At 39.8% G+C, this 144,179-nt stretch overlaps 1 protein-coding gene across 1 annotated transcript; it reads right to left on the bottom strand.

The window, feature by feature from the left end:
* Nucleotides 1–52,249: 52,249 nt before the first annotated feature.
* klf12b (Kruppel like factor 12b) lies at nt 52,250–141,957 on the bottom strand. The gene is made up of 6 exons (XM_088353158.1): nt 141,747–141,957; nt 90,710–90,792; nt 76,228–76,780; nt 68,826–68,961; nt 57,958–58,115; nt 52,250–54,888 (listed from the first exon to the last, which is right to left on the bottom strand). Exons 2-6 carry the CDS (start codon nt 90,773–90,775, stop codon nt 54,707–54,709), a joined length of 1,095 nt encoding a protein of 364 aa, XP_088209284.1. The 5' UTR covers nt 90,776–90,792; nt 141,747–141,957; the 3' UTR covers nt 52,250–54,706.
* Nucleotides 141,958–144,179: the final 2,222 nt, after the last annotated feature.

Genomic DNA, 144,179 nt, shown 5'->3' with positions numbered 1-144,179 from the left:
CGTTGTGTTCATAATAATGTGCAGCCAATGTCCTCTTATATCCGTGAGTGTAGTAAATCCGCTTCAGCCTATGCCAGCCTGTAAATGATAAAAAGGATCCGCCCCTTGACCTCCGAATAACTTTAGCCAATAGTGATCGATTCAACTGATGATTGACACATCTTTTTTGGTCAATTGCAGGCTTTGTTTTGCCGTTTAAGCCTATGTCAGCCTGTAAATGATAAAAAGGATCCGCCTCTTGACCTCTGAATAACTTTAGCCAATAGTGATCGATTCAAATGATGATTGACACATTGGTTAGCCAATGAAACGCCGTTAAATAAATCCCAGCATACACCGCGGACTACTTGGCGTTCGGGGGAAAATCTAGTCGGCGGCTGCAAGTTAGTTGGAAGACTTTGCGACTTACTGTTGATCCATAAATAAGGCGCACTGTATTATAAGGCGCATGGTCAGCTTTTGAAAAATATAAAGGCTTTTAGGTGCGCCTTATAGTGCGGAAAATACGGTAATTAAAATCAAAACAAGAAAACAGAACCTTACCCCACAGAAAACAAAGAAATGGCATTGAAATGACATTTCAAATCTGCTAATTTGGGCAAGATGAATCCTGGCATCTTTCATCTGAAAAGAAATACAAACCCGATCCAACAAAACTAAACTAAACCTAAACTGTCTTTTCCCCTCCCTTTAAAAGATGAATTTCATCGTTCATCATAGCTTGGCTTTTTGATTCCGAGTGAAAGTGAAGTCTATCATGTCCACCAGCGCTTACCTCCTCACAAAATATTCTATTATCACACAGTAGCTCATTTCCTCGCCCCGCACGAGTGAACGGTAGCGCAAACGAACGTGATGTAAAATTAATTCCGATCCCTGCAATTTTGATCACGCCGGGGCTATTTTCGGGTGTCTGACGGCGATATGTAATAGGGCGTTGTTGCTACCTCACCGCCATCCCTGGGGGGTGCTCGGAGTCGATGTCAGTCAGCATAAATATCACTCCATCTGTAAAAGGAAATTGGAAGTAACAAAAGCCGTAAATGTAAGGAAGCGCTCTCGATAAAAGAAGGCATGAACGTGCTCAGGGCGGCGAACGAGTAAACAAGGCGGCTGTTAGGGGTGCGGATGATTTGAATCAACAAGGGTGAACAGATATGGATACTCGGCGCATTAGTGTTAATAGGAATAGATTATGGAGGGATTTGGCGGAGTGACCTTCAGTGCACTAATTGAAATAGTATTCCGAGTCAGCAGTGGAGTAATCAACTTAAACACAGAATCATAAATCACAGTGAGTAGCGCTGTCACACCGCGGCCATTAGCTCGGTGTTTTTTTCCCCCCGGCAACCTCGCGAAAATGTTTGCCACGCCGCTCCGTAGGTTAATAGGAACAGAAATGGCATTTAGACTCTATTTGGATCAAGCGCACTGCCGGGGTTGAAAGTTTGCTAATTTGCAGGTAATGTGAATTGATGTAGTGAGCGCGCCGGCCGGGAGACGGCGACGGCAGCGAGATAAAAGCGACATCATAACGCCGTTCGCTGACAGGACGTCTTGCGGGCTTGACTAAGAGGTCCACGAGTGGCCAGATCTGTTATCAAGAAGGGATTAATCTTACAGGCTTTGTATGACCTTTGTGTTTTGTTATTAATTATAGCTGACAAAAGCACAATAAATTGTGTTTCCCTCAGAGCTACTGCTCTCTCTTACACAGGGAATCTGCAGCCTTGAACAACTCAACTCCAGGACTTTAAAGAGCCCATTCAAGGCCATTTTGAATCGGTTTAAAAACTAATTCGGTCCCATTATGTATGAAAGCATTGTCACGAAATGCCATACCGCAAAAAAATATGTTTTTTGTTTTCTTTTGTTTTTTAATTAAAAAAGATATATAGAGAGAGTCTGGCACGGTTTATTAGTGAGTGTCAAGCTTCTGGGAATGATTTCAGTATGATAAATCAGCATTGGAAGGCAGGAGTGGCTTTGTTTAGATCTTTGTTCACACGTCAATGGAGTACCCACTCTTTACTCTTGCTTCCTACATCCAGCGATTGAAGTGTATAGGCAGTTTATATGGCAAGTAACTAGTGAAGAAGTGTCTGACAGAAGTAAATATGAGGATAAGTACAGACTGAGCTTTTTTCTCGTCATTGTGGGGGCAAAGAGGAATGACGTTTCGTGCACGTCTGCAGGAACGCGATCGCCATAGTGACCAAAGCCGTGTTATCACGTCACCGGAAACATCAGGCGCTAAAAAGTCCTTGCAAATGTCAGAACCAGAACAGACGATAGACCCAAATGCGTAACGTTTTACACCAAGCTTTATTGAGGAAGCGGAGAAGTCAGGCACGGGAAAACAATCCGGTGATCGCTGGGCAGGAAAAGCCGGAACCCCACGAGATCGGAGCGTGGTCGGAGGACGGAAACAAGTCGGGCAGCCGGGACGGGAGATCGGAGCGTGGTCAGAGGGCGGACACAAGCCGGGAAGCCGGGACGGGAGATTGGAGCCTGGTCAGAGAGCGGAAACAAGTCGGGCAGACAGGACGGGAGATCGGAGCGTGATCAGAGGGAGGAATCAAGTCGGGTGGACAGAGACGATCGGGAAGCCAGGGACAAACAAGCAGGATACAGGACAGGACAGACGGGAGCCAGGGTCAAAAAGTGCTTGACTTGCAAGTGCGGAGGTTTGCTGATGGACTGACAAGGAGTGCATGAGACTACTGAGTTTAAATAGGAGGGGAACCAATCAGGAAACAAGCTGCAGCTAGCCTAACAAGGTGAGGGCAATGGGCAAATCATGACAGCAAAGTTCATGCATTGTTCAGTGTTCTTGCAAAAAAGAGTGATTTTGTATGCAAAGTGCCCCTGTGTCTATGGAAAGCATTTAGATATTGGAAGTATCACAAGTGCAAACAAAATTGAAAGTTCTGCTTGAAGTGCATCCTTTCAGAAAAAACATTTATCTCTGAGGTTTGTTGGATTTTTTTTCCAAAAAATTGTCGTAATGTCTAATTGTTGTTTACTAAACAATGGTAGCAGCTAGAAACATTGTTTCTATGAAAAAATCAGTGTTGAAGCTTTCTTCTTATATTACCCTATGCCAGGCATCTCCAAAGTCCGGACCGGGGTCACCGTGATCAAATTTTCACTGGCCTGACGCCTTCGTCATAAAATGAATAATATGTGGCCCGTTAGTAATGTTTACTTTTTTTTACCCAATTAAATTACCATTTCACGGGATGATGGCAGTAGGGCTTTGACCACCTTGCTCTGTCTTACTGTGAGAACCTTAGCCCCATTATTTTTTAAAGTTGCGTCTGTAAATGAAAAAAGGAAGTTGACTGTGAGGGTAAATTTATTAAAGACTGTCTAAAGAATGAATAGTCGGCCCTCACATGTTTTCAGTTAACCAATTTCGGCCCGCTTTCTGAAAAGTTTGGACACCCCTGTACCAGACCATGTTTCAGGGTTATCAATATTGCTTTTGATAGTGGTATCGGTTCACTCTTCTTGTATTTGTTCTGTTTTTTTTTCCCAGAAATAGAGCAACAAACAGGTAAAACTGTCATTATCTCATCGAGATGCTATTTTAGTTTTTTTGTTGTAACAGAATGCGGCAGCTAGACTTTTGACTAAGACCAAAAGGTTTGAGCATATTACTCCTGTATTGGCCAACTTGCACTGGCTCCCAGTCCACTTAAGATGTGACTTTAAGGTTCTCTTATTAACATATAAATGTTAGCATGGGCTTGCACCCTCTTATCTCTCTGATTTGATTTCCCCCCATGTTCCTGCACGGAGTCTGCGCTCGGGAAAAGGCCGGTCTACTTGTGACTCCGAGAGCTAAGAAGTCTGCAGGCTCGAGAGCGTTCTCCATCCGGGCCCCGGTGTTATGGAATGCCCTGCCTCCGGAGATAAGATATTCAACCTCAACGGAAGTTTTTAAATCGAGGCTTAAGACACACTTCTATTCCAAAGCTTATGATTGATGCCCACCTCATATTCTGTATTGTCCTGTCTTTTTCCGATTGCCTGCCTGGCTGATACGAGGGAGAAGGACGATTTGAGATGAGTCAGCGGACCAGCGTCTGACCTGAAGCATGTCAACCCCTGCATTTACCTGCATTTATAGAGATAGGTAGCTGCGTCGTAGCCGTCAGAGACTTTCTGGAGTAGTTTACAGGCTGGGAGCGTCGTTGCTGTCCTGCACTTTCCGGACATCTTCAACATCCTAACTAGTGTTTACTATTCTGTATACAGTAATGATAATTGTAATTCACCCTGGTCATTCCTGGAAGGGGGATTACCACATGTGAGGTCCTTTCTCAAGGTTTCTCTCTTTTCCTCACACTGAGGTTTTGAGTTGTTCCTTGCCCGCATGCTGGCTTAAGATCAGGTAATTGTGCTATTGTGTAATTGTAATCCTGTGCAGTCCTTTGAGACATTTTTGTGATTAAGGGCTATATAGATAAATGTGACTTAACTTGACTTGTAACACAATACCATAATTTGGTTCCAATTCACTGTTGTGTTCCACGTGTTGTCGATACTTAGAAAATAGTTTCAGTTGTTAAACTTTGAAGCCTGAAAGGTGGCATTATGAAAAAACGTTTTTAGGAGGGGGCTATACTTCCGCTAGGCACTGTAAAGCTAACACTGCGGCCAAAGAGAAGGACGCTTATAAACAAGCTTTTCATCAGCTCGAGTGCATCTGATACATGTTTATTCACTCATTCTCATTTAAATGTCATTTCAAGTATCGGCGCCGAGCTCATTGCAGCAACATCTATATCGATATCAACAACCGAGCCGGCGGTAAATAGCTTTTTAATTGCGGCTAAAGACTCGGAATTGGATCCTAAACAGTCGGGTAGCGTCGGCAAAATGTCTTTTCACGCAACAATATGTAGTCAACTTGTCACAAAAGCTGATAAGAGGGCTGATACCGAACGCTTACACGGCATTAATCAAATAGCAGGTCTAATTAAAAACGCTTTAAACAAAGCTTTTCTTCTAAATGTTGCTCAGGTATGGCAATAATTTTTGATCAGCCAAGCCTGCGAGACAAATAATTAGAAATGCCACAGCGGCTTGATGAGTGATGTCAGCATCTCGGAGTGACCTTCCCCTGCTAATTAATTTTCATTCTAGGGGGAGGAAAAAAAAGGCTCCGTTGTTACACATTATTAATTGAGTTCATGAAAAGATGCACCTGATTAATTTTTGTTGATAATACTTGTCATTCTGGCGAGCGTTGGTAATCATTTTATGTTTTTTTATTTCTCTGTTTTTCAAAAAGTTGATCTAAGTCGTCTTTGTTGGGGATGAATTCTTCCAAAAACAACACGGCCTCTTTTGTTAAACTTTGTTTTGTTTTTAGATATCTTTTAACCACATACAGTCGAACCTCTGTTCTCGACCATAATCCGTTCCAGAACCCTGTTCAAAAACCGATTTGTTCGATCACTGAAATCATGTTTCCCATTAAAAATAATGTAAATCGTTTTAATCCGTTCAGCAACTTGAATGTTTACCTTGAATGTTTAACGTAAACTTAAAGCTAACCCAGGCTAATCGTACGTTCGCGTTATCGTAATCTTCCGTACGAAAGATACGCTAACATGAACGTGTAAAAATAAAAAAATCAGGTCGTTTACAAGTCATTTAGCACCCGGGTCTCCACAACAAGTGGTGAGCGGTTTATTGGAAAAGGGGCTCCGTTCCAACACCCTCAATGTTGGGCTCCGTTCCAACACCCTGAATGTTTACTGAATGTTTAACGTAAACTTAAAGATAACCCAGGTTAATCGAACGTTCGCGTTATCGTAATCTTCCGTACGAAAGATTACGTTAACATGAACATGTAAAAATAAAAAAATCAGGTCCTTTACAAGTTATTTAGCACCCGGGTCTCCACAACAAGTGGTGAGCGGTTTATTGGAAAGGGGGCTCCGTTCCAACACCCTCAATGTTGGGCTCCGTTCCAACACCCTGAATGTTTACTGAATGTTTAACGTAAACTTAAAGCTAACCCAGGCTAATCGTAAGTTCGCGTTATTGTAATCTTCCGTACGAAAGATTAGGCTAACATGAACGTGTAAAAATTTTAAAAAAGGATAAAGAAAATAATTATGAATAGGATTTCTTACCTTTGTGGTGGTCAGCAGAAGGCGCAGGAAAGATCAGCAATAGTTGTACGCACTACTTTTCTTTTTTCACCTGTAGCAACTTTGCTGCTTGCACTGACTTTCTTCAGAGACATAATAAGGGGCTAAAACACCCGTACGGCGCTCAGCATCGCAACCTAGCGTACGCACTCACGCATTACCGGCGTTCGAACTCCGATTTTTTGACCGAACAGCAAAGCAAGAATTTCTTGAAATTTTTGGTCGGACTCCGATTTGTTCGAACTGAGAGGCGTTCGAAAACCGAGGTTCCACTGTATTCTTATAACTATTTTTTTAATGTAAAATAGTGAACAGAATAAAACTGGTTTCCACAAGTGTACTTTCTTAAAGGGACAATGTACATTATTTAGCCCATCCGATGGGTTGATCGAACATTGTCTAGTTTTTAACGCGCCCTGGAGGTAAAAGCTTGAGCATATCATGGCCATCTACTGTTAAGAAGTACCGTATAATTGACCCTCTGTTGTTTATTTTCTTCTTAGCATTATTTTGCAAAAGCACAGGCCGGCAACCCATTTTTGAGTCACAACTAACCAGTTCAGAAACACTGCTTCAAACAAAAGTGAAGTATACATTTATTGAAGCAGATGATTAATTAGAGCACGCCATCTACTCTAGCCAAGGCTACTGATGTGCAACACACAATAATTAGCTAAGCAGTTTGTCCTGTGATTATTTTGCTATGGTGCAATTTTTTTGTGCCAAAAACCCTAAATGGTGTAGGCTATTTTTAACCATTGCATAGTCCTTAATTACTAAAAAACTAAAATCTGTTATTGTATGATAAGCTCCAAAAAAGGAAGAAGAGTATCACGAATGGCATTCCATTTAGAGTCAATAACACAAAAGCATTCTCGTTAATGAAAACGATTGCCTCCAGCTAATCCATGCAACACAAGACACCGGTGGGCTGCCATAACTGAATATTTAACAGCAATTCTCTCTCTGTCTTCTTGACAGCTAAAAAATGATGTGAATAACCGGTGTTCATCATTGTTGTGATACTATTAAAAACATCTGTAATTACGCTGGGCAAATTGTTGATTTTTTTTTCTCCCCGTCCTCCTAGCGGTATTTGATATGCTCAGCACAATGAGGGGACGAATTAGGACTAATAAACAGGTCTGGTGGATCCGTGTTTAATTGGAGGATCATTATATCTCTTCCATAGAGATGGCCCCACAGCTAAAGCCTTCGGTTTCAAACGGAACACAAAAAAGCCTTTAATGAATACTCCAGTGACTTAGCGCCGTCTCTCACAAAGGGGGAGGCATGTAATGTGTTTTTATCTTACACATAGTTTCCAGTAATTGTTGGGCTGAGCTACAAGATCAATGCAGCTTCCCTTGGAAATAATTAACGCAGGGGTTGAATTTAGGTTACACTGACTATAATGTAACGTTTACTGGAGTTTAGCTGATTATCTGGACAATTTTAGTTTACAATGGACTTACAACAACAATAGGTGACTAAATACATGTGATATAGACGTAAGACCGGGCTTAAAAAATCCAATTTGAACCGGGCCAGTGGGTCTTTAGGCCCAGCCCTAGCCTGACGAATGAACTTAATTTGAGGGACAGACACCAAAGCAAACCCAAATTTTCATATTTTATGTGTGAGGACTCGAGTGGAGGAGGCCTTTTCTCTTGCCAATTTTTTTTTTTAATTATCCACCTGGCATTGTTCTTCAAAATGTTTTAGGAATCAACAACATGTGTGGCACAATCATGAGAAGAAACAAAGTGTATTATTTTTTTTTAATATTAAGCAAACATACAAACAATTAAAAGGTGGCTATTGGTCCCCTAAAAGTTAAATAGTTTTGCTGCGATCACAGTCACAAGTCTTTTTTGGGTATGTTTCTATAGGTTTTGCACATTTTGAAACATAAATATTGCCCATTCTTCCTTAAAAGAACAGCTCAAGTTCCTTAAGGTTTGACGGTGATCAATGGAGGTCTGGGCTTTGGCTTGGCCATTCTAACACCTTCCTACCGTTAGTTTTAAACAGATCCCATTGCAGATTTGCCTTTATGTCATGATTCATTGTCATGTTGGAAGGTTAACATGTTCCCTAATCTTAGGTCTCTTGCACAGTCCAATAGATTTTCTGCCAGAATTACCCTTTATTTGGCTCCATTCATCTTCTCATCACCTCTAACAAACTTCCCAGTCCCTGCTGAAGAAAAGCAACCCCATAGCATGATGCTGCCACCGCCATGTTTCACAATGGAATTTTGTTTTTTTAGGCTGATGTGCAGATTTACTCTAAAGCCTAACCTAATGCTTTGCATTCAGCCCAAAATAACTATAATGTAATGTTTACTGGAGATTAGCAGGAGTATCTGTACAATTTTAGTTTACAATGAACTTACAACAACAATAGGTGACTATATACATACAATATAGAGGTAAGATCGGTCTTAAAAAATCGAGTCTGGCCCGTGGGTATCCAGGCTTAGCCCAAGCCTGACAAATGAACTTGACAGAGACTGAAGTGACCCCAATTTTTCTTATTTAATTTGTGAGGAGGCCTTCTCCCTTGCTGACTTTTTTATTTAAAATGTCCACCTGTTATTGTTCTTTTTTTATTTTTCTTTGTGGAGGATCAGTGTGCTGGGGTCCGTTCCCCTCTGGTGCTGCAAAATGCGGGGACGCACCGAGCAAGCAGACCCGTTAAATGCACGGACCCAACAAGCGTGCCAACACAGTGAGCGTGCTGACCCAACAAGCGTGGTTTGTTGGCGTGTGAAGACGGAATACGTTGTGTGAATCGTTCACATTAAAAATGATCAAAGAACAATGACAGGTGGATATATTTTTGGGAAAAGTCACCGGATGTAATGACATTTTGGGCCCGACCCGGTCGAAAATTTGGGGCTGTTTCAGATCGGGCTCGAGCTTAAAATCTGACTCTAATATTACAATACATAATTTTACAGGCTGCACAGCAATTGTTGGACCAATATTTATCAGACGGAAGCATGGTTGAAAAAAAAACTATAATTTGTCATTTAAAGCAACACTTTTCGTGATGGTTAACAAACACATAATATTAATCATAGTTAGATTTTGTATGTTTTTTTAAATGTTACCCATTTAGCTGATATGTGTTTTCATTTTACGTCTTTTGAAAAAAATCAAAGAAAAATAGAACAAACTATATTATTAATAATGATAAGATTGCATTAGATGCATCTCAAACTTTTTTTCAAATTTTCGATTGCAGTTGAATTATATCAGAAAAACAACATTTAAAAGATGAAACAAGGATCTAATATTTCCAATACCAAATAATTCTGCTCATTATTTAAATTATATTCAAGTATTATAAGGTAAAAACATACCCAAAAATTAGGACATTAAATTAATTTAATTTAAAACTTTAATAAAAGGTAATAGGAGTTGTGTGTACATGCTGTTAAAAAAGATTACCACAATTTTGCTTTTTTTAAAAAGCTTCTTTTTTGTTTTATAGGAAAAATCAGTGAAGAAAAACAACACTACTTTATTTTCATCTCATCTCATCTCATTAGCTGCACCGCTTATCCTCAGTAGGGTCGCGAGGGTGCTGGAGCCCATCCCAGCTATCTTTGGGCAGTGGGCAGGGGACACTCAGGACCAGTTGGGAGACAGTTGGGACACCCTGAACTGGTTGCCAGCCAGTCGCAGGGCACACAAGGATAGACAACCATTCACTCGCTTATTGACACTTACGGACTATCTAGACCAGCCAATTTACCTGACATGCATGTTTTTGGGAATGAAGGAGAAAACCGGAGCGCCCTGAGAAAATCCATGCAGGCACGGGGAGAACGTGCAAACTCCCCACAGGGAGGCTGCGGTAGCTGGACTTCAAACTTGAACTTCCGCACCATAAAATCGCAATCGATTTTCCAATTAAAAAGTAAAGTAAATAACATTAAGAAATCATTTATTTCTATGGTGTAAAATGAATTGCAGTGTTTTATTACCTTTTCCATTTTTGTTTTTTTATTATAGTCTTTTTGGCATTATTTATGATTTTAAGAAGCCACTATGAACACCAAGAATGTTTTAAACATTAGTTGCATTTATTAAATGCCAATTTTACAGTGTAAAAGCTAAATTAAGTAGAACTGCTCATGCCACTTTTCTGTTTTAATTTTCAAATGCCCTACATTAACCCAAACATATCCTAATCCATCTCCAAATGAATATAAATTATATATATTTTTTATTTTGCAATATGTCCAAACACAAAAATAGTTTTCTTTTTGAGTCAGGAGCCGCGTAGGGTTAAATAAATGAGCAGATGGGCCGGGCCAGGTCGAAAACATTTTTTGTAACTGTTGGTGGAGTCTCAAATCCGATACATGAAGATTAAAGGGACACAATAGGATAATGGGAACAAGAATATAATAATATAAGAATGGCACCAAAACAACAATTTTCTATAGAAGTGTATGAATTGTCATTGTATGTATTCAATATTTTCATTTGGCGGGCCATATAGAGAAACCTGACCTGCCACATGTTGGGTTCTAGTAAAAAATAAAAAAGTAAGTTTTTTTCTAAGCTTTAACGGTGATCTAAAAGGTGTGTTTCGTTTAAAGCAGGGAAATGGAATAGTGCCTTGCAAAGGTAATGGTCTCCCCAAAAACATAAGCGATATGGCCATATTTCAGGCCTCAAACGAAAGAATTTAAAAGTAGATATTGGCCCTCTAGGAGTTAATTAGTGGAACAACGTCCTTTTGCTGTGATCAGTGTCACAAGTATGTTTGAATATGTCACTATAAGTTTTGCACATCTTGAAACAGAAATATTTGCCCATTTTTGGTTACAAATCAGCACAATTTCTTTTAGGTTTGATGGTGATCGATCCTTTTTACCAGGGGTCGGGAACCAATGGCTCGCAAGCCATATATGGCTCTTTCTATGAGTACCTGTGACTCAGAAAGATTTGATTGCATGCAAATTTTCACCATCTCGTTCAAAACATGAGCTATTAATCCTGTTCAGAGACACGCAAAGCCAAAATAAAGCTGCATTTTCGAGCAGTACTTCGCAGAATATATAGGGCACGTGTTCACTACAATTTACAGTCAAGGTGTCACGAAAAAAAAAAAAAAAACTCATTTTGGCTGTACAACGCTAAAGAACCCTTTATATAAAAGCTCACCATATAATCTGTGTTCAGTGTTCAGATACCTTATAATGAATCCACAGAACAAACTGTAAATACGCCAAAACACCGGAAGAGAACTTAAAGTGGGAGGGATGGTTGGAGCTATGTAAAAGTGCAAGCACTCCCTCCCATCTCTCGCCCTACGCCGTCTGCGCCTAAGGTAAGCACATCAGGCTCCCTGTTTGCAGAATGCTGTGACGTTTTTACAAAATAACTGCTTGCATCTGATTTTGAAACCAATATGTATGAAAAAAAGGGTCAAAATGAGTTTAACCAATCTTGAGTAATTGCAAGAAAGAGACAAGTTTAAAGTGGAATGTTTGTTGATTTTGGGACACGGGCTCTGGCATTATTCTCTTTTCATAATTTTCATCAAATCATCAAAAATAAATGTGCTGAAGACTAAGCTTTTGTCTGGGGCGTGTGTTTAGCAAATTAGTAAATTTGTCTCATAATATATGGTGTGGCTCTTTCCCAAAATAAAATTAATATATTTTGCTTGTGTACTAATCTGTGAAGCCCTTAGAGACTTATTGTGATTAAGGGCTATACAAATAAAAATGACTTGACTTGACTTGACTTGACTTTTATGGCTCTTTGAGTCAAAAAGGTTCCGACCCTTGCTTTTTACTGTTAGTTTTAAACAGATCCCATTGCGGATTTTGCTTTTCGTTGTGGGTCGTTGTTGTGTTTGAAAGTGAACCTGTGCCCCAATCTTAGGTCTCTTGCAGACTCCAACAGATTATCTGCCAGAACCCCCCTTGTTTGGCTTATTTGGCTCCATTCATCAACTCTGACGGTCTTCCAATTCCCTGCTGAAGAAAAGCAACCCCAGTGCGTGATGCTGCCACCGCCATGTTTGACAACAGGATTTGCGTTTTCAGGTTGATGGGCAGTGTTACTCTTAGGCCAAATATCATGTTTTGAATCCAGCCCAGAATTTTAAATTTTGATCTTATTCGACTAGTGCACCTTTGTCCGTATCTTGTTTGTGTCTCCCTTGTGGCTTTTTGCAAACACCAAACGGTATTCTTTATGGTATTTATTTGGAAAGGGTTTTCTTCTTGCAACTTCCATAAAGAGTTATGCAGAGCATGACTACAAGTTGTCATGTGCATGTTGTCCCACATAAACTGTGTATGCCTGCAGGTCATCCAACGTGATCATAATCTAATCCAAGAAGAAACCAAGATAATTTCTTCTTTGATTAGGATTCTCCTTGGTTGTTCCGAAAGTTCAGAGGGAGGGCCAGGTCCTGCTCGCTTTGCCGTGGTTTTATAGTCCTTCAATGTTGATATTATTGCTCTGGGAGCTGTGTAAATGTTACAAAATTGTCTTGCATCCCACAATTTTCTCCCAGTTTTGCCTAGTGTGTTCTGCTTTTAAAGACCTCTGAGTTCATCGAAGAGCAGGTGTATTTAAATTGAGGCCTAATGCCGGTGCACTCTGTTTGTCAAAGTTAGTCATTTAGGTTGACATCCTTCAGAAGTCATCAGGGAAATTCTGGAGTCAGTGTGCTGAGCTTAGAGAACAGGGTTCCGGTATTTTTGCAACACCTGTTTTCCAGGTTTTTGTTGTTGTAAATATGACATAAAATATTGAAATGATTTGGTTCCACTTCATAATTGTGTCATCGATGCTGTTGATGGTGTCACCTGTACAATTCTTTGAGACATTTTGTTATTAAGGGCTATACAAATAAATGTGACTTGACTTGACTTGATTTCTAGAAAATATTTTTTGTTTTTTAGCTTTAAGTTTGAAGCCTGAAATGTGCCGATATGACAAAAACTGTTTGGGAGCGGGGCCAAAAATTTAGCCGCTGTAGGTAAATAGAATGCACAGAGGAAATGTTCCATTTGCCTCCTTCCACCATTAGAGAGGCGCTCAACTAGCAGTTTCGTCTCTTGCAAACAGCAGGAGGGAACCTTTACATCTTTTGAGCGTGTCGCTAAAGCGGGTTATGATGTTAAACGGGGAGGGGAGACGTGACAAAGAAGATAGGAAAAGGTGTGGAGTGTTGAAGTTGAACTACAGTATAAGATTGTTTTTTTTCCCGCAATGTCAGCTAGGTTTTCGCCTCGTTTTCTTTTTTTGGGGGGGGGTAATGTTTGACCTCCATGGTAATGGAAGGCCCCTTTCTTTATCTATTACTGACCAACTTGATCACCCTTGGACGGCTGGAAAACTAAAAAGTGCTGAAATGGTCGAAATGACGAGTGGAAGGATCTGCAGGCTTTTTGCATATCACACATCCTTCGTGGCTTTAAGAGGGGAGAAAAAGGTGAAAGAGGTCAGCTCAATATGCATATAATTTGGCATTACATTCCAAGTTTGGCTTCTAAGCTGCCTGATGAAAGCCGGCTATGAATAAATGTAATCTTTTTCTCTGGCGTTATGGTCATTTGCGAGTTGGAGTGGCGGGCAAAAAGTCTTTGTTCAGCAAGCCGGATGTGCTGTTAGGGTCCCTTAATGTCGATCCTTGTGAATTATTGTCCTACTGAAACTCTCTCAATGTGTTACCAATGTCAAGCAGCTCACGCTGAGCATCGGTAAGACATGAAATGGCCTTGAAGAGTCCTTTGTCAACTAGCTTATTCACTAAAGCAGGCCTGAAATATTTTAGCGTTTTGCTTGTTTGTCTCGACCTTTAGTACAATAACATCACAAACAGGATAGTCCTAAAATTGTGACTATGATCATGAAAAGTGAGCTCTTCACCAGTTTTCTGGATAAAGAGGAAATGGATCTACCGTTTGGTAACATTTGATATTATCTATGGACACCCGACCTGTAAGAATGTGTTAGTATTCATACTACAATAAGTGCCAAAAAGCTAGTATCAATCCTTTATATTCATTTTTCATTTATTTTTTTAAATAACTGAGCTTTGAAAAATGATTGGATTACTTTTCATACTTAGAAAGTCCTATTAATTGTCTGTTTGTCTGTCTGTCTGTCTGTCTGTCCGTCTATCTGTCTTTCTGTCTGTCTGTCTATCTGTCAAGCTACAGTGTTAGGAGTGACGCCGTTACGTACGTCGTTATTTTTTCAGTACGGGGTGATCGAAATATTTTTTTTTTGGGGTGTCACAATGCCCTGACCGTGACAGTCCAAAGTGGTGCGTTAGTTTGAATAAACTTCCAGCCGTGATTGTCTGTCTCTCTGTCTGCGTGTGTGTCTGTCTGCCTGTGTGTCTGTCTGTCTGACTGTCTGTCTGTCAATCTATCTGTCTATCCGTCTATCTGTCCATCTAAAGTGTTGGGAATAACACCATTATTTTTTCACCAAATTTTCCCGCCATTACAATGCAGTTACCGTTACTGACAGCCAAAAGTGGTGTGTTACTCAGTACAAACCAAAATTCATGCATGCGATTGATTGTTATTCTTGTTTCGTCCATGAGGTTGGGCACCTCAATAATACCGTAAATATGTGTAAAGGTAGGAACGCGTGTGTGGTCGGACAGGTATTTGACCCAGAAAGGCAAAAGGTTTTTGACTGTCACACTGAAGCAGGTTTGTTGTTGTCCTTCTTGGTTTAAGTGTTTTTTTTTTCCATCAGTGTTTAGTGGACGTAGAATGAACGTTTGTTTTAGTTAACTTGCAGACTGTTCCCAGCGTTGTCACTTCAAATATTGTTATTCAAGAATAAGTAGCCAAAGTCACTTGAGGTAACATCTAGCACGTCTGCCCAGCTCTACCTAGCATATTGATATCTCTATAATTATGTAAAATTAGTCTAAAACCTTGCCAGTGCCATTACACAAAACCTGCCGTTAGTATTAGTACAAACGTAGCAATTATTTTTAGCTAGTTGGCACATCAGACTCTTCTGTGCTTGTAGATCGTGGAACATGAGGAGCTGTTTTGTTGTGGATTTTATCGCTTGGAGTCAATATTTGGCTGCTGAGAGGAACTTCGTTTGCAAGTGGAATCAGAACCTGTGTGTATTTTACCCAGCAGCAGCTGATGACAGCAAGGTGCTAAACGCGGTACCACTACCAACATACACAACACATGCAAATGTTTGGCCTTGGAATTCGTGTGTCGTTTGACTGACTGACTGACTCGACTTGACTTACGTCACCCAACGCCTCATCATGGACTTTTTTTTGCACATCATTTATGTGACAATGGAATCACCTGTTAAACTGGCGGCGTGCTAGTCAATCTAATGGTGACATTTATCAGCCAAGCAGGCCTGCAAACCACTTCCTGACAAAACTGCTGGTCATACAAGCAGGCAAAATGGCTAAATTGGACAGCGCAAGTGCTATCAAATCAATGGACTGTTTACAAAATGGCATCAGGTATGAAATGCTTTGAAATGTTTAATCCAAGACGTAACCATAATTCCTTGTTGAGTTTACTACCGTTTTAAAACACGATATTTGGTTTAAACCAAAAATGATTCCAAATAATAATGCTATCTGTGACATTGAGGGTTTAATGACGAGGAGTTATTCTCAAAATGTTTACTCTGACATGCCCACCAACATGAATGTTGATGCAGGTGTCTTTGTTAAAAGAAATGGTAATGATGATGTTGCATATGGCCGATTTGGTTTTGGCATTGGTGTCAACCCAAGTGACAGTGTTTCTAATCTAAGTAGCAGAAGGTCACATAGCAAAGGGCCATATAGATTATATGTCATAGTGGCAGCTCAAACACGTACTTAGCCAGGTTTCTGGCCAACGCTGTCAGAGCTGTGTTGGTTACTAGATATTGTGATTTTTTTTCTATTGAATGAAACGCACTTGATATTGTTCTGCAATTGAGTTTTGTTGTGAACAAAGTACTTGAAGTACAGAGGGCTATGTCTACTTGACCTGTTGTCTCAGGTTATCAGAGTCAGATTTAAGTTATTAAACTCACTTTATATTGTTTATTACATTGTTTACTATTTTTTGTTGCACTTCAAGTGTAGAATACATTTGTTGTCGGTGAGGTGCATTAAACATTACAAAGTTCTATAACACAACTACATGTATGTTCTTCTCTATTCATATGACCCCAATACACATACGAAAACCTCTTTTTAAATGAACAGAAATAGTTACTTTTCCAGGTAACTAGTTACTTTCCTGATAAAATTATTCAGTCAATAACTCATTTACGTTTTACAACAACTATTACTAATTACTTTTTTAAAATAACGTGCCTAACTCTGTGTGTCTGTCCGTCCGTCCGTCCATCCGATAAATCAGGCAGCCCTTTTGTGTAGGAATGATGATAAGCCACCTCAGTCTTAGCATTTGTAAATTGCCACAACTTTGTCCATAGCTCATTTATTTTCCAGAATATTCTGTAAAGAAAACTTTTCATGGGACTGCTTTATCCATCAGATAGATAAAATAAAACAAATGTGATGTAGAACACAAAAACACCAGTTGAGTGATAAGGCAAAACACTTGGTGCTCTGTCACTGATAGTAAAAGTTTTTGGGCCGCCCTGCTCCCGAGAAACTTATTTGTTGAGCGCTTCAATAAAATTGTTTGGAAGGGAGGACAGCCAGTCAAAGGCGCAAACACGCCATTCATCTGCTCACCTGTTTTCGAGGTGCGGCTGGTTGATGTCGTCCTCCTTTGCCGGCAAGACATATGTCCGCAGCAGCTGTGCCACCGTCAATAGACGCTGATTGTACGCTCACTAACCGCATTCCCGGGAGCCAGGCCAACTTTCAGCCGAGTGAGCCGTCCCATTTTTTTCTCCCCCACCTCATGCGAGCTTCTGCCGCGGTTCCACCTGACAAATGAATCTCAGTGGAATTAGCGACCATTCATTTTGGCCAAAACCGCATACAAGCTGACTTTTTGTCACAACACAACAGCTGTGTTGCAGTTGTTGAAAGAACCAGGTTCAAAATGTCAGATGAGTTTATTCCAAAGGAGTTTAATGGGGATACAGGTTATCCTATTTTTTTCCTAGTTGGCATGGCAACAGTTTTCGAGAAGTCAGAAATATAAGGTAGTCAAGATTTTATACATTATCAGCTTCGATATTTGGTGGAGATACTAAAGAAACCTAAACTTGATTTTGATCCAAATCCCTTGAAAGTATTTCTCTGTACTGCTAGTATCAACACATGACCTTTAACAATATACAGGCGTGGCTTTATTATGTTTGCTCTCTATTGTATTGTATTTTAACCCAATTCTATTATAGATTGAGTGAATGACAGAAATTTGCTGTTGCTATTGCTGATGGTGCAGTAATTATACGGACTTCATTCTTTTAAGGTTCATGTTATGGAAATTTTTCTTTTTATCAAGGGCATTTGTCTTTTGTGCCTGTTTAAAATCCAAGATTATTGACAGAGCAGAGAAAAATATTTCTATCTTTATTCAAACATATTGGAATATACATACATCGTATACATAATAAGTGTCTGTTGGGCCTCAGGCTTGTAGCCAAATTTTTTATTTGGCCCTCCGTCTATTCGACTTTGTTTGTTTTTCTACTATTTATATGACTTTTTACAAATATATGATAAAAGTAAATGTGTACGTAAAAAATCAATCAAAACCATCCTATTTTTTTGTTACTCAACTCATAATTAGTTCATTTAAGACATTCATTTTCGCATAAACTGGCTTACACCATGGAGACGTTATTTGAAGTTTCTCAATTGCATTTGATGTACCTCCACAAACTCATTTGCCTTCAAGTGGCTAAATGAAAAGAATTGTGTTGCTCCTGCGACCTGACCCCGAATAAGCGGAAGAAAATTGATGGATGGATGGTAATGACAACAATGCCAACGCTGTGGAGGAATTTTGGCTCACTGCCATAGCTCACTGCGTGTGTGTGTGTGTGTGTGTGTGTGTGTGTGTGTGTGTGTGTATGTGTGTGTGTGTGTGTGTGTGTGAGTGTGTGTGTGAGTAAGTTTGGCTCTAGCTATCATGAACTAACTGTTTACACTACAGCATCTGAATTAGAAATCCGCACTTTGACTTGGCCACATCAGATCCTGGTGTGTTTTGGATCATTGTCCTGTTGCATGATCAAAGACTGCTTGAGTTTGACAGCAAAAACGTAGTAAATGCCAGAATTCATTATTTTGTCAACCAAACCAAGTTGTCCTGTTCAACAAAGCAGCCCCAGACCATCACAGTTCCACCACCATGATTTACTGTTGGCATAATTTTCGTTTTGTCAAATGCTGTACCATTTTTAACGGGCTGCACACATTTCAAAAGTTAAATTTTTGACTCGCCAGTCCAAAGTGCTTCTCCAAATGTCTTGAGGATAATCAAGATGCTTTTTAGTAATTGTGAGATGAGTCTTTGTGTTCTTTTGTATCAGCAGTGGTTTTCACCTGGGAACTCACCCATGGATGTCATTTCTTATACTGGATGAGGCGTCTTTGCACTCTGGAGCACTCTTATCTGGTCGACCACTCCTTGGGAGGTTTGCAACTGTTTCCAGTTTTCTCTATTTATGTATAGTAAAGTTATATTTATTTGTATAGCCCCTTATCACAAAGGTCTCAAAGGGCTGTACAGAGCACAACAACCAAATCCAAATGTCAATGATTATAATATTGTAATGTAAAGTTCATGCTCATGTAAAAGAAACAAAACTTGAGTGAAAACGTGCAAAAAGAGCAAAAAAGAGTCATACAAAGATAGAGAGATAGAGGAATTGAGAAGGAGAGAGCAACATCAAGGAAAAAAAAGAATGAAAAAAAGAAAAATTAAGCACCTCCATTGTCATCCTGAAAAAGGCAGTTTTTCAGATGTAAACTATGAACCTTTTAACGTCTTCAATATATTTTCAACCCGATTTTTGCAAGCTGAGTGTATTAGCTCTGACAGTGGTTCGCTGGAGCCCTAAAGCCTTGAAAATGGCTTTGTGAACTTTTCCGGACTAATAGATTTTTTTATTTGTATTTTTTCAAATTACTTATGGAATTTTTTTGTATCGTGCATTGTGTTCTTGAGATTTTGTAGTACACATTACTTTGTCCAGCATATTTAGTTTAAGTGATATATTAATTCAACACAAGCAGTGGCAATCAGTTGTGTTCTGTGGAATTAAACTGAGCTTTCTCAAAACTGTGATAAGTCACAGTTAAGGAAAAGCAATTTGTTTTCACGTAGGGCCAAATAGGTTTTTTTTTTTTTCTGCTTTGATAAATGAAAATCAACAATCTAAAACCCATTTTGGATTTCCGTGGGTTGTCTCTGAGTGAAATTAAAATTGGTTTGATTATCTAAAACAATTGTGAATAATAAAACTCCAAAAAACACGGTATTTAGTAATACTTTTTCTCAGCACTGTGCCCTGACATTCTTCTATCTCATTTTTCTGTTTACAGTCTTTATTACGTGTTTATCTTGTTTATTCTGGAGTGCCATGTTTAATTTCGTTGCAAATATTTTCACTATGTGTTTATCATTTATAATAAACACTATTCTCTTCTTTTCTCTTCTTTTCTCTTCTCTTCTCTTCTCTTCTCTTCTCTTGTCTTCTCTTCTCTTCTCTTCTCTTCTCTTCTCTTCTCTTCTCTTCTCCAGTGTATGTATTGGTTTCTTGTTCTCCAAATCAGATTAACATATAGGTTAATTTACTTGTAAATCTAACTGAGCCTTTCCAGACACAAACCTCACTGCAGATCAACGGTTTTAAGGATGCAAAATTTCAAGAGAAAAAAAAAGTCCAAAGAAAAACATGCAAGCACTCCAAGTGCACACGGATGTGCTAAACACGTCGCAACAACCGTTAAATATCTGAGCACATTGAAAAAGCATTTGCAAGTAATGGTTGTCATCCTCGCAGTGACCCCCAGCCGGCACCTGTGCATTGTTGTCGAATCGCACAGGAAAAGCTGCCGATCACCGCAACGCCGTCCGACAAGATCCTGAAGCGGTTGCAAAGTGGAATTCTCATCCGGGTTGTTGTCCGTAAACAAACAATGGACGCTTCGCGTCCCTTCCCTCGTCCTACCGCCGACCTCTAAGCGCAGATCAACAGAGCTCGAGCATCCCGAAATAAACCGATCCCGCCTCCTAAAAAAAAAAACAACACAATCGCACCATCGATGTCAGGGCCGCCTCATTGTTTAATTCCGAGCGTCTATCTTAGATATCTAGGCGACGGTTCTTATCTTTGACCTTCAGCTTGTTGCTTTGTCGTCAACCACCGCTGCACCTTAGTTACTCCCACCTTCCCCCGTGCGTAGAGGCGACCTTCAGAGGGGTGCCATTACTCCCTGACCCATTTGACGATCCCCTCATGTGGAATGTGCATATGCCCGATGGCCCGGCTAGGCTGGCGAGAGGCACAGTATGGGGTGAGCCGAAGTACTGGCAGAAATATGACTCGACACGCTTTATCAAATGGGAAAAGATGAAGACGAAACAGCTGCTGGTGCTGTCGTAAGCAATCTGGCCGTGATTGAATAAAAGTGTCAGGAAAAAGGGCCGCTTGATGGTCTTTTGTTCTCCCCCCCAAAGCACACTTCACCACCTCCACCAACCGGCTTGATGTTAGTTTGAGCTGTCAGGGGGGAATCACAGCTGGGTGATTTATCAATACTTGAAGTGACCTTGCAGCCACGCCGAGAGTGTGTTTGTGTGGATTAAAGAGACACAAAGTGGGATATTTTCAACACGCTTGGCACACGCAGAAAAAGGCTTGGATTGGCTTGGAACAAAAACTGCTCTCCTCTTAAGAGTGGATTGTTCTTGCCACTGCCAGTATGATAAGACTACGTCTTTTTATTTATTCTCCACTTCAGAGCTCTCAAAGCACCACCGGTAAATGTTTCAGTCTTTCAACTAACGTTGCTTTTGAAACCATGAAAAATCTCTCATAGCCGCTAAAGCCCGGTTCCAGGTTCAATGATAAGTGGGAGGGTCTTTCTCTTTCTGTTTTTTTTTAAGTTTTGTGCCAGTTGAACAGGAGACCTTCAGTTGAAAGTTTTGCTGGATCTTGAAAAAACAAATCTTATAAAGGCAGACCATTTTCATTATTTCAGATATTGTTTTTTTATTATACTGGACAATGATAACTATGTTTCATACTAAGCTATTTCTTCAAAGTAATAATATTATTATTACAACATCCATTGCAGCCCGTTCATCCAGGAACGGGAATTACCTCATGCGTGGGCCCTTCTCAAGATTTCTTCATTTTCCTCTTGTTGTGATTTTTAAGTTTTTTCTTGCCCTCTTGTAGGTTCTAGGTCAGGGGATTGTGTAATAATAGTCTGTGTTTTGCAATAATCTGTGGTCTGTGCAGCTCTTTGAGACTCCATGTGATTAAGGGCTATACAAATAAACATGACTTGAGTTTGTCTTTTTTGTATTGGACAATATTTACCATATTTTCAATTTTTTGTCTCTCAAAATTAAATAAACATAAACCAATATATATATATATATATATATATATATATATATATATATATATATATATATATATATATATATATATATATATATATATATATATATATATATATATATATATATATATATATATATATATATATATATATATATACATGCACAACCACAATAATTTCATTCAATACATTTGAAAAATGGAAATGTATTCTTTATTTCAGTCACGGCTAGTACTTGAGGTGGGTTGATTGCTCCTGAAGTCTGACCAGATGAGAACCACTGAATACCTAAGATGGTGAGCTCTTTTTTGAGGCCTCCGCAGGACAATCTTCTTTTGACTCCTTGCATGGAGATCAAGCAGATGTTTTATTGGCGCCTGGCGCAGACATGGCCGTCGTGAACCCATCTGTGGAATGGAGCTTTATGCAAATGTGAAGCCCATATGCATAAATAAAGTTCTAATTAACCTCTGCACTCGTGCTTTGCATCGCATTCTTAGTAATATACAAGCAGCTAAAACAAGTATCAGGAAATTATGGCTCACGAGCCATACGTGGGTATTTTCATGAGTACATCAGGCTCGGAGATAGCATAGGTCTTGTTCAATAATCAAGCATATATTGCTTAATGCTGAGCTGATTGTCAGACATGCAAAGCCAAATTGTGTCCGATATATATTGTGTTCAGTTCAGTATATATCGGACACAATTTTAACTACAGTTTGCAGTCTATTTCGCTCACCAGCATACCCCATTATTGCTGTAAATCGCTAATTAATCCTTTATATAGAAGCTAATTAAACAATTATGGTTCAATGTTAAGACACTTTGAAATAAAAACGCAAAGAAAAAACAACCCAAAACAAAAGTTTTACCTGGAAAATGTAGTGAATCACCTAGAGCAACTTGATTGGGTGAGCCAGAGGAATGGGCAGAGCTATACACAAAACAGGATGCACGCACTCTTTCTCCTTTGCCCAGCGCCGTCTGCACTGAAGGTAAATATGCTCATTTGCAGCATTTTGTTATATTTTTCAAAACAACTTTGCTTGCACCTTGTTTTGAAACCAGTATTTTGGACAGAAATGACGGACAAAATTGCCCTGTGGCTGGCTGGCAACCAGTTTGGGGTGTCCCCTGCTTACTGCCCAGAGACAGCTGAGATTGACTCCAGCATCCCCGCGAGCCTACTGAGGGTAAGCAGTGCAAAGAATGAACAGATGGATAATAGCAAAAATTAGCATCAACACTCTCAAGGACAAATTTTAAGTGGTATATGGGACACGGACTCAGGCATTACTATCATTTCATAGATTTGATGAAACCATCAGGAATCACCCAGTGAAATAAAATGCACCGAAAAATTAGCTTTTGTCTGTAGAGCGGGTTTGGTGGTTCTGTTGAATTTTTTCTTAAAATATATGGTGTGGCTCTCTTTTAAAAAAGAAATATTTTTGCTTTTATGGCTCTTTGGGTCAAAAAGGTGCCTGACCCCTGAGCTAAAACAACAAAATCAATGTCACTTTTATGAGCTTTTATATGCTTTGCTTAGATTTTTCAATGAGCAACAAATAGGTGGTTTAGTCACGTTTATGGATTCTAAGAGTATGTTGTATGATTTATTTTTTTAATACACCGCTGCTTTTTGACAAGCTAACTATTGACGTATCTTTAATTAAAAATGAGCTACAAACAATTTCAATCAGGGAAAACATTGGTGTTAAAGTCGCAGCGGGCAGCGTTTTTCAGTTACAGGGGAAATAAAACCAAATCTGCTGCTACCGGTTGATTGGGAACTACTGAAGAGTAAAGTTTCTCGCAAGAACATTAAGGCGGCTTTATAGATCCCTTTGTTGTGAAGGTGCCAATGGAAGCTCATTAATTTCCCCAGGCTTTTTAATGGGGGAGTGCTGAACATGTGGCAAGAGTTGTCTTGCTGGGACCCTTATGAGGCGCGCACCTCTGCAGTCAGGAGCCTTTTCACTCGTAAAAATTCGTGTCCCTTTTGCAAGCTAATCAAACGCTTACCAGCACCAATTGATTTATGTGTGATTCTAATTAGGCCTCTTTTAAAATTCCATTTATGCCCGCCACAGCTCTGCGCAGTCCGCTGTGGTTTCCCTGCATTAAGGTGTAAACTAAGCCGTATAAATAATTGTTTACTTGCAAGTCGGGACGATGTCTGAGTTAGTGGCACTTTGCTCAAAGTGTCGGGGTGTCCTTGGGTTTCTGTATTTAAGAACTTAAGCTCATTTTCAATTAGTACAAATCACCGTGGTGGTGAAGAAAGGCGTGTAAACCATCCATGATTAAAGGATGAACACATAGCCTGAGTCAAATTTAGGAAATAATGGAAATGGGAATAATCTGTGTCAGGGTTAAATGGTAGACACCCTTCAACATTTACGTGTGGTTATGGGCGATTTTACCATAGAACAGGGGTGCCCATATTGTTTCCGCATGTGAGATAGTTATAAAATGGCCATGTCAAAATGATCTACATCTACAAAAATGCAGAACATATTCATATATAAATTTGGCCTATTGTGTATTGTTTAATTGTATCATATATATATATATATATATATATATATATATATATATATATATATATATATATATATATATATATATATATATATATATATATATATATATATATATATATATATATATATATATATATATATATATATATATATATATATATATACGGTGTGTCTTGCATTACTACATGAGCCCGCATTTTCCAATATACCGAGTATATGTTTTTTGTCATTACCCTACTTTAATGACTTGCACTGAATGAAATCAGCCAGGGATGCATATCCGGACAGTGATACAAGGGAGAAGGAAGATTCGAGATGAGTCAGCGGACCAGCGTCTGTACCTGAAACATGTCAACGTCTGCATCGACCAGCCGGCAGATAGGAATCTGCGTCGTTGATGTCATGGACTCATTGGACAATTTCTACATATTACTGATGGTTTTTTTAATTGATGTTCACTATGATTTGTGTACTGTTACCCAATGCTAAATCGACTGCACCCTGGTCATCCTGTGAGGGGGGATTACCACTTGTGAGGCCTCTTCTCAAGGTTTCTCATTTTCCTCGTTCAGAGGTTTGAGTTTTTTCTTGCCCGCATGTTGGTTTAAGATCAGGGAATGGTGTAATTGTAACCTGTGCAGTTGTTTGATGCATTTTGTGATTAAGTGCTATAACAAATAAATGCGACTTGACTTGACAGTTGCTGCTGATAGCCAACCTCAAGCACACTTCCAAATGACCACCAGTCATGGTGGAACGGTATTGGGGCCTAATAATCTTAATTTGGTAAAAGGCTGACCTACATAAATAAGTGGAGCCGAAAAAAAGCCGTCAAGTATGCAGCACTTTTTCTCATGTTGGGTTACTTTTTCTCTGTTAGTAAGTCGCATAACTACCGATTGAAATAAGAACGCATTACCAATGATCCACAACACTAATGAGGGTTAGCGGTGAAGATAATGGATGGATGGATTATTAATGGCAAGATTTTCAGATAAAATGTCTTAGATGTCTGAACAAAAAATTATTTTCATGATAAAAATATTTCTTGTTTCAACGTATATGTCTACGAAATACTCAGTGCTTTTCAATACATATTTTTTAACACATGTGTTGCAACAACCATCACATCACAATATTCATAAGTAGCTAGAAAAGCGAAAAAAGGACAAAAGGTAATAGAAGACCCACCGCTAAATAACTTTGGCATATTTAAGGAACGGTTACAAAAAATAACCACAATCCTTTCAAATAAAGTATTCTTGTTAGCCAATAATTTTGTCCATTTTATATACTCTTTTCACAATATAAATTTTAATGTATTTATAAATTCCTTAAAGAAACAGTGTGTATTTTTTATGACCACTGGATGTCGCTGTGTTGTGCAACTAAGAATGAGTGCTAAAAAATGACCAGGAAGAATACAAACTACAGAGACTAAAAGTGACCAAAATGATCAAAACTGTAACTTGTCATTTTTTGCTCAGCCATTTTGAGGTTTTTGGGTGCCTGTGGCAGCAAGATGGTGGACAATTATGTCAGCTCCATTTAGGTATAGCTCTTGTTATGTAAAACACAGATTTACCTTTGAAACCTACAGTGGCTTGCGAACCTATTTGCCCCCCTTGAACTTTGTGACCGTTTGCCACATTTCAGACTTCAAACATAATGATATAAAACTGTAAGTTCTTGTAAAGAATCAACAATAAGTGGGTGCCAATCATGAAGTGGAACACAATTTATTGGATATTTTAAACTTTTTTTTAATAGATAAAAAACAAAAATGTGGGTTTGTAAATTTGCAATACTTTGTAGCACCACCTTTTGCTGTGACTACAACTGCAAGTTGCTTGGGGGTATGTCTCCATCAGTTTTGCACATCAAGAAACTGATATGTTTGCCATTCCTCCTTGCAAAACAGCTCGAGCTCAGTGAGGTTGGAACGCGTTTGTGAACAGGAGTTTTCAGTTCTTTCCACAGATTCTCAATTGGATTGAGGTCTTGACTTTGACTTGGCCATTCTAACACCTTGATATGGTTTTGGTGAACCATTCCATTGTAGCTTTTGCTTAATTTTTTGGATCATTGTCTTGTCGAAAGACAAATCTCCGTCCCAGTCGCAGGGCTTTTGCAGACTCCATCAGGTTTTCTTCCAGAATGGTCCTGTATTTGGCTCCATCCATCTTCCCATCAATTTTAATCACTCTTCCCTGTCCCTGCTGAAGAAAAGCAGGCCCAGACCATGATGTTGCCACCACCATGTTTGACTGTGGGGATGGGGTGTTGAGAGTGATGAGCAGTGCTGCTTTTACGCCAAACGAAACCTCTTGCATTGTTACCAAAAAGTTTGATTCTGGTCTCATCTGACCAGAGCACCTTCTTCCACATGTTTGGTGTGTCTCCCAGGTGGCTTATGGCAACCTTTAAACAAGACTTTTTATGGATATCTTTAAGAAATGGCTTCCTTCTTGCCACTCTTCCATAAAGGCCAGATTTGTGCAGTATACGAATGATTGTTGTCCTATGGACAGATCCTCCCACTTCAGCTGTAGACCTCTGCAGTTCAGCTAGAGTGATCATGGGCCTCTTGGCTGCATCTCTGATCACTTTTCTCCTTGACAACAGTTCCAGTGTACCCATATTTGGAGTTGTTTGGTTTGTCACATGAGCTAAGTAGCTGATGCCTAGAAGTTTCCTGTAGCATCGAGTCTCCATGGCTTGGATTAGCTTTTACATTTTTGCCACATGTGGGAGTCCATGTCTCACTAGTGAAGACAATGGAAGTAACGAGCGCTTGCAGTAGTCTAATCTTTGATTTCACTGCTATTTTACTAACAGCCGGGGATTACGTCTGGCAAGTGCTTCTGTGGTTTGTACTATCCTGGCCATGATTTCTGGTTCCGACCCATCTTCTGATATGACAGCTCCAAGATATTTGATTTTGGTGGGAGGTTCCAGCTCTCTGTGGCTGATAGTGATGTTTGTGGTGATACCTTGGGGATTGTTGGTCATTATTTTTGTTTTTTCTGTACTGATTTCCATTCCATACTGGCTTGATCCTTTTTGCAGATCTCTGAACTCCTGTTCGTCTAATGCCAATCCAGCAATATCATCAGCAAAACGGAGGTTAGTGATATTGTGTCCCCTAATGCTGACTGTACCTTCATGTTTCTCCAGGGCTTCGAACAAGAGTCTCTCCAGTAAGAAATTGAATAAAGTTGGAGAGAGTATGCTGCCTTGTCTCTCACCAACTGTGGTTTGAAACCACGCTCCACTGGTACCATTGATCTGTAGCGTACCGTTAGCATCGGCATACAGTTGTTCAATGATGCTAACCCATGTTGTACTTCCACTTGGTGGCCCATAAAGCGGCTGGACATACTTTGTCAAATGCCTTCTTGAAATCAACAAAAACATGATAGATGTTTCTTTGGTGTTATTGAAACTTCTAACATAGGATGTGCAGATAAAAAATCTGTTCTGTGGTGCTCCTTCACTCCCTGAAACCTGCCTGTTCTTCAGCTTGGATGTTTTCAGCTTGTGGTTTCAGACTGTACCTCTTGAGTACAATAAGAAAAAATTAATCATACAATGAGTAAAACCTTAAATTTAAAATATAAATGTATCTTTTGAAAGTCAAATTGCAGGTAAGAACAATATCACTAACTGAATCAATGGTACCATCAACTTTATTACCAGTAAAAGGTTTATGATTAAACATTGGACTGGATCAAATGTTCTCATGGGCATTTAAAGACCCATGTGCCGTGCACTCCCCATCCCTCAGTAAAATAGTTCAAGGTAATTTTATCGCAAATTGTGCACACTCAGCCAGGATTTCTCCTATAAGTTAATGCAGCATGATTTCTTTCATCAGCTTGCAAACATATAGCAACTTTCTACCTAATGACTTTAGCAGCTCGGCTGCCTCGACGCGGTCTGTCCGAGCTGCCGTCGCCTAAATTCAATTATGTCTGTAAGCATTAAATCTTTGATGCCGTGTTTGGGCAGCTCACATGCATCCATTTGCTAAATTCTATCTAACAAAATTAAAATAAGAAAAAAGCACAGACACCTATGGAAAGTGGGCTCGGCGGCAGCACTTAAAAGGCAAGCACTCCAAACAGTCTGCTGACTAATGCATTTCTAATCATTCCACTGATCAATGTTAGCTGCCGTACAATAAGATTAATCAGCCATATGCAAAGCGAGGATCACCTTGAACAAGAAGAGTCTTTATTGTGCCCAAGTGCGCAGTAGAGAAAAATAACGCACACCTGCATTATTCCCTTCTTTTAGCGCTGGGTCATGTCGACTGGCTTTCAGCATCTGTGCACAGTCGTCCCACTGTGAAAGGCGAACTGATTATTCCAAACAGAAAAAAATATATATATTTATATTCAAACAAGGCCGCTGATTCATTCGTCAGGATGATTCTTCAGAGCTCGGGCAGCTGTTGAGCAGACAGATTTCTCAGTGCGTATAATGGCGGGGTGTTAAAAATATGAACAAAGTTTGGCGAATAACAAGAAGCAAGTCGTGGAAACATTTTAGTGGACATATTTATAACCTTAAAATCCTACCTGGCTAAACAGAGGAAGATGCAACAAAGACCTCTACACCCGGTAAACCTGTACAGGGGCCACATGGAGGTCGTTGGTGCTCCGTACTTGATCAGGCACTTTTTCAAAAATGTTTGATTTCTGTAGGACAGAACTGAAAGGTAAATGCCATTTTACATAACGTCCAAATGATGGCGGTAAAGTATCATGTAAAATGAATTGGATCAGGTCCTTAATTGATAAAATTGTGCAACAAAACAGCAAAATGTTTTTTAGAATTATAATTTGACGACTAAGAAGTTATTTGTAAAATGAAACTACAAAGTACAGCATTTCTTATTTGTTAAACATGTGCTTGAGTTTATATATTGTTTTTTTTTCGTGAGTAATAAATACATAAATGAAGGATTCTACTTTGCGGACTTCCACGTTTCACGGGAAGTTTTGTTCCCTATTAAACATGATAATAACAATAGTCCCCCCATTGTAAAATAAACTAGTGTCCTCTCTAACGATGCCAAATTTTGGGATTCAGTGTGTAAAGACCTCTATTGGCACCCACGGTCCAGTGATCGTTGATTGTGGGGAGCAGGTCGCTTGTGACGCGGAAGTGGCACTTCTCTGGCGAGCGATAGCGGTGTCGAAGATGGGAAAGCAGGTCGGGATACCGGGGCACAGGGGCAGAGACGTGATCAAACGGAAACAGGTCAAAGCGGGAAATGTACGGGAGTTAGTTGGGTACAAACTCATACTGTACATTATATTAATATAGTCATCAATGTTTTTATGTTTGTTTGGATTCATTAGATCTATAATAAACTTTCATTTTCAAGATAGAATGGATATGTTTTTTACTTTCAACAATATGTTTTCTTAACAATTTTTAGATTTGCAACCGCAGTGGTAAGATGCTAGTAATGTAAGACCTGAACAAAATGAAACTTGAATTGACTTTGTCACAATCGGTTAACAATAAAATGTAAATTCAAATGATACAAGTGCACTGACAAGAGCATGTCAAAGAAGGAATAGACAACAGTTTGAATTCCAGCGATCCGACGGTCCCTAAGGTGAACAATGGCCACGTTTGTCTGCTGAGGGTACACCTGTGAAAGCACACAACACAGCCCTGTCCACTTCAAACCAGCCACATTCTTTAGGCAGATTACAGCAAAATTATGTTTTGTAATTTACTGGGGGGGGGGGGGGGGGGTGGTCGCACTCGGCTTTGAGGTGAAATCCAAGACAGTTTGCGGCGCTTTAGGAGTTTTTATGAAAGGCCGGCGGGGAGGATCAGATTAGAAGGCTGGTACGGAGCTGCACAATCATCTCTCGTATTCTTGTCCGAGCCTGTAGAGATCTAAAATGAAATGCTTTTAATAAATGTTGTGGAATGGCCGCCCATCAAAGGCGGAGAAAAAAACCCGCGGAAAAACAGCAACATAATAGATAAGAGGGGAGCAAACTATGGCCCGCAGGCGACATGTGGCCCGGCATCCTTCTTAATACAGCCTGCTGGATTGTTTAAATCAGATAGGTTAAATATACGGCTCATTGAATAAGAAATTTCTAAGTTGTAATCAAATGTTATGATTTTATTTTTAATAAATGCGAACTAAATGCTAGAGAGCAGTGTTGAGTGTCTATAGCGTGGTGAGTTGGTTCAGGTGTAAAGTTGCATCGACTAAACCGTTAAAATGAAGTTAACACATTCAATCCCAAACATGACAATTTCGTCCCTATTGTTTGTGAATAAATGTGCTGTGTTTTGAAAAGACACCTTGTCATCTGTGATTATAATATGTATAATATAAGTTACTAATGTATTCTGAATGATAACACTGAAAAACAAAAGCTTAAAAGCTTAAAAAAATGGAGTTGATGTATATTTATACTTATGTGGCCAGTCTCAGAACAAAAAAACTGGATCCGGCTACCAAAAAAAACAAAAACACAACAAAAATTAGACTCACACAAATATACCATACGAGAATACATCGACAAAAGTACTACATAAATGCAACAAAAAAACGAACTGCAGAAATAGTACAAAAATACTAATACAGAAGTACTAAAAAAAAACGACTACAGAAACATCACGAAAATAGTACACAAGTACTACTACGAGAAAAACTACAAAAAGCCAACTATTGAAATACCTCAGAAATACAACTCCGGTAATACTATAAAACTAAATATTAAATGAAGTTCTTAAAGCAGGGACTTAACATATTATATTTCTTGAATTGTGAATACATCGAAACCAATTGGATGCAACTAATCAATTTAAAAGCAAATATCAAAATAAGTATAACACATATATGTTGCATGTATGTGTATTCATAAATGAGAAAAATATATGGGTCTCCAGGACTACCCCTGCGGTAGATGATCACAAGCCATGAAAATGGACTTGTTTTCCTTTCCAGCTCAATTATAATGCAGCACCCCAGAAACAATTATATTGATGAATGCTGCCTAAGTTACTGTAATTAAATTATTCCATTTAATTAAGGAATTATAGCAATATCTCCCCTGAGAGACTAGCCTCTGCCTCATCTGGTGCTTCCCAAACAGGAGAGGGCGAATGTTGTATGCTATGGAAATCATGCCGAATGAAAGAGTGGCACGTCAGATGAGTACGCCATGTGCTTTTTGTAATGTAGCCAAGTGGCACAGTGGATAAAACTGGAGAAACAAATTGATTGCATTTTTCAAGGGCAGAAGTATTAAGAAAAAAACCTCTCAGTTTTAATTTAACATAAAGGATAGAGGATAATGAGATGTATGTTTGAAAGATGTTTAAAACCGGCGGCGGGCCGTGTAGTTTACACCTAGGCCTTGAGCTCCAGACTGAATTCCAGGGTCCAAACAGGTGCCCAAAATCATTGAAATTGCTTGAATTTCTTTGTTCCAAATATTTACATTTACTTTTTCTCTTTACTGGTGGTAAAGAAGATTGAATGTGACAGTAAATATAGGGGTGTCCGTTAAAAAACACACACATTCACACTGTTCACGAGAGAAAACAAATAAATAAATAAATAAATCTTCAAATAGTTCTTTAAGTTTGGGACAAGACCAAAACATATGTATTGAATCGTCTGGTAATTACTGTATTTACATCTGTCGCAAGAGGATGGTCTGTCCGGGAATTTTTTTGTAGTTTAGTTGGTGAGCTGGTTCATGTGCAGGATTTTAAAATGGAAGAGTTTGTGTCTTGCACAAATAGATAATGGGTGTACACTATTGAGTATTTGGTCCCATTGCTTATCAGAAATTGTGATTTTGAGATCTTGGACCTAGACGGACCTTAATGAATTGAGTGATGTTTGGTTGAGTTTAAAAATAGAGATATAGAGTTTTGAGATTAGGGATTTTTGTGACATGTCTAGTGATAATAAGGAGTCCATCAGGGTCTCTGGAGATAGGTTTGGGAAGTGAGGAATTTGTTTTTTGTACAAAATGTCGAGTCTGAACTTTTCTGAGAGGATAGTAAATGAGGGAAATACACCATCAATTTACAGTTTGTTAAGGGTCTTCAGGCCACTGTTTGACCACGATTTAAAAGCACGTTCAAAGCAGGATAGTAAGAATAAGTTATTTCCGTAGACAAGGGCAAGTACAGACGAGCAGTGAAGTCCAATTTGTTTTCTGAATTGATTCCAAATTTTTAATGTGGTCTGTACAACTAAGTTTGGTGGTACTCGCATGAGTGGTAGAAGTAGTTGAAAGCACACCATTGATCATAAAGCGGATGAGGTGGAAGAAAGTTCCATGTTGGCCCAGAGGGGTCCTTCATAAAGGGGATAACGAAAAGGAGCTTGTTGCTATTGCTACCCCAGTAAAGTCTGCGAAAGTCTGGCAAAGCTAAACTACCAAGGAACTTGGGAGGGTGCAGAGTGGTTTTCCTAATTCAAGCATGTTTATTACACTACGAAAGTGAATCCGTTAACTGGTCTCATTTGATTTGAGAAACAATTTTTGTATAAGGACAAGGACATACACAAACATATAGGGGAGCTGTGGGATAAGATTAGCTCCACCTATGAAGGACAGAGAAAGTGTGTTCCATCTAGTAGCATTTGAAAGTGTAAAGAGAATAAACCTTCAGGTGACCTTGTCACAGTTATGCCAAGGTATTTAAGTTTAGATGTTTGCTTAAAAGGCAACATGGCAGCAGGAGCACCCTCAGCAGCTAAGTTAATGGGGAGGTAGTCCATTTTATGCAAGTTTATTTCATATCCAGATATTGCTTAAAAACGTTCTAATATTCTCAAAACTGAAAAAAGCAAAATGTTTGGATTTGAAATGTAACGCAAAAGGTCATCAGCGTACAGGAACAATTTGTTAAAAACGCCATAGCGGGAGATTCCATGAAAGTATTCGCTACAAAGCCACAGTGCTAGTGGTTCAACAGCGAGTACGATTAAGAGGGGTGAGAGGGGGCATCCTTGACAGGTACTACAAGATAAGGTAAATGATTGCGATTTTAAACCATGAATATTGATGCTCGCTTAAGACAGGAATACATTTATAAAATTTGAGCCAAATCATAACTTTCCTAAACATAATAAAACATATCTCCACTCTATGCAATCTAACGCCTTCTCTGCATCTAGTGAGAGAACAACTTCAGCTGGCCTGGAGTCTGATGCTGAACAAATCATGTCCAAAAACCTTCTAGTATTGTTAAATAGTTAACAGCCCGAAATGGTCGGTCTGATCTGGGTCTACAAGTGTAAGGATGACTTTCTGCAGGTAAATAGCGAGAACCTCTGTTAGAATTCCAAAGTCAGTATTTAAGAGGGAGATTGGTATGTAACTGCTGCAAAGAAGGAGGTCCTAGTCTATTTTGAGAAGTAGAGTTATTAGTGGTTGAGAAAAAGTTGAACGCAAGTGTCCGCTTTGAAGAGCTTCATTAAACACTTGCTAGAATTGGAGCTTGAACAGTAGAACAAGTCTTAAGAAATTCTCAAAAAAAAACGCCAGAGCCAGGGGTTTTAGAACTTTGCATGGACCTTACAGCTTCCTGTATCCGGGCAATTGATATCCCACCACCCAGCTAGCCAGACGTCCACTTGAGGGTACAGCAGACTGTCTAGATCATTGGGTGCTTGCCAGTTGTTCGACTGCATCTCAGAAGAATAAAGCAATGCATATTAAATGGAGAAGGTGTAAAAAATCTCCTTTGGGTCTGTGAGGTTTAACCTGGTTAGGTATGCTAATCTGGAGATGAGCCTAGAAGAAACAATACACAGATCTGGTAAGCCAATATTTTTCCCGGTTTCTCACCTTGTTCGAAAAAACTTTGCCTTGTTTGTAAAAGTTGGATTTCAGTTTTACCAGTTAGTAACAGATCCTATTGAGACTGTAATTGTGGTCTCTTTTTGTAAATTGTTGGTGAGGGACTCTTGGCTTATATAGTGTCCAAACGGCTTATTTGTTCTGAGAGGTTTTCTAATTTCGCACTTTCGTCTTTTTTGAAAATGAGATACGAATGAGATTACCTTGAAAGCCTTAAAACAGTCCCATAGTATACCAGTACTAGTATCAGACCTGCCATTAATTTCGAAGAAGAATTGTTTTTGCTCCTTGACAACATCCTCAAACTTAGGTTCAGAAAGTAACTGGGAGTTTAATTTACATGATATGTGGGTAGGTCTGCAGTTAAAAAAGTTAATGTCAATTGATGTTGGGGTGAGAGAGTAGGAGATAACTGGCAAAAGAGTGAAAATGCAATTCCCCAAGGGTCTGCCATTCCCTGCTGGTCTGTGTGGAATTTCAGGGCCGTCGCAGGTTTAGATAGGGTTTTGGGTATGGTGGAAGATCTGTCCATGCAGGGTAAGATTGGTTAAGGAGAAGGTATTTGTTATAAATTTATCACCATCCCATGTGGGTGCGTACGATGAGGCCAAAATTACGGGGGTCTTTAACAATTTGCCTGAAACTGTAACAAAACAGCCATTCATATCTTATATGTTCAAAAACGAATTCTTAGTAATAAATAAAGGCCTTGTAACATTAACATCAATAATAAACCAGGTTGTTGGGTGGGTAAAAAGGGATTTCCAATATTTTGTTGAAAAATTGAAGGTTTTTTAAAAGCACTTTGTGTTGCAACTCATTGCCTTTCTTTACACATAAACTTTGATTGATTGATTGAAAATTGAACCCTAAATATATGAGCGTTGAAACATCCCACGAAACAAAAAACTTAAAGGGAACAGTTTACTCTTTAAAGTATCGTTATATTGCTGAGGATGATCATAAAAGCGTTAAAAAGTGGAACATATTGACTTTGTTACTTGGATAATGGAGTTCAGTGAAAAGCTGAGCAGGATGTATTCTGTGCCGATTTAATACACTTGCCAAATCATCAACTGCAGCTGAATACTGTCCTCTAGTGGTAATGTCTACTAAATGCTGGTTACTAAAACAGCTCTCTTCAATACTTCATCCGTGCGGTTTAATTTATTATATATTAAAAAGGTTAGTACATCGCTCCTTAAATTTACATTTGAGTAATAGTTTAGAAAGTTCAATGATACAAATGTTTAGCAAATCTTATCCAACAATTATCATTGAAAAAAAATCAGAATCCATGAGTTTTTTTTCTAGATGATCGAAAGCAAATGAAAAGAAACAGTAAAATTTCCAAACACAGAAATTAAGTAAAATAACATAATATAAAGGAAATTACATGACCCAATTGTGTACTGTATTATTTAGGCCCATTACGTAAATAAGCAAATAAATAATTACAAAATAAACAAGTACAGCTTAATTACACTGCCATTAGTAAATTTAAAAGTAATAAAAACAATATGCATAATGATCCTCTTTTCACGGACATTTTTTTCTTGTTAATTTACAATTTCATTTTTATTAACATTTTTAGTGAATTAGCTTTTTTTTTAAATTGAAAATCGTACCTAACTTTAGCAAACATTTATTTTTTATTTTTTTCCAAAACTTTTTATTATTATTATTATTTTTTAAATTGTTATTATTCGTATTATTATTGTTATTATTATTATTATTGTAGACACGTAATAAAGCCTTTAAAGTGAAAAATAAGATAAGAGACTGTCGGGATAAACATACAAAAGTATATACATAATATATTTGTGTAAAAAGAGTAAACTTTTTTTTTAATTAGCAAAAATGCAATTCAAACAGAACAAAAGGAAGTAAAACTTTTTTCAACATAGTTAAAAGAATAAAGCACCGGTACTATTTTTCTTATTTTACAAAGAGAACAAATGTACAATTTAGTAAAATACAAAAGAAAAGAACAATGTATAATGACCATACTTTTATGACAGTAAAACAATTATTTATTTTTACTAGGTTAGACATGAAGTGAGAAACAAAAAAATCAACACAATACTGAGAAAACTAAAAAAGGTCAAAATATCCTTTCGTGTAAAAAAAAAGGAAAAGAAAGAAAGGAAAAACTCGTATTGAATGTTTTCAAATGGCATACAGTAGATTTTATACCAAGTGTTTGTTTAATGGGGTTATGATGTGAAGTTGTTTTTTCAAACTTTAGTTACTTATTGCAATATTAAACTAATTTAGACTATGACTTTGGTGCAGAGAGGGTTAGTAAATCCCTTAAAATTGTGAACTGTTATAATAATAATAATAATTTCCTTTGTATTGTCATTCTTTGTAACAGTGTACACAGAACGAAATGTCGATACACCTGACCCGTTGTAGCGAGTCGATGCAGCCGCAGCCAACAGAGGGCGCCGCCATTATACCAATTAGGTATGTCTCGGCCGAGGCGCGAACCAGCGACCTCCCAGTCTCAAAGCGGGCACACTACCATCTAGGCTACTGAGCTGGTATCTGTTTGTGTTTAAGGCTTGTGAAATGAAATGATCTGAAATGATCTGCATTTCTATAGCGCTTTTCAAGTCAATGACTTCCCAAAGCGCTTTACATTGTGCTTCACATTTCCCAATAGCGGCCGTGATCTGTGCAACCATGTAAGGCGCTAACCTGCTTATTGGGGGTAATTGGGGGTTCAATGTCTTACCCAAGGACACTTCGACATGTAACACGGACAAGCCGGGATTCGAACTGGGATCCCTTAATCCTAAAACGATCGCTCTACCTCCTGAGCTACTGCCGCCCCAAGCTTGTAGCTAACTGGTGACCATAAAACTGTCGCACATGAACTGCAACAGGTGAAGCAGGAAAACGTTTTTTTCCGATACCGTTTACTTTCTATTTATTCCATGGTTAAAATGATTTTTAGAGGGAAAATTATGTAATATTTGACCAATAGATGTCGCTGGTTTGGGTATCTACTTATAGTTCTATTACAAATATTTATATTAAAAAAATCTAAGCTAAAATGAAAACAAATGTATCTATAATTTTACTGAAACAACTTATCTGTCAGTGGACCAAGAGTTTAGTTTGCAGATGACATTTTTAAAAATTGTCTTATTTTACACAAACGTTGACCTTCTTTTGGAACAAAAATTATCTGAATTAAAAGATGCCAGACTGTTTTGCTTTTTTTTTTTTAGATTATTATATTTTATTTTCATTTATCTTATGAATTATTCTAATTAAATGAGATATTATTATACCTTTATTTTTCAAAATAAAATAGTAATAATTCCAGAAGAATAAGCATTTTTAATAGATTAGTATAAAAATAATCTTAAAATAAATCATAAAATAAGAAAGATCTAACAAGCAGCATACACACATTGCATTTCAAAGTGTTTTGTTGTTTTACATATTTATTTGGGATCGTATTCACCTCATTATAAAGGTTAAATATTAAAAGATATGTTACTTACATTTTCATGAAAAATCATTCACTTTGCAATTTTGACCTCTTATGTCCTCTACCTGGGGCCTCCAGTACTGCATGTGTGGGACACATTATAAAATGTGTTGTTTTTTTCTTTTTTTCTAATCTATTTATTTATTCATTTGATTGCAATGCAATGGCTAACAGCTCAAGTTTTTAAATGTAATCCTCAGGATAATTCCAAATTACTATTGTATTTTTGCCAACATTGTCACTGCCCAAGAGCAGGCCACAGACCGTCAACAGTGGAGAAGGCTGTCCAGAGTTGCGTCCTTATGGTGCCCAACCAACCATGCGGTTAGGAGATCAATGAACTATAAAAGTGAACCTTGATTATTATTATTAAAGAGTAATGGACTCAACTAGTCTGACTTCAGGACCAACCGTATCATCCTAATTAAAAGCCACGGCCCACATCCAGCAAACAATCCACTCAAATGTATTGGATAATATGATGCCGTTTAAAGCGGCGATAGTAGAATATACTGGACTGTCTCAGAAAATTAGAATATTGTGATAAAGTTCTTTATTTTCTGTAATGCAATTAAAAAAAGAAAAATGTCATACATTCTGGATTCATTACACATCAACTGAACTATTTCAAGCCTTTTATTATTTGAATATTGCTGATTTTGGCTTACAGCTGAAAAAAACTCAAAAATCCTATCTCAAAATATTAGAATACTTCCTCAGACCAAGTCAAAAAATAATTTTATAACAGCAAAACTAAATCAAACATTTGAAAATGTCCATTGATGCACTCAGTACTTGGTTGGGAATCCTTTTGCACGGATTACTGCATCAATCCGGCGTGGCATGGAGGCAATCAGCCTGTGGCATTGCTGAGGTGTTATTGATGCCCAGGATGCTTCGATAGCGGCCTTCAGCTCATTTGCATTTGTAGGTCTGGTGTCTTTCATCTTCTTCTTAACTATACCCCACAAATGCTCGATGGGGTTCAGGTCAGGGGAATTAGCAGGCGAATCAAGGACAGTGATGCCATGGTCAGTGCACCAGTTACTGGTGGTTTTGGCACTGTGGGCAGGTGCCAGATCATGCTGGAAAATGAAATCCTCATCTCCATAGAGCTTTTCAGCAGATGGAAGCATGTAGTGCTCTAAAATCTCTTGGTACACAGTTGCATTTACTCTGGACTTGATGAAACACAGTGGACCAACACCAGCAGCTGACATGGCTCCCCAAACCATTGCTGACTGTGGGAACTTCACACTGGATTTCAAGCAACTTGGATTTTGCTCCTCTCCAGCCTTTCTCCAGACTCTGGCGCCTTGACTTCCAAATGAAATGCAAAACTTGCTTTCGTCTGAAAAGAGGACTTTGGACCACTCTGCAACTGTCCAGTGCTTCTTCTCCATAGCCCAAGTCAGACGCTTCTTCCGTTGTCTTGAGTTCAGAAGTGGCTTGACCATGGGAATACGGCTATTGTAGCCCATTTCCTGGACACTGTGGCTTTTGATACCTGGACTCCAGCTTCAGCCCACTGTCTTTGAAGCTCCCCCAAATTCTGGAAGCGGCTCTTCTTCACAATTTTGTTAAGGCTGTGGTCATGGGAGGTCGCTGGTTCGCGCCTCGACCGAGACATACCTAATTGGTATAATGGCGGCGCCCTCTGGCTGCGGCTGCATCGACCCGCTACAACGGGTCAGGTGTATCGACATTTCGTTCTGTGTACATCGTTACAAAGAATGACAATACAAAGGAAATTATTATTATTATTACTATTATTATCTCTCTTGGTTGTGCAGCGTTTCCGGCCACATTTTTCGCTTCCAACAGACTTTTTGTGGACATGCTTTGAAACTGCACTCTGTGAACAGCCTGCTCTTTGAGAAATTTCTTTTTGTGTCTTACCCTCCTGATGGAGGGTATCAATGATGGTCCTCTGGACAGCAGACAGATCACTTGTGATTTAGTTTACTGAACCAAGCTGAGTGTTTTTAAGGCTCAGGAAACCCTCGCAAGGTGTTTCGAGTTAATTAGATGATTCAGGTGATTAGTTGAATAGCCTACTTGTATACTTTTTCATGATATTCTAATATTTTGAGATAGGATTTTTGAGTTTTCTTAAGCTGTAAGCCAAATTCAGCAATATTCAAATAATAAAAGGCTTGAATAGTTCAGTTGATGTGTAATGAATCCAGAATGTATGACATTTTTGTTTTTTTAATTGCATTACAGAAAATAAAGAACTTTATCACAATATTCTAATTTTCTGAGACAGTCCAGTATATGCAAGTATTTCTATAAAACAAAATTACCAGCAAAACCAATTGGAATTAAAGTACGATATATATCCTATCTATAATCATAGATCACAAATAAGCCCCCCTCCCCTAAAAGTGCTTTAAAATAGCCACATACTAAAATTAATTCAAAATTTGAATAAAACTTGTACCTAAACCATGATAAGTATTTAATTATGTATATAATATGGTTTCATATCTGGTAAAAGGCTAAACATATAACAATTTTAAACAATTCTTCTTATACACCTACAGCGTTTCAACGGCAGCCACTAGTACACTATTTTCGTTTTTCACAATCATTTCCTTCTTTGACTCAATTGTTCTTGTCACCGTTTTCCACTTTTCTTTCCCTTCATCACTCACTTTCTTGGGACTCATTATTGTTGGCAAAAAAGGGAAATAAAACAATCAAAATCACAATAAGATGAGATTGGGCCCCCTCTGAACAAATGACTGAACAGGAAGAAGAGAACAAGCAGGGCATTATCGCCATCTACTCTTACGGACTGTAATCGACCCTGGGATTTTTTTCTTTCCTTTTTTTCTTTGTACCATTATTTTACAAAGGCAAAGGCCTGCGACCCTCTGAAAACGCATCCGTGACACAATTTTGAGTGCTAACCCACCAGTTGAGAAACACTTGACTAAACATCCTACCATCTGTTGTTACTGGCCTTAACTAGGAGAGAGAATCATGCTGGTGTCAAATGTTAGAGCAAGTTTATTAAACTAAATGGTTATTTATTATTATTATTATTATTATTATTTCAATTTTTTTTTTTAGCCCCAGGCTTTTTTAAGGGAGGGCATTGGATTTTATTGCTGGGGCTCCACTTGATGCCACTTGCTTCTTCAAATATGTCAACATGATGGCTGAAAAGTTCAAGAAAGACCAAAATAAATTATAATGTAAAACGCTCATGATATTAAAATGCAGTAATGGAAATTGTGGTGATAAAATCGCCACATTTTTTGGTAGCAACATCATAGGTGTTTTTAAAGTCACGCGCCAAACACCATCAAAGTGTAAATTTCCTTGATTTATCTTCAAAAAGCTATTTCAAAGCTTTCTTATTTTCTTCTCTACACAAGACCTGGTGGCATGAACATCTGCCAAACGTTTTTTAACCGTCTACAAACTTATTTTCAAAGTAGCTTTAATAAATTCATTGTATGAAAATGATTTATGTAGAAAAAAAATTAAGTCTTTTCCCAGGGGGGGAGAGTTTTTATTCCCTACGCTTTGCTATTTAAACCACTCCTGTGGCATTATTTATTTATTTCAGTCATTACCATATTTAAAATTTTTAACAATTATAAAACTTGAGGGGCGGCACGGCAGCTGGGTGGTTAGCACACAGGCTACGGTGCAGAGGTTCAGGGTTCAAGTCCAGCTACCACAGCCTCCCCGTGTGGAGTCTGCATGTTCTCGCTGTGCTTGCATGGGTTTCCTGCAGGCACTCTGGCTTCCTTCCACATTCCAAAAACAAGCATAGTTAAATGGCCGGTCCAAATTGTCCCTAGGTGTGAATGAGCGGGTGAGGTCTGCGACTGGCTGGTAACCAGTTCAGGGTGTCCCCTGCCCACTGCCTGAAGATAGATGGGACGGCCTCCAGCACCTCTGTGACCCTACTGAGGATAAGCGGTGCAGATAATGGATGGATGGATAAAACTTGAGGTGCATGTTCATCTTTGTCGGAATTCATATAGGGCAACAAACCACACAAGCTTATCAACACTATACATGGGTCAAGAAAGAACACGAAAAAAGAAGCTTAGTCATTTTAAAAGTACTTATTTTAAGTGTTATATAGTTTATTTTCTTTATTTTACTTTTTTTCCCCAATGTTTGCGTGGGCATGTATGTGTATATGTGTGTGGTTAGTAGGGGGAGACACACATATTAGCAATAATATAAATATTTTTAATACCAAACCATTGTAAAAAAGAATCCAGTTGCCAAGAATTCTAGGCATTCATTCGACTTTACTTAAATTTACACTAAAATATGAAAATAATACAGTGCATTGGAAATAATATCATATTTGGCAGAATTATTGTCTTGTTATAATTAGTGTATTACAACAATAATAAGGTACACTCTTATATAATGGGATGCATAAACGTTTTTTTAAACATATAAATACAGCAATCCTGCACGGTTCACCTTTCACGGTCTCACTGCCTCATGGATTTTCATTATGCATTGTATTCTGCATTCTGATTGGACAAACAGTGCTTAAGAGAGTAGGTATCGGTAAATAAATAAATACAAATTTACCTGGTACAAAAGAAAAATAGTTACTTTTTGTTAAACACATCCCTGGGCCTACAAAAAGGGTTTGTTTCTTGGTTTCAATGAATAATTATTTGGTTTTGTATGAGCATTTGTTTTAAAGTTTCTACGTCGCAAATTTAGCCTAGCACAATGATGGAAGGGGGGTAGTTGCACGGGCTGGTCTTTGTTTCTTCAAAAGGCCGAGACTGCATGCGGCCACAAACCATAGCAAGCCAAGACGTTTGGTTTACTGCCTGAATTTTCAGTCCATTGTAGAAAATTATACATTCTTTAGAATATCCATGAAAAACATAAAACTCTCGTGCTGGATCCGACCCGTTGGATGATTTGATCTTGCCCGCCATGAATTTCCGAGTTTGTCAAAAAAGAACGTCATTTACATAAGAAGTTGTGATTTTTTTCATTGAATGGACACCAAATACACCCTCCAGTCGTTAGATGGCAGTGTTGAGAGTGCTCGTCTGAAAGGTTGAAGGTTGCAGGTTTGAGTTCCAACTACTCCGGTGAAAATGTCGCAGTGTTCTTGGGCTAGACACTGAACCCTGCTATTGCTGTGTGTGTGTTTGTGTGCATGCGTGGATGTTTTGTATGGGTAAGTGTACAGAGGCGCTTCTAAGATCTAGTGGGGCCCCAAGCAGAAATTCATTGGGGGGCCCCCACCACCACCCGACCCCACACACAACATGATTTCACAAGGACAAACTCCTTTATCATTTTAATACATAACCAACACATTGTAGCAAGTATAGTTTAGTTTTATTTGAAGAGTTGTAACTATTACATATACAATAATGAACATTGTGAAGTTTCTGTATATCTTAACAGAGTGCAATATAAAAAAATATATAATATTAAAATCTATTATTTTCATTTTATATTAAAACAACAAAACAAAATCCTTAAAACTGTAAGCCTTTGTGTAAGGCAACTTTTCTAAACCTTTTTTTAAACAAATGCCCCCTGAACTTCACCATTAGCCTCTGAACTCCCTTTTGACCTCTGCTAACGCTCAATTTAGTAATAATGATAAAATGGACCAATAACCACCAATATAAGCACCACCTCCACTCACATGATCTGTCTCCGGGCCTTGGCTCGAGCATACGCGGTGACCATGCCCTTATGATTCAAAGACCTTCTCACCTTGTACTCAATAGAGATGAGTGCAAGACCAGAAAGTTGGTCTTGGGACCACTAGATCCTAGAAGCGCCTCTGTATACATAGTCTGGTCTGTTCTGCATTTACAGTATATAGCACTTTTCAAGTCACTGAAGACCTTCCGTAGCACTTTACAATGTGCTTCAGACTTACCCATACACACACACACACACACACACACAACACGCAGCCACGCACGCACACAAACACACACACAGCAATAGCAGGGTTCAGTGTCTAGCCCAAGAACACTGCGACATTTTCACCGTAGTAGTTGGAACTCAAACCTGCAACCTTTAACCTTTCAGACGAAAATGGCGCGCTACCAAGCTTGAGGTTTTCCATCAAATCGGGTGTGATAGTTTGTTGAAGTAAAGCGGCCCTTGCCTCTGCAAAATCAGCCTACCTTTTGAAGGTGATTGCGTCACAAAAGAACAATCCCAAAGTCCTTTTCGACACTGTAGCATCGCTTACAAGGCAACAGACTATCCCAGATAGCTCCACTCATTCTGCCCACGACATAATGGTCTTCTTTACGAAGAAGATCCAAAGCATACGAAAATCGCTAAAGACACTTAATTCAACACATACCAAAGCACTGAAATCTATAGATGCACGACATGGTGGCTGTCCAGGGATTTTGTCCCGTTTTAGTGAACTGTCACTCGATAATCTTAAACAGATGGTGAATACGGCCAAACCGCCGACTTGCCAGTTCGACCCGCTTCCAGGTTCACTTATTAAAGGTCTCTTTGGCGTTCTTGCACCTTCAGTTCTAAATATTTTAAACATATCGCTCTCCTCAGGTGTAGTTCCAGCGGCTTTTAAGTCCGCCGTCATTAAACCCACACTGAAACGACCCAACCTTGATCCAGAAAACGTATGTAATTATAGACCTGTGTCAAACCTACCGTTTCTTTCTAAAATACTTGAAAAAGTAGTGGCACAGCAGCTGAATGATTTAATATCTGAGAACAATCTCTTTGAATCAATGCAATCAGGATTCAGGGCTAACCACTCTACTGAGACAGCTCCGATTAAGGTAAACAATGATCTCCTACGGGCAATGGACTCTGGCGCATCATCACTTTTGCTGCTGCTGGACCTTAGTGCTGCATTTGACACAGTGGACCATAATATCTTGCTAGAACGGTTGGAAAAATGGATTGGTCTCTCAAGAAACGTCCTCTTATGGTTCAGATCCTACCTCTCAGATAGGACACACTGCGTTAAATATGGCGAATTGACATCTGAGCCCTTTAGTGTTACCTGTGGTGTTCCGCAGGGTTCAGTGCTTGCCCCCCTTCTCTTCAGCATTTATATGCTTCCACTAGGTGATATTATTCGCAAGTATAATATCAGTTTCCATTGCTACGCAGATGACACTCAACTCTATCTCCCAATGGAGGAATCTGCCACACTAAACTATGGAAATTTGGAGGCCTGCCTCACCGAGATAAAAGAGTGGATGTCACTCAATTTCCTGCGTCTTAACTCTGAAAAGACTAAAATGTTAGTTATTGGTCCATCTAAGTCCCGTGACTTATTCTCTAAAACTGCTGTGAACATTGACAATTGCCACATCACACAGAGCGACTCATTTAAAAATTTAGGTGTCATATTTGACCCCAATCTGTCCTTTCAAACACATGTGAAGAAAATTACTAGAACCGCTTTCTTCCATCTTCGTAACATTGCTAAAATTCGTCCTATACTTTCTCAGTCGGATGCGGAAATCATAATTCACGCGTTTGTTACCTCCCGTCTCGATTACTGTAATGCACTACTTTCCGGTCTTCTGATGACCAGACTCAAGAGTCTTCAGCTGGTACAAAATGCTGCAGCGAGGCTTTTAACTCGGACAAAAAAGTACGATCACATCACCCCAATTTTGGCTAACCTGCATTGGCTCCCTGTTAGCCTAAGATGCGATTTTAAGGTTCTCCTATTACTATACAAAATCATACATCGACTTTCCCCCTCATATTTGCCCAATTTCGTTGTCACAATATGTTAACCCATTTTGTAACAATGACAATAAAGGTATATTCTATTCTATTCTATTCATATCTTTCAGATCTGATCTCCCCCTATGTCCCGGCCTGAAGCCTTTGTTCTGAGAGCGCCGGTCTCCTCGTGATCCCAAGAGCCAAGAAGTGTTCTGCTGGTTCGAGAGCGTTCTCCATCCGGGCACCGGTGTTGTGGAATGCTCTTCCCCCTGAGATCCAATCTGCTGCCTCAGTGGACATGTTTAAGTCTAAGCTTAAAACTCACTTTGGCTCTATAGCATATGAATAACCTAAACTTCTTATATGTAATAACTTGTGAAGCCCTTTGAGACTATTTGTGATTAAGGGCTATACAAATAAAAATGACTTGACTTGACTTGACATGTTTTAGCGATGACAAGTTCCTCTCCCCAGAAGCTACTGTAACGGGTAGGGTTAAAAGTAGGCTGGCAAAGATGGAATATTTTTGCTTTTGGTTTCTTTAGGCACTAATGTAAGAAACTTCAACAATGAAGAAATGTATCTAGAAGGAAAATAGGCTATGAATGGTAAATAGGCTATATTAGTTTGATCCATTACATGGGTTTAATATTTCCACATTCTGTAACAATTCTTGGAAAAGACAGTTCAATGTTTATTGTAGACTAAAACACTTATAAAGTTTACACAAATGATTTGACACTACAAAATTTGTACAGGTTGACCATTTAAGAAAAGCTTGAAATGCTTGAAATGCAGTCGCAGCTGCAAAATAAAAAATACAAACTAGGGGCCTCTCTGTCACAGATTTGCTGATGACAGCTTTCACCTTTCCAAACAACTAATAAAGTGCCATGTTTAAAAACAATATTTACATTTTCTGGCTCAACTTTATTATTGGTTGTTTGTAAATATATATTTTGATTTTGGAAAACAATATCCCTGTCATCCGTGATTTTATTGTTTAGGGTAGGTTACTATTGCAGGCTGAAGCCTAAAGCATAACACTGAAAAACAATGCTAAATTCTTGGTGTTGACATCCTTTTACTGATCCGGCCTGCCTGAGAACAGAAAATCTTGATCCGGCCCCAGAGAAAAACTGGGTTTGACATCCCTGCTTGAGACTGTGATTAAACAACCAAATAAAATAAACAAACCAAAACAAATAAGTAAAACAAAGAACACAGGGCAGAAAATCTGGAACAAAATTCATCCTTCCTCAGGTTTTAGAACTTTTAAAATGGATTGACTAAAAGGAGGTTAATTTTTAGGTCAATCAAATTCTGTTTTCACTGTATGTGCATTCTCCTAAAATATATTTGCAAATACAAAAAATAATGGCAAAAGAATCACATAAAAAGTTTTATTAACCTTCATGCCTCCGTTCATATTAATATACATTTATATGATTAGACTTATATAAATTTCACAGCTCCATCCATATGAAAAAAAAGGATTATAGAAGTAGAAGAGGACAAAAGACAGACCGGATAGGCTATTTAAAACAATTCTGAAAAAGGAACAAAGTGTAACACAAGTTTTCAAAAATTGTAACCCTCCCCCAACACCCCCCCCCCAAAAATACATTTGCCGTGTTGTTCTGTGAGCTGAATCTCCCTTTGAAGCGGCCTGCAAAGCGAAATCACATTTTCCATCAAGATAGGAAATAAGAAGCTAGGAAGCTATTTACGCCACAGAAATACAAAAAAAACATTCACTGTACGAAATATCTGCAAATTGGAACACAGCCTCCAGCTTCAGGACTTTTCCCAATCACCAAACCAAAAAGTACGTTGAGGGTAAATTCAATCTAGAACTGTTATACATCTTTTCCTAAAAAAAAAAAAAAAGATATTGATCTTCAGTAGAGGTAATATCTTAAGCCTAAGCCTAACATGTGCCCTACCAGAATTTCTGGTTGGATCGGGCCTACAATATCAATCATCACGTTCAGGTTTGGGCCGGGCCGGGCTTCTCTCCGGCGGACTTTAATTTTAGTTTGTTCATCCATCGGGAATATTCTTTGTTTTTTCTCTTTGGTTCTCGCAGTGCACTTGGCGAGAAGCTCAGCAGCGCGCTTGGCTTGAGAGGGGGACTGATTCAATCCCGCGGATCTTCCATCGCTCGACACAAGGAAAAAGAAACAAAGAACAATGATGGGTGGATAGTATATTAAAAACATTATCAAGGGAAAAGCCTGGCCCTTACAAATTAAATATCAAAATTTGTGTTTTATTCGAGTTCGGTCCCTCAATTCTAGTTAATTCAGCTGGCTCGGGCTGGGTTGGGGTGCATTCCGGGTCAGCTCAGGCTGGATTTTCAAGGCCCTATCTTATCTCTAATTTTCAGTGGGTACGATTACATTTGTGCGTTTTGAGGGATCACAAAATGAATTTGGTTCAGTCAAAATCTTTTTCAAGAAAATATTTGATTAAAGTTATCGATTGGCGGTAATAAACTCGTCAAACCACCATGTAAAAAAATTACTGCAATTAAAACATTCGAGGTCCGACTTGCATTTAATTTTCTGTGCTTGCTATCGTTGTTCTTTTTTATTTTTTATTACTTAAAAATGAAAATGCTGCACAGTGCAGTAAGATGATATGAGGCACAATTATTGTTATTATTTATATTGATATTATTATCATTATTGCATAACTTTGACCCTGGTTACCGTTGCAAAATTATGCTTCCAAAACATGTCAAAGAGAAAATAGACATTTTCACTGCCCAGATGAAAAAAAATTGATATGATTTGGAATGTTTGTATAAAAAAAATTGATTGACAGTTCAACAAGTTTCACTTCCCCGATAAATTTGATTGAAAGTCGAGAAATAAAAAAAGAACTTTAGATTATAGTCAAATGTAAACCACATGATTTGATCTGTAGAAAAGGATAACTTGACCTAAAATTAATTCGTCAGTGGTTATGTATAAAGAATATTGTCATTTTTTCTATACAATATCACAATGAGTTAATTTAACACAAAAGCAGGAAAACATATGAACAATATGCCAATGTTTGTAAAAATTTTCCCTGGACAAAGTACAGCATTTTAAACATTTAAAATTTAAAATAAATTCAAACATCTTTAGAGAAAAAAAACACTTCACACATTTGAAAAATAAAAAAAAGAAGAATAAAAATTGGATTAGGCTTATTATTTTAAGATGTAGTAAAATAAATGAGATATGACTTTTGTTTTTCCTTTTTTTAATTTATTTTCTTTTTTGTTTCCATTATTTTTCACTTAAAATAATGTCTACTGCATTCTGAAGCCTGGAATTTGTCACATTTGGAATAGAAAAGCAAGCCATCTTCTCAAATAAATTGGACGACTTTTCTCTTTTTAACACTAATAAAAGGCATTGTGTATACAATTGTAACATTGACAAACTGACCCCAAAATATCCTTGAAGACTATATTTTTTGTTTAATTTTGAATAAACTGAAATAATGAATTCTTAGCAAAAAAATCAGGGAATCAACTCAAACATCCAAAAATATGAAACATGTTTCATCAAAGTATTTGTTTACCCACATAAATGATATATTTAAAGGGACATTGTGCATTATTTGGACAATAAATCGTACAGTGCGACCAGAAACGAGTGCCACAAAGCACAAGGAAGAATACAAACAATGGAGACTTAAAATTACCAGAACAGAACATTTTACTTCTCAATTTTCTGCCCAGGCTTTGTGAGTTTTTTAGGCAACCGTAGCAACAAGATGGCAGACAGTTATCACAGCAGCTTTTTTTTTTTTTTTTTACGTAGGAGTACTTTAAAAAAAACACGCGTTCATTTATAAGGTCTGATATTTTTGCTTATTATTTAAATGATTAAATAACACACATTGTCCCTTTAAGTTAGGTAGAATAGGTAAAAATATTGACCTGCTAAAAACATTGAATACTGAAGGTTTTAAAATTGTTGTGCTGCAAACTGCATTTTAAAACAAAAACATTAATAAAAAATATTAAAAGCATTTCTAAAAAGTGCATTGGATCCATTTCATTTCTATTAAATTGCTCGACAAGGGCACCAGGAAAAACGGTTGACGAAATAAGAGAAATATGTTATAGACTGATTATCTTTTGTGACCTAAAAAAATCGTAAACACGATTTGAACACATTTGTATTGAATTAACAGCAATTATGTGCAACGGTCTTACATACAAATATCAGGTGAAGTCCAAATGTTTATTTTTCGAAACTGCTGATTGAAATCGGTGAAAGGGAACAGCATTTAGCCTCACGTATCCGAGAAAAGTATTGGAATGACGCTAGCTCAAAAAAGATTTCTGTAAAAATCCTGCACCTCAAATCAAAGAGCCCTCTATACCAGACCTGGGCACTCCGGTCCTGGAGGGCCGTATGTTCTGCATGATTTTTGAGGTTTCTCTGATCCAATACAGGTGATTCCAATCACCAGTATCGTTAACGAGCACTTGCTAGCTTGCTAACGAGGTTATAATTTGTATCACCTGAGTTAAAGACGAGCAAACTTCAAAATCTGGCAGGACGTATGGCCCTCCAGGACCGGAGTGCCCAGGTCTGCTCTATACAATAGATTGTATATGTAGATATGTACACATCTTAAAAAGATAATCACATATATTACAACATTTTGTACACAAAGAAAATTAATATATGTCGAAATGACCCTCAATCATAAAATGGTATATATATATTACATGATCATAAAATATGATGATGATTTTTGTTTATAAATTGACATCTTCAATAAAAATCCTTTGACAACAGAAATCACCAATATTAAACTAACAAGGTGCTGTTATTGTATTACTACCACAGCACATTGATGTGTGCATAAATTATATACAACATAAATAAAGCAAACATATACATTTTTCAAATGGGGGGATTTGTTTATATGTGAGAGCTGAGGCTTACATGTTTCACCGGATATATTGTACTGTAAATCTTCAGGTATAGATGAGTATGTACAGTATGTGACAAATTGAGTACACCCCTCAGATTTCTGCAGAGACTTCAGCATAATGTTTAATAGAACATCACTGAAGAAACATCGCTTTGACGCAATGAAAATAAGTCTGTCAAGTCTTGGCTTACTGGAAAGATATCCTCTGGTCTGACTAATTTATTTGTGAAGAATGTGTGGTGGCAACCAGGTGAGAAGTATGAATATGTTTTTGTGTTTTGCCTCAAGTCAAACATTGTGTTGGTAATGTCATGGTCTAGTTGCATGAGTGCAACTAGAATTGGGGAGTTGCATTTTATTAAGGGAAACATGAACTCAAGGATGTACTGTGAAATACTGGAGCAGAGAATGATCCCTCCAAAAACTTGGTCGCAGGGCAATGTTCCAGCCTGACAATGACCCCAAATACACTTTGAAGATTACCAAGGCTTTTTTAAAGGGGCTACAGGTAAAGGAGATGAACAGGCCAAGCATTTCTCTAGATCTAAATCCAATAAAACATCTTTGGAGCATTCTCAAGCGGAATGTGGATAAGCAAGAGATCTTGAATATTCCCCAGCTCAGACATGTTGTCATGGAGGAGTGGAAGAGCATTCCAGGAGCAATTTCTGGTGAAATCCATGGCCCGGGGGATTAAAGTCAAGTCAAGTCATGCTCATTTATACAGCCCTTTATTGGGTCTGCATAATCACAATAGCCAGAGAAAATATTGAACTTTAGGAACTTTTACTTTAGGGTGTACTCACTTTTGTTACCAGGGGTTTAGCTCCTAATGGCTATAGTTTACGTTTTTTTGAGTGGTAAAATGCATTTACACTGCTATGTAAGCTTTACACAGATGGCCTTTCATTGTGTCAAAGCAATGTTTCTTGAGTGTTGTTCAACTAAATTACATGATCAAATCTCTGCAGAAACGTGAGGGGTGTACTCACTTTTGTGACATACTGTATCCCAATACACATATATACACATCTATAAATGCATATACATATATTTACTGGCTTGGCTCCGAAAAATATGCTCAATCAAGAGCATCAATAACACTGCAGGCAGAACAAGTGAACAAAAAATATTCATTTGAAGTATTGTGGAAAACAAATATTGATATATTTTTTAATGTTGTTTGTCACAGTTATTTGTTTGGTTGTTCTTTTGGTAAATATTGAAAAAACATTGGGAAGAGTCTGCTTAAATAAACTGAAACCATTATTTTTTTAACAGTAAATAATTTTGCGAGATAATACATGAAAAAATATTGTATATATTGAACAAAATCACAGAAAATATCCTAAACGTGCAAGTAAGGGACCGTGTGTATTATTTGACCAGTAGTTGTCACAGTACAGTATATTGTCTTACAACCCAATCAAGTGCTAAATAGCACAAGAGAAAATACAGACTACGGAGACTAAAAGTGACCCAACTGTGCCATTTTTCTTTTAATTTTTCTGTCCAGGCTTTTTTAGGTATTTGGGTACTTCTAGCACCAAAATGGCTGATAATTATATCAGCTGGGTCAGGCTTGTGTTATGTAAAGTACATGCAGATGTCTTAACCAACGAGTCTGTTAAAAAAATGCAGGTTCGTATAGTAGTTAATGTATTTTGGATTATCATTCAAATCAATATTGGTTTTGATTTTTTTTTTACCACTAAGAGGTGATCAATGCTGCACAAGAACTGCCCCTTTAATGTGTCACAAAATTTAACTTTTGAGCATTTAAAAAACAGTTTAACATGCTTATGTGATGGTTTTATGTTTTTTTTTCTTATTGTCCAAAACAATATTTATTTATTTTAATGAATTACACACTGGGCTTCAAATGTTCTTGTTGGACTTTTTCTTTGTTTTTGATTTTTTATCGCCTGTTTATCAGTCTAAATACTAAATTTTATTTGGAAAAAAAAACGATTAATGCCCCTCATAAGATTGATATAGTTGATATATTCAAACAAATGTTTTCCTTATAACTTGTGTTTTATGTTTTTACTTCTCAATCGAGCATGAAATAGAAAAAAAATGCTTCTGCTGACATCTGGTGGTACAATATTGATTTAAATGTGGTGTTGGACATGTTATATTTTTGTTTGAAGGGACGGGACATTGTGTATGAGCGCCTCTCAGTGGTCAAATAAATAATGTATGAAAAACCCAATATTGGAATATAAATACATACATGATCATATTGAACTTGCGTTATTTTAAATACTCGTAAGTCACTAAATTTGTGTTTTTTTTTAACATAGGGCTCCCCTGGAGAGTAGCTGACATGTTTTCCCGCAATCTTGCTGCTACAGGTACACTCAAAACCAAAAACATTTTTAAAGTCACTGCAGAAAAAAAAAATGTTGGGCACTCTGCATAGTTTATAGTTTTCCTTGTGCTTTCTAGCACTTATTTTCATTTACACTCAAAACATACAGCGACATCTGGGGACCAAAATTTAGACTGTAAATGGAAAAAAATAGTAATGTAATAAAAACGGTAATTATTTTTACTGTTATTGGCAGACTTCTTTGATTACATTATTGCCATTAATGCATTTAAGTTCAAGATTCATTTTTATATGTTAGGGCAAAGTATAAACAATTTTAGGGGTAGTTACTTTTTTCAGATTACTCTGTGGAAAATGAATATATGAATATGTGTTTAGCTATATTTTATCCGCACGGATTAAAAACCTTACATCCAAAAAGCATTACCTTAATAAGGACAGCGCCTGGCAAACGGTTTGGCCCCTCAAGATTTTTTTTGTCATTTTGCCCCATTTCAGGCTTCAAACTTATAGATGAAAAACTCAGAGTATATGATCCAATGTTGATCTAAATTACTTACAATACACATAGACTGGACAAGTCCCAGTTTAAATGCAACTGCTCTGTGATGCGATCAGAGGTATGTGAAAACAAATACTGGAGAACAGACAGAATTATGAGTTAAAAGCCTGAAATGTGGGAAAATGATAAAACGTTGTTTGATGTTTGATTTGCGAAAATGTTTTAATGATTTCTTGCAGCTCTAGATGATTATAATCAATAAAATAAAATAGGTTTCAGCTCAATAAATAGACACTAGTAAAGAAACTCAAAGTAAAGGGGAATCAAATCTTAGTAACAGTAAAAACCCTCTTGTGACAATTTTGTTGAGAATATTGAGAATTCCATATTTCGGATTGGTGAAGGATTTTGCATTTTATCATTTCCCAATTCTTTTGTCCATATTGCAAATTGAAATGAGCCCTGATACAACAAAATATCAACAAACAGTAGCTCTCATTATAGCACAGACTAAGAATCTAATAGTTGATGACACGTAAGGCAGCTTAATTTTGTGCACACTTTGGGGCCAAAAGAAGTAATGACATCGGTCACTAGGATGAACTGTATCACCAAATATACATGTATGTATTGCTCTTCTGTCTGTGTACGTTTGTGTACATTTTTGTTGTAACACTTCAGCCATTTATATAATCAAGTGCTGTTGTGCAAAGACAAAATAAACAAAATTTAAGCAAGAAACGGCTGAGATAAAAGTAAAACAGAGTCCTTACCATGATAATGCAAAGTTCTCTGTGCACAAAGTTACTGTAGGGTTTAAAGCAAGTGATTAAAACTTGATGAAAAGAACCCCCAAAAACATGTAAGGGTGTAATATATAATACATATTAATAACAATAATACACATGTCTGATGGGATTTTTTGACACATTTAGTCCAACCCCAGAGGATTTAAGTGTCCCCAGATAGGAAAAAGGGTGACATCAAATGAAAATGTTTTCCGTATATACTGTTGTAACCGTTAAGATTGCACTTGATCTGATTGTGTTATCACAGCACACACAAAAAAACTCAATCAAAAGATGCTCCAAATGTTCAAATGATGGCATCTGAGCACAAGCCCTTCAAAATAAAGGCTATTGCGTCAATGATCTTGCAGACGGTGCGTTCAAAGTTCAGAGATCGTTGTTGATCCAGCGGCGCCCTCTGCTGCCAGTTCAGAGCTGAGCATCTGCATCATTTGTAAAAAGCGTCCGGCAAGAAAAAAAGGAGAAAAATCCACACTGTTGCCCCTTTCACATTTTTGAGACAAAAAAGTATTCCGAACGGTCTCTGTCCATGTGAAAAAAAACTTTCAAAGGGTGCAGTAAAAGACAAGAAAAGATCCGGACTGTTTATTCCTTTCTGAAAGGATCCCTGTCCAACCCTGTTTTCGTATATTTATTTTTTTTGCCCCGCCGTTTTCCTCTCCTGTGACCCGGCTAGCTGAAGAACGTTTCCCAGGGAGATCCGGCCCCCCCAACGTGTGCTGGTTCCTCTTCTCTCTGGCTGTACCTTTTTTTTTTTTATCCCAGCTATCTCAGACGAGCATGTGCCGACGCCTGTGAAGGGCTAAGTGGTCCGAACGGGAAAAGCTGCGGTCGCAGTCCGCACACTTAAAGGGTTTGACGCCCGTGTGCTTCCGGTAGTGGCGGGTCAGCTCGTCCGAACGGGCGAACTTCCATGTGCAGCCATCCCACGTGCATTTGTAAGGCTTCTCTCCTATTTGCAAACACACAGAAAATCATTATTCATTTATTTTCTTTACATGTTTTACTTGGATGTGCTGGAATAAATCTGACTTAATCTGGACCAAACTCGGGCACCGACAATATAAGGAATGTACAGCCGGATGAGATTGTCCAGTACATCAGACCCCCTGTGCATCCCCCTTAGGGCTTCCGGAGAAACACCATTGAAAACCTACTTCAAGTCAACAAAACACGTGTAGACTGGATGGGTAAACTCCAATGCATCCCCAAGGGCCCTGCACAGTGTGTATAGCTGGTCCACTGTTCGCACTGCTCCTCCTGAATCCGAGATTTGACTTGCTGATGAACCCTCCTCTCTTGAGGTCCCAAATAGACCTTACCAGGGAGGCTGAGAAGTTTAATATCGAACACATTCTCCAGTCCCCCTTTCTTAAAAAGGGGGACTATCACCCGAGTACGCCAGTCCAGAAGTACAATCCCTGATGTCCACGTGATGTTGCAGAGGCATGTCAACCATGACACCCACAACAACAACAAGGCTGCTTTCATCACAGATTATGTTCCTAACCTCTATGGCAGAATTTTTGGGTGCAGCCATGGCTTGGAAGGGTTACGGTTTGGGGGCCTCAGCATTGCATCCCTGCTTTTTACAGATGATGTGATGTTGTTGGCTTCCAAGAGCCGTGACCTTAAGCTCTCACTGGAGCGGTTTGCAGCAGAGTGTTAAGCGGCCAGGATGAAAATCAGCACTGCCAAGTCCGAGACCATGGTTCTCATTCGGAAAGGGTGCCATGATCATTCTGAGTTCGGGAGGAGATCCTGCCCCAAGTGGAGGACGCTCTGGGTCTTGTTCACGAGCGAGAGTAGGATGGAAAGGGAGAACGGCAGACAGATTGGTGCAGCGTCTGCCATCATGCAGACTAATTATCGGTCCATCATGATAAAGGAGGAGCTGGGCCAAAAGGCAAAGCTTTCCATGTAATAGTCGATCTATGTTTCTACCCTCCCCTATGGTCACAAAGTTCGGGCCATGACTGAAAGAAAAAGATCCCGTATACAACCTGTTGAGTTTCCTCTGCAGGGTGGCTAAGCTTTCCCTTAGATATAGGATAAGAAGTTCGGTCATCCGTGAGGGACTCAGTGTAGAGTTGCTTCTCCTTCCCGTAGATAGGAGCCAGCCTAGGTGGTTCAGGCATCTGATAAGGATGCCTTCTGGACGCCTCCCTCTGGAGGTGTTCTGGCCAGGACTGTCCCACCAGCAGGGTGGGCCCGGGGATGACCTAGGTTACGCTGGAAAGACTTCATCTCTAGGCTGGCCTGGGAACACCCTAGGATCCCGTCTGATGAGCTGGATGAAGTTGCTGGGGATTGAGAGGTCTGGTCTGCTGAGGCTGCTGCTTCCGCGACCCGACCCGAGATAAGTGGAAGATAATGGCTGAATGGATCTTTGTAATATTTAATTTATGCATAACGGAGCCAGAAACTTAAATATTGTCCGCACTATAAGGAACACTGAAAAAAAGCGCATCCGCAAAAAATATTCTTTTGTCATATGTTTTTCGTGCATAATGCACACCATACTATATGGCTCATGAAATTGAGACTACAGTAAGAGATACCAGGAAGCCAAACTTCATGGCACTTGGTCAATGATTAATCAATCGATAAGTGTCACTGATCAATATCGCAAGATATTGTTTGCAACCCGGACTGCAGCGGTGAGGGTGCCGACACCTTGCCATTAGACGGCCAGTGGTACAGATAACATACAAAAAGGCATTTGTGCTTATCTGATGGTCACTATATTTAGGTATGTTCCGGAAACACTGATTTGCCTAGAGCTTTCCCTCCACTTATTACATGTACTTCAATAACCTCTCAGTTTTAATATGTATTTGTACATAAAAAGGTATTGCATTTTGTTGAATGACTTTCTGTTTCTGTCTTTTTCAATGTTATTGACGCACAGTGGAGTGCACTGTGCAAATCTATGTTTCTTGCAGCGTGAGTAAGAATGGCTTTTCATCCGTCCCACCGGTGCTCTAACGGTGAAGTGTTGGCGCCCTCATGCCACGACCTGAGTTTGAATCCTGTTACATACAAAGTATTGCTCAAAAACAGTGGTATGCAAAAAAAAAACACTAAGCAGTGACGCACGCCTATAAGTTCTGTATGCATTTCCAATCTTATCTATCAGGTTGAGGGGTACTTTTTAATTTTTGTCCAATTTGGGGTCTTCAGGTGTGCCTCATAGTTTCTTGTTTTATTAGAAAAATAATTTCGAAAAAAAACTTAAAATGCATATAATTTCTGCCAATGCACTTTCGGCAGTGTTGAGATGTTAAAGTGAAAGATTTACCTCCAAAGATAACACTTTAAAGCATCTGCAAGTCTGTAGTAAAGCCGCGAGCTGTTTAATTCATCCACTGCCGGACGATTTAAATGCAAAAATTTGATGAATAGATGTCAGTGGCACTGAATGTATTCAACTTCATTCAAATGTTAAGGGTACTTCAACTTGAATGTGAGTCAAAGCAGAATTAAAAACGCTTTAAGACCCTAAGTTTGAGCTCACATAAGGTGTTACACAGCATTTAAAATAAATCGATCAAGCTCATTGAGTTCTAACTTTATTTATGCTCTAGCATAATCAGTTATTTGATCTTGCATGCGCAGAGACAGTTTCTTAGACCAACATTTAGCTTTGTAATATGTTGAAATAGGAGTACACTGCGGCAAAACGTTTTCCTAAGTTGAAGCAATTATGTTGACTGACATTATTGACAAGTAATAAAATAATGTTTTAAAGATTGGGTACAAATCATTTGGAATTGTTTATTTTATATAAATAATTACATTTTATGACAGCCTAAACAGAATTAAATGCGGTCAGTTTAATTTGTTTGTATTACAGAATTTTACTTTTACATTTGTTCTACAGTAAATAGTGTTAATGCTACTCAAAACATGCATAGACAGAGCTTCAAGTTCCATGCACAGTTTAAAGCATTTAGACGAAACTCTTGAATGGGATAAATGACAGATAAATTGTTGCATTCAATGTTTGCATGCCACTGACCTGTGTGCGTCCTCCGATGTGCTTTTAAATGGGAGCTTTTGGTGTAAACCTTATTGCAGCCCTCAAAGTCACACCGATGGATTCTACGTTTTTTGGAATCGGGTGACTCCGATCTCCGAGGATGTCGGATGCTGTCAATACTGAATGGGGACATTGAACTGCAACACAAAGGAAAAGTAGATCACATTGTTTGAGTTTTATTTCTGTTTTTGGATACATAAAGAGAGAAAGATGGATCGGGGATAGAAAGAGATTTATATATATATATATACACCAATATATATATATATATATATATATATATATATATATATATATATATATATATATATATATATATATATATATATATATGTATATGTGTGTGTGTGTGTGTGTGTGTGTGTGTGTGTGTGTGTGTGTGTGTGTGTGTGTGTGTGTGTAGATATATATATATATATATATATATATATATAGATATAGATATATAGAGGAGGGTTATCAGAATTCATGTACAAAAGGCCTGTCTGTTCAATTAGGCAGACAGACAGACAGACAGACGGATAGACAGACAGACAGACAGACAGACAGACAGACAGACAGACAGACAGACAGACAGACAGAAATATATTTTGAAGGTGCACAGGTCAATGCACAATTACGCCAGCAAGTGGCAGTGCGAGGCCTTGTCACTGCTCAAGCGCTGATTATCCATCATGTGATTTCTCCATCCAGACGGTTGAATATTGCGGTTAGTAGTCCTTAAAAGATGAATGGTAAACTTCTCTTGATTTAACATCAAATAGAATTGAGTCTTTATTCTCTTGGAAACATTTACATCCTAGTCCTAATTTGGTGTGATCTATAATTCCATCCTCGCTCTGCATTTGCAAAGGACGTGCCGTTTTTGAAGAAGAAAGCATTGAAAAGACAAACTTTTTTCGGTGGTAAATATTGTTTCACTCATTTACAAAAGAGTAGAGATTAATCAATTGTGAGATCATAATTTTTAAGAATGATTTTCAGAATCTAATCTGGTTTCATTTCATCTCCTGACTGTGTTTGCCTTGGGCGACCAAATGACTTTATGTGTCGTTTTTTGTGCAGTATACTGCCTTTCAACAAATGAGGAAGCATAAGAGAGGAGTATAAGGTTTGTGGGCCAGACAGTTCACACAAGGGACGGTTGCACTGCAGAGACGCCACTTCCTGTTGCCGCTTGTGTTTCTAACCACAACTTTATGTTTAAATTTCCACAAAAGTTGTTGACAAAGACGAGTAGAAAAAAAGGCGCGAGACACCCGTGGCAAAAGAAATTATCATGAGCCCACACTTGATGCCTTGTATTAACATATACTGAACAATTGTGTTTTTCTAATGTCATTTATAATTGTAATGTAATGTTTTTGTAATGTAGTGCTTGTTGTTTTCCCCCAATACAATTGGTGGAAATACATTTCCCTAAGGGGACCAATAAATAGTTTTATTAATAATATTCTTATTCTTCTTCTTTATATTCTTCTTCATATTCTTCATATTCTTCTTCTTCTTCATATTCTTCTTCTTCATATTTTTCTTAATATTCTTATTCTTCTTCATATTCTTATTATTATTCTTCTTCTTCTTATTATGCTTATTGTTCTTATCCATCCATCCATCCATTATCTGCACTGCTTATCCTCAGTAGGGTCGCGGGGGTGCTGGAGCCCATCCCAGCTATCTTCGGGCAATGGACAGGGGACACCCTCAACTGGTTGCCAGCCAGTCACAGGGCACAAAGGGACAGACGATTCGCTCGCTCATTCACACCTAGGGACAATTTGGACCGGCCAATTAACCTGATATGCATGTCTTTGGAATGTGGGAGGAAACCCACACAAGCACAGGGAGAACATGCAAACTCCACACAGGAGGTTCGATCTCATGACCTCAGAACTGTGCCGCACACGCGCTAACCACTGCGCTGCCGTGCTGCCTATTATTATTATTATTATTAATGTTATTATTATTTGTATTATTATTAAAATGTAACCAAGATAAATGAAGATCTTGCATTGCTTTTGGCCAGGCAGGCACAACCACAAGTTGTGCTAAAACTATAACAATATACTACAATATACTTGATGTCTGAAATCTAAATGAATATAGGTATAAGCTAAAAGTAAATTAAGGGCATATCTGGCTTTTATAACCACAATGTGAGCATTTAGCTACGTAATCCCTTACTCTACACAAGAAAATCTAAGATTAACGTAGCTGTGCTGTAACAATCAGATAGAGCTATTTTCTTTAAATGAGCCCAAGGGCTAAGCCAGCCAAACTACGTCGGAACCTCTAATTCTTTCTGCCTCGAGGGGAAAAAAGGATGTAGCACTTTGAAGCATTTGAAACCTTGCTGACCTCTGTTCCTTTCCTTCTGCTTTCTCTCCAAAACCGAGGTTGATCAAAACGTGCCTCGCCCCAAGAGGAGGCCCTCGCCGGATCCTGCTTTATGAACACAATAGCCCCTGTGTGCTTGGCCGAAAGGAAAAGCGGGTCATGCTAACTGACGGGGTTCTCACGCCGCGTCTAATTGTGGCTTTACGATCATAACAGGAAAGGACGTGAGAAAGTGTGCCCTGGGTGGCCTCCTGTCGGCCATTGTGGCACCCGACGTAGGATGTGACTCCTATGCGTCACGCTCAGAAGCAACACATGCTTTGCATTCATCACTCTCTTAAAATAGTGAGAGACATTGTCCAGACACCTGCTTTAAATTTGCATACAAATGGCCCTTAAAGGCAAGCTCTTCTTTATTTCCAAAAAACAAAAAGGACATACAAAAAAGAATAGAGAAGCAGCAGGGCGGATTGGTGGTTGGTTCGTTAGCCCCACAGTTCAGATGTCCCGGGTTTAATTCCATCTACTGGACTACCTGCGCAGAGTTTGCATGATATCCCCTTGCTTGCGTAGGTTTCCTCAGGACTTGACATACAAAGACAACTGAATGAGCTTCACTTGAATCAATTTTTTTCTCCGTGTCATTTTTTAAAATATATTTTTGTCACAATGGCATAATTCCTACAGTTTATCGTCTATATATATATACTGTGTATATTAGGGGTTCCAACATAGTGCCTGTGAGCACCAGGGTGCTTCCTGAGGACACCTAAAGTGCCCGTGGACCTGTCCTAAAAATAATTCACCAGTGCTGCGTCATAGTGATTTTCTAGTAAAAAGGTTTTTTAGTGGTTGACTGAGTCTATTTAACCCGACCTCAAATAATTAACCTGTTAATAACATAAAAACAACAAAGTAATAACATGATACATTTTTATTTTAGTAATGCATAGCAAACTGGGTACCCTTTGCTCTATTTAGTAAAAAAAAGTTACCCACAGCTTGAAAAAGGTTGGACACCCCTGGCGTATAGCATACTTGCATGCTTCTGTACAAGCACAACGTGTAAAGTCATAAGACGAAGCAACGGAGCACACTCTTGGAGCAAATAGGATTCAACATTAACATTAACACATTATGGTGGTAACATGAATAAATTAATATTTTATTTTATTTCAAATGTGGAAATGTTTATTTGGGTAATGATGTCTCCCAAGCTTCGTGTGAATAGGTATTTTCGCCTATTTATCGCGCAGATCTTTTTTTTCTTATTCCTCTGAAGTAATTTGATCCATTTATAAATTTAGTAGACAGTCAAACTAATAAAAGCAGAAATTGCAAGGAGAACAGGAGAGGACAGATTCCAAAATGTCATCCCCTGAGCTTTTTCTCTTTATTTAATCTCCTAAAGTATAAAAAGTAGATCCACCCTAAAGGGTTCGGGTATCAAAGAACAGCAACATGTTTGGCTGATAGTGATAGCGATGTAAACAGTGCATGACAGTCAAAATAATGAACTGGGATCTTATGCAATCTCTTTTACTGGTGTCCAATATTGAAAACAGAATAAAGTAATTGCCTTTTTTGCGTTTTTATCCTGGAGGCACATTTCTAATCTCTTTCTTCACTTTGTTGTTATTAATGACAATAGAGACAATTTTTATTCCAATTGAGTTACTTCCAAACAGTATTCCGGGTTACATTTTGCCACTAGTCATGCAAACGATTTATTGAGAATGGTCCAAGAAGCCAGATGATGATCTCATCTAGTCTATTCTCTGCATGTAAACATCAACTTGGTCCACAGGTGTTTGTGTGTGTGTGGCTTTGCTTTTCAATGCAAAAGTGACTTTTTGGGTCCTTGCTACTCCTGACAGAAGGGTGTCTATCTTCCACACACTAGCTTGCACAAGCGCACACTCCTATCTTCACGTTACTCCCTTCAACCATCGCCTGCCAACAATAGCCTATCCACTGTTCCCCTGGGAAACGCATGAATATGGAGGAGGTTCCTGAAGACACCCACACTCCTCGCACACATTCACACACGGCCTTTACCTTTTCGTCCCCCTCCCTTATTTCAATCATATTAATATATGGATACCTGGAATGGAAAGTGTGTCCACACACCTCTCATATGTGATGCTTATATAAACCAAAGTACTGAATAACGAGTCCTTTTCTTACAAGCTTACAATAGAACTCTCAATACATCAATATGAATGCTGATTCTGGTTGTTGTTTTTTCGTGTCCTACTCAGAAGTCTATAATGTTCCTGGGTTAACAATTAGTTGACCTCTTCATGGCTGTGCAACATGTGCTGATGTACAGCGTGTGCATTTGTACACACAAAGTCAATTGATGTGGGAAGAGAGTAAGTGGACGCAGCTTGGCAGGACGCTCGGCATGGAAAGGTTGTGGCCTGCCAAACTCGGTTCTCCCCTGAATTACCAAGTGCCATGACTGTGCATGTGTTTGTGTAAGTCCGTTGTCAGGCATGGTTATTTTTTCATTTAAACACATGACAAGAAATTAATTGTGAAATCGAAAGCAACTGCAGTGGTTTAGCACAGTATTGGGACTAATGCGTTGCAAAGGAACTTGTCCAGCAATGCATTTGCTTTTCCTTGTATCGGGTTTTAGGGTGGGCGGATTGACTCAAATATCGATATTATCAATATTAAGCAAGCACTTGGATCGGATCAATATCATTGTTTTGGGATCGATTTGTCCCTCCCATAATTTCTTCAATGCACTGCTTCAACCAATATCGTAAACATGTTATTGTTCCTGAACCAAACCTGTTATTCCATTGTTAAAATACTAAAAATAAGGCGTATATGTTCATTTTGGTTGTGTGTCAATGTTAGCAAATGGTAGGCAGCATGTGAGGAGGAGGGCGTGGCCCATACAAAAAAAACCAACCAAATGGAAATCAAAGAGCCAAACGTGAGAACAGAATTTCAGCCATCCACCAAGGGACATTTTGGACCAGCCAATTAACCTGACATGCATTGTTCTGGAATGTGGGAGGAAACTGGAGTGCCCGGAGGAAACACACACAAGCACGGGGAGAACATGCAAACCACGCACAGATAGCTGGATTTGAACCCATGACCTCAGAACTGTGCCACTGACGCGCTAATCACTCAACTGCCGTGCCCTCTTTAGCATAGAATTTATTTGTAAAAATGTTTTTGCCATCGAGCATAGCAGTGGAAAGAAAAAAAAATCATCTTGGAAAGTATCAATAAATGCTTAAGTCCAGAGAAAAAAATCGATAAAAGTGTCTCGGGTGTGTGTCCTTTTCCAAGCTTTCAGGATTGCACAAGTCAAAATATATGAAGGGTTCACTGCTTCCTCAGGTTGATGTACATGTTTCCTTGTATTTATTTTATTATGTGGCAATTTTAAAGCAGTTTTTGGGGGTCGGCCTGTATGCAATCATAGTAGGTAATTTGTAACTAGATAGTTACTTTCAGAGTACCATATTACTTTTTGGGGATCATAAACCCCAAGTAGGGGGCAGGTGGGCTGTGGTGGTTTATCTTGTTGTGGGTGTGACTGAATCATTTTTTAAATGAAGTAACTAGTAACTGTAACTACTGTTTTCAGTCACGCACCTAACACCGATTAAACATAAAACGGAGGCAATCACTTTCAACACAACAGACCAGGAGAACTGAGTGTCAGGTGCTAAGATTCACACCTGTGTCCCATTGGCCACACCTTAGTCACAGCTCTACTACCTTTAAAACCCGGTATATATCTGGTCAACAACATGAACAGCGACGTGGGAAACAAAAAGAATCATAAGCCGCAGTCCGAGATTGCAATGAGCTGTCCAAGTCGTGATCGAGCTGACAATCAAGGGCCGATTACCGCGCAATCCTGAAGTCGTTTAGTTGCATCGAGTTTCCACATGAGAAAGATTAGAAGAGTCTGGTAATACTTTCCTTGCAGTTAGACTAAATAGTCATCGGACGGGCACAGACTTGAGTCTAGCCAGGCGGCCGCTAGCTCAACGTTCAAACAGTAAAGGAGGTTTGGGGGCCCCGATTTCCTGCTCGCTATCCGAACGTCAGAGCTTGCTCGTCTGCAAGGCGTTTCATTGATCGCAGATCGGCTGGCACTGCTGAGACTCAAGGCCGTCTCCAGACATCAGTCTCAGGGGACGCATGAGGAGGCACGACTTACTACCCCCAAACATTTTTGCACAGCACTGATGGAGTTTAAACCAATTAAACATGTTAAACATAACCGTTAGCAACAACTTACATTAGGCTTCGTTATTTAAAACAATGCACAGCCAGCTGCTTTCAAACCCCTTCTTACTCCCCCTATGATCGGTCACTATGCATTTTTTTCCCATGAATTCTGTGTTGTTGACCTTAAGTCTGTTGAGTATTTGAAAGGTTAAAATTGTTTTGTATTTTATCTTCTTTTTTTTTAGACTTGTAAATATTTTATTGTAGGTTTCCAGTCTTTTCTCGAGATAATGTTTTTCACCATTAAATTTGTTTAGGATCTGTATGATTGATTCTTGTATTTCATAGTTTATTTGTTGTTGCACTGAAAAGTCAATACATTTGATCAACATTTGGTTGTGCCACATAGGGATTCCAGTTGCTTGGATTCAAAGTAGCTTAAGTTCAAGTCAAGTCATGTTTATTTGTACAGCCCTTAATCACAAGGAGTCTCAAAGAGCTGCACAGACAACGAAATATTGCAAACTATAGACTATTATTACACCATCCGCTGATCTAGAACCTGCATGAGGTCAAGGAAAAACTCAAAAACCTCAACATGAGGAAAATGAAGAAACCTTGAGAACTGACCGCACTCGGTGAATGAATGATTAAAATGACTGGAATATAATGCATTTAGATTAAAACAAGTAAAATGCACGACAAAATTAAACGTTGATGACGATTCATTGCTAATGTGCATAGTAATACATGATATTTGATAATATAAACAAAGTGACCTCTGAAAACTTTTTCTTTTTTTCTTGCTTTTACTCTCTTCTCTTGTTTTCCTGCTTTTTTTATTTTTTTGTTTTCTATTTTTCTAGCTTTTTTTCTAATTTTTTCTTGCATTGTTTTCTTTTCTCTTTTCAGTTTCTTTTGCACTAGCTCTTTACCTTTTTTCTTGTTGTTTTTTCTTCTCTTTTATCTTTTTTTTTTGTTTAGTTCTTCTTTGTTACTTTTTTCATTTTTGTTTTTGTTTTTATTTTATTTTATTTTACTCCTCCTAATTTTTCCCATTTTAGGTCAGTTTGTGCATAATATTACATAGCAATAGCCCCCTATGGCCAGCCCACATTGACAGGGCTGCCGAGGCTAACCTTACGCAGAGGCCATAAAAAATGGCCACCATCGTGAGAATCTTGTTAGGAGTTTAACAGCAACGAATGACATTCAAGCCCAGTTTGCAAACACACTTTCAGGGATAAGGTCAATCTGTATCCTTGTAAATGTAAGAATTAACCGACTTTATAATTGGAGTTTATAGACCTTTTAAAACTGTCCAAAGGCTTAACCGTTACCCACACCTGCGCACTTCAAGAGCGCTACATTAAAATAGATAGTGTTGCAAAAGGAACAGATGTCAAAGCTCACTGAAGGGCTAATTTCATTTGGCACAGGAAACGTGTTTACAAATTGTAAACTTGACTGATAACCCAATGTGTCCTGCTGTTTTGGTAAGTATCACATTTGCAATGGATTATTTTGTTACTGCTGAATGTACAACAATTGTTAAATAAAAGAACCTCAGAAGTACCAGGCAATTTGATGGATTGTAAAAGATCTATTAACTATATTCCTGCAAGTAGTTTTTTTCATAAGTTGTTCTGAGACCGAAGAAGTGGGTTTTGAGTCCGGATTTGAAGGTGGACAAGGTGGCCGAAATCCGAAGGACACTGTGTTCCAGAGCTGGTGGGTAGAGAGGCTGAAAGCTCCGCCCCCCATGGAGCTGAGACGGGAGGTGGAGATGGAGGGAGGAGGATGATCTGAGGGTGCGGGATAGCTTGGCAATGTGAAGGAGGTCGGAAAGGTAGAGAAGGGCAAGGGTATGAATGGCCATGTAGGTGTAGGGAATTATTTTGTTGTTAATTCGATGGTTGATCGGAAGCCAGTGGAGTTGCTGAAGGACAGAATGATGTGATGGGGAGAGGGGTTTTTAGTGATGATGCATGCAGCAAAGTTATGTACAAGTTGAAGTTTTTGGAGGGACTTTTAAGGGGGGAATTGCAGTAATTGAGGTGAGAAGTGACAAGGCTATGGACGAGGATGGCGGTGGTGTGGGGGTTGAGGGAAGGGCGAAGACGGCTGATGGAGCACATGTGAAAGTGAGCTGACCGGGCGTTGTTATTTATATGAAAGATGAAGGAGAGTGATTTTCTAGTAAAAATATATTTTAGTGGTTGAATGAGTCTATTTAACACTACTTCAATTAATTAACCTGGTTTAACAGTAACAACAAAGCAAAAATATGATAAGTTGGTATTTCAGTATTGCATATCAAATTATCAAACTGCATTTTGCGCTGAAAAGCTAAACGTGTCTCACAGCTTAAAAAAGGTTGGAGACCCCTATAGTGTAACAAAAAGAGAGCTACAAAAGCACAATACAAACTACGGAAACTCAAAGTGATAAAATCACACCATTTTCCCTCAATTTTTTTCCCAACCTTTCACTAGTTTTTTTTGTGGTACCAATAGCAGCAAGATTATGGAACGAATATGTCAGTTCTCTCACATTATTTCAAAAATATCCAAATTAATCAACTTACAAGCGTTGTTAAAAATGCTCTATGATGGTTCTGGTATTTTTAATGTTATTTAAATCATCTTCTTTCTTAATGAATAAAGGTTTTTTGTTTTTTACCACTAAATAATGCTGGCTTTCAAAATATTTTATTGCTAGTTTAGAAAAAAAGTCTAACGTGTACAAAATACCCCCCTGCTGGAAAAGATAATTTTCCCTATTTTTGGTAGTTTTTTAATTTTAAATTAGAAAATGGTGAAATAGCCAAAAATTACCCCCTGAAATCATTTTTCCAACGGAATAAGACTTTTCCTGAGTTGCCAAAGTCAGGTCAAAATCTACATTTTTACTTCCTGGTTGTGTACAATGTCAGCACTCCCTAATATACACCTACTAGAATCACACTGTAAGTTCTCCTGTTTTGGTTAGCAGTTGTTTTAAACTAATGCACGTTTGTGTGTTAAAAAAATATAAATTGTGATAACTACATTCAATGGCAATGTTTCATTTTTCTGGTGATATTTTTGAGGAGTTTGTATCTTTAGTGAAGTCAATTCCATATTAATTTTAAAATAATGTATTGCTTTCCAGACATTATCTTTATATGTAATCTATTATGATTTCATTACATTCATAATACATTAAACAGAAAAAGGTGGGGTGCATCTTTGGAGGTGTCCTTGAAAAGTTGAGAGTGGAATTATTTTTTATTAGCTATATGTTAAGTTTAAAGATCATTTATATAGATTTTTCCACCAGGCCTATCTGTTTATGTCTTACTTTTAGTACCACTGTTCCGGGACTCACAACACATTTGCATGAGGGGAGAAGGAAAGAGAGGTGGAGTGTCATTTCATGCTCATCCCTTGAGTTTTTGTTAGTGTAGCTTGGAAATGGTAGAAGTAAGAAAAGGCCTGTTTCAAATAAAGTCCAAACGACAAAAAAGAAGAGCTTCCAAGTACTCTGCAGCGAGGATTTTAACTAAGACAAGGAACTTTGATCACATTACCCCGATTTTAGCTAACATGCATTGGCTCCCTGTTAGCTTAAGATGTGATTTTAGGGTTCTATTAGTATTATACAAAATCATGCATGGACTTTCTCCTTCATATCTTTCAGATTTAGTTTCCCCCGTTGTTCTGGTCAGGAGCCTTTGCTTTGAGAAAGCTGGTCATCCCAAGAGCCAAGAAGAAATCTGCAGGTTCGAGAGCATTCTCCATTCGGGCCCTGGTGCTGTGGAATGCTCTGCCCTCTGAGATTCAATCTGCAACCTCAGTTTAACCATTTAAATCTAGGCTTAAGACACATTTCTATTCTATAGCGAATAAATGACCTACAGTATATGTCATGCTGACAATATATGTGTATTGTTTGTTGCAGCCTCGTCATGATTGAAGGGGGGGTTACGTCTTGTGCAGTCCCTTCTCAAGAGTTTTTCATTTTCCTCATGTGGAGGTTTTTGGGTTTTTCCTTGCCCTCATTTAGGTTTTTGATCAGGGGAAAGTGTCATAATAGTCTGTGGTTTGCAATAACCTGTGGTCTGTGGAGCCCTTTGAGTCTCCTTGTGATTAGGAGCTATACAAATAAACATTACTTGACTTACTTGAGGAATGAGCTGAGTGAGGCTGCGATCATAACTTTAAGCCAAGGGGAGGCAGCAGTGAGTTGCAAAATTTCAAGTTGTGGACACCAGCTTTAAAGTAATTAATCAATGTTTAAGAAGTTAAAGTGATACTCACTCTTGGACAGCCCTGGCTATAGACAGTGCAGTGGAGCCGGTCTCATTGACGCTGTCCAACGTCACGTTTGGAAGGTCATCATCATCGCTGTCACTCTTGATGTGACGAGGAGACAGGCCATTGTGTTCTGCGTACGCTGTGACAAAGTGAAAGAAAGATAAAGGGGAAATCATTGAATGATATTGTAAAAACAGTTGAACATAGCATTATCATTGTTTTCTTCAGAAGAAAGCACTTGGTAAATAAGAGTTCAACAAATGTTGTTGCTATATACAGTGGCCCCTCTACATACGAGCTACGCTAGTTACGAGATGTTGGGGATACCAGATGTCTTCCAAACAAAAATCAAAATCACGAGAATTTCCGGACACTACCACAAAACGGCCGAGTGCCTTGAGACCACTCACCGCCTGGATCAGATTGTCCTGCCGTTTCCCGCCATACAGACCAGATCCTGCACACTTGTGTTGTGTTTTTTTGTTAACATATCATCAGCAGTCTCTAATGCTCCCTTGCTCCTTTATCACCATGCATACACATCCTCAATAAATAAATTCCTAACATGCGTTTCACTATTTAAAAGCTCTAATAATTATTTTGCTGAAATTGACAGTATTATGGGCAGCACGGCGGCGCGGTGGGTAGCGCGTGTGCGTCACAGTTCTGAGGTAATGGGTTCAAATCCAGCTACCAACCTTCCTGTGCGGAGTTTGCATGATCTCCCCGTGCTTGCGTGGGTTTCCTCCGGGCAAAACATGCATGTCAGTTTAATTGGCCGGTCCAAATTGTCCCTAGGTGTGAATGAGCGAGCTAATTGTCTGTCCGTGTGTGCCCTGCGACTGGCTGGCAACCAGTTCAGGGTGTCCCCTACCCACTGCCCGAAGATGGCTGGGATGGGCTCCAGCACCCCCGCGACCCTACTGAGGATAAGCGGTGCAGATAATGGATGGATGGATGGACAGTATAGTTTTTGGCTACTTTTTCCTTTTTCTTTGCTTTGTATGTGTTTGTCTTGCTCTCGAATATTATGACCAAGGTAGATAGCTAGATAGGATTTTTCTGTATTTGTAATATGTTTTTCTAGATTAGCTATATTTTTCGTCTTGTTTTTCTTTTATAAAAAAAAAATGTTATATTCCAGTGTAACCGTTTTCTTTTTACTAGGTTCTAACTTTTTTCAGTTTTTTTTTTAGGAAAACAAGAAAAAATAATTCAACTTAGCAAAATGATATCCAGGGGGTGACGTTTATTTGATGTTATGATGTTTTTGGCGATGAAATCTTAAACAGCTTCATCAAAAATCAAAATAAGTTATTTAATACATTTCCCCATTCTCCCCCCCAAAAAATAATCTGCTGCCAATTACGGACCCCCTTTCATCTCTTAAAGTTAATCAAAATCAAGTGTTGAATGGACTCTAATGAAACGTAATATGATAAGTATTACAAGTAAGATCAGGCCTAAAAAAATTAAGTTGATTCGAGTGACTGTGCCTGAAGAAAATTAATAATGTCATATTTTGTAAGTGAACGCCAGGTCGGGCTTCTCTCACCCTTTTTTTTTTTAATTATCCACCCTTTATTGTTTATGTTTCTTTGGGTTGCGCCATTGAGGATCCAAATGTGCCGCCAAGCACCTCGCTGGTTCGGGCCCGGATTTGGCTCGGGTCGGGCTTAAGAACTTATCTCTAATATGTACAGTATATTCTGTTTTTAATTTTGGACACCTTCAAAGGAGATCACATATGATGCCAGTTCATTATTGTGTACTATTGTACACAGTTTTTTCAGCTGGCTGAGATGGGAAGCTGCGTCGTGGCTGTCATAGACTTTCTGGACTAGTTTACAGGCTGGGGGCGTCGTTGCTGTCATGCACGTTCCGGACACATTTTCAACATGTTACCTAGTGTTTACTATGTTTGTGTACTGTAATGCTAAATGTAATTCACCCTGGTCATCCTGAAAGGGGGATTACCACTTGTGAGGTCCCTTCTCAAGGTTTCTCTTTTTCCTCACACTGAGGTTTTGAGTTGTTCCTTTCCCGCATGTTGGTTTAAGCTCAGGTAATTGTGTCATTGTAATCCTGTGCAGTCATTTGAGACATTTTTGTGATTAAGGGCTATATAATAAATGTGACTTGACTTGACACAGTTTTTTCTTTATTTTGACCAATATGCACGGTTTACATCATTGTCACCAGGGTTGGGTAGGTTTACTTTAACTTGATTACTTTTGGATTACTCCAATAGCAAATATGCTAATAAAAGACAAAAGAAACTAAATATGAATACAATTACTAAATTCTGTGCAGGCTTGGGGAGTAACGGAATACATATAACGGCAAAAATGATGTTGGCAAGCTGTCTGGATTTATTTTCATTTTGTTTCTGTCGCATTTTATGTTAGTTTTGCCAGGAGAGATCAAAGAGATCAAAGCCAGGAGAGAAAGCTTACCACGTGTTGTGAGTCATAATTGTATTCATATTGAGTTTATTTTGTCTTTTATTTGCATTTTTGGTATTGGAGTAATCCAAAAGTAATTGAAAGTAATCAAGTTAAAGTAACCCTACCCAACCCTGATTGTCACTACAGGTCTATCATTTGTTTTGTACAGTCCTCTCCTGTTCTCCTTGCTACTTCAAATTGATGCATTATCTCCTTTTTTAAACTTAAAAGTTATCACATTACCAAGCTAGGTTCTGCCGTTTGGTTTAGCAACAGAGTTCACCCCAACTGAGCACTTGAAAATACCTTTGGCGTGTGAGCAACAGCAGCCACAGACAAAAGTAATTGATTCGGAGTAATTGAGAAAGGAACCCACACACGGAAACCCAGTCAACAGGGGAACATATCGTCCATCGAGACTCTCCTATATGAATTTCAAAGCTATCAAGGGGCTCCTCTGTGGCAATGAAGCCATTATGGCCCATAATAAGAGGAGCAAATAAAGCAGTAGCGAATGCTTTTAAAGCTTTCAACTTGTACAATCTGAAGGGGGAAGAGTGTGGTGGGAGGGGGTCCCCATTTCGCCTGGCCTATGGAAAACCTGCAATTAGGGAGCGTAATTAGCTAGAAATGTGATGTAGGGTGAAGAGGATGGTGGTGGTAGTGGTAGGGGGGTTATTTTGAGCAAGGGACACAAAAGAGGAGTGCTAGAGAGGTGGGCAGATCACCACATTTCTTTCCTCGCTTTTTCTCTCTCCTGTTGTTTCCAGTCATGCCTTGTTTCTATGGCAACCTGCTGCCGGAGACAGGGAGGCAGCAGTGAAAAGGAAGTGTATCCGCCCTCTCTTAAAGAGGATGGCCGACCTGTTTCTCTCTGTGTGTGTGCGCATGTGGGCGTGTGGGTGTGGGCAAAGTGTTTTTTATTGTATCACTGTTGAAAGCTTTTCATACAACTTGCATCACCGCACCCTGTCGTCGGCTTTAAAGTGTGCTCAATTGTTGGAGGTGCTTTCAGGTGCATAATTATTTATTCGATGCTATAGTTAATGCAATGTGCGTTTGTGCGAGAGGCTTTATTGCAGGGATGTCAAACACAGTTTGGCTCTGGGGCCGGATTCAAGCTTTCTGTTCTCAGGCGGGTCAGATCAGCTTGGCTTTTAAGTATCATGCTTTGTCATTTAGACTACTTCAGAAGCCTACCCTACATATTATTATTGTTATTACAGATGATAAGGAATCTTTTATAAGCATAAAATATTTATTTACAAACAATGGGCAAAAAAAAAATATGTTCATGTGTTGCACTGAATGAGTTAACTTGGAGTGGGCAACTATTTGGAGTCGAGGGCCGCATCAGGTTTGAAAATTTGGCTAAGGGTCTGATCCTAGAGAACTACCTTTTCATTTACATTGTAATTACTGTATTTGTATTAATATGGTACCTTTGTAGTATTTCTGCAGTAGTATTTCTGTCGCATTTACATTTGAGGATTTTGTAGTATTCCTGTTTTATCTCTGTGGTATTTTTGTAGTATTTCCATTGTAGAATTTGTGTTGTATAGCATTAGTATCTATTACCGTAGCTTCATTTTCGTAGTGTTTTTCTAATATTACCGTATTTATTTTTTCCAGTATTTCTGTAGTATTTTTATCGTATTTACATAGTAATTTTTTGTTTGCATATTTTCAGTATTTCTCTAGTATTTTTGTAGTATCTACATAGTAGTATCTTGTGTATAGCGATAGTATTTCTGCAGTGTTTTTGTAGTATTAAAGTATTTTTATTTTTGGAGTATTTTTGTCATGATACTTCTATAAAAGTATTTTGTAGTATTGATGTCGTAATCTTTCTGCAGTAGTGTTTTAGTATCACTGGTTTAATGGTTAATGGTTAATGGTTAATGGTCTGCATTTATATAGCGCTTTTCAAGTCAATGCAGACCTCTCAAAGCGCTTTACAATGTGTTTTACACTTACCCATTCACACACACTCTCACACACCAATAGGGAGTCAGCCATGCAAGGCGCCTACCTGCTTATTGGGGGCATTAGGGATTCAGTGTCTTGCCCAAGGACACTTCGACATATAACACGGAGGAGCCAGGAATCGGTATTTTTGTAGTATTTCTGTAGAAGTATTTTTTTAGAGTATTTCCAAAGCAGTATTTTAGGAATAGATTCGTTGCGGCAGTAGCTCAGGAGGTAGAGCGCTCGTCTTGGGATCAAGATATCACAGTTCGCAGTTCGAATCCCGGCTCCTCCGTGTAACACTGAACCCCTAATGCCCCCAATAAGCAGGTTTGCGCCTTACATGGCTGCATGGCCGCTATTGGGAAATGTGAAGCACACTGTAAAGCGCTTTGGTAAGTTTTGACTTGAAAAGCGCTATATAAAGATCATTTCATTTCATTTGAATTTAAGCATTATTTCCATAGTAGTATTTTTGTAGTATTTCTTTCCTATTTTGTAATATTACTGTAGTTGTACTTTTGTAGTATTAATGCGATTATATTTCTGTACATTGTTTTTATTATAGTATTACTGTAGTAGTGTTTTGTAGTATTTCTATTTTTTTTTATTTTCAGAATGAAAGCAAAATAATAAACCCTGGTTTCAAGCTCTATGTTTAATATTTAGTTTTGCAGTCTTTTTGTACTATTTTTTTAGTATTTTTGTAGTAGTACTTTTGTGGTAGACACACAAAAGGACGATGGGGACAAAGTTGGCACCCAAAAAAAAAAGTGTTAATCGTACTTTGATTACAATATATATAACTATATCGTCGTTATATTGTGACCGTTTTGTTTTAGCGGGCCGGATGAAAAATTCTGAGGGATTTCCCATCAGGTATTTTGAGCTGTACCGCACACTCACTAAACAGTTGTTTACATTTGGAAAAAGTGGTGGATTTAAAAAAATAATAATTGTTAAACGTTTATAAAGGGAGAAAAGTGTTAGTCTAACTATCAACATCAAAATCATTATCATTGTGAACTTACATAGAAATAAACACAAAGCTTGCTTTATTGAAGTATCATGTGTATCTATAGTTTCTGCAGCTAGCTCTTGTGCGAAGTAGCATGCCCACTAGCATTCAAGAGTCTGCCCGGCTTCTACTCTTTTTTATCCAACAACTCTATCATTTTGAATGATGTCAAGTCAACTCAGTTTTGTTCATGTGTGTAATATGTGTGTAAGTTTGTGTAATGTGTTAACTTCCAACTGTTCTCAAAATGTAACCACACCCTGTTATGCAAGTCGTAATTTTCCCGTCCTTTTTTTTCTCCCCATAAATTCACAGCAAGTATCTTCGCGGATGACCCCACCCATGGCTAATTACACATTCCTGTTTGTGAGCTGGCTTGGAGACGCCGCGCACGGGCGTGAGGTTGAAAGGTCCATCTTTGCAAGACGGGAGCAGAGGCAACCTCTTTTAGGAAAATGAACACTTGCTCTCTGTATGACATGGGAGGCGGACAAGAACGGCCAGTGTGGCTTTCCTCCCAGTGGTTGGTAGCCAAAGCCTCAGCCAAAGAGAGAGAAGCGGTCACACCCTGAGTGACGTTGGAAATGCTGCAGATGATTGCTGGTTCTTCACTGCTGCTACCTGAAATAAAAGGCAACAAACAGCCTGTTTGCCTCTCAAGCATTGCCAGAGGGGACACATGCTAACTGTGGGCCTGTTTGACGTAAAATGCAGGGTTACTGTCTGAGGTTGTCACAATCCTAAAGTCTGTTATGTTTTTCTCTGTCCCGCTCTTCTCTCTGGATCGACCTTCCCCTCCTTGGTCACTCACTTCCGGGTTCTGTTTTCCTCCCTCCAACTGTTGTCACTTGTCTTGATTTTCCTGAGGTGTTACCTCCCATCACAACAAGTCCTCTTTCCTTTATTATTCCTGTCACCTTGGTTACTTGCTAGTTTGTAGCCTTTCGTGTCACGTACAAAACACCTGCCAAAGTGGTCTTGTCTACTCAGTGAACTAAACCTTTGCCCTGCTATGAATACAGCCTGGTGAACTTTTGGATCTGTGAACCTTTCAGTTGACTATTTAGTGATGCTTGAGTGCCTCTGGTGCTCTGGGCACCTTAACTTTGTTGCCTGCCTTTTCCCTAACAAATGACAATTGTTTGATTGTATTGATTTTTGCAATGAGCACCAATTCTAGGCCAAATTGCAGAGCAACAACTTGAAAGAAAGCACAGAGCTCTACCTGAAATGAGACAGCGATGTTAGTTACCAAGCAAAAAGAAAGGTACCATGCCCAAGCACACTTGCTGCATTAATCCATATTTTAGAGGTAGTGTGAGCACATGGCTCCCCAGTTGGGTACGCTCAGAAGAGGTGGGCCAAAGTGCAGTCCGATTGCCGGCACATGGAAATGGACACAGGGAAGTTGTCTCGTACATACGTATGTGTCAGGTATTTATCTATTGACCAGAAATGTAAAAAGAAAAGTTTTCTGCTTCTTTGTTGTCAAGTTCCCTCTCCATAATGCTACTGAGCCAACAAAACAAGCACCCTCCTATGTGCGGTGTGTGTGAATCAATTACAAATATTTTGGAGGCAACTGGGATAGGGCATTGTTTGGGAGCATAATGTGACTGCCGACAAAAGGGGGAGAGGGGTTAAAGCCAGACTACGCCATGGTACGAAAGTTGGATAATGCATGCATTATGAATCAGCAGACGCCTGAACCTGATGCATGCTATCATCTGGAGTTTATGGCATCAAACAGCTGATTTTGGAAGAACAGCTTGTCTTTGATTTCTCGGCCTTTTGGCGCAAGTTCAGTGATCATTTTTGTTTATTGTTGTCGTTTACTATGTTTTGTGTATTTAATTTTTAGGTGTGTCTTGTGGTTTGGAAAATATTGCTACTTTTACCTGCTTTCAGTAACAATTCTTCATCAAAGCATAGCTGCGCTTAGACCCGGTGGCACTGCATTCAGCAATCTTACCCTTGCTTTGGCTCTTGGCGTCATCCAGCAGAGGTAGCATGATGGCGTTGTTGAGGCTGGATGGCGAACGCACGGCCGTTGTGTACATGAGCGGCAGCGACTGCACCACTACAGGGATGCGGTGGACGCGGCCGCCCACTTTACCGGTGCTGTGCAAGCTCAGCGGGCTGGATGGAGGTGGCGGCACAGAGTGCAGGATGTGCAAATATGGCTGACCTCTTATCCCGGGCGCCACCAGAGGGCCCGGCGTAAGCACCGAAGACGCTGAGGTGATCACGGACGGCGAGGGCGAACAGGATGACGACGACATGGAGGACGACAGACAGGACGACAGGGAGGACGACAGAGAGGACGGCGAGAAGGCGGATCTCAGCGGGGATGAGGCCGAAGAGGTGGCGGAGGGACGGGGCTTGTTAATGGACAGGTCCACTGGCTCTGTCTGTGTGTGGAAATGCAGGTCGTGGGTCAACAGGTCTTCGGGGGGCTCGGGTTTCACTCTGCTGAGAAAGAAAGGGACGCCGTCCATCGCGGAGTAAGGTGGCACTTTGGGTGACTGCAAAAATTAAAAAATGTTGCCTTAGAATCGGATACTGACCGTTTTTGTGTTCATATTATGTGCATGATCTTTGACTTAATCATGTTTGCAGTGAAATCTTACTTTCTTACAGTAGACATTTTTTATCTTGTTTTGTAGAAAAAAATCCAAATAATACTTGAAGTGAGCAAACATTATCGGCCTGTGGAATTTTCTTTTTCAACACTCACTCTTATTCATTTATATTATAATCTTAAAAAAACATCATCATACAATACATATTCTTATTAAAATACTGCATCTTGAGATAATTTTGCTGGACATTTGAAGAAAAAAATCAATGGCATGGTTTTTTGCAAAGATATGGGGATGCGAAATGTTCTGCCGTACAAGTCTCACTGTACACTGGTTTAAAAACTGCAATATAGAAATCTACAATTGCCCTCTGCTACCGGTGACCAAGACTATCTGGATTAGCGCCGGAATGGGCAAGGCGGGATCGGTCAAACAAAAACAAGTTTTTTTAAAATGTTTTTTTTTAAAAGGCCATCGTTCCATTCTTGAACACCACCCAATGTAAAAGAGACATTCACATATGCAACCTTACCTGTGAGTGATGCAGACTAAGCTGAAATCTCTCCGTACACAAATATCTTTTTTGCTATTTTAATTTTGTATGAAAATAAGGTGAATAAATGTTTTTAATGTTATTTCCTTTGATTTTGTCAAACTATTTTAAAAGGTTCTGATAATTGAAATGCTAAAGCCCCCAGCATACGGAGCCATGACAAAAACGTGTCTTTTAAGTTACAAAACAAAATGTTTATTTATAAGGCAATAATTTATTAATGTCATTGAAGACCATCTCAAAACTGCAACACGTAGGGGGGTGCATTTCAGAATTAGAATCACCCCTATTATCATTAAATCAATATACGAAATTGCGGTTTAACTCCATTTGGAAAGAGATACAATATAAAGACTAATAAATATAAACACACATCTGAAATAAAAAATATCCACAACCGGGATAATGCACTTAAATCAACGTGACAACTGAAATACCTTACATATGCACAAAGTTATAGAAATTATATCAAGTGTAAATAGAGTAAACGGTACCATGGGAAAACATTTAACAGTACGAAAATGACGTAAAAATACTTATTCTGCAAATGAAATACTCTTACTGCCCAAACTGATTTAGAACTATAACAATAGTCAAGAACGTCTTAAAAAATGTCCCTCTTGCTTATAAAATAAGTTATATGGTTAATACAAAATTATTTAAGTATAGTATTTAATGTTTGGTCAGAAATCCGTGTTGCAAAGTCAGAAAATTATCAAACAATATCAAAACATAATGATCTAAAAACGTGGTGCTCCAAAAAGGCGAGACGAGTTTTGAAAAGAATAAACTCGGTTCTTTAAGTCAATTGGTCAATAAATTGTTTGTTAGAGTGATTTATTGATCACCCATATTCGCTACAATCCTAACAAACATTATATGCTTTCATAACCACATATTCCTATCTTAATTTGATATTATGGCCCCAGGGACTCATGAGTAATTACATTACAGTCCTACAAAATAAGAACCTCAAAAAAAAAGATCAATCATAAATATGGAAATAAATCGGTCAGTGATAAAAGAATCCTTAATATGCGTGGGCTGCACTTACTTACGTAACGTGTGTATTATTTGACCACTAGATGATGGTGTTTTGTGTCATGCGACTGAAAACGAGTGCTAAGAAACACATGGAAAATGAAAAAATACAGGGACTCAAAGTGACCAAACTGTCCACTTTTTATCTATTTATTTATTTTTTTATGCACAGCCTTATGCCAGGTTTTGTTTTTTTAGTACCTGTAGCAGATAGATGGCAGACAATTATGTCAACTCCCTAGGTGAGGCTCAACTTTTGAAAACAAACGACATCTATATAGTGTATAGTATTTTTGCCATTTAAATCAATGTATTTTTTTGAATGAATGACATTTCTAGTATAATACTAACTATATTACATTTATATTTATAATATATTATACTTAAAGGGCAGCACGGCGGCGCAGTGGTTAGCGCTTGTGCGGCACAGTTCATGTCATGGGAACCTGTCATGGGTTCAAATCCAGCTCCAGACTTCCTGTGCGGAGTTTGTATGTTCTCCCCGTGCTTGCGTGGGTTTCCTCCGGGCACTCCGGTTTCCTCCCACATTCCAAAAACATGCATGTCAGGTGAATTGGCCGGTCCAAATTGTCCCTAGGTGTGATTGAGCGAGTGAGTTGTCTGTCCCCGTGTGCCCTGCGATTGGCTGGCAACCAGTTCAGGGTGTCCCCTGCCCACTGCCCGATGATTGCTGGGATGGGCTCCAGCACCCCCGCGACCCTACTGAGGATAAGCGGTGTAGCTGATGAGATGAGATGAGATATATTATACTTATATTTGACCATTTTGCTTCAGTGAGCCTGATGAAAAAGCCTGACACCCGCATGTGGCCCACAGGCCATGGCTTTTCATTCCCTGGATGACTGTATTACCATTGCTTATATGTTAACTTTTTTGCTACAACTGCTAAGGAGTATATGGGGACATAATAAAGATATTGTCACTCAACACTTGTAACCTTTCATCATCTCCTCCCAAGCGTCGTTCCACCTCTCGTTTCCTCCTGTTTTCCATCACTCCACCAGAAATGAGCCTCTGTGTATCTACCCCTCCAACGCCCCCCTTAAATCTCCTTTGTGGAAAAAAGGCATCATATGGGCTCAATTTACTGCACCACCTATCCCCAGCCCCCTTTCTTTCTCTGTAGCACAGACGCTCCGACGTGACCCTGAACGCATCGCAAACTTGTTTCCACCGAGTGCCGTCTTGAGGATTCAAGTGATCTTTGTCCGTGGCATATCACGTGTGGGTGGGGTACCACAAGTCTCGATCCCAACAATAAGGGCTTATGTGAAAGCCCAATGGGGAGAAAGCTCACAGAACACTTATCTTTTTCTTTTAACTAATCATATTCGTAAAGCTTATTAAATCTAGAAGGAAAAGCCGGCTATGAAAAAAGTGCTCCGCCATGGATTTTCAGCCCCACTTCACATTTCATTCTGCTTATGTAATGCTGGCTGTGAGTAGTGATTTGAGGTTTTTTTTTTCTCTTCTTCCAAGTAGCGTGTGTGTTTATTTTTTGTTTTTTTATTTTTTTAGTAGCTGACTATTTATACTCCAAGCTTGTATAGTCAGCCTACAGGAAATGTTACGAGCTCATGAATAGAATGAAAATGCATGTTTACTCAGTAACGCCCCCGCCTGTGGAAAACACACATCGCCACCGTCCTGGACGGGTTCACCTCAGGTTCAGCAGCTACGGGTCAAGGTTTATTACGCGTGGTTACGGTCCGCTTGACAAAACCACCCACTAAGTTTTAGCACAAACAAAAAAAGGTATGAGCTCCAATGACCTGTAAACAAGACTTCACTAAAAATATCTGGACAAGAAACAACAGATAATGTTGACAACGGCCTACGAATTAAGAAATCTATCAATATTGTGTAAATGCGGACAGTCCTACATACTGCATTCAATATTCCATCTATAATTCAGGGCCGCATAAACAATTGAACATATCTGGCCTTAAATACGGTTAAAGGAGTCTCCTGCGACCATATCCAATTCGCATGCATTGAACTAGACCTTTGACTTGAGCCACAAATTTCTGTTTTCTTCCGTGATTCAAATCCACACATTTTTTGTAAATGATTAAAACAAATAAAAATTTTATCTCCTAAGAAGAGTTCATGGTAACATTAACTTAATGGTTACGCACTGGAAACGGTGCTATAAGTTGGCTGCTTATTCCATAACAAACACATGCTTGGCTCTGAAAAGAAAAAAACACATTTAAAACATTATTAGTTTTCGAAGCTGTCCTTTTTTATTGGAGAAGTTAAAATTTTATGTTAAAATGTATCAAAGATCTATTGGCCTGAGTTCATCTTATACCACATGTAGTACTGCATTTATGACCTAAACAGCATCAGGAGATGCTGGTGGTTCAGTATATTGCTCAAATAAACTTCAACATCGCGTTGTGGCCTGGTGTGGGACCCATAATCTTTCGGGCAGATGATACAGAATTGACGGGTAAGGGTCCAAGCAAGGCTGGCTGTATTTCTAGCCTTAGTGCCTTGCGACCCAAATGAAGAACACATTTTTGTCCCGGCCCTTCTGCCCTGTGACGGAAAGGCACAGTCATTTGAAGGCGAGAGATGGGATGCTGGCCTGCTTCAAAGCATCTGGAGGTCACATCCAGATTGACGAATGGAGGCTGACTTCAGAGGAAAAGCCTTGAGGCGCGGCAAAAGAAACCAAAACGCCCCAAAAGACCGGCAGAGGAGCCACCTGCTGCCACACCTAAGTGCTCAGATGTGGAGATTTCTTATCAGTATGCGACAGTTTCACAAGAACTACGATAAGCTGTCTGGTAGATAAGGTCTGGTTTGCTTCCTATTCAACATGCACACACGAATGACCTCTGTTTCTTCTTGAGTATGTGATTATAATTGATGGTGAGTACTTTTTTTTATTAGGTATCACAAAAAAAGAAAATAAATGAAATTCACACAGCAAATGTTTTTCTCTGATTCTGCCATTTTTTGAGCATTTTCACAGTTACAACCTACAAAGGTGGATTATTGTCTTGGCAGCTTGGTTTTCGTATGGCATTGCATTTTTTACAGTCTGATAACCTGAATAGTCCAGTTGGAATCGGCGCCTTGCCCAGACACTGCAACACCCTCAATGAGTGACAGGAGAGCATTTGGTTCCACTATTCTGCGTCAGACTTCATTAAAATATAACGATAGTAAAAAAAATAAAATAATGTTTTTGTGGAAAAAGAAGGATTACATCTTCCCAACTTTTACAGCAGATAAAATGTCTAAAGGGAAACCTTTAAAACAGTACTTCTCAATTCATCTGACTTCAGGATTCACCAATCCACCCCTGATTACAAGCCAAGTCAACTTCTCAAATTTAGTAGAAGGAAAGACTTGTTCCGTTTAAACTAGAAAGAGTAGAATATATTTACCATATTACCCAGGCGTTTTATGATCTGAGATTTTTGATCATACCAATTATGAAGAAAATACCAACATATATCCCTCAGATCACCATAGACCAATTGTTGATATCCAGAAAATGTAAACTCACAATTCTGTGATTAATAATACTTTTTTGTTTTCTTTTTATATAGTTTTATTCATTACCCATTGTTCTAAAGACACTTATATTCAAGAAAAAAAAGAAACTAAGCCTGTGTTTTTGGAAACTAAATAAATTAATTTTCTGAATAATATATCAAAAGTGTGAGTCCTAATCTACCCAAGAAAAGTGCTAATTTTACACAACACTAAAAGGTTTATTTAACCTTTCTGAGATTGAAATCGGAGTTCCGGTAATAATATCTAATATTTTGCCTCAAAATAACAGTAAATTTAAATGCATGATTTTTATTATATTAAAAAACAAAAAATAGTAACAATTTGCTGAATAAAATATGTGACATTTTGGGTAAATATTTTATTTAAGTGCTGTTATTTTAGTAAGTTAGAAAGTTTGTTGAGAGCTCACTTATACACAAGTAATCTATCTATTACCTACACCACTTATCCCCACTAGGTTTACGGAGGCAACAAGCAATATAGGTCTTAAATTGATTGAATAGATATTCAATAGGTATCACACTAATACATCTACTATTCACCTATGTGGGTTTCCTGTCTGCTTGAATCAGCTATCAGTCATAGATGCCGCGTGAATGGCCGGAGTATTATGAAAAGATACACTGAAGAACACAAATACACGCACACGCACACACGCAGACACACACACACACACACACACACACACACACACACATAATGCTATAATATATGATCTCTGATCAGATGCACTAAGCTCCAAAAAACGGGGAAAAACATTATTCAATAAGAATTAATGACAATAATTTATTTCAATGGGGTATATCACATAGAAATTGGCTTGATGGATGTCAGTGATTAATTCAATATGGATGGAAAGTTTCTATAGTTTTTCGAGCAGTACGAGGCTAGTTTATTGTTTCAGTCCCATTGCTGAAAGAACCAAATCACCATTGCGCTGCAGAAACACTCTCTTGTCTTCTGTCCGTCAGTAATGACAGAACGTATTGAAGCCCTCCCCTGACACACGTTGTTTTATTGATTGAAACTTTAATGAGAAACAATTTTTGGCTAGAACTTAAACTGCATGTGTCGGAATACATTCGTCAAGGGCCAGATCGCTGCATACTTATCGGTTTCCTTTGTTAAGCACAAGTAAATCGAATCAACAAGATTTTTCTTTGGATTTCTTCTCAACTTGCTAATAAATCAGGTGGGATTCTAAAGCGAAACCTTTAAAACAGTACTTTCTCAATTCATCTGACTTCAGGATTCACCAATCCACCCCTTGATTACAAGCCACAATACAAATCAACTTCTCAAATGTATTGGAAGGAAAGACTTGTTCCGTTTGAATAGAAAGAGTAGAATATATTCATGCGTTTTTAGAAAATAAATGACCAACGGAACCAAAACAACGTTAAGTAATAATAATAAATACGCACACACTTGAAATGACAAAGTGCAACATTTTTCTCAAGGCTGGCTGCTCATTTTTGCTGTTCTGTTTGCCAAATAGTGAATGGCACTCGTCCGGCGGCGAGCCATTATCCTTGACCGCATACTTCTGTGAGTGGGGAACGGCACAGCACTTTTTGGAAGGCCTGGCGACTAGTTTTTGTTCTTCTGAGGGTCTTATCAAATATCTATAAACGGTCTGGCACTGTTTGTGTTATGAAAATGGAAGTCAGTGAATGAGTTCTTCTGTTCTTTCGCCAAACATGAACAGCGTCACGGTTGCCATGGCGCCCAATTGGCCCCGCCCATGTGGCACCAGCTGCAGCTTGTTGACATATTGGCTCCCTGTCAGTATTTAAACTCTGTCCTATCAGTCCCCTTTTGTCGGTCCGTCTGCGAATCTCTTCTTTTACACGGCAAGCCCTTTTTCGCCTGTCCTGTTTTTTTTTGCTCCTGTTAGTCTCTCGTTACAATCTTTTTTAAGCTAGACCACGTCTGCTCTCCCATCCCGGATCACGATCCATTTTTGATTGGCTGGCTTTCGACTTCCGATCACGTTTTTGCTCTTCTATCCCGGCTACTGGCCCGTTGTTTTCCATTCCCGACACCACCATCGCTCGCCACGGAAGTCCCACTTCCGCATCTGAGCAACCTACTCCCCGCGACCACGATCCCCGGATCGTGTGTGCACTCCTTTCCCTTCTTCCCAATAAAACTGTGAGAAACATTACGCAAGTGGGTCCTGTTTCCATTCTGGTCATGACAAACAGCACTTGAGTGACCCCAATCCATTATCCCTAATCTCATAATGCTGCGAGAAGGCAGTTTTGTCAGGAGGCGTTCGGGCCCAGACAAAATGATATGCATGGTTATGGCTTAGATCGGTTATCCCTGGTCAACAGTTGTGGAAATAAGGGGCCGACAGAGCGCTTTTTTTTATGGTTGGGGTCACTGAAGCGTGCCATCGAGGCCTGCCTAAAATAAACTCCACTTAAACATACTTATATAAACCTTAAACATACATACCATACAAAATATAGCTCTGATGCAACTTACGATCTAATTCAAATTACGAACGATCTCGTTCGTAAGTAGGGCATTGTCTACAGCTTTTGGATTGTTTGAAACTTGCCTTACTTCAAACATTTTCCCCCTAACCTTGGAAGCAGTTGTTTACTGACTGCCCCCATAAACCATCACAAGCTACAATTTACAGGTGACAAAAGAACTGGTAAAATAACAAATAACAAACGTGTGAAAATCACAATTGACATATTATGTATGAAAAAAAAACAAAAAAAGCCCCTGTATTTCAAGGTTCTTCAGCATCGCTTTGTTCTAGAAAAACTAAAAACTGCTCAGATGGGCTTGACCGGATTTTGGGTCCAGTTGACTTACTCATAGGTTCACTTAATTTGTTTAATTTTTATTATTGGTGTATTTTATTTAAGGATTAGGTGTACATGGCACTGAGCCAGGGGTGAGCAAACTTTTTGAGTCAAGCTTGCATTGGGTTCAAACATTTTGTATAGGTACCAGCCCAGGACAACAACAAAAAAGACTGATGGATGTTTTTTTTTTTTTTTTTTTTTTTGCATAGGCTGATACATAGTTTTGAATCTCATACCTTGGCAATACAATAGGAAAAAGTAAAATAAACTAATCTAATATTACTCTTGGGCCTTTACCTGCAGAAGTTATATTTTATCAAGTATTTGTTTTTAAATTGATTATTTCATCCAAATGGTTTTGAAATACTCAAAATGTACAACTGATGTATTTGTGGGTTGGATCCTTTAAACACTAGGATGGTAAGGGCACCATTTCCTGTGTTGTGTCCTGGGCAAGTACAGCCTGTTGGCGCCCATACCTCTCCAGGGCAACAAATGTGTCCAACCAGTCTCGAACCGGGGACCTTTTGCGTGGCGAATGTGCTAATTAAAAGTGTGCACTGGTGCCCAATCCGCATCCATTGCAGCTTTGTCCTTCAAGGAGGGTGATTTCCTCATGCATGGCCACTTAGCAAGGTTTCTGATTTTCCTCATGCTGGGGTGTTTTAGTTTTTCTTTATCCAGATACAGATTTCAGATCAGGGGATGTTATAATTGTGGCCTGTGAAGCTCTTTGAGACTTTTTGTGATTAAGGGCCATACAAATGCATGTGTCTTGACTTGACATAAACAAAAGTAATATAAAATCTCCCATTTAAGGCACTGGATTTCATAATTTGCATTAAATAATTAATAATTAAATTGCATATTTCCGAATCTTATTGCAATATGTTAGTTACTATTTAGTTATTCTATATAACACGCTACAGTGGGCATTTGCACGTCACACTGGGTATTTGTATATTGTATTCTTTTTGCTTTATTATTGTATTGTTCTCAGCTCAGGGATGCTGCTGGAAATGTGAATTTCCCTTCGGGGATGAATAAAGTATCTATCTATCTATCTATCTATCTATCTATCTATCTATCTAAATATCCAAAATGCAATTAGCATTATGGTTTTAACATTTTTGTCTGGCGAGCCATATGTGGCCCCAGGGCTGTAGTTTGCCCACCATTGGACTGAGCCATCTTCCAAGATGAAGAGAATGGCGACAACGGAAAAGCGCCCCATTGTCTTTGAGATTCATGTTATTAATGTCAGTAGAAACCATCGGAGGACATCATGGAACTTATAAACACGTTAGAGTGTTTTTACACTAGCAATCAGTTTAGGGTGCGCCTAATGCCAAAAGTCAGCTGGGATGTGCACCAGCAAGCGGTTGAAAAATGAATGACTGTTGTGGAAGACGGCCACTAAATAAACAAGGCATCATGACATTCACTAGTGCTAACTTGAGTGAATGAATGAATGAAAACTTTATTCGAACATCAAAATAAAAACAGAACAAAAGCAATAACTCAACAACAAAATAATGTTACATAATATGTTCGAAAAGGGGTAGTAAGAAGCAAATGCTTATATTACCTACCCCTTCATCGTCCCTACCAAATATACCAATGATATAACAACAAATGTAATGATATTAATAATAACAGTTTTGATATAAGAATAGCAACAATAACAAAAGTTAACTAGACGCACTATTCCCAATCTCCCGCACCACTCATACCCCACCCTACTCATCTCTGTATTCCGCCAGGATTCTTTTTTTTGTATCTAAACCTGAAGAAGTGAATAGTTGGACACCGTTTGATCTCGTCTTGCAATCCGTTCCAAAGTTTGACTCCACACACAGACACACACATACTTTTCCTGGTGGTTCTCTCCTTTGGGATTATGAATTTACTGCAGCCCCTTAAGTTATAATTTCCCTCTTTCTGAATGAATAATTCATGGATGTTTTCTGGCACTATGTTTTTGTTGACCTTAATTATCAGTTGTGCAGTAAAAAATAATACTAAATCATCCAATTTTAATAATTTGGACAGCAGGAATAAAATATTAGTATGATCTCGATATCCTACCCTGTGCATGGTTCTAATTGCACATTTTTGGAGGATAAAAAGGTGCTGTAGTGAACTTTTGTAATTATTGCCCCAGACTTCTGCACAATACACTTGTTATGAGTCAGGGAATTTCATAAAACATTTGATTCCTAAACATTATTTTCCTGTCACAGAATAACCAATATTGTATGTGTTGGATCGCATAAAACATATAGGCAACGACAGAACCCATTTTGTGGGTCTTGTCAAAAATCTATAAACGGCCTGGCACTGTTTATGTTATGAAAATGGAAGGCAGTGAATGAGTTAGAAATAAATAAATGACCAATATGAGTTTAATCAGAAGGAATCAACGCTAATACATTATTATTACACAAATACTGTGACCTGAACACAACTGGCATGCACACGTACACACTGTCGTGGCAACAATACAAATCCCCTGTAACCTAGCAACAGCCCCTCCATAACAAGTCCACTTTATTCATAGGTATGCTGGACCAGAGAGTCCCAATACTCTACAAGGGCCACGCCAAGTCTTCATGGGGTTATAAAGTTATGAACATAAGCAGTGCCGGCTACAAATGAACGTGTTCCTTGAACACAATTATTTATTGCGTCATTAATATAAATATTTTTTACTCTACTGTTGTTACTACATGGCACGTTACTGCAGTACTCATTCAATGCAGATCATGTATTTTTATGCTGAAAACCCCCAATTCGCCACAGCACCCAGTGAAGGGTGGGCGTGTTTATATTTACATACAAAATACAACTGAATAGAGTGATGGTGGCGCCATCTTGAGCACAGAGTATGAGGAACCCTGAATTACTTGTCATGTAGATATTCACCCTACTGTATATGCTCGCATCCAAGCTGAATTGACAACGATACAATAAAATACTCAAATAAGGGGGTTATCTTATGTGCACATATCGTGTGTCACAGGTTGTAGAGCATCAGCTGGTCTTGGGATCAAGAGGTCGCAGGTTCGATTCCCGGCTCCTCAGTGTTATATGTCGAAGTGTCCTTGGGCAAGACACTGAATCCCTAATGCCCCCAAAAGCAGGTAGGCGCCTTGCATGGCTGACTCCCTGTAGGTGTGTGAGTGTGTGTGTGAATGAGTATGTGTGAAGCACATTATAATGCGCTTTGGGAGGTCTTCATTGGAAAAGCGTTACATAAAAAAATGCAAAAAATGCAAATAGTAGGCACAAGTGGGGACAGTGGGGCGTGGCTTATACAGGAAATAAATTGAAATATAAAATAAATGGGAAAATATAAGCACATAATTTACAGTAAAAGTATGTTCAATTTTGGTATTTTTCTTTGTAAAATATTTTTTTAATAAATCATGGCTGGATTAAAAAAAAAATGTTTTGGACAGTACCCAGAAATCGAGGAGATCTTTGATGCCCAGAGACAAAATGAATTTGGAGTGTCTCGGCTGAGTGTTCGTTCGCAAGCGCTCGAGATTGCGCAAGCAAAGAAATATGGAGGTGTACATGTCTGCTTCTATTTCTTATGTTATTTGGCCATTTTAAAACAGATTTAGGGATTTCCTCTACGCAAGTATGTACGGGAATTTATAACTAGATAGTTACTTTCGGAGTAACGCACTACTTTTTGCTGTCAGTAATCTGGGAGCTGACTTAGTTACTTTTTAAATGAAGTAACTAGTAACTGTAACTAATTACTATTTTTTATGTTGGTTGGTTGGTTGGTTGGTTGGATCGCTTAACCAATGGGGGAGTGAAGGCACCATTTCAAGTGGTGTGTCTTGGGAAAGTACAGCTTGGTGGCGCCCATCCCCCTCCAGGCCATGACGTAACAGAAAAGAACACGGCGAAGATACCCGACAGAGGTTTAGTGACGTTTAACTTCTGAGGTTGACAATTGGAGATTTAAGGAGTGAATGGGGAGTCCTGGAGTTGAAGAAGACATAGAGCTGGTAAATTTGTCTTTGGTAAGAGAAGACGGTTAGTAAATTGAAAGATTTTTATCCAACTACAATGGATTCCCTAAGACCAATGCACCTCCTTTTTCCTAATACATTCCTGTCCCAGCTGTGGCTCTCCTCCTCACTACCAGGCTCTCCGACCACTCCTCATAGCCCCCACTAGCGATGGCTCGCTTGTGAACCAAACGGCTCTATGAGCTCTTTGAAGTGACCGGCGAGAGCCAACTCCCCATCAATAAGGAGCTAACTCCCTTCGAAACGATATCTTACTTTCTCTTGCTATCTTTATCTCTTTATCTCTTTATCTCTTTATCTATCTTTCTCTGTTTCTGTCTCTCTTTATCTGTTTTTCTCTGTCTCTCTCTCTCTCTCTTCCCCTCTCTCTCTCTTCCTCTCTCTCTCTTGTTATCTCTCTCTCTTTTTATCTTGTTCTTTCCCTCTCCCTCTTCATCCTTCCCTTCGTCTCTATCTTACCCTTTTTCTCACTCTCAATTTATCTCTCCTTCTTTCTCTTTGATTCTTTCGCTCTCTTTTCAATTATATCCCATTTTTTCTTTATTTTCCCTTTTCTTTCCTTCTTTGTCTATCTTTCTTTATATTGTATCTGTTTCTCTCTCTCTCTCTTTCTCTCTCCCACCCTCTCTCTCTGTCTCTCTCCCTTTGTCTTTCCCCACTCTTTCTTTTATTTATTTCTCTCTCTTTCTCCCTTGCCCACTTTATTACTTTTCATTTCTCTTTCTATTTCTCATTTCTTCTTTTGCCTTCTTTCTCTCTTTATCTTATTCTCTCTGTTTTTCACTCTTTCTCTCCCTTTCATTGATCTCACTTTCTTTCTTTCTCTTTTTCTCTTATTCCCCCTCTCCTTTCTTCTATCTATCTACCTTACTGTTTCTCTCTGTCTTTCTCCCTCTCTTTCCAATCCCTCCCGCTCTTTCTTTTTCTCTCTCACCCTGTTTTTCTTAATCTCCGTTTTTTATCTCATTCTCTATAATTCTAGCCCTATCTTTCTTTCCCCTCTTTCTCTTTTTTCTCTTTTTTGTTCTGTCTCTTTCTCTCTTTCCCCACCTTTCTCTTAAATCTCCCTCCTTTCACTTTTTCCCTTTCTCTCTCTTTCGCTTTCATTCCCTTCATCAATTCTTTTCTCTCTTTCACTTTCTCTCTTTGTCTCACACTTTCTTACTTTGCCCTCCCACTCTTATTTTTTTTCTTTCCACCTCTCTTTCTGCCTCTCTTTCAATTTCTCTCTCTATTCTTTCTATTTAAATTTACAATTTCTTTACCTCTGTCTATTTCAATTTGACTCTCCCTTTTTTTAAATCACCTTTCTCTTTTTTTCCCTTTTTCTCTCGATCTCTCACTTTCTCTCTCTCACTTTCATTCTTGTTCTTTTTATCTTTCCCTCTAAGGCGCATGTGACTGGTCAATTTAAATAGCGTCATCTCTGTGTTGTTTGCTTAGTATAAATAAGTTTAAAGGTTAAATGATGTAAAAGCTCACTTTCTATTGAAACAACAGCGGCTATTATAATATAGTCGCATAACACATTTTCAAAATGAATTAATTTGGTGCATAATGTTTCATTATTATTGGTAATATATGATTGTAAACAGCAAATATCTAAAGAAGTGTTAGGAAGGCGAAAGAGCTGGCTTTTTTCAGTGAGCCAAAGCCAAAAGAGACAGTTCTCTAAAAAAAAGCAGAAATTCCCATCACAAGCCCCCCCAAGCTCGCCGTCTCGCTCACTCGCTCAAGCCTGGGAGTGATTATCTGCCCGTTGCCCGGAGGAGGAAAGACTGAGAGGAAAGCAAGGGGGGTCGGTGAGGGAAACGGGGAATGGTCTGGAAAACAAGCGCTCGCTTACCCCTTGTTCCGAATCCAGGGGCTCGGCTTTGACTCGGACTGCGGGCATTCCGTCAAGCATTAACATCCTGTCTCTTTGGCGGCCTGCGAAGGGACAAAGAGGAGGTGTGAGCGTGTTGGGTTAGGACCTACAAACAAGTAAACACATCTGTCCGTCACAAAGGAGTGGGAGTTGGTTTATGGGCCTGAAAGGGGACCCTCCATTCCACTCAAATGACACGCTGTGATCCATATCGAGAAAAAAATTCCAATTTTCAGATTTATCCAATGAAAGGATTGTGTAGCAGAGATAGGAGACTACATACACCTTTTTTTACAAAAAACAAATAAGCAGCAAAACCAAAACAACTAAGACTACCTCATATACTCGCATATAAACCTACATCGTATACAGTAAAAGCAATCCCCTTAGACTTTAAAATAGCCAGATACTAAAATTAGCTTAAACCCAAAATGTAAATAAATCATGTACCTAAACGATAACTACTAGTGTCGATAATAACGGGGGAAAAAAATGTGGAAATATGACATTTTTAAACTATCAACTGTATCTTTTAAGCTGAATTTTCAATGGCAGGTGCTTGTACAATACTTTTGTATTTTTGCGATCATTTCCTTCTTCGACTCAATTGCAGTTGTCACGTTTTTCCAGTTTTTTTCCCCCTATCACTAACTTTCTTAGGACACATTATTATGGTCAGAAAAAAGAAATAGAACAAATACAATAACAATAAAATGAGATGTGGTCCCTTTCAAACACAATTGGGATGACCCCAATTGACTGGACAGGAAGAAAAGATCGAGCGGGCATTTTGACCACTTACTGTGTAATTGAATCTTATTTTTTTTTCTTCTTCTTAATATTAAAATGCCCAGGCAAGAGCCCCTGTGCCGCTTTTGGTTTCCGATCTACCAGCTGAGAAACACTGTTGTGGAGATCGGATGAAAACGATTCTGGATGAATGATATTCAGACTAGCAGAGATTTAATCTCTATCAACTGTGTACTGGTAAAAAAAATAAAAAAAATAAAAACATAGATTTAACTAATTTCCGCTACTATTTTTTTTCTACTTGAGGAATCTAATGCAGACGGGATAGTGAAAAAAATCAGCATAAAAACAATAATTTATATGATTGATTTATTAATTTAAAAATGCTCTTATTTTCTTTATGAAAATGTTTACCTAAGTATGAAAACTTCTCTGTTAGACCCTATATCTCTGACAGAAAGGAGTCAAAGTGTCTTTAAACATCTGTGAAGACATCCAAATATTGCCTTAGGAGGCGCGTATGTGACTTTTATTTTAAGTAAAATAACACAAGGATTATTAATGATAGTCGGCAAATACAGCAAATACAGTGGGTGCTTTGCGAGTGGCGCCAGCCTTTGGCGACATCAAGTGGAAACATTTAAAACTGCAAGTCATTGTTTGGTGTGACGCAGTCCATTTTTATCCTGTGCTTCACTCAGCATTGTCTCGCGGGCCACATAAAATGAAGTGGCTGACCACATTTGGCACATGGGCCATGAGTTTGACAGGGATAGCATTAGGATTTGCTTAAAGTAAGCGGGTTTCAGTCCACGTTTATACTATGTTTTGCTCATAAAAATTGCTTTCTTTGCTTTGCTTACACTACCAGCTAGCTAGGTACGGATTTAAGTCTCAACTATATATTATTTATCAGAGCTCACAATAAGTGAACATTTGAAATTTAAGGAAAACAAGGTGCTCATTGTAAACGTGATTTTTCTAAATAAAGGTATCAAAAACACAGATGCACATCACCACAAAAACTTCCCCAAAGCATTGTGGGTTATCATCATGCATTTCAGCAAATTCCAACACTCATCAGACTCAAATGATTTCACTGATGTTTGTGGCTTTTTCACTCTTTAACGAGTGCCTTCAACTGCAAACAAAGGGACATTGTCACCACTGAAATAAAAAGCAGGCTAAGCTAGGTCCTGGAGTAATTTTGCCGGTCCACCACAGTGTCATGAACCTTAAACAATCAATACATTCCTGAGTAAAGTGTGTTGGCGACTGTAAGAGATGATTGCAATGGCAGGTTATGGGTTTCCAACGGAATAAGACGAATATAAGCACCCAGCTAATTAACTCATTCACTTCTACAATATGGCGGCACGGCGGATGGGTGGTCAGTGCGCAGCACCAAGGTGTAGAGGCTCAAGGTTCAAGTCCAGCAACTGCAACCTCCCCGTGTGGAGTTTGCATGTTCTCCCCGTGCCTGCGTGGGTTTTCTTCGGGCACTCCGGTTTCCTCCCACATTCCAAAAACATACATGTCGGGTTAATTGGCCGGTCTGAATTGTCCATAGGTGTGAATGAACGAGTGAGTTGTCTCTCTGTGTGCCCTGCGACTGGCTGGAAACCGGTTCAGGGTGTCCCCTGCCCAATACCCGAAGACGGCACCCCCTCGATCCTACTGAGGAAAAGCGGTGCAAATAAAGGACTTCTACAATACACAAAATCTAAAATCTTTGGCAAGGGTGTAGTTTTAGCATGGATGGAGGGGACGGCTCCCCACCAATATCGAGGAATAATTGCTTTGTCCCCATCAATTAATGTGATCACCTAAAAGAAATGTGCTCTTTCGCCAGGAATATCGAGCTATCATTGTTTTGTCCCCACCAATAGTATGTGATCGTTACCACCAATGCGAAGACCAAAGCTAACGCTTTGCATATCAGTACTGAACATTCAGTGATTGAATTGTATTTGGATGTTTGGGGGGGGATTCAAAGTGACTTATTTATATAGTCTTACATTTACCCTTTTTTACCGTTTTGTTGTTCTGATTTAGTCTGCACGTCATGAGGTGGACGGAAAGCCCTAAAAACTGTCATGAAACAGTGCTGCTCAAGCAAAAGGCAAAAGGTCCCTAACGCAGACCAGAGCTTTTGTTCCCAAAAGTGTGCAAGTGAGACTTAACATGGAGACAGACAGGTCCCTCCAAGCAGAACATCTACATTATTTACTCTTCTGTGTAATTCCAGTATCTGGCCAACCGCACAAGAACCTATACCAAAAAAAACAAGTAGAGTGCAACTGCTTAGTCTTTCAACACTAAAAGATGTCCTATCAGGATTTACACTCTAGGTAGAGTAACAACATTTTCCATATTATACAAGATCCTTGTTGTAATTCTAACCCTGATGATGAAAATTTGATTGAGAGGAAAATATCATTAATAAAACCAGACCTTTACATTCGTAAGGACTGAACCAGACGACTGTGAGTCATTGGATTAATTATTCCAACGTAACAGTCTCCACAATATGCATGGCCAAGATTCCCGACTACATCAGAACATTTAAGTGAGGGACGAACGCACGTCGAGACATTGAATAATATACTTTTAATTCTGACAGTGATCAGAGACCGACATGAATTCGGATTATGAGACTAATTATACTGTTTTAACAAAGACATTTGGCTGCGGAGGACCTCGTTCGTCTTTCAATGACGGACGATAACTACCTTGTATCAACCGTTACCTAACAGTTGCTGCGACACCACCGCCAGGTCACAGTTTCTCGTGTCATTCGGGCAAAAAAAATTGAATCCTGCAAATGACGCGTCAAGATAAAACACATGCGCAACGAATCGTACTCCCGCTACCGTTGTGAGCGTTCAATCTCTGTCTGGTGGGCTGTAAATGCTGCTGTTGTAGAGGCAATGGAGCCAAGAACAACAATGTATTTTCCACATTGCCTTTCAGCCGGAGATGACCTTAGGTAGCAAGCATTCTAATCATTCTAGCCCAAGGGTAGAATAAAAGCACAGTGGGCAGCCTCTGCAAGGCAACACTGTTATTCAAACCCATCCGTCCTTCTGTCTTGTTAGCAATGTCTGGTCGAAGGGTATAGAAATCATTCTCAGTTAGCGATAAATGACAGTACATTCAATCCCCTTTGGGGTTAGCTGGATATGTCTTTGAATCTTCTCATATTAAGCTAAATGGAAATTAGTCAAGTATTACTTTTACTGCAAAAACTGGAGGTGCTGCCATAAAATGCTGAACACTGTCTGATATAACTGGTGGGATAGGGTCTCGCTCAAACTACCTTTGACATGGATCAATTTCAATAAGTCAACATTTGTATACTATTTTTCTCAAAAGAGTAGTTTAGATCACAGCTATTCTATTACAAAACAAGTTAGGCTATATCACATGGAAGTTAGGTACACAGTCAATGGCGAAAGGCTAATACAAATACCAAACTTCTTATCTGCTGGTATCGGTATAAACCTTTCATTTACCATTGAACAATTTCGAAAGCACCTTGTTAGTAGAACGTTTTGACAGGTTTAAAAGGAACTTAGATTGGCAATTAGGCCAAAATATTGTAGTAATGCTGAACACCAGAGGACTGTTTTGGAATGCTTTAGGGCAAATAAGTCAATAGCATTGGAATAGAAATGGCTTCTTTTTAATTAAGTAAAACTTAAACCCTTTCTAATCGATATAATTTAACCATATCCTTAACCACTGTTATTCAAGCATTAAGCACTTTAGCTTTTAAAATCCTTTGTGAAGTGGTGTATTTATGATAAACAGGCAAGAAATATATTGAAGTAACCCTAACCTTACTGAAAAAGGTCTCTGCCTGAAAGGAGAGAACCAAGCTTTGCTTTCTCGGAGGGTAATAGCTTTGGTTTTATTATATTTGTAGCGAAAATGGGAGGTAAATAAATTATTCTAACAAACAGTTTTTTGACAAATTGAATTAAAGAGTCGAGTTTCTTCTTTTGAAAACTCGTCACGCCTTTTTGGCGCACCACATACTTTTTTAGATCATTATGTCAGGAAAACGGATGAAAAACCTTGTTCAGTTATTCTGAAGGGTGGTTATACACACCTTAGGTGAATTATTTTACCGTTTTGATAATTCAATATACTTTAAGACTCACACACTCTTAGATTTATGGACTTTGCTTTTAGTAATCATCCAATGAAGCAGCTTGAATAGAACACAAATTAATAATGAGAAAATTAAACAAGGACAACTAGAATTCGAGATCTTGAACTGACACCATTTGGATGGACAACAATGTTTGCTTGATTATTACGTTATTGTATTTTGACAGAGTTCTACCTTTAACGTCACACCAATACAAATACCTAGCAACAACGAGATTTTCTGCGAAGTTCTGCTTTGATGAAGATGACAACCCAGGGCAATGAGGAATCCCGGTAGGCTTGAGAGCCAGTTGGGATGAGAACCACAGGATGCAGAGTGTTGAAAGAGAGGTTGACTGCTGGTGGCTTGAGGCTTCTCTGAGGTCGCTGGCTTTGTCCCAGTGGTTTGGCCAGTAGCTCGATCAAGCTTGGTTGCTGACTTGGCAAGGTTCTCTAGCTGCTTGTTTAGCTGAGACTTGGTCAGTACTGGCCAGGATTTTGGTCCAGTTGTTTTTAGTATATGCCCTCTTGCCTTCTGGCCGGCCTAATTCAGACTGCCCTTGCGAGGTGAGACCTGTGTCAGGGACAGGGACAGACCCCCTGTGGTGGGGTTGTCACGGCAACATTTGATACGCAAATGCAAGCTAACGCCCCCCTCCCTAAGATGAATATTCCTCAAGACAATAATGGGCTCAATCTGACAGTTGTGTCCTCACTCCCAGTAGCAACCATTTTTGATGATGAGTGTGGTTATCTATGAGTGGCACTTTGGTTAAATAGACAAATTTAAAAAAAGTAGAGAAAACACCCAGTAGAAAATATGTTGAAGTTGGCCACTGCACACACATCGGAATTAAGCATGCATTAATTCCAAACCTATGTTCCGTTCAAATAATTGAATTTACTCAAACAAAGGTTCAGTTTAGAAAATGAGTACCACAGGAGTCTTGCTCGGATTTTTAAGAACACAAATAATTAAATTTAGATTTATTCATTCATTTACTTATATCTTTTAGATTTTCTTTTGAAATGTGAATATTGCTGCTTGTCGATAAAATGTAGGTCTTACATGTGGTTATGGACTCCAGGTAGTCACTGTAAATAGTGAAATGGATAAATTAACAACGTTTATATATTTTTTTGTAGATATTTTCTGTAAATAATAAAAAATGCCCATGAAATTTTATTATTTATGTTGCCATCTATTCATGTTGTAATTTTCTGTTAGAGATATGGATTTGATTTCTACCCAAATTCAAGAACTAGCTATTTTCTCACCCCGTTGTTTGATTACCAACTCATACTTACCAAAACTACCGCATTACACGTTGGGCTACGATTTCAATAACAAATCTACCGCTTTTTAAAATTCGAACAACAACACAATCTTAAATTAGGACTAGTATTTTTGTCTGGAGTGATCCAAAGGTTCCATTAGATTTCCCTTTTGAGAAAAGCATTTTATTCACAAAATTCTCCTGTAAGGATTGTGCCTGTTGACCAATGAGGCATGAGCAAGTAAATTCGCAAAGCTACACAAGAAAGCTGCACCTTGACAAAAGGGAACTGTTTTTACCAAGTGTAACCCCAAAACTAACTAACTGAAGCATTTTGAGGCATCAATGGTCCTTGAAAAGGACTAAAACGCCTCCTTTTTTGGCCTTCCAAAACCACTACCCTAAATTCTGGACCACAAACCTTTATTTTTTCGAACATTTTGAATACTTCGAGAGAAAGTAATAATTAATACTCTATATTTTAGCAAACAATAGTCATATAATTCAGAAACCGGGAGGTGAGAAAGTAGGTAATGTATCACCTGATCCAAAAACACATGACCTAGACAAATTAATGAGGGACAGAAAAACTACGCCGCTCAAAATGTCATTCTTCACTACTGCCCTACCCGCTTTCCCCATTCCACCTATAAAATGAGTCCCCCCCAATCGGCTCTCCAAAGGGTAAGATAAAAGCAGATAGGCGCAATGAGGGAAAATCATAAGTGCTCTTCGAACTCCATCGGGATTGTCACGTTCTCAATAGAGAAAATATTCAACTTTCGACTTTTATGAGGACATCGAAAACGATGCATCCCACCTTAAAGCCTGCTGGTTAAATTTCAGTGAGGCTTGTACAAAGACAAAAATGTTGTTCTTAAATATGTACATGCATCTTTTAATTATGGTGCGCTCTGTCGCATACCTTTCAACCTGTACGTTTTTGCCGTTCAAAGTACATTTATTATGCATTTTAATACGTGTACGACGTACGAGAAAATCTGTACGGAAAAACGCAAATTCATCAATTATGGGTACCAACACCAACTGTCACAAATCAGCAAATCAATCAAGTCAAACGAGTTCGCTGCTGTATCGCTTTTTACTCTGCAAACGAAGCGAGCGTTTGATGCTACTGTACGCTTGCGTCTGCCGCTGTAGTGCCTAAGTTCGACTCCCCTGCAAAATCCTCCCCCCCTCGAGTGAACGCGCATTCTGCTGCGCTTCCGACAATAGCAAACGTATTCTATATAATAAGCTTATTAAAACAATAAAGCTATTGTCGGAAGCGCAGCAAAATGCGCGTTCACGCGAGGGGGGAGGATTTGCAGGGGAGTCGAAATTAGGCACTACACATCGATGGTTGATATCTTAGTTTGGTTTATAAAATAGAAATGCTAACCAATTTTTTCATCCAAAAATATCTTTAGTTACAAAATTAAATTTAAAGTGTTATTAATGTCTATTTTAGTTACGCTGATTACAATTGTTCTTTTTTATTTCTATTATTAAGAATATGTACAGAATGATACAACGAAACACATGTAGAATATAACATGTTAAACTACATAAATAAACACGTTTTGAAAAAAAAAAAGGTGTTATATTTTTTTGTATTTTGTAAGGGAAAATACGACAGTTTGTGAGGGCATGGAGCCGTGGAGGTTGGCAGGTATGGTGTCGTCCAGAGTTTACGGTAACTAAGAGGGAAGATCTAAGACCTGAGGCCGGGTTCGGGCCTAAAATGTCAATCAATACGTCAGGTTTGGGCCAGAACGGCTCCTCTCTTGCCCACTTTGTTTTTTTTCATTATCCGCCTGGCAATTATTCTATGTTTCTTTTCTTTGTGGAGGATCCGCGCAGTGCAACATGTCAGGGGTGGTGAGTGTGTGTGTTATTCGAGCAGTCAAGTCTTATCCTCCTGAGTCCTCACAGATAAAAGTTGAAATTCTGGGTTTCATTTCGGCTCGGTCCGTCCAATCAAATTAGTTGGTCGGGCTCGGGCTGGCTCGGATTTTTATACCCTTGGGCCGGGTCGTGTCAGGATTTATTTTCATAGGCCCGACCTTATCTCTACGGTAATTTATCCAGTGACAAAAGGCTTTAAATGCCACCTACGGTCCACTACCACCGGTGCAAAGTTATTCTTGATTGTGTTTGTGTGTGACGGCAATAAAGTGATAAAAGGGAGGGGATTTTACTCCTTCCCAATCTGCAGCCTCCACCTCCAAGCCCCTCCCGGCCTTCTTGCACACCCACGCACACACATACACCTTCCCTGGCAAGTCTAAGTCCCTCAGGTACCCCGGCTGTGCAACCATTGTATTCTTGTCCAGCATGTCCTTCGGCTTCAGGTCTTGGTAGGCCCAGATAGTGTTGTCATGGTAACAGTTTGAGCGGGTGGAGCAGCAGCCAGAGTCCAGCCTTGAGCCATTTGTTGAAAACAACAAGCGAAAGGAGTTCAGCAGCAAAAGTATATGTGTTTTCCATAGAAAATGACTGCATCACACTATGGGAAGCCGTTTGAGAAGTAAACAATACTTGCTCTCAGATATTAAATCATAGTCTCACTCATGCACATCTATACTGTAATACATCTATGCTACATATATTTTTTGCCTATTTATCCTGACAGTCTTTAATCATTTTTCTCTTCAAAGTCTTTACTCCATGTTTACCCTATAGTACCATGTCTAATCTCGTTGCAACGTTGATATCAATGACAATAAAGACAATTCCATAGTTCAATTCAATAATTCAATATACACACAGTCATACTCATGCACAAACACAATTATACTCTCGTACACATACTTCTATACCCTAATAGACACTATTATACTCTCTCACACAAACTACTGTACTCGCTCACGCAAACTACTATATACTCGCCAACTTGCACAACCTTACTCCCATACACAGTCATACCCATGCACAAACACTACTGTACTCTCTCACACATACTACTATACTCTCATACACACACCCCTATACTCTCTCACACATACCACCATAATCTCATACACACACTATTACACTCTCTCACATATATTGCTTTACTCTTATACACACACTGCTAGTCTCTCTCCAACACATAATAAAATACCCACTACACACACTACTATGCTGTTTGATGTTGAAGTCGAGTTAAGTCATTTCACATTTATTTGTAAAGTCTTTGATTACAAAATGTCTCAAAAGACTGCACAGGTTACACTACACCATTCCCTGATCATAAACCAAACATGCAGGCGAGGAAAAACTCAAAAACCTCAGCATGAGGAATATAAGAAACCATGAAAAGGGGAATCACAAGTAGTAAACCCCCTCAAAGATGACCAGAGTGCAACAGGCCAGGGCTCATCACAATGGTTACCAAAAATACCCAAGGTAAAACATGATGAGAGGCTGAAAAGTAAAACATACATGCTCTCCCACATGACATACCCTCACACATGCACAACTAGACTCTCATACAGACAAAGTTAAACCCTTGCACAATCACTATTATACCCTCCCATAAATACTACTATACTCTCATAAACACACTACAATGCTGTCTCTTACATATTCTCTCACATATACTACTACACTCACTCACACATACAACCAGATTGGGAGCAACTCCAGTTTGCTGTTCAACTGTAGAACCTATACACACACAGGTCAGTGTGCATCTCCTTGGTTACCAAAAGGGCCCAAACTAAAACAACACAGAGAGGTGAAGTGATCACCATACAAGGTGTAAAAAACCCATGTAGTAATGGAAATTTCAATAGTGTGTGAAAGAGTATAATTGTTTGTGTGAGAGTCTATATTATTGTAAGTGTGGGAGTGTACTAATGTGTGTAAGAGAGTATAATAGTAAGTGAGAGCATATGATAGTGTGAGAGAGTCTATAGTAGTGTGTGTGTGTCTGGGGTGGGGGAGGGCCCTGTAGTCTTATGTAGGTGAAAGTATAGTAGTATGTGTGTAAATGTATAGTATTTTATGTATAGTAGTATGTGCGAGAATTTGTAGTAGTGTGTATGTATGAGAGTATTATAGGATGTGTGAGTGAGTATAGTAGTGGACAAGAGAACTCATAGTAGTGTTTGTACATTGGTATGACTGTGTCTGTATAAGAGTTTAGTTGTGCATGTGTGAGAAGGTGACGTTACATGTGAGAGGGAGTATGATTTACTTCTCAAACGGCTTCTTATACTACTATAGGTGTAAAATACCTCAAGTAACGGCAATTTAAATAGCGTGTGAGAAAGAATAGTATTGCGTATGAGAAAGAATACTAAAGTGTGTGTGGAAGTCTATAGTAGTGTGTTTGTGTGTGTGTGTGTGGGAGCATAGGAGTGTATGTGAAAGATTGTAATAAAGGGTGAGAGGTTATAAAATGTGTGAGATAGTACAATAGTGTATAAGAGAGTCTATTGTTGTCTGTGTCGGGGGAAGTTTAGTAGTATGTGTGTGAAACCATTTTAGTGTGTGTATGAGAGTATAGTAGTATGTGCGAGACCGTATACTAGTGTGTGTATCACAGTAAAACAATATGTGTGAGTGAGTATAGTAATTTTTATGAGGGAGTAGTGTTCGTGCATTGCTATGCCTTTGTCTGTTTTAGGGTATAGTTGTGTGCATGTGAGAGTTATGTTAAATGTGAGAACAGGCAGTGTTCTCGTTTGCCGGTGTCCCTGCGTCCTAGACGCATTATTTTTGCTGGGGACGCATTGTGTCAAATCAACGTGCGTCCCCGGGACGCAACTTTTTTGACACCAAATTGTCATTATCATTTTTTAACAAAGATTAACCGTATTCCAAACTTTTTGTGAGGAAGATCCGCCATTGTTGTTTTGGTCTCGCGGTTCGAGTTTTCGTCTGCACGCCGATCTCCAGTTCAAGTTGTGTAGTCCGTCTCTTTTTAGAGAACCGGCTTTTTCGGCTCAACTCATTAAAGAGCCGGCTCTCAAACGGCTCACTTGCTTTGAGACATTATATTACGAATGATTATGTTGTAAAAAGAAGTTAAGAAAAAAAGAAAGTATAAAAGGAGAAAATGAAAAAAGACAGGTTTGTGGTGATCCCTTTTAATCGGTATATTACCAACAATAGTTTAATGCAGAAAATGAATTCGTAATTTGAATAAGAAAATGTATTATTCTACTTAATTATATTTGCATGTATTTTTTCCTTCTACAGTGAACGTCCAGGCGACTTCATTTTTGAACTTTTTTTATAATAAACCTCATTCATGTCGAGCAACTCGGGGTCTCAAAACAAAATGTTCATTAACAATATATATGATATAAGGAAACACATGTAGAATATAACATGTTAAACTGCATAAATAAACATGTTTGAAAAAAAAAGATTTTTTTGTATTTTGTAAGGGAAAATACGACTGTTTGTAAGGGCATGGAGCACACTAAATTTTAGAGACCCAGATCTCTGTTGGGACACATAGATTTTTGAGCATGCAAGTACCCGGGACCCATCTCTTTTCAGAGGTAAAATGAACACTGAACAGGTATGATTTACTTCTCAAACAGCCTCTAATACACAACTGTATGGTCTCTATACTCCTACGTCCTGAAATGTGTTCATGAGAATGCAAGTTTAGCTCGAGTACCTCATTCATCGGCAGTCTCGCTAATCCAGCGGTGTGTGAACACCCTCATAATGAACTAGCCCGCAGCGAGCTATTCATGGGAAATCAATGGCCAGCACACGCCGCCGCTTGCGACTGTGATGACCAAAGTGCAAACAGCAAAAAGAGGAGGCCTCACATAGAGTAACGAGCTAATGGAGAAGAAGGTCAGGTCGAAATACTTTGACCGATTGCTCCGCCGCCGGCCCGGCCATGCTGTTTCTTTGCACAAAGTAGTCAAACAATGCATCTAATAGTCTTCATCAGTGCCTTGGCTGTGCAGGCGAGTGTGAATCGCTGTCTGTCCATCAGTGGTGCGCTCTGTGTGTGGGAGATAACGAAAAGGAGGGCAGAGGTGCAGTATAGATTAAGATCACCTTTCCATTTACTGCACTCTGAAATAAAATGGCCATGCCAGGTGTGTGGGGGAGTCAGAAGAAATGGGGAGGTTAAGTCAGTGGAGTGCTGAGGCATTTCATTTCTCTTTACAAACAAGCAAAATTCCTTGAAGAAAAAAGCAGAAGTTTTAGCACTCAGAACACTCAGAAAAATATAAAACTATCCACATCGATATTTTCAAAATATTTTTTTAGAAAGGGTCCACACAGCGTCTATCGACTTTGGAAGTAGAAACAACCCTAAGTGAACTCAAGAATCATCAATCTCCTATCTATTTTTTCCAAGTCAATATCCTGGTAAACACTTGCAAATATGCTTACATATCTACATAAAATTACAAAAATCCATTTTTACCATGGCTAACTTTTAGCTAAACATCAATTGCATACCAAAAGCACCATCAAAGTGGTATTGTATTCCAATGACCCATGTATGGTACAAAATTTTGGAAGCCCCTTACATGGGAAAAGGGCTGCGATCAAATCACCCCCTGTAGACTAAAACCACGCCCACCAATCTCTGAAAGTGTGGTACTTTTTTACCCCACCAACCCGCGTACACATGAACATAGCAAAATACCAACTCCTCGAAACATAACCCTGATGCTTATTAGCCTTGTACCCATGCAAAAGTGTATGCTAATATTATGAACATAAAATAATAGTGCTCTTGAATTTTGAGGAAAACACCATTCCTTAAATCCTAATCCAAGTTTCCGATATGACTTCAAGTGGCAATTGGAAAGAAAACGTACAAATGCCAGAGAAATAGTGTGATGAAGAGTCGAAATATTGTACCTTTTCACAGGTAATACACATCAAGGGTGGTCTAGTGATTAGGATTCGACAAGCTCACCACTGCTATCCGCGTTTGATTTCCATTGCATCTTAAAAGCAAATTTCAAGCTGCGAGTAAGTGATTAGAAATTCATACCGCTTTTTAGTCAAAATTAAATAACTCCTCCTTGATCTGCTACCTTATCGTGGTGGAGGAGTTTGTGTGTCCCAATGATCCTAGGAGCTATGTTGTCGGGGGCTTTAAGCCCCTGGTAGGGTCACCCATGGCAAACAGGTCCTAGGTGAGTGGCCTGACAAAACGCAGATCAGAAGACCCCTAATGATGAGAGAAAACTTTGGTCCTCGATTTCCCTCGCCCGGACGCGGGTTACCGGGGCCCCCTTCTGGAGCCAGGCCTGGAGGTGGGGTCCGCTGGCGAGCGCCTGGTGGCCGGACCCTTACCCACGGGGGCCGGCCGGGCACAGCCCGAAGGGACGACGTGGGACCCTCTTCCCATGGGCTCACCACCTGTAGGAGGGGCCAAAGGGGTCAGGTGCGCAGAGAGCTGGGTAGCAGCCAAGGGAGGGGTCCTTGGCGCGACGATCCCCGGCTACAGAAACTGGCTTTTGGGACATGAAACGTTACCTCTCTGGCAGGGAAGGAGCCCGAGTTGGTGCGTGAGGTTGAGAAATTCCGACTAGATATAGTCGGACTCACCTCTACGCACGGCTTGGGCTCTGGTACCAGTCCTCTCGAGAGGGGTTGGACTCTCTTCCACTCTGGAGTTGCCCGTGGTGAGAGGTGCAGAGCCGGTGTGGGCATATTAATTGCTCCACGGCTCGGCGCCTGTACGTTGGGGTTCACCCCGGTAGACGAGAGGGTAGCCTCCCTCCGCCTTCGGGTGGGGTGACGGGTCCTGACTGTTATTTGTGCTTATGCACCAAATAGCAGTTCGGAGTACCCACCCTTCTTGGGGTCCTTAGAGGGTGTGCTTGAGAGCGCGCCCCCTGGGGACTCCCTCGTACTGCTGGGAGACTTCAACGCTCACGTGGGCAATGACAGTGAGACCTGGAGGGGCGTGATTGGGAAGAACGGCCCCCCTGACCTGAACCCGAGTGGTGTTTCGTTATTGGACTTCTGTGCTCGTCATGGTCTGTCCATAATGAACACCATTTTCAGACATAAGGGTGTCCATATGTGCACTTGGCACCAGGACACCCTAGGCTGTAGTTCGATGATCGACTTTGTCATCGTTTCGTCGGACCTGCGGCCGCATGTTCTGGACACTCGGGTGAAGAGAGGGGCGGAGCTGTCAACTGATCACCACCTGGTGGTGAGTTGGCTTCGATGGTGGGGGAAGATGCCGGCCCGACCCGGCAGACCCAAGCGTGTTGTGAGGGTCTGTTGGGAACGGCTGGCAGAATCTCCTGTCAGAAGAAGTTTCAATTCACACCTCCGGCAGAACTTCGCCCATGTCCCGAGGGAGGCGGGGGACATTGAGTCCGAGTGGACCATGTTCCGCCCCTCCATTGTCGAGGCGGCTGATCGGAGCTGTGGCCGCAAGGTAGTCGGTGCCTGCCGCGGTGGCAACCCTCAGACCCGTTGGTGGTCACCGGCGGTGAGGGATGCCGTCAAGCTGAAGAAGGAGTCTTGTCGGGCCTTCCTGGCCTGTGGGACTCTGGAAGCAGCTGGCAGGTATCGGCTGGCCAAGCGGAATGCGGCTTTGGCGGTTGCAGAGGCAAAAACTCGGGCATGGGAGGAGTTTGGCGATGCCATGGAAGCCGACTTCCGAACGGCTTCGAGGAAATTCTGGTCCACCATCCGACGTCTTAGGGGGAGGAAGCGGTGTGCCATCGACACTGTGTATAGTGCCGATGGGGCGCTGCTGACCTCGAACCGGGACGTTGTGAATCGGTGGGCGGAGTACTTCGAAGACCTCCTCAATTCCACCGTCACGTCTTCCTCTGGGGAAGCAGAGCCTGAGGACTCTGGGTTGGGCTCTCGTATCACTGGGGTTGAAGTCACCGAGGTTGTCAAAAAACTCCTCGGTGGCAGGGCCCTGGGGGTCGATGAGATCCGCCCAGACTTCATTAAGGCTCTGGATGTTGTGGGCGTGTCATGGTTGACGCGCCTCTGCAACATCGCGTGGACATCGGGGACAGTGCCTCTGGACTGGCAGACTGGGGTGGTGGTTCCCGTCTTTAAGAAGGGGGACCGGAGAGTGTGTTCCAACTACAGGGGAATCACACTTCTCAGCCTCCCTGGTAAGGTCTATTCAGGGGTACTGGAGAGGAGGGTCCGCCAGGAAGTCGAATCTCGGATTCAGGAGGAACAGTGTGGTTTTCGTCCTGGCCGTGGAACACTGGATCAGCTCTATACACTCTTCAGGGTCTTTGAGGGTGCATGGGAGTTTGCCTGTCCGGTCTACATGTGTTTTGTGGACTTGTAGGGGGCGTTCGACCGTGTTCCTCGGGAGGCCCTGTGGGGGGTGCTTCGGGAGTGTGGGGTGCCGCACAGTCTTGTCCGGGCTGTGCGGTCCCTGTGTGCCCGGTGCCAGAGTCTGGTCCGCATTGCCGGCAATAAGTCGGATTCGTTCCCGGTGAGGGTTGGGCTCCGCCGGGGCTGCCCTTTGTCGCCGATTCTGTTCATAACTTTTATGGACGGAATTTCTGGGCGCAGCCTTGGCGGGGATGGGGTTTGGTTTGGGGGCCTCAGCATTGCGTCACTGCTTTTTGCAGATGGCGTGGTGCTGTTGGCTTCCTCGGCCCGTGGTCTTCGGCTCTCGCTGGGGCGATTCGCAGCCGAGTGTGAAGCGGCCGGGATGGGGATCAGCACCTCCAAGTCCGAGGCCATGGTTCTCAGTCGGAAAAGGGTGGTATGCTCCCTCCGTGTCGGGGAGGAGGTCTTGCCCCAAGTGGAGGAGTTCAAGTATCTTGGGGTCTTGTTCACGAGTGAGGGTAGGATGGAACGGGAGATCGACCGACGGGTCGGTGCAGCGTCTGCCGTCATTCGGACCCTGTACCGGTCTGTCGTGGTGAAGAGGGAGCTGAGCCGAAAGGCAAAGCTCTCGATCTACCGGTCGATCTACGTTCCTACCCTCACCTATGGTCATGAACTTTGGGTCATGACCGAAAGAACTCGATCCCGGATACAAGCGGCCGAAATGAGTTTCCTCCGCAGGGTGGCTGGGTTCTCCCTTAGAGATAGGGTGAGAAGCTCAGTCATCCGGGAGGGACTCGGAGTAGAGCCACTGCTCCTCCGCGTTGAGAGGAGCCAGTTGAGGTGGCTCGGGCATCTAATAAGGATGCCTCCTGGACGCCTCCCTCGGGAGGTGTTCCGGGCATGTCCCACCGGCAGGAGGCCCCGCGGGCGGCCCAGGACACGTTGGAGAGACTATGTCTCTCGGCTGGCTTGGGAACGCCTCGGGGTCCCGTCGGATGAGCTGGAGGAAGTGGCTGGGGATAGGGACGTCTGGGCTTCCCTTTTAACGCTGCTGCCCCCGCGACCCGACCTCGGATAAGTGGAAGACAATGGATGGATGGATGGATTGAATAAATAAACAGCAGATTTACTCTAAGCTTATGTTTATTAGGTTGATGAACAAACAAGATGTACGTGTATGCATGAGTGTGTGTCTGGGAGTGTATGCATGTAGATTGCATTTAGCACTCTGTAATCTGTAAAAAGACTCATCCGATATAAAGCTCGGATCAACTTTCTGAAGATGATGTACCATGTTTTGGGGACTATAAGGCACACCTAAAAACCACAAATTGGCCACAAGTTTGGAAGTGCGCCTTATAACACTAGTCTACTGCAGAATACGGTGAATAAGATTGGAGATGCATACAGCAATTATAGGTGTGCATACCTACACGAGGTTTTACGTTATACTACAGTATTTCTGCAATGATTGATCAATGGCTAAACACAGATGACAAACATCGTATGCAATGGGGTCGAGCCCGGATTATGGCGGAGAGCTGGCAAATCACCTCTATACCTCCAGTAGTAGAGGTGACATATGAAAAGGCATTAGTGCTTATCTTATCATTACAGTGTTGTACTCATGGTGTCAGAGACATATTTTATAGAAAAGAGAAAACAGAAAGTTTTTCAACAAAATACTATACAAGCTCTTTTATTAGTTAATGCTGTATTGATGCACTGGTAAAGAAGTGGAGGGACAGTAACGCAGAGGTAGAAAAGCTTTTAGACTCTAAGAGCCTTTAAAACAAAATACAAACAAAATTCAACAAAACTGCTAAACCAGCTTTCCAGATAAAAGCTAATTCTTTGGCAAATTTTATTTCACTGCGTAACGTTTGATGGTTTGATCAAATCTATGAAATAATTGTAATGCCAGAGCCTGTGTTCCATATCAATATACATATGCCACTTAAAATATGTCACTCTCCCGCAGTTACTTGAGTGTTGAGGTTCATTTTGGCCATCATTTTTGTCATTAATAATGGATTTACGATGCAAGCAAAGTTCATCTTATCTAATCTCATCAGCTGCACCGCTCATCCTCAGTAAGGTCGTGGGGGTGCTGGAGCCCATCCCAGCAATCAACGGGCAGTGGGAAGGAGACACCCTGAACTGGTTGCCAGCCAATCGCAGGGCACACAGGGACAGACAACTCGCTCACTCATTCACACCTAGGGACAATTTGGACCGGGCAATCCACCTGAAATGCATGTCTTTGGAAAGTGGGAGGAAACCGGAGTGCCCGAAAGGGAAACCCATGCAAGCACGGGGAGAACATGCAAACTCCACACAGTAAGTCCGGTAGCTGGATTTGAACCCACACAGGAGGTTCCCAAGACCTTAGAACTGTGCCGCACACGCGCTAACCACTGCGCCGCCGTGTTACTTGCAAGCAAAGTTATTTTGTAAAAATGTCACCAAATACTGAAAACAAGGATACCAACATATTTACCTTTGGCGCAAGACAGTGCTGGGCCAGAGATAAAAAGGAGTGCATGCGCTTTGTGCATAGCTCGGCCCATCCCTACCGCTCAGCCATTCAAATTGCTCTGTGTGCTTTGCGGGCATTTTTGGTTGAATACATTTTTTTTCTGAGAGTTTTCATTGCAGAAGTGTATCAACAGTGAACATATGTTGTTTCCACTTGAAGGATTCCTTAGTGATGTACAGCCGAAATTGGGTCTGTTGGTGTGACACCTTGACTCTAAACTGACCGAATCCTTGGTTGACACAGCATTGTTTCGGCTTCACGCATTAAGTGGAACGATACAGAGAAATTTTGCATGACCTGATATTTTTTTTATGAGCCAGATGAACTCATTACAAGAGCCATATCTGGCTCGCAATCCATAGGTTCCAGACCCCTGCTAAACTAATTAGAATGCAGTTAAAATGCACCATAAAAATAATGTGATAATGAGAAAAAGCCTCATTCTTTTTCATATGTAATATGTATCACTGGTATCTCCCACTCTCACTGCTGCGACTCAGATTTGATTCCGATTGCATGCAATATTTTTCCTATTATGGTCTGTAACACAAATCAACTGATAAATAATTGCACTAACATATACCCTAGGTGTATAAACAGCCCAACGGTAATACACAACTAAACACAGTGGCTCCTACTAGAGTCTCAATTGTATGCACCTTAGGTAGAAAAATATGTGAAAAGACAAATGTTTGGGAGTTGCATCTTACAATCCACTGTGTCTTATAGTGAGCAAATACGGCTCCCACATTTCCTGCCCTGCCCTTGTATGCTTGTCAAACAGACTGTGCCACCCGGACTCCATCAGCTCTTTGTTTCTGTGTTGAGCACCCTGGGGGGCTGGCTACATGTGTGTGGTGGAAGCCGGACCTGTTACCATTGGCCCTGCACGCAGAGGAGGTCGAGAGAAGTGATGAAACAAGAAAATAGGAAATGAATTACCTAGGGTACTGAAAATTGAGCCAATAGCAAGGGAGAAGAGGCAAGCTGGGATTAAGATGGTTGGCGGTGCAAGGAGGAGAAGTTTGGGATGCTGGTCGCGGGGAGAAGCAAAAGAGGGCATAGAGGGGAAATGGACAACAGCCAAGGCTTGCTCAAGTGCAACTCACATACAGTAATCCCTCGGTACTTCGCGCTTAAGTTATTGCTCTTTCATGCTTCACAGATGTAGAATTAAATTTAATTGTCTGTATTGTCATTGATATAATTGTATCATCATGTTTGAGCAGACAGCAAACAGCAAAGGCTATTGCTGGGGCAGGTTGGGGAGGGCTTTGTGATTCGGGTCGGTGTGACTGTCTGTGTGCATGACTGTGATAGACTGGTGTATGCTGTCAGCCAAACAGCGGGGCAGGCGCACCTGTCATTGTGTCCAAAAAAACAAACTTGGGAGCATGGCAACAGCTAGCTTTTAGTCACTCGTTACATTGAAAATAAATACACCAAGTAAATCGGACTCGCTCAGTCAGAAGCGCCGGATGGAAACATGTGTTCGGCTGGAGCAATGGATGCCCAATACACACCACAGGAAATGCTGCCCCTATGACCCTAGTGGTTAAGAGATCCAACTAACCAACAACTAGTAAGTTAACAACAAGTCAAGCAATCCAGTATGTTTTTTTTCACAATGGAGAATAACTTATCTATTGATGCCTCATTTAAAATTTGCAGCTCATAACCATCATGTTTTGGTAAGAATATATATACAGTACATTTTTCTCTATGCTACAGTCAGGCTTGGGAAGTAACGGAATACTGTACATGTAACTGCATTACGTAATTAGGATACAAAAATCGCAACTGTATTTTGTCATGGTACAGGAAAAAAAAGGAATAATATGACAGGCATAGGGTAGAACGGCAGGGCAGTGGTTAGCGTGTGTGTGGCACAGTTCTGAGGTCGTAGGCTCAAACCTTCCTGTGTGGAGTTTGCATGTTCTCCCCTTGCTTGCGTAGGATTCCTGCGGGCACTCCGGTTTTCCACATTCCAAAGATATGCATGTCAGGTTAATTGGCCGGTCCACATTGTCCCTAGGTGCGAATGAGCTGCCCAAAGTTAGCTGAGAGGGGCTCCAGCACCCCCGCGACGCTACTGAGGATAAGCGGTGCAGATAATGGATGGATGCATGGATGACAGGCATATTTAGTTAGAATAAGGATTACTTTGCAGTATTGTTAAGAGTGGCTTACTTTACGTTCATAACTCTAAATAAGCAGACCTTCATTACGAATTCTTCCATAGCTGTGCATGCACCACAACAACACCAGCCAATCAGCAGCCTAGTAAAACAGCATGTTGTGAAGAGGTTTGGCTGCCCAACTTTATGTCAGAACCAGAACACATACAGGACCCAATCGCGTGACATTCTCACACAAGCTTTTTATTTTATGGGAAATGGGGGGAGTTTTGCACGTTAGGGAGCCGGTCTGGCGTGGAAGGACAGGACGCCAGAGACCGTCGAGATCGATAACGAATCAGGGTAACAAAAATAAACAGGAGAAACTAGACGGGAACCAAAACTGGAGAAACTAACCATCAAGACAAGAATAGACGGAAAACAAAACTGGAACCCGAAATTAAACAGTACAAAATTAAACGGTAACAATACCGGACTGCAGATATCACAGGAAAACCGGACAGAACCCACGTCTTGTGGGGCAGAAGTTCGTTGACGGGCTGACACTGAAGCAAGAGAGCGCTGAGCTTTATATACACAGAAAGTCAATCTCTAAACGAGCTGCAGCTGGCACAACATGGGCGGGACCAATTGGGCAACATGGCAACCGTGACACACACAGGCGCGGCCAAGTGGGCGCCATGGCAACCATGACACACACGGGCGCGGCCAACTGGGTGCCATGGCAACCATGACATTTTAAGCAGGTAAAACTTGAACTTGGAAACAAGACATCCCAGAGTTTGAAGGAACTTGGAAAATGAACACTCGGTGTGTTTAAATCAATATTGGGTTATTATGTGCTCTAACTATAAACTAAAACTGAAAATATTTTGTCTGGTGTGTAAAAGAGAAAGTTCTATCTTTGCTTAATAAACTATACTAAGTGGTTAAAATGTGAGCATTTTAATAGGACTACAAGCAAGTACCTAACCATGGTTTCCTCCAATTATTTTTAAAGGTTGCATCGTTTATTTATCTTAAACAAAATCTAGTAATTGTATTTATGTCATGTTATTTTTTTATTAGCATATTTGATATTCGAGTACTCAAACCTAATTGAAAGTAATCAAGTTACATTACTGTAAAATAATGGTATTTGGATCAAGTTACTGATTGCATGTTTCAACTCCTAGTAACTGTATCAGGTTCCTTTTTTAAAGTAACCCTGGCAACCCTGGCTACGGTTTTTGTATTGCTTTCTTGCTCCTCCAATCAAATAATGAATAAGATGTAGTTTCATTTATATGTAAATCTGACTGTACCTCACCAGACACAAACCTCACCCTATGACACTAGTGCAAAAATGTAAAAGAAGAGGCCAAACGATTTCCTGTGGACCCCCTTCTGAATGTGACACAGTCATAGCGGGCCGAGCAGCTTCCTCCTACACTCGTTCTGTTCGGAAACGTTTAGAAGGCTTCCGTTTGATTTAATGATTCGGTCATGATGAAGACGAATGCTGAAGCGCGATGCGTGTGAAGAACGTCGCCTGCACGGTTTTCAGTGCACGTATTTGCTTCTCATGCAATAGCTGCTTTAAAAGGAAGTTGAGCCAGACAAACAAAGCTAATGTGTGCGCAAACACGCTTTAACCTTCAGCCTGTGGAGTGTGTAAAAGGTGGCCTGGGAGCCAGGAACTTCAAAAGTCATGTATTTATTTAGTCATTATTTTTTTATTGTTTTTGAACTACTTCCAAAACACGACTCCTAACAATGCAAAGTTAGGAGAGTCATAATGCACATCTTCCTCTACTTTAACATTCTATCATGACAATTTAAAGACTTCAAGACCTGAGTTATCAACTTAATGAGTTAAACCTATTATTGATTTAAAGGGACAGTGTAGTATTTAGTACCTCCTAGTGGTAAAAGAAACACCATTCTTAAAACCCAAATACATGCCAGTTGCATTAAAAATGTGTACTTATTTACTTGTTTGAGAATTTTTGTTGCTGCCAAATGTTATTGCACTACTTTTCATTGCACTATTGTTACGATTCACTTACAACTTAGGCCAGTCTCCGTGCTTTACCTTGTAAATAAGTATGTTGCATAATTATCCTGACATTATTTTATCTTACTTTTCTCTTTTAAGACATTTTTCTCTATTATTATGGTTATCCTGGAGTGTGATTTCTAAAATTGTTGCAAACAATGCACAGGACGTTTTTATTATTGACAAAAATAAACATCTTAATTCTAATATTAATTTAAGTGATCAAGCAAAAAATACACAAGATATTATAAAAACGTGCATTTTTTTAAATATTCGGACCTTGAGAACTTTTCATTTATTTTACATATCATGAGCCTCACCTAGAGGAACCTAACATAAATACCTGATTTTTGCCAAAAATCTTGTAAAAGGCTGGGCGAAAAAATACAAGAAACATTTAAAAGTTTAGTCATTTTAAGGTCACCGTACTTTGTGTTATATTTTGTGCTTTACAGCACTTGTTTTTGGTTGCATGACACAATCCAGCGACATCTCGTAGAAAAAGGATACACACTGTCCCACTAATTATCTTTATTTTACTTGGAATGCTCATAAAATATTAATAATGATCAAATCTATCTTGAAAGTTGTCTGGATGAACAGATTCTGATGCTGATATTAAAAACATATAAATGCATTTTAGATATATAATACTATAGTATGTTATATTGATTTTTATTTTGGTAATTAAAAATAATATTTTTTATGTAGCTAAATGTGTTTTGAAATGTTAACCATTCCATGTCTTTCATCCATCCATCCATTATCTTCCACCAATCCGGATCAGGTCGGGGGGGCAGCATCCTCAGCAGGAAAGCACAGACTCCCCTATCCCCAGCCACTTCATCCAGCTCATCTGATGGGATCCCGAGGCCTTCCCAGGCCACCCTAGAGACATAGCCTCTCCAGCATGTCCTGGGTCGTTCCCGGGACCTACTGCCAGGCAGGACATGTCTGGAACACATTTTGAGGGAAAATTCCAGGAGGTATCCTTATCAGATGACTGAGCCACTTCAGCTGGCTCCTCTACACTGAAACCCTCCCAGATGACCGAGCCTCTGTTTTTATCTCTGAGGGAGAGCCCAGCCACCCAGCGGTGGAAACTTATTCCAGCCGTTTGTATTCGAGATCTTATTCTTTCGGGTCATGACCCAAAGTTCATGACCATAGGTGAGTTTTGGAACGTAGATCAACCGGTAAATAAAGAGCTTTGCCTTTCAGCTCAGCTCCTTCTTCACCATGATGGACTGGTACAAGATAGATGCTGCACCGAACCGTCTGTGGATCTCCTGTTCCATCCTACCCTCGCTCGTGAACAAGACCCCAAGATACTTGAGCTCCTCCTCAAGTATCTCATATGAACCTATCATAATTAAAAGGAGTAGAAGTCATAATCGTGTTGATTTAATTCATAATATCCATCCATCCATTATCTGCACCGCTTAACCTCAGTAGGGTCGCGGTGGGTGTTGGAGCCCATCCCAGTTATCTGGCAGTGGGCAGGGGACACCGTGAACTGGTTGCCAGCCAGGCGCAGGGCACACAGGGACAGACAAGTCACTCGCTCATTCACACCTAAGGACAATTTGGACCAGCCAAATAACCTTACATGCATGTTTTTGGAATGTGGGAGGAAACTGGATTGCCCGGGGGAAACCCACGCAAGCACGGGGAGAACATGCAAACTCAACACAGGAAGGGTCGATTCATGACCTCAGAACTGTGCCGCACACACGCTAACCACTACGCCGCCGTGCTGCCGATTAATTCATATTTGTACATTATTATTCTAAATTTATTATTCTCCCTATTTCCAAGAATGCATGACTGTATGTTTTTAATTTAATGTTTATTATATATATATATATATATAAATATATATATATATATATATATATATATATATATATATATATATATATATGTGATATAGCCTATATGTAATATATAGAAATGTTTATCCTGTATATAAAATGATTAAGTCATCATTATAATTGCAATTTTATATTTGTGTATTATTGTTATTTTCATCTCATCTCATCTCATAAGCTGCACCGCTTATCCTCAGTAGGGTCGCGGGGGTGCTGGAGCCCATCCCAGCAACCATCGGGCAGTGGTACAGCTAATGAGATGAGATGTTATTTTCATATATCATAATAATATTTTATGTTATTGCACATTTAATTTCATAGTATTTTGTTTTGTGAGTATCAGTAAGCCAGCCTGTCTTTTGAATATTCATAGGACAAGGGTGCTCATTATGTTGATCGAGATCCACCAGTGGATTGCAGATGCAGTGCCGGGAGATCACGGGAAGGTGTTTAAGTGGTTGTATTTGTTGTGACCCGCTGCCATATGTATAGCAGTCAAATACAGTCAGTTAGCAGTACAGGAGTAGAGTGTTACTGATGCTTCATTCTACAAGAACAATGACCATGATAAAAAAATGACAGAATTAAATTGAGTGCTGTTGACAATTTTCATAATGTGACAATTATTGATTACACACTAAAGTCGTTCTCAATACAACTAAACATTAGAGCATTCCAAGTGGATGCCACCATACGTTTTTTTTTTTCATTCATTGCAAATTTGATGTAAAAATTCTTACTTATGGCAGACCTGGGTCATACAACAATACAAACATGAGTTACTTAGGTTGATGTTTACTAAATAGGCTGCAAACATTTTGAATAAGTCCCTGCCGGAAAAAATTTGACCTATTGTCTGGCGAGACTGGTATCATTTTACTTAGCGACAAACGCAAAAATGCGGCACTTCCGCATGCTCATGGCCTGGGACTTGCTAGCTTGAAGTTGGTCACAGGGAAACAACATCTGACGCAGAAAGACAGGAAGATCGATGTGAGCAAAAAGCACTGACCAAAGCTCTGCAATGCATACTGTTCCAGCAGCTAAAGTAAGTAATGAAGAAAAAATGAGAATGAATCACAAAAGAATGGAAGCTCTGTTGCCAATAAAATTCTGCGTCATGTTGACCTTGGTTGGAAGCAAAATAACAATGCGTAACTCCTTTTAGGATGCATGTAGGTCAACGGCTGATATCTGGCCTCATGTTTTTGTTCTTCATCTTAATTTTGCAACAACGCTGCATTCAAACAGCGACTTAGCACAAATGTATTCCTTTTGAAAAGGACGGTCCAAGGAAAGTGAAAATAATAGACAATCTGCATGTATGAAACAAAAACACTAACCTCACAAATATCCATCAATTAAACTGATTCTTAATAGAACTGTGGTGAGTTAATTTGACAGTTTTATGACATAAACCAGAAAAATACAGGTGCTTTTCCTGCCTAGCTATGTGTCAGAAAGCTAACAGACAATGGACCCAGACGTGTAACGTTTTCACACAAGCTTTATTTTTCGGAAATGGGGCAGTCATGCGCGGGAACACAAAAGCCAGCGATTCGGCGATCGTTGGGCAGAAGAAGAGAGACAGAGAAGTCAGGCACGGGAAAAGAGGAAGCATACGAGATTGAAACCGGACAGGACAGACGGGATCGATACCTGATACAGGATGCATGAGCAAGATGCTGGACAGGACAGGACAGTACAGACGGGATCGATGCCTGATACAGGATGCACGAGCAAGATGCCGGACAGGACAGGACAGACGGGATCGATGCCGGATACTGGTTACACGAGCAAAATATCGGACAAGACGGGATCGATACCGGATACTGAATACACGAGCAGGATACCGGACAGATGGAATCGATACCGGATACTGGTTACACGAGCTAGATACCGGACAGGACGGGACAGACGGGATCGATACCGGATACCGGATAATGGATACACGAACAAGATACCGGATAGGACGGGACAGACGACATTGATACTAGATACTGGATACACGAGCAGGATACCAGACAGGACAGGACAGGACAGACGGGATCGATACCGGGTACTGGATACACGAGCAAGATACCCGACAGGACGGGACAGGTGGGATTGATACAGGATACTGGATACTGGAGCAAGATACCGGACAGGACGGGATCGATACCAGATTCTGGATACACGAGCAGGATACCGGACAGAGTCGAAATGCAAGTTTTGCAAGTGCAGAAGTTTTTTGACTGACTGACAAAGAGTGAATGAGAGCACTGAGATTAAATAGGAGGGGAGCCAATCAGGCAACGAGTGGCAGCTGGCGCCAAACAAGCGGGTCCAGGTGAGGGCAATGGGAAATCATGACAGTTATGTATTTTTGGACTAGTATGTTACTCAGGAGCGTTTTTCTTTTCTGGAAAAAAATGCACATTCTTAATTTGTATGTGTTATAACAATGCTTGTTTATACAATAGAAATGATAATCATACAGAGCAGAAAAAATATTGATTTACATTTACAAATAAACACGGCTTTGTTTATTTTCTGTATGAAATCTGACTACAATAATGTGAGAAGAGGCAGTGCTAAGCACCTGGGAGGAAACTGCGTCCATTAATAGTTGATACAAGTAATGCACAAGCCCCTTGGAAGTTCCCATTTTCTGCTTTATTGGCCATAGTTCATGGCTAACTCTGCCAGGGAGGATCCAGTGTCGCTAATTCTGTCGAGATGTTGACGGGGAGAGAAGTTTCCGGATGCAGCTGAAGCCTTCCACCGACAAAACCAATATCAAAGTGTCAAAATAACACAGCTTCGGCAAAGAATAAGAGCGAGCAACCCGATCCGGGATGTGCATGTGCCCCGCTATCAGGTGACAAAAGAACCCTTTTGACAGAACCCCCCATGGCAAGATAGAGGTAATAATTAGCTGGAGGCATACCAGTGCTTCCCTTCCCACCTGGTAGACACCAAAGTGTGCAATTTGATTTGAGGCAAGACAACCAATTTATAATTTTCTTTGCCGACAGCGTTGACCAGAAGAATGTCTTCCGGGATTCTTATAATGTCGTGACTCACAGTGAATCAATCAATACACACTTTATTGAAAAAGTGTACTGAGAATAAATTTTTCCCTTCCATACAAAGGAAGTAAAAGTCCTCGATAGACTACAAGGGACTTGGAATGTAATGATAATGGCAATGATCGTAAAAGCGACACGTCTACTTAAAATGCCATGTTATTTTCCGTTTTTGCAGTTCTAGTAATTATTCTTCATTTATTGGTGTACTTAATTATTATCAGGCCCTTATTAGTCATCAGATGAAGTAAGCGCTACACAGTTGAGTCCATGAATTGCCAGGATTTGCACTTAAAACATGCACTTTCGTGAGTTACCAAGTGTTGATTCTGTAGAGGTAATGAGACCTACTCCACCAATCCTCTATTTGTACTGGTTAGACTTCAGTCAATTAACCCTCGGACTGGAGAGGAATGGGCGCTGCCAGGCTGTACTTGCCAAAACACACCACAGGAATTGACTGTGGGTCCCTGATCCCTTTCGACCCTAGTGGTTAAGGGATCTGTAAGGGCCCGGTCACACAGCCGTTTGCGTCTGTATCGCGGGTAAAATTTTGCGATTTTTTTTTTTGCCCGTGGTTGCCCGCGATGGAAAATGCGCAAAATTGGCCAACCCGCTGTTCATCGGTGGTATGCCCGCAAAACAGACGCCGGCGACTGTTCCGCTTCCTCATCGCGTCATTTCCGCGTGTGGATCACGGGTATAAAAGCTGCCAAGCCGGTGTTGTGCCGAGAAATGCATCCCTACTGAGATTTGCATCCCCTGGCTACTATAACCACTTTGACCTGGTTTTATCTCCCTTTTATATCACTTTTCAGGAATGTAATAGCGGACATATAACCAAAAGCACTTTGTCTTGCATTTGTTGGAAATGTAATACAACTTAAACCGTTCCGTCTTTGTATTTGTTGTGAATGTAATCGAATGGTAATACACACCGTATATAAATCACTTTAGAGCAGGTAACATGTTTATTTTGCCCTTTTCTATTCAAATCGCTCGTATTGAAACTGTTATGCACTCTACCATAAAGCTTATTTCAGCATAATAAGCTTTATGGTAGAGTGCATAACAGTTCTCAAAAGTGATTTATATACGTGTGCATTACCGTTCGATTACATTCACAACAAATACAAAGACAGAATGGTTTAAATTGTATACATTCCCAACAAATGCAAGTCGAAGTGGTTTTGGTTATATCTTCGCCATCACATTCTCGAAAAATGATATAAAAGTGAGATAAAACGAAGTAAAAGTGGTTATAGTAGCGAGGGGATGCAAATCTCGGCAGTGATGCATTTCTCGGCACAACACCGGGCTGTAGAAATCATAACCGCTTAAGACACAGTCCCGTGAAGATCAAGATTTCAAGCTATGGCACCGAAGAAGCCAATATGTTATTATTGTAATAGTTTTTTATTTTTATTTTATTATCTTGTTATGAAATGAAAAGAAATGTCAAGAAATAAAACTGGATTAAGACGAGGTCACTACGGTGACGGGGATCCATGTTCACCCCTTGACGTCTCGAGCACAACTGACGTGTGCTCTGCAAATCGCGCTGTATATACACGGAGAAAGGTGTTTGACCGTCACACGCGTTACACACGCTAATTCATGTGATAACACCGCGATACAGGCGCAGAACAAACGTGCTATGACCGTGCTCCACCCACGATTACCCACTAAAATTTCGCGTCCTACCCGCGTGTAACCACGCCCTGGCCGCGGCCGTAGCAAGTCGTTCCGTGTCTGTACCGCGTCATTACCTCGTGTGTACCACGTGTGCCGCCCGCGGTTACCCGTGGTCTAAAGTTTTGAGCAGCGCAAAACTTTTTCGCGAAACCAGCCGCGTGTGAATTTCTTGCCGCATGTAAAGCACGGCTGTATCTCGTCTGTATGGCGATCTCAAAGCGTCCAACAGCGTCTGCTTCACAGGCAGAAATTTCTGGCCGTGATTCAGCCTCGATACGCCCTGGAAAGGCTGTGTGACCGGGCCCTTAACCTTGTGAAATTAGCACTGTTTTGACAAGAGATTTAACATAAAAAGACTGCTTGGTCTTCTGTTTCATTGGCACTGATATGTAGAAACAACAATATAGTGTTGTTCTTTTTCTTCTTTTTTTTTTTTTTTGTTTGTTATGATTTTTATTGTTGTTTTCTGTTTTGCCTGTTTTTTTTCACATATTTAGAATGACATGTATCTCTATAAGCTTTCGATATTCCATTTGCGGTCGTACAATTCGGAATTCAACCTTTCTAGGGCTGAGCACTGTCACTTAAAGGGACAACGGGTATTGTTTGACCACTTTAATGTTGCTGTATTATGTATTGCAATGGAAAATGAATGCTACAAAGCACAAGGAAGAATAACAATTTATTACGTAAACTCAAAGTGACCAAGTTTTCTTTTGGTTGTTTTAGCCACCCTTTCAAAAGCTTTTTTAGTTTTTGAGTTCCGTAACAGCAAGATGGCGTTAAATTATGTTAGTTTTCTGTCGGTGAGACTCAAGTTAAGTAAAATGAATGTACAATTCTCTTTCTAGAAGTACTTTAAAAACACACGTTTTTGTGACAGTTCATGTAGGTTACATTATTGTTTGGATGCACTTTTTTAAAATGAATTAAGTTGGGTTTTTTTTACCAGTAAGAGTTGCTAAATAATACTTTCTGTCCCTGTGGACATTTGAAAAAAATAATTATATTGTGTTTCGTTCACAAAATCTTTCTTTTTCAAATGCGCAAATACTAAAATTAACGTAATCCAAGAGAAATGTGTAGTATTAGCATGTTTTGTGTTTCAATAATATTCTTTGTTAAAGTCGGTATAAGTACTTAAGTGTAAAAAATTAATATCCGCGTAAAAATAGTATCAAACTTTCCAAATTTGTTATATTTATTGGACTGAGAAGTGTGAATATTCTGGCATCCCTCGTGAGGGTACTACTTATGACTAAATTTCGAATTTAATTCCTAAATGTATATTCTAATATCTTACTTCAATGTCAGTTTTATACTGAGAACGGTATAATTGTGTTTTTGTATGTCTGTTATTTATATTTTTTGAAAAAAATTATATAGAGCAGATCAAAAGTGCCAATCATCGCAGTATTTCCTCTCATCTACTTTGAAAGAGCAATCAATTACAATCGAGTTTCCAATTTGCTGCACCGTAATGGGCATTGTACTGCAACAGTTCATCTAAATCACCAAAAGAGTACAAACTGCAAATGGAAACAATGTGTCGGAACATTTTGCTGACTCGGCTGCACGAATAAAATGAACATAGGAATAAAAAAAGCACCTGCATCTCATTTCATCAGCCATGTCTAAATACGCCAGAGGGGGAAATCATTCATAAATCTTCAGAGTTTCTTGTCTCTGCATAAGTTCCCGACCTTTACAAAACCCACATCTCTCCCTCGAGAGGCTGCTCACTCTGAGAAATGAAACTCGGAAAACTTTAAAGCACTGTTTGGTTTTGTCTGCGCTTCCATCTGCGTGACAGTCTCGCTTCCTGAAAAGAGCCGAGTCAATGAGAACAAAAATTCCATTTTACGGTGGCAATGTGGACAGTAGCAGCAATTGACCATGATATCTATCGACTTCCTTACAACAGTGAGAGATAGAGGCACCAGTTAATGACAAGTACATATTAAATATTGTATACTCATGTGTACAAGAGGAGAATCAGCAAGTCTGGCATAATCTTACATGACAAGTCAACATTTCTCTAAAGTTCAAATACTCAATTATTTGCCTGTTATTTCGGTCTTCAAAGTTAACTATTCTTTACATTAATGTGGTTACACCTTGGCTTCTGTGAAAAGTGGACTCCATTTTCCAAGCACTTAATCCCAGTGCGAAATCTGTTTGTATTAGCCAATATCTTAGTAATTATCTTAGCTGCTCTGTGTTTTCTCACCATCCCCTTGTAGCCAAAAAAGTGAGGATTTGTGGCTTACCAGCAGCTTTTTAATGTGTTTGGGCTGACTAATAACTAGTTAAAAAATATTTGCTCACTATCTGCTTTGGCCTACAGTATGTAGCGCAGAGCTTTTCCCAACTTAAAACTATCCACGGTGTATGACATAAGCCCTGATAATTTTTGGGGACTTCCTTAAAGTCTTCTTAATGAATATGAAAGTCTTCTTTCGTAAAGGCCCGGTCACACAGCCTTTCACTGGCGTATCGAGGCTGAATCACGGCCAGAAATTTCTGCCTGTGAAGCAGACGCGGTGGAAAATGTGCAAAATTGGCTAAACTCGCTGTTTACCCGTGGTATGCCCGCGAAACAGACGCCGGCGACTGTTCCGCGTCCTTATCGCGTGCTTACACGCGGTACACACGCTAATGCACGTGATAACACTGCGATACAGGCGCAGAACAAACGTGCTATGACCGTGCTCCACCCGCGATTACCCGCTAAAATTTCGCGTCCTAACCACGTCTTGGCCGCGGCCGTAGCACGTCCTAGCACGTTCGTACCGCGTCTTTACCTCGTGTGTACCACGTGTGCCGCCCGCGGTTACCCATGGTCTAAAGTTTTGAGCAGCGCAAAACTTTTTCGCGCGGCCAACTGCGTGTGAATTTCTTACCGCGTGTAAAGCACGTCTGTATCTCGTCTGTATCGCGATCTCAAAGCGTCCAACAGCGTCTGCTTCACGGGCAGAAATTTCTGGCCGTGATTCAGCCTCGATACGCCCGTGAAAGGCTGTGTGACCGGGCCTTAAGTAATGTGTTGTGAAAAATGGAACAACAATCTCTTCATTGCAATAAGAAAACCCCCAATATTACTTTGCAATTTCAATATATCAAAAGCAGCATTATGTGTTTAAAGTTTCTTAGACACTAAAAATAAGCAGAGAATACATCGTTGTTTTTTAAACTTGCAAGGAGAACAGGAGAGAGAGCCCAAAACTCAGACAAGAAATTCCAACCTGTTCTAATAGCCGTCCTTTGCTCTCTCTTTTTAAAATTAAATATCATAGGTTACAAAAGAAAAAAACGCCCTAAAGAGTGTGTAAAAACATGGAACAGCAACATGATTGGCCGATAGTGGCAATGATGTAAACAATGAATGATAGACAAACCAACAATCAACAGTGTGCAATGATAGTCAAAATACCCAACTGGCTTCCTATGCAATCTTCTTTGCAGGTTTCCAATAATCAAAATAGACTTAACTTATCACAGCACAGGTGGATATCTATTGGGTCCAAATCCATCTGGTGGTCAGATTGATTATTGCAGTTTTTTTAACTAAACACATTTTGTGACTTGTATTTGAGATCCTTATCAAAAACATACTATGCCTTTTTTTTCATTTTGACATGGGTTCATTTTTAACAAAAATCTTGAGACGCTTTTTTTATCACCAACATCTGTTACGTTGTGACTATGTAACGGTAACGTTTTTAACTCAGTATCTGATTAAATTGAGGAAATGTAATCAAATGTAACATCCGTGAATTGAAAACAATTTAACACATTCCTGGACTGTCAAGAACCGGAACAGGAAGAGAGAACCCAATTGCTTGACTTTTCTCACACAAGCTTTTATTTTACGGGAAATGGGGAAGTCTTGCACGTTAACCCAAACGCCAGTGATTCAGCGATCATTGGGCGGAAGACGTAAGGCAGCAGTCTGGTGTGGAATGACAGGAAACCTGAGGCCGACGAGATTGATGCCAATTGCTCGAGCAGATATCGGACAGATGGAGCGATACCGGACAGGACGGGGCAGACAGGATTGATCAAAACTGGATATCGAAATTAATCAGGACGAACTCGACGGGAGCAAAACTGGAGATCGATATTAAACAGGAAACGAAATGAAATGATCTGCATTTATATAGCGCTTTTCAAGTCAAGACTTCCCAAAGCGCTTTACAGTGTGCTTCACATTTCCCAATAGCGGCCTTGCAGCCAGCTTATTGGGGGTATTAGAGGACACTTTGACATGTAACACGGAGGAGCTGGGATTCGAACTGCGATCTCTTGATCCCAAGACGAGCGCTCTACCTCCTGAGCCACTGCCCAAATCAAGAAAAACATGCTCAAATGTATCGAATGAAACAGTTGTGCAGTTTAAAACAGCGATATATACACACACACATACATATATATATATATATAAATATATATATATAAATATATATATATATATATATATATATATATATATATATATATATATATATATATATATATATATATATATATATATATATATATATATATATATATATATATATATGGGCAGCACGGCGGCGCAGTGGTTAGCACAGTTCTGAGGTCATGGGTTCAAATCCGGACTTCCTGTGCGGAGTTTGTATGTATTTTTTTTTTTAAACTTTCTAAGAAAATGACAAGAAAAACCAAAACTACTAAACGTAATAATATTGCCTTTAAAGGGAGATTGTTGTTTTATTTAGTGCCTCATAGTGGTAAAACAATCTTTTTAAAAAACAGAACATTGATTTAAGTAATAAGCAAAAATACAATACAAACATGCATTTTTTAAAAATACTCGCAGGTTATTTATTTTAGTTTTATTTTTATTTAGCGTTTTTTCAGAGGTAGCTGACCCCATTGTCAAAAATAATGCTGCTGTGGTTATCTTAAGAAAAGAAGAAGCATTTTTTACTTTTTTGTTTTAATTATTTTTATCCCTCTTTTCTTTGTTTTCTTTTTTACATTCTTATCGCTTTACTTTGTTTGATGTTTCTTGCTTTTTATTGCAATTTTTACCTTTTATTTTTTCCTTTTTGTCTTTTTTAATTATTATTTTTCTCCGATTTCTTTATTTTTTCCCATTATTTTCTTTCTATAATGACTCGCAAAACGTTGCACTTTGGTCACTTAGTGTCTCTGTAGTTTTTATTCTCCCTTGTGCTATGTATCACACTTTTTCGGTTGCAACACACCTTTAGCGGTCAAATTATACACACTGTCCATTTAATCCTCAATTAGCTGCATTTTCAATGAAATACAAAACATTTCACTTCAGTAGCCAAGTCAAGTCAAGTCCCATTTTTTTATATAGCCCTTAATCACAAAAATGTCTCAAAGGACTGCACAGGATTACAATCACACCATCACCTGATCTCAAACCAACATGCGGGCAAGGAAAAACTCAAAACCTCAGCGTGAGGAAAAAAAGAAACCTTGAGAAGGGGCCTCACATGTGGTAATCCCCCCTCCAGGATGACCAGGGTGGAATAGATTTAGCATTACAGTACACAAACATAGTAAACACTAGGTAACATGTTGAAATTTGTCCGGAAAGTGCATGACAGCAACAAGGCCCCCAGCCTGTACACTATTCCGTATAATATTTTATTTCAGTAGCTTTGTCTTCAATATAATAAAATCCACATTAGCTTAACCTGTTTGAACAAACTTTGTTGGTCTTTTTCTTTAGTGTGAAATGCCGGGTGTTTTTTCTTAGCATTATTTTGCCAAGGCATAGGCCTGCGACCCACTGAAAACGGGCCCGCGACCTACTTTGGGGTCACGAGTCTGCTCTAGATTTTATCGCATTTAGAAACGTGAACAAAACAGTACAACTAGGAAGAGTCAAAGAAAGCTTTGCCCAAGTTGATCAACTGAGTGGCGGCTGCAGTCTGGCTCCCCTGCGGCAAAGGTAACTTGTTTGTGACCTTTGACAACACCCACCTATCTTTGGTTCAAAGACACAACTCACGCATAAATCCACATGAGTGTCTCGCCGGTGAAAGCAGAATAATAGGAGCTCATTCAGTGCACAAGCTACCACCTACTGCCACCCACAGCGTGTGCTAATTCTCACTCACATTGCTCCCGCTCCACAGAGGAGTGTGACATCCTCTTGCATCATGCGCCTTGCAAACCCTGCAGAGGAACAGCCACCAAACGAACCGCGACCGTGACAGCTCTAAAGTGAGGTGGCGTTACTCCAGGCTCATAAGTCAAAGCGATTTGCCAAGCGCTACAGACACTTTTGTTTTCAATCGACAATCTGTTTTGATGTAACCGCGAGAAAGAAGTGAAATATTCCGCTGGAATAGTTCAGACCCCAATAAACCACTCCAGAAGACAAAACCCATAAAGTCAATAAACACTTAAGTTCTTTTGTTAGGAGAGTAAGGGTGGGGACACACGGTCGCAAGGCATCTAAAAGCAGATTTAAGTGACTCATGGATGTTACTCGTATGCGTGCGACACAGCGATCCCTGATTATCATGTGAGCACTTGGATTTTATTTCGACTTATGGACAGCAATTTGGATTTATCCTTGTTACTTGGTCAGGGTGTGACTTTGGCACTTTTGAGGAATCAAACATAACAAAAGCAAAAACAAAACAATGAATCGAAAGAAAGAAAAAAAAACACAATGTTAACGTACATGTTCAAAAGGGAGTAGGACGATCCTACCCCTTTGACTTCATTAATAAGTGTGTCTCACAGTCAGGTCCTCTGTGTTTTTACAAGATAACTTTTAAATATACACATTTACATCAGCTCTGTGGATACACAGACTCTTCATTATCATCATTTAAAAAGAATTAGGACATGACTAGGACTCTATTGATTTTGAATAATTGATCTATCAAAGGTTCAAGATATAGTTTTGGTTTTTACTTTTTACGCATGTTGCAACAATCTCACAATCTTATCAAGACTCACAAAAAGAAAAAAATTAAAACCTAAAAAGTCGGAGTTTGATTGTAAAGACTTTCATGTATGGGTTGACTTAAACTACTGACTTGACCTTGTGGCACAAATACTCGAGGGTTGAGGCTTAACTAAGACTTTGAACGTGTAGCAAATATGGGTGGTAAAAAAAATTATCCCAACAAGTAATTTATTGACCGATTGAATTAAAAAGCCGAGTTTAGTCCTTTCAAAACTCGTCTGACCTTTTAGGCGCACCACATACGTTTTTAGATCATTATGTCAGGAAAACGGATGAAAAACCTTGTATAGGTATTCTGAAGCGTGGCTACACACACTATTATTTTTACCGTTTTTGATAGTTCAATATACTTTCATCTAGACACAGACACTCTTGGATTTATGGACTTTTCTTTTACTAATCATCTACTGAATAAGCTTGGATACACAAATCAATAATAAGATAATGAAAAAAGGACAACTAGGGTTTGAGAACTTGAACTGGGACCATTTGGAAAGACAACAACGTTGGCATGATTATTACGTTATTGTATTTTGACAGAGTTCCCCCTTTAACGTCACACCAATACCAATACCTAGCAACAACAAGATGTCCTTATGTCCTTGGCTGTAGAGCGATGAGGAATTCTGGTGGGCTTGAGAGCCGGTTGGGACGAGGACCACAGGATGCAGTGTGTCAAAGCAGAGATCAACTGCTGGTGGCTTGAGGCTTCTCTGAGGTCGCTGGCTTTGTCCCACTGGTTTGGCCGTTAGCTTGTTCAAGCTTGGCTGTAGACTTGGCAAGGTTCCCTGACTGCTTGTTGAGCTGGGACTTGGTCCATTTGTTTTTGTTAGGATATGCCCTCTTATCTTCTTGCTGGCCAAATTCAGACTGCCCGTGCAATGTAAAACGTGTACCAGATCCTGGGAGGGCCGAACCCCTTGTGGTGGGGTGTGACGGCAACATTTGATGCGCTAATGCAAGCTAACGCGCCCTCCCCAACCTCAGTATCAGTCATATAACATATCTATGTGGTTGACTTAGAATTGACTCAGGATTCACTTCACATGTTTTCATATTGTTTGATCATTTTCTAACATTGCAAAACGGGATTCTGACCAAGCGTTGAATACTCTTCAAACCTGAAGTATAGACCGTTCCAGAAAGAAACATTTCAGTCTTGACTTGGAGACTTCATCATGTAGGTCAAATATTTGAGTCTTAGAATTGGATCCTACAGACCAGGGGTCGGGAACCTATGGCTCACGAGCACATATGTGTCTTTTCATGAGTACATATGGCTCCGTGATAAAATGCTATCTGTGCAAATTCCTCCATAGCGATTTAATTCCGATAAACTCAATGTCAGGTTTAGTGCGTGCATAGCCGAGGCCGCCCTTTCAAGTGGTGCATTCAGTCTGGTAAATAAAGCGCACAGTTTTACTTACAGTTTACAGTCAAGGTGTCACACCAACAGACTCTGTTTTAGCTGTACATCGCTAAAGAATCATTTATATGGAGGCTCATTAAATAGTGTATGTTCACTGTTGAGACACATAATGATAAAATCCACACAACAAAATGAACTTGCCAAAAACGCAAACAAAGCACACAGAACAATTTTATTGGGTGAGCGGTAGGGGTCGACAGAGTTATGAGCTAAATTTGACTTCACCTGACTTGACTTAACTTGTGGGTCAAGACAATAGACAAAACTTGGACTTGCACTTGTGGTTTGAAATAAATTAAGGCTTGAAATGCAATTTGAACCTATGGACTTCGATTTTTAGGTAAAAGATTTGAGACTCAGCTTACCTAATTAAAAAGACAGGTGCCCCTCTTTATTTAACTGTCCGTAGGCCACCTAAATCATGGGCAGTCTGATTTTGTTAAGATATAAGGAGCTTCCAAAAGCGAGATGTATGTTTGTGATACTAAAATCCTCATCTTAGATGTCTAAAAATATCTTAAAACCTGGCAAAAAAGACCATTGCAATAACTGTAAACCCCCTTTCAGATATTGCTAAGGTACCTTATCGTTATTTTTAAGCTCCAAGTCAAAATGAAATGTTTCTTATCTTGTGCCCTTACAGGGAGGTGCATTTGGGAGAACCGGCAAGCTCACAATAACCCGCATGCCTCCCACCCACCACCCATATACCTCCTTTCCTCTATATGGAATGCCGCTTTACTCCTGCCCTAATGGGGGTTTCTCTCAATAGCCTTTTATCCCCTCAGGCAATGTGGCGCATGTGTGTGTGCTGGCGCGCTTACACGTAATGTACAGTATGTCTCAATATGTGCAAGCAAGTGCCCCTGTCCTCAATCACCCCCACCTTTTCACCCCAGGATATGCTGTATGTACATGCAATTTCCACAATATCTGTCCCGCCAAATGCATCACAGCACACATGCTCTCTCATGCTCACCAAGACCGGCCTGGATATTTTACTAGGTGCTTGCAATCATTGACTCACAGACAAGATTTCTTGTGGTAACACGTGTTCGTTTTAGATGAGTTCCCCGGGATAGCGATAATGTCATACTTTGCCGGAAGCTGTTTATGTTCAAGAATAAAGATGCTGGTTTATTCCAGTAATGATAAGGTGAGTTTAGATCTTTCTTTTTCAACCATCCATCAATTATCTGCACTGCTTATCCTTAGAAGGGTTTTTTTTTCAGTATGCTTGAAATGCGATGTAGGGTCAAATTAGGTGTGTCCAGTTCCAAACCCGGTTGGCGTCCCCTGGGGTAAGGTAGCCCACCACATTGTGACAGTTACGATTTATTTTGATTTTAAAAATATTGAAATACTAAACCTGTAAATATACCATCAACCATGAGATATGTTTATCTGTTGAAAGATGATTCAACATGTATTTAAATATATTTCTTAGTAGAAATATTACATTCTGTCCTAATCGATCAAGTCGTGCCTTTCAAATTTAAAAAATCATTTCAGTTCTATCCCGTTTTTGTTACATCTTTATTAAATGCATAGCCGGTAAAACTGCAGTAATTTCCCAAATAACGACCAAGTTTCCGTATTCTCTGATGTATGGATCTCATAGATGAGCCTTCTTTATCTGTGTTTTTTGTTTTATTTATTACTTTATTACTTATCAAAACATCAGGTGTTGTGACACATCGGTTGGGTGAAAACATTACCAAACTAAATGGTAATAGCACTTAAAACAATTCTTAGAGTTTTTCCTGGTTCATCCAATAAAAAAGAAACCTGTACAACAGTAGTTTTCAACCAAAAGGCCCACATAAAGGTCCCTTGTTTTCAAATAGTGCGTTGCGCTCTATTATGCGGTGCACCCTGGGTGTCAAATAAGGCGGTGGAGGTAGCCGAGGTCACAGATGAGGCTGCTAAAGGGTGAAGTTGGCGTCACCGCTGAAGGGTGATTTGTGGGCATGCATATTGGGCTAGGTTTACCCTGCAGAGCTAAATGTGACTTGGATGCGATCTCTTGCGACTTTTAAGTGTTTCTTGTTTCAACGGCACAAACGTCCTGCTTGCAGAAGAGGTCACGTGATGTCACACGCAATGTTACCATTGTCTGCGGAAGTACTCATGGATGACAACGCCTTACGGTGTTTACAATTTGAAATGTATTGTGCTACCAGAGGCTGAACATAGTTGTCCCCCCAACTAATCCATACCTCACTTTCCCTCCACTGAATGCTTCCCGTTTTTGTCCGCCATGGTATGTTGATTTCTAGGCTACGCAGAAGAACATGGAAACCAAGTAGTTGCCGTGAGAGAATTAAAGAGTAATGAACAAATGGTTCACAAGTGAAGGAAGCTGAAAAACGAACTCCAAAATGTTTTAAATCTGGGTGTTTTACTTTGTAATCAATTCTTTCAAAAAGCACAACTCAGTTTTGTTCTGTATTTTCATGTACGCACACTTCTTTGCTTTTCTGTGTTGTTGTAAGGCGGCCCCAGCAGAGGGAACCCGGGCCCTATCGGGCGGTGCGCCGTATGTACGTGTTAAATACAGAAATAGAACCAGCTACAGAGACTGCGCCTTTTAACATGGTGCGCCTTATGGTCGTGAAAATACAGTAATTGATTTATTCAGGTTTTTGTACAGTCACAATGGACGTGTGCCAGATTTCACAACAAGAGAACACAGGACAGGCACTGATATTTTTAGTGGAATAAAATTAATCGAGCGCTTGGAAATCCAACATTTAATGTTCAACTCCACTCAATCAAAGCCTCGCTGTGTCAACAGTTGTATTGTTCTTTTTTAGCCTTAGAGAGCACAATGTGCATAACTAATACCTTGTGGAAGAAGTTCACACCCGGGGAGTCACCGACCATGTCGGGAAGTCATTTGTGTCAAGGCCCAAGACCTTGCGGAATGCCAGCGCTACCTAAATGGATTCCACATGTTGTTGACATAATTTCCCCTCTTAAAGAGTCGACTCCAAGTGCCACACCGCCAGTAATCTTTACATCAGCCCTGCTATTGGAGTAAATTAAATCAGCGCTCTAATAGTGAAAAAGCGCCGGATCAGTGTAGCCTGGTTTGCAACCCATATTTGGCCAGACACTGGGAACTGTAGCCACAGATAGTCAAGCCCAACATTGGCATGCTTTTCTATCCTCGCCATGGAAACATGTGAAAGCAACCTTAAATCAAATGACGGGAGCAGAGCGTTCCTGAGCCAGTCGCTTCCCGTAAGGGTGTGACAACAGAGTTGAGTATTTCTTTTTTTCTAATTGCTAGAAAACAACCCAAAAAGCTCAATAACCAATGCTTAAGGCGCAATCGGAATCTGTCTGTTTAAGGGTCAGGGGGTGATAGCGAGATATTTGAAAACAAGAAGTTGCCATTGACAAGCTTTAACCTCCTTTCTTACAGGGCAAGTTTTATTTTTATTTTTTTTTAAGTCAAGGGACGGATCTGTGTTTAGACTATCAGCCGCAGCTTCGCAGAGCTGTTGCACAACACTTTCCGAACCCGGGCCACGAAAAGTCACATGCTGTGATCGCTCCGTGTGCGCCCTTAACTCGATTTTCGTCAACAAACACGGGCTGGACACCGGGTTCGAAGGTTGAATCCACAAGAGAAAACACAAAGGGGAGGAGGGAACATTTTGTCACCATCTGACAGGGGAAATAACAGCACAGAGGAAGTTGAACAAGAAATAACAAGGATATTTTGGTGTAAAATGCAATTTATTGGTTTTTACCCATAAACTTTAAGATCAAGCACCAAGAAAAAATGTGTTGGGTACAAATACAGGCCATGGATTAACATAGATTAAAAATCTATGGTTTCACGCTCCTTTCAATTTGCTAACACGCTGATAATTGTATCATCTGATTTGGAGAAGAGAAGCCTTGAAAAACTGCAGGACATGCGGCTCTCAAGGACTGGGTTGGCCATCCCCCTGACCTCAGGGCTTGAATATACATAGAAAATTTTGAAATTTTGACTATATTCTACTGTTTGCTAAATTCCAGTTACGAGAAGCAACAGTCAGATGATGGGGAGAGAGCATTTTGGTCTCATTGATGGAGTCATTTAATAAAATACAATACACGTTTTTCCAAACAGGAACAAATGATCACACTAAAGATCAAAATATTTCCAATTTATTACTGTATACTGACGCGCTTTCGTTAAACAGTGGTATTTAAACTATAAATGAAGGACAATTTGTAGACCACTATCCATTGTTAAGCACTCAATGATGACTGACATCTGCTGCTCATAAATGATTTTCATAATACTGTAAAGCTATTCCAAATATGCATAAAAAGGAAATAAGTTTTTAACAAAGAACAAGTCTCAACATTTTTTTTCTTTTTAACAATGAGTGGTTTGCATCCAATTTATCTACCAGTCAGACAAATGATTTAAAGATTGGCCATTTGCGGCAGATAGCTTGTGGTGTTGCTCTGTTCATCCATCTGTGTTGGGCAACTGAAACCAAGTGCTAATAAAGCACAAAAAAAATACAAGCTACGAGACTCAACGTGACCAAACCGTACTGTTTTTTAAATTATTTTTTGCCCAGCCTTTAGCGACTATTTTTTTGTTTTTGTTTTTTGGGTACCAGTAAGTATAAGGCTCATGTTAGGTGAAATAAATGAAAATTTCTCTCTATATAAGTATTATAAAATATCCATGATGATGTATTTTTTCTGATTATTTTAAATCAATTCTGTAATGAAGAAATGATTGAAGATTTTCTGTTACCATTGGTAGTCACGAAATAATAAACACTGTCCCATAAGTTTGAAAAGGTTTGGACACCCCTGATTTAATCTTTTATTTAGTTTTCCTGGAAATTTGCATGATATGTATAAACATTTTACTGGAGTCTAAGACATATTACTGCCACTGGGCGTAAACCTTGTAAGTCATAATTTCCATATTTTGGGGGATTTTTCCACATGTGTCGATATTATTTGGGATAGTATTAACACATATCAAGATTGAAAGTTGATGTTTTGGGGGGTTTCCTGAAAACAGATTATTTTAGAGGTGCAGGGTTTCTGTCAGGAACCAGAACAGGATCAGGACCCAAGCGCGTGACATTCTCACACAAGCCTTTAATTTTACGGGAAATGGGGAGTCATGCACGTTAGGCAGCAGTCTGGCGTGGAAAGACAGGAAGCCAGAGACCGGCGAATCGATCCCAATTGCCCGAGCTGATATCGTACAGATGGGGTCGATACCGTACAGGACGGACAGACAGGATTGATATTGAAAATAAAGAGGACAAACAAGACGGGAACAAAAACTGGAGAGACTAATAAACAGGACAAAAATAGACGGGAACGAAACTGGAAATCGATATTAAACAGGACAAAAATAAACAGAAACAATACCGGACTGAAAACACCAACAGGAAAACAGGACCGAGTCAGAACCCACGTCTTGCGAGGCAGAGGTTCATTGACGGGCTGACAAGGGGAGTGTGATAGCGCTGAGCGTAAAATAGACAGCAAGCCAATTGGGCACCATGGAAACCGTGAAAGTTTCTGCCTTACATGACAGTTGTAACAAAATAAAGCTACTTATGCCTACATCAATCTCCCTCGGGTAAAAGTCATGGTGCGAGCTGCGGTCTTTCAGCTAACCAATCACTATACACGATTTTAATATTTTAGGGTATTTGCCCTCAAGTGTGGATGCTATTTTACCCTGAGTCAACAAATAGTACAGGTTCCGTCAGAAATTTGAAACTTTGTTACTCTCTGAACCCATCTTCTGGCTTAAAGTCATGATTGTGCATTTCTTAGACATACTCGAATACACTCTTCTTTTTGTGGGTTTGAGTTGGTGCTTGGATTGTGTTTGAAACAGGCCTTTTCTTAATTTTACCAGTTCCATGCTACACTAACAAAAATTGTGATGACAAGAATAAAGACACTCTATAACCCTTAACCCCTTTTGCTTCTACCTAATGTGTTGGGTGTCCTGGAACAGCGCTGCTAAAAGTGTGATAAAAGCAGATACACGTGGTGGGGAAAAAAGTATAAAGACTCTTTGAACTCAGTGGGACATTGTTAAAATACTTAATAGAGAAAATATTCTAGATTTAACTCTTTAAGGAGACCTCAAACGTTGCACCCCTCCTTTAAGGTTAAAAGTCGATGTTTTCGGGGGTAAACTGATTTGGTAAAAAGTGCAAGGTTTCTGCCTTACATGAACGATACACCAATGTAAAGCTTCTTATGTCTACATCAATCTCCCTTGGCTAAAACCTCATGGCGAGGGATGCAGTCTTTCTGCTAATCAATCTCTATATACTCCGTGGGCCCCCAGGGGAAAGATCATGTAGCGGTTTGTCAATAAAGCCACAGTTAACCCGGCTGATTAGGGCTAATGCTGCGCATTTCCAACCGAAGGACAGAACTTCCATTTGGACTGTTGCTGTCAGCAGGCGACCGATTTGTGTGCAGGGCAAGGAGATGCCTCTTAGCGGCGGCTGATTAAATGTCCTGGACGGGCCGAGCGTTGACGGACAGATAGACTCCAAACCGTCGGTGATTGCCTTTTTAATTGAGTCCCCCACCACCCACTGCTGCTGCCACCATCAGCACCCACCACCTGAGCTGATGGCAAGCCAGCATACTTTGAAAAGGGTGGGGGATGAGTAACAATGGGAGCCACTGTAGCGGCGGTCGCAGGGGGGATTACGACTGGAACAGTATCACATCACACAGGTTGCGATGCTGGCCAACACATCCAGATTCTGAGGTACACAAAGCGACTGCAGTTATAGGTATTACTCTTATCTGGAATCCCTGAAATGATGTCTCTCGCTTTTTGGCAAATGATTTTTACCATATTCAACTTGGGGCTCACTTTGGTGCATCTGGACAAACTCCAACCCAAGACTTAAAGGGACAGTGTGTACAATAATAATGTTCATTCAGTAAAAACAGTAATTTGAATACTAGGAAGAAATACCTATACTATCATACTAATGTTGATTTTTATTAAAAACAAAGGTCGAGAAATTCGTACTACGCTGTCCTCTGTGGCACTGTTTTTTATTTGCATTAGACAATACAGTGCCATCTAGTGGTTAAATGTTACGCACTAGGGATTTAAACTAACTGATTGGCTTTGAGTAACATCACCCTTATAATTGTTGTCAACCACTTTCTTTTCCTAAACCTGCAATGGATCATCCTGGGAACTGGCTAAGATAACCTAAATATTACAAACACCTGTTAATATGATGCAGCACAGTTTGACACCACCCACAAAAAACACCAAATCAGGTCAGATTATGCTTAAAATATGACGTTTTTTATCTAAAGTCACCCAACATAAATTGTTTTTTCTGCTTTTTGTTTAGGTAAGAATCAGTGTCATGCAGTAAAGGTCTGGTGAGGCACAGATTTACAAATAAATGCACCTATATCTTATTCCTCATTTGATTGGCAATATAAACACTGCAACATACAAAAAACTTGTATTGTCGTACCTTAACTTAAAAATGTAGTCCATGCAGTGCTCCTTTTGAATACAATCATCAATGGATTAGTAATCCTCCATTGTTAAAAAAAGTCTATGCCACGAGAAAAAATACAGATGCTCTGACTTGCTATTACCTTGCTAATACTCTCTAATCTCTCATTAGCCGTACCGCTTATCCTCATTAGGGTCGCGGGGGGGCTGGAGCCCATCCCAGCCATCTGCGGGCAGTGGGCAGGGGACACCCTGAACTGGTTGCCAGCCAATCGCAGGGCACACAGGGACAGACAACTCATTCGCTCATTCACACCTAGGGACAATTTGGACCGGCCAATTCACCTGAAATGCTTGTTTTTGGAACGTGGGAGGAAAGCGGAGTGCCCGGAGGAAACCCACGCAAGCACGAGGAGAACATACAAACTCCGCACAGGAAGTCTGGAGCTGGATTTGAACCCACGACAGGTTCCCATGATATAAACTGTGCCGCACAAGCGCTAACCACTGCGCCGCCAAGCTGCCTCTTGCTAATACCATCTACCATAATTCTATTGTTTGGGGCTAAAGTGTTTACCAAATCAGAAACATTGGTCTCTCTATCGCCCTCTGCCATGAGGCAAGCGAATTGCATGCCTTAATCAGTATCTGCAGACGCTCAGCACAGTAATTCATTACATACAAATTGAATCAATAACATCCATAATATAATGTGAAAATTTAGCAATTTTGAAGAATAAAATTCAGATAATTTTTAAGTTAAATGAAAATGACCTTTAACACTGAATTATGTAATATATGTGTAATGCTATATTTCTGTGATGCACATGACTGGTAAGAAAGACAAGTACAGATACCTCTGTCACCTTACTTGCGGCAGTAAAACTTACGTGAAAATGTAAGTATATCAAATATGAGGCAGAATTATTAGAATTATAAGTATTGTATTTAAAGTCAATAAGTATTATGATATGAATGAACAAGATTTCACATATTTTTTTAAATTTGCTTGCACCTTAGTAGAGCAAAGTTATAAAAGGATACTACTTTGAATTCACTAATTCAAGAGCAAGTATCTGGATTTTTTTACTCGACTTCTTTACATTACACAGAACTTTCCCTCCCCCCGTTTTTCATGACACCTGTCACCATGTCAAGAAAAATGCAGGTAGAAACCAATCACAAGTTGGATTACTGTCCCACCGTCAATTCGAGCTCAGCATTCATTACCAAAGATACTTCCTTTAGTTGCACAGTTGTTTTGAATATAGTACTTAGCTGCATCCAGCTCCAGATGGAAGAGCAAAAGCAGAACCTGAATTGTTTATGCACAAATAAAATTTGATACAGAATATTTTGGCTGATACCGGACCGATACTTAATATCAATATCCGATCAAGCACCACTAATCTAGTAAAAAATTCTAGTTTAACTACATTGAAGTTGCCGTACTTCACACAAATATTTTTTCGCCCTTATTTTGACTGTTAATCAAACCCTAGATAGAACAAAAAAATACAACCAAACCAAACAATTTTACAAACATACCAATCAACCTACATCTTTGCACCTTCCAAAACAATGGAACTAGAACATTAGAGGACGTGACCAGACCATTTGCACGAAACGGTTCAAAATCCTTTCCCTCTGTATGTAAAATATGTATTCTATTTTTTTTTTTTTTTTGGGTTCAAATTTCTGACGTTTCCCATCACGGTTCAAATCTAAAAAAAATGAAACAGTGTTCTACTGAATGTTCATCATACGTTAAGGCTTACAAAAAGTTTTTAAAAAGTCAGTCTACAAATAAGATTAAAACAAGCCAGTGTTTTTTGTGGTATGTTGCTACGCTATTCCTAAATATGCATACTTACTCTTTTTTTTGACTACTAGAGTAATGCACTTATTATTGTGAGAGTAGATATAATAATTTAAAATTGTATTTGGGGTTTGTATTACTGTGACCTGTGAGCGTCCGTAACTGAATCTAAAACTCGCCTCCCGGCAGGCGCCTAATACGGAAATGTACTTAAGTAAATTGGCCAATAATTTCACTGTTGAACATCAAGCGATCTGCAGGGGGTCTCGTCCACACATATATTGTATAAGGGGGGGCGAACACACACATTTGCAGCTGTCACGCCGTCGAGGCGAGGGCCTCTCTCTGCAAACGCCGAGCTAAAGTCACAGAGGTCAGCGCTCAGTTTCCACATCAAGCAGGGGCCACCCTCCCACCTTTTCGCCGGCCCCCACCTCAGCCTGCCCTCACTACTTTTACAAATGCCTTTGCTGTCAGCTCTGACCACCTTCCCCTGCGAAGCACCCCCAACCCCCTACTATAATTGAAAATAACAGCCAGGGGCCATTACCCCCACCCCCTATGGCCTAGCGTTGGTGTCTTTCCCTCTTTCTCTCTCTCCCGGCCACCCTGACAGCACCCTATCAATACCAATGACTATTACACTGCACCAGGGGTCGGAAACAAACGGCTCGCGAGCCAGGTATGGTTCTTTTCATGCGTAGATTTGGCTTAAAGATTATAGGCCATGATAAAATTTTCTGTATTGGTCCAATTTCAGCATATGCAAAGTCGAAGCATTACAGTAAGTTCACAGTTTGGTCCAGTGTATATATAGGGGAAAATTACATTTACAGTTTACATTAACGGTGTTATACCAAATGACCCCGTTTTGGCTGTATGTCTTAATGGAATCTTGTATACAGAAGCTCATTGAACAATGCATGTTCAATGTGTCACGGTTGCCATGGCGCCAAATTGGCCCCGCCCGTGTGGCGCCAGCTGCGGCTCATTGACAGCTCAGTGCTCTCATTCTTCCTTTGTCAGTCCGTTAACGAACCTCTGCCCCGAAAGACGTGGGTTTTGACTCAGTCCTGTTTACTGTTGGTATTCCCTGTCCGGTATTGTTCCCGTTTATTTTCGTCCTGTTTGATATCGGTTTCCAGTTTCATTCCCGTCTATTTTGTGCTGTTTATTATTCTCTCCAGTTTTCGCTTATGTCTAGTTTGTCGTGTTTATTTTCGATATCCTGTTTCATTATCAATCCTGTCTGTCCGTCCTGTCCGGTATTAACCCCATCTGTCCGACAACTACTCGGGCAATGGGTATCGATCTGGTCGGCCTCTGGCTTCCTATCATTTCATGCCAGACTGCTGCCTAACGTGCATGACTCCCCATTTCGTGTATCGTTACAGTAAACTAAAAGGCTTGTGTGAGAACGTCACGTGTTTGGGTCCTGACCCTGTTCTGGTTCATGACACAATGTTGAGACACTATATTATGAAAAACCCCAGAACAAACTGTAAACCGTTAAAAACGCCAGCCAAGCACCCAGAACAATTTGATCGGGTGAGCGGAAAGGGTGGGCAGATCTCTCCTTTCTCTCTCCCAGCGCCCTCTACTTCAGGTAAGGCTCTTTTCATGAGTACATCTGGCTTGGAGATAGAATTCACTAGCGGCAGGAGGGCCGTAGCACTTATCTACCTTTAAGGCTGGTGAGATGTAAAAGCTTTGGGATTTTTTACGGGGCTCTTAGGCAATGAGATGCATCAGAATATACAATATTATGCAGCACAATGTAGCATCTGTCTTCTATCATTTCACAGATATGTTATCAACGGCGGTTTGCCCAAAAATGACAAAATATAAATTGAGCTCTTGAGGACTTGACTGGATTTTAAAGATGTCAATGATTTCCATCTACAGTAACGGAAGAGAGGACGAATGATGAACACTCTAATCCCCAGCTTACAACTGTGAGCACATCATATAGCTGGAGGTAGAGGCATCCGTGTCCTTCTAGTTTGGAGTGTTTTGTGACATTTTTACAAAAAAAACTTTGCTCGCTCCTTGTTTTGAAACCTTTATTTTATGACTCAAATAACGGGCAAAATTAGCCATCGTACTTAAGTAACTGCCGGAGGGAGACTCATTTTATGTATATTTATTGGTATGGGACACAGGCTCTGGCATTATCATGATTTCAAAGAATTTATGAAGTCATCATACATCACTAATTAAACTTAAGTTAACTGAAGAAATAGCTTATGTCTGGAGAGCGTGTTTGATGGTTTTGTTGAATTATGTCTTAAAATACATGGTGTGGCTTTCAAAAAAATTATCAAAATACTTTGCTTTCATGACTCTTTGAGTCAAAAAGATTCCCAACCTCTGCACTAAAGCCTGTTGGTGGTGTCTTTCTCCCTCTCACTCCTGGCCAACCTGACAATGACTATGACCATATTTTCTGCAGTTTAAGGCACACCCTCAGAAACGGTCTTTTGTCATATATTTTTCACATCTAAGGCGCCCTGGAGTGTATGGCACATAGAATTAAAACAACAGTAAGAGCTGCTGTGTATAACCATTGCGTATCGGTGCAATGATTGATCAGTCGAAAAATGTCACATACAAAAATGTTAAAGCATTGTATGCAACAGGAATTTGCAGAGGTGGATATGCCAAACCCTAACCGCTAGCCCACTAGTGATACAGATGATATATGAAAAAGCATTTGATTTTATCTTTTTATCACACTATTTTTCCTGTGTCAGAAACGAATGTTAGGGAATGGAGAAACACAGAAAGTCCTCCAGAAAAACATAAATAAACACCAAAAAGATTGCCAATTGTAACTTTGAGGATGAGATTTTTCATGTTTTATGTAAATGTTTGGTGTTGCCATGGAAGCTAACCACTTTACCACACATATTACACATACACCATTTTTTGTAGCTGAAAAAAAGTCTACAACAAGCTGAGATTCCTGTTCACCTCTGTCATTTTGAGACTCTGGTAAGGGTGGACGCATAGATTTGGCCCTCTCTTATGCCTCAAAGAATGCAAAGAAGGCCAAGGTAGGGAGAGGTGCTAAATGTGTGCCTGTCAGTCACTCCTCAAGCAAAAACTTTGAGAGTGCCCTGGAACACTGAGTGAGAGAGAGAAGGGATGCGCTTTGAGGAAATAAGTGGAGGAACCAAGTATTAATCCCAGGACAATAGTATCAATCAGATCCAAGTTCTTGCTTGATATCAATATTCGGGTCGGTCTGCTTAAGTGGTAAAGCACATTTATAAAAATTGTATGCATTTACAAACGTATCCACTGTAATTTGCGGTATATATAGAGTTTGTACACCTTTTTATGGCCGAATTCAGGCACTTTTTATAAACTTTCAAAGCCAATTTTCCAATTACTTCACTGCCATTAGATTAAAAAAAAATCTATGTATTTTAAAGAGACACAAATATATCTACGATGTTCATATGCAAATTTCAATCATGTGTGTCCATTTATCGATACATATGATCTTGAGTAAATGACAAATATATTTGTTGTTAAAACAAATCCCTCCCCATACAAGTCTTGAGTTGTAATGACAGTAATGTGCAACTTAAATTTTCAGTTGAAGGAAGTTCTTCCCATTGCATATCACTGGGAAAGCTACCTTAATTTACATTTTTGCATGGCTCATAATAAATGTCCACAATTGATACATAATCCACATTTCATAGTGTCTTGTTTAGGTGTAGCATGCACCTGTCCTCTTGGGCGCGACCCATCGGGAGCAATGACGCCTCATAGGACAATACAATACAAACCAATGTGCGCTGCCGTTAATCAGAAGTCAAGAAGAAATGCAATGGCAAAGCGAAGCCACCGGAGAGCAGTGTCAATTTTAAGCAGAATTGTTACAAATTGTGGCAACAATTTCAAGCATTTACAAACAAAATTCAAACTATTTTCAGATCTTGAAAACACCACATTATATTTCAAGCGTTTTCAGAGATTCCAAGCACCCGTGCGAACCCTGTAGCCTATGTGAGGCGCTGCGGGTTATTAGGCGCACTTTCAAATTTGTGTGCCTCATAGTCCGGCACCCTACACTGCCGATGACATCCAAGACACCCCCACCCCTGCCCGAACGACCACCTCCCCCTTGTCCTTCCTCCCGCTACCCGAGCCGCACTAATGTTTAACCCGTTGCTAACAGCCGCCGTTTCTAAGCTGCTAGCTAGGGAAGACAAACAGCACACACACGCACACGCACACGCACACAAAACTCTTTCTAAGAGGGGGCAAACTTTTCCACTGCGCTTTCACCCAAGTTTACGCTGTTTTAAAAGTTATCCGGAATAAAAGCCGCATTCAAAGTTCACAACTGAGATTAGGTGTCGTGGTGATGAGCTGTCATCTCTCCTCGAGCGATGACAGCTGAAGCTGTGCGCGCGCGGCAACAATAACAGCTGAAAAAAGGAAAGAAAACGCTCAAATAAACGAAAGCGCACACAGACCTTGGCAGAAGCTGCAGAGCCGTGGAGACTATTTTCCTTTTCCACCGTTTTTTCTCCTTCTCTTCTTCTCCTCCGCGGCTATCTGTGACTACGGACGTGTGTGAGAGTACGGACGTGCGCGCTTGAGTGCGTGCGTGCGTGCGAGCGCGCGTGCGTGTGAATTGTATGTGCGCGTGTCCCTCCCCTTGTGCCTCTCAGCTGCTGCGCGCAGGCAGGCAGCTCTCAGGAAATGAATGGGGAGCGCTGCACAGAGTTGTGTTGTACTTGCAAATGACTTAACCCCGCATCACATGATCCGCTCCAATGTAGGCTGCACTAGTGGGTGGAGGCTGCAGGAGCACACACACACGCGCACGTACACGGGAAAGACAATACAGTCTAAGCTTTAACAGCATGCGTCGAATTACATAGCCCATTTTACACCCCCAAGGAAGATTGGGAGGGAGGTCCTATTGGTCCAGGTTGAAGGCACTCCACCAGCTCCTCAGCTCGGTGATTCATGAAAATGAAATTATTCTTTTATAAGGAGCCTATATCATACCTGTCAACTTCTACATTTTTCACCGAATTGAGACGTTTCTGGATCAATGTGACCCCATATACATTTTTTGTCCAGGAAAAAAATATATAGTAAAGAAGAGTTTTCAGCCACGTGAAGAAAGTCCATAGAGAGTACAGAGATCCCGGGTTTTAGCTGTTAATGAGGACCAGAACCACCCGGAAAAAGTGAAAATCCACAAAGAAGTGTCGCAACTTCGTAAAAGCCCCCAAAGGGTCAATCTCACCTCGAGATGACATCACCACACACTGAGAGTGTCATGGTTTCCATGGCGCCCACTTTGCCGCGCCAGTGTGTGTCATGGTTGCCATGGCGCCCACTTGGCCGCACCCGTGTGAGTGTGTGTGTGTGTGGGTGTGTGAGTGAGTGTGTGTGTGTGTTACGGTTGCCATGGTGCCCAATTGGCCCCACCCGTGTTGTGCCAGGTGCGGCTTGTTTAGAGATTGACTTTCTGTGTATATAAAGATCAGCGCTCTCTTGCTTCAGGGTCAGACCGTCGACAAACTTCTGCCCCACAAGACGTGGTTTCTGTCAACAAACTTCTGTCCCACAAGACGTGGGTGGGTTCTGTCCTGTTTTCCTGTGATGTCTTTAGTCCGGGATTGTTCCTGTTTATTTTTGTACTGTTTAATTTCGGGTTCCAGTTTTGTTTTCCGTCTATTCTTGTCCTGTTAGTTAGTTTCTCCAGTTTTGGTTCCCGTCTAGTTTCTCCTGTTTATTTTCGTTAGTTAAATTATGGTCTTTGTTATTACACAAAAGTGCAACGAAATAGCAGGGCTTCGCCTTTTCAGCGCAAAAAAGGCGATTTAGAGAGCAGCTGGCTAGCTGCACGCTAGCATTGGTGCTCCCCAGAATGAGATAATTCTATGCAATGATTAAAATACACCATCACAAACGTAGGAGCTTACCGTTTCATGGATAATGGACCTGGCATTGGATACTGCCGGCTCGTTAGGGGTAGCTAGTGAGCGTTGTTAGCCTAGCCGTAGCTTAGCAGTACCGCCTCGCTCTTGTCTTCTATCACGACAACGCCACAAACGTTTCCCAAACTAGATAATAATCCACAGAGCACCCGTTGGTGATCACAGCATTTATTTGCGCTCTTCTGACTTTACTCTGGATCACATTCAATGAACAATTTTCTTTAACAAGCTGCTAAAATGCTATCTAAGTTTTAGCTGAGGAGTGCAGGGTTTTTTTTTTGGGTGGTGGGGAGTGGCATTTGGTGCAGTTCGGATCGGTGAATGTGAAACAATGAGAACTATATGGTATACAAGTACTGTATTAGTCTATTAGATTGCAAATATTTTATATTTTGATTAAAAATCAAATAAGGCTAAAGGTACAATGACTGCACTGTACAAGCTAATGAGTGAATGAGTTTACAAATTTGCCATGGAGCCGTTAATAGATTAGTGCTTCACTAGTTGTTGTTATGTTGGTCACATATCATATAGGCACCTAAGGAAAATAAAATGTGTAATAAATGAGTGGCACTTTTAGTTATTTTCCCCGCAGGTCACACACAATTGCGTGAAATATATTTGATTGAGAGAGGTTATATAAAATAAATTCAGTGGACATCCTCACATTTTTATTCGACAGGTGGGTTGCTTCTATTTTTTACGTTGTTGACACCTTATTTTCAGTGATGTGCAGTCAAGGGAGGGCATAATTATCCTCATAAATACAAATTTGAAAGTCTATCTTAATTTCTATCTGGCATTCTCCACCCTGCACTGCATCCACCCATTAACTCCAATGGGCCAACGCAAGTCACATCACATAAAAGATAAATACAATTTCATTTTTCCTTTACGGATATCAATTTATGTTATTTAACTCTTTGCATGTATATTATATATAAGTATTGC

Source organism: Urocampus carinirostris, chromosome 14 (assembly GCF_059441175.1).
Source record: "Urocampus carinirostris isolate Australia breed hairy pipefish chromosome 14, RoL_Ucar_1.0, whole genome shotgun sequence".
Lineage (NCBI taxonomy): Eukaryota > Metazoa > Chordata > Actinopteri > Syngnathiformes > Syngnathidae > Urocampus > Urocampus carinirostris.
Note: the sequence above shows the minus strand (reverse complement) of the source record. Positions and strands in the feature narration are given on the sequence as shown.

Coding starts and splice junctions, on each gene's coding strand:
- klf12b (XM_088353158.1), bottom strand. CDS start 90,775: ATGTTAATGCTTGACGGAATGCCCGCAGTCCGAGTCAAAGCCGAGCCC. Junction 58,116..68,825: donor ATAGCCAGGGCTGTCCAAGA/GTGAGTATCACT, acceptor TTTGTGTTGCAG/TTCAATGTCCCCATTCAGTA. Junction 54,889..57,957: donor ACATCGGAGGACGCACACAG/GTCAGTGGCATG, acceptor GTTTGCAAATAG/GAGAGAAGCCTTACAAATGC.